This window comes from Protopterus annectens, chromosome 10.part0 (genome assembly GCF_019279795.1).
Source record: "Protopterus annectens isolate FY-2018-M chromosome 10.part0, PAN1.0, whole genome shotgun sequence".
Classification (NCBI taxonomy): Eukaryota; Metazoa; Chordata; order Ceratodontiformes; family Protopteridae; genus Protopterus; species Protopterus annectens.
The window spans coordinates 776,246,105-776,390,283 of record NC_056744.1 but is presented as its reverse complement, the minus strand read 5'-3'; the positions used below and the strand labels follow the sequence as shown (position 1 = coordinate 776,390,283).

Here is a 144,179-nt window from a genome sequence, read left to right as displayed (position 1 = left end):
GCTTGAAAACAACATTAAGTCTGACGTGGATTTTGTAAGATATAAGTACGATTTTCTTCATATCTTCTCTAGTATTGAGGCCACAAAATTAACAAACATTAAGAAGAAAAAGATAGCTAGAGATGTTCAAGAATACCATGACAATAAAGCGTACCCTCGTCCACCACCGGTATTTAATAGGCCACAGGACACAAGTAGCATGCGTTATGCTGGTAGGGGTTTGTCTGAAGGGCTTGATAACCAGTATAGTGGGCCAAATAGTGATAATAATGAGGAAGCTTTGCCCCTTCTTCGCAGTGAAAGATTACTTAACAACAATGTAAGAAACAACAATGAAAACAATGCGGTTAGTAATAGCCCACATGCCCAAGAGTCTGCGGAAGTCAATGGCCAAAACCCTCACAACCAACAGGGTCTTCCCAGAAACAAAAAAGCTGGTCAAACAAAGAGTCAGGGGAGGAACAACCAGACCAATTACAGAAACCGAAGAACGCAGCGCAGGAGATGACAGCACATTTTAGAGACCCAGTGATTATTGTTGACTCTAAAGGTGACTTTAAAATATATAACTTTACATCATTCGGTATTGATTCTGATTTGGTGGAATTTTTTTCAAAGGGTTTGTCCTTTGTGCCTGACTCACATTTTGACATGGCTAGAACCATTATTGACCTTAAGATGTATGTAAGAAAATTGAATTTAAAGGTTTTGATGGGTGACAAGGGTATCAATGGGGGATCACTTAAGGTATCCAGTGTTTTTAATCCTCCATTACATGAAACATTACATCTACTTGAGAAAATGTGTGAATACGATTTAAGAGCCTTGGAAGCTAACAAGCTTTTAGCTTATAAAAAGGGAGTCAACATTACTAAACATCAACGTGAATTTATTACAATGTTGCAGAAATGCAACATTAGGGTTATGAAGCCCGACAAGGGGGGTGGTCTTGTTTTTATGGATTATTTTCTTTATGTTGAAAAAATGTTGTCATTGTTAGATTCTGACTGCTATGAGGTAGCAAGTAACAATGAGGTCAACATAGCCTATGCTAGGATCAGAGGAACCATAGAAGACTTATTTTTGGAAAGAGTTATTGACATGGAGTTGTATCAATATTTGAATGTGGTAGCGCCTAGGTTACCAGTCTTATTTGGTATTCCCAAAATCCATAAATCTTTATCTAACCCCCCGTTTCGGCCAATTGTTGACGGTCGTGACTCCATAACCTTTGCATGTGCAAAATTTCTAGATAGCATTTTGAGGCCATTAATTAGTAAGGAGTCCCAGATTTGTAAGGACTCTTGGAGTTTTCTCCGGAACATCAATGAAATCCCCTTTGATATTAACTTCTGGTTTCTAACCATTGACATTAAAGATTTATATACTGTGATACCACAGGATTTGGGGATTAAGTGGGTTCGTGAGTTCATGCATGATAGGAAGATAGATGACAACACCATTTACCTGGTTGAGACCCTTTTAAAAGTTGTTTTAAACAACAATTTCATGCTGTTTGATGGAAAAATTTTCTTACAGAAATCTGGGGTGGCAATGGGATCGCCCTGTGGTGGCAGTTTTGCCAACTGTGTTTTGGCCTATTAGGAAAGGACATTCTTGGTCACCAATGAACATTTTGTTAAGAACGTCGCCTGGTACACTAGGTACCAGGACGACATGTTCTTAGTTTGGAAGTCAGCACCTGCTGAAGTTCCAACGTTTTTGGAAAGTATTTCCAGATTAACTAAATTTTTGGAATTCACATATGAGTTACAGGAAACAAGCATCAATTATTAAGATATTCTTCTGATTAAGGACACGGTTAATATGAGATACAAGAGTGTCATTTATAGAAAGCCTACATATTCCAATGCCTTCCTTCATTTCACCAGCTGCCACCCTAGCCACCAAACGAAAGCAGTGGTGAAGGGGCAGATGGTTAGGGCGGCAAGGATGGTTTCCGACTCGAATGATTTCATGATGGAATGTGAACATTTATGTGAAATGTTCATTAATAGGGGATATCCACCTTTTTTGGTTTTGGATATCAAGAAAGAAGTGACGCACAAGAGAAATTCTGGTGTATATACACCGATTCTGTCAGGGGATAGTGGCTCTTTGGATGATGACCACACCTTTAACATCACCACACATGACATAAGTACATCTAATGGTTTTCGTGGTACTAGTTTTTTGTGCACCTTTAGTGTAGATCATTTAGAGATACGGAGATTGCTCAATAAAAATTGGGCTTTGTTGATGGAGGATATCTATTTAAGTAGTAAATTGGGTAATGGTCCAAAAATCATATTTAGGAGGGGGTACAATTTGAAATTTTTGCTTGAGGGTAAACCTCAAGGTTGTACTAATAATAACAATAACCTTTCCTTTGGTATCACAAAGTGCGGTGCATGTAAACAATGTAAGTTTATATGCACTGACTCGATGGTTAAGATTAGGAATCAAATGTTCAAAGTAAGAGGGAAATTTAATTGTGAAACCAACAGCGTGGTCTACGTGGCCTTGTGTCAGAAATGCGCTGCTTTTTATATAGGTAAAACCGAAAAGAAGTTAAAGCAGCGCATTTATGAACATATATATGCAATTAACAAGCATGATTCTAACAATGCTCTTGCAAGACACGTAATTAATTTCCCTGAAAATTCTTTTAAATTCACCATCCTTACAAAAATAAATGTTGGGATTCGGGGTGGTCCATGGCAGACTAGATTAGAAATGGATGAACTTATTTGGCAAATCCGTACGGCTGCTTACATGTATCCGGGCTTGAATGATCATGTTTCTATTGCTTGTTTTTTAAGATATTATTCAATGAAAAGGTGAAATCATGGTCTTTTAGCCTTATTATTATTTTATTTTATTTTTATTTTATTTTTATTTTTATCTTCATTTTTATTTTCATTTTTATGTATTAAGCTATTTTAGCACAACCTAAATTTGTTTATTTATGTAACACAAGTTGGTGGGGTGATGAATGAAATGAATGACATTGTATTTGGTATTTGAATTTTAACAATGGATAGAATTTAGTAATCTTGAGGATTTTTTATAACAATTTTGTCATAATTGGTTAATTAAGTATGAAGCAATTGTTTGATTGCTACCCTATATAAGGATAGCAAGGAATGTTGCCATTTTTTTGTCTGAAGAAGGAGGGGCATTGGTCTCTCCGAAAGCGTTTGCTAATAAAACGGATTTTACATCACTCAGTTTGGGATCGTAAGTACAAGTTTGCTTTTGTGTTGTTTGGTTCTTGCTCGTTATATTCTTGTCTCTCCAAACCCTTCTGCTGATGCTACAGAAGATGTTTAGATTCCTAGACTGAGTGTATCTGATGCCATTTGTCTTGCTGATGTCTAGTAAATCCATCAGTATTGGGTCAGAGGATGCCTTGTTATTCAGCCACAGGTCACCTTTTAACAGTCTGTTGGATACAGATTATAGGTGAAGGGCTTTGAGTTGGTCATTGTTTAGGCCTTGTATCCTTTTAGTAAGGTATCTCTGTGGGCATTCCAGTTGTTGCATGTGTCTAGAGAGATGGGGCATTATATTCAATGACTAGCCTAATGACGACTGAGTAAAAGGGGACAATACAATGACACCCCATAGATCTAGACACAATCCCTTTGTTTATAAGGTGTGCAATATAGAAGGACTTTCTCATGACAATAGACACATGTTGGTCAAAAGTTAAGTCATTGTCCACATAAATTTCCAAATCTTGAACAACTGCGTCAACTCTTAGTGGTATATTATCAATGCGGTAGTTCCCCAGGGCTGATGACTTCCCAAAGGATATAATAATGCAATTTTTGACATTTAGTTTAAGTCCGTGATTTTGGCAACAGTTATTTATTTGGGGGAAACTTCCCCGCAGAATGGCTAAGTCATTTTGGGATTCAATGACTGCTTCGAGTTTACAGTAATTCTCAAAGTTAGTCAGCCAGAGCCTTTTGGTATTGGCTTTCACTTCAGAGAAATAGATGCCAGACAAGAGAATTTTCAGCAAAAACCCTTGGGGACTCCAGTGGAGGCTGGTGTCTTTATGGAGGGGACTATTTTATTTTGATTTCCCATGTCCTATCTTAAAAGCCAGTTGGCAATCCAGTGGGTGACGTAGGTTCTTCCTCATTTTATTTTGCTGTTTTACTATGCCTGAATGGGGGATTGTGTCAAAAGCTTTAGCCAGATCAAGGTATGCAGTCTGTACCTTTTTTACCTTCATCTTTTGCTTTGGTGACCTTCTCATCCACCAGTTAAGTTAGTATGACCTGCACTTCACAAAGCCAAACTGAGATGGATTTGACACTTGCCAATGTACACTTAGGAAAAGATAGTTTGTGTTAGAGAAATTTCTAAAGGTACATTGGGTACTCAAAACTCTTCTTTAATTATAGTAATCTAATTCTGATCTGTCACTCTATATGTACATTTTACAGCCTGTAAACTAGAATTGCATTTCATGTCTAAAGTCACTGTGCTAATATGTTTTGTTCAAATAAATACAAAGTTTTACTCTACAAGTGAAACAATATAATAAAACCAGAAAAAGTATAGGAGCTGATGAGGGCAATAGTATGTTATAGATTCAACCAAAGGACAATACATTTGTTGTTGGTCAGAAAAATTTCAGGTAGACAAATGAAATGATAGGCATTCTGACTTCTTTAAAGTATGCTTTCTGGTATAAAGGTGTAGGGTGAAGGAAAATGGAGAATGATTCATTTGTAAAACATTTGGACTGACAAGTATTTCAGAATACTGAACTTTTATGTTTCATTACCTGCAGCTTGGTGCCATCTGGTAGAGTATAATATATGACTGGTAAATACTATATTTACATGAGCTATGTATTTCATTTTATATTCAATATATGACAAGTTGTGGCAGTAATCCCTAGCATGTCTTTTTGATGACATGAAAAGTTGAAGGACATTCTTATGTGCAAAAAGGTTTGGTTTTCTGCTACTTATGATTTCTGGCTTAGTGAAGAAAGTAGTGTACCTTCTCAAGCTACAGACAACAGTATAACCAAAAGACAGTTATTTCTAACAAGACTTTCTTTCATAAAGATGTGAGAATGCTATTAGCAAGCCATAAATTTAAAGCATGCAAAATATTCCTAATGAGTAAGTAACCTAAGATAAAGCAGTTATAACAGTGCCTCTGATTATCTACATGTAGAATCTCATGTGATGTGCAAATGCTAAATTGACCAGGGGCAGCAGATAAGGATTTTAGTTCCCCTACTCAGAGGAAAGGCATTGCATGTTGGATCAAAATGAATGATGTGGTTTGTTGAAATGTCATAAAGTTAAATACCATTTATATGAATATTTTAAGTTTTTTTAAGCATATAGTAAGAAATCCAGAGAGAAAAGAAAAAGGCGGATGAACATGTGAGTGATGATACTGCAGAAATAAGCACATACTTTCATTTTTAATTTCTTCAAGTCTTTTGGGTTTCTAATACCATGATGGAAATGGACCCCATTCCTAAGTCAAAGTACAATTTAAGTTCATGAAATTAGTATTGTTTCCCTCTTTGATGTTAGCCAAAAGTGCTCTTCGCAGCACCCACAATGCACCCAGTAATGACTCCTTCTGCAATTCATACGGTGTTACATGAATTGGTAACAGATCTAAATACAATTGTAAATTCTTTTTTATAAGACCAGTTGCTCCTACTACTATTGGAACTTTCTGCATATCTTTCTTCTATGTGTGTCTCTCATGTCCTCATGTCTGCCTGCAGATCCAGGTATTTTATGACTTTGTGTCTCTCTGTATGCATGACACTGTAGTCACTAGGTGTGGCGATTTCAATGATCAATACTAGTTTTGTCTTCTTTTCTTGGACCACTATATCCGGTTTTCTAGCATCTATCTTTTGAACTGTTGGTATTGGGTGATCCCATGTGATATAAACTTCATCATTTTCTATGATTCTTTGTGGCTCATGTTTCCAGTGTTTTTCAGCCACTTCGATACCGTAATGTTTGTACAATCTCCAGTGTAACAGTCTCGCCACATTATTGTGCCTTTCAGTACAGAGTCCCTCTGCCATTAGTGCATCGCAACCAGCAGCAAGGTGTGTGACTGTTTCCAGTTAGGTTTAACAAAACCTACATATGTCTGTTTCTCCCACATGTTCAATGGACTTTGTAAACCAGCGTGCACGTAGCCCACTATCTTGGGCTGCCAATATTAACCTTTCATTTCTTGATGTGAATTCACCTCTCCTTAACCATTCCTGCATTCATTCTTGGTCAACATGTGGCTCTTCCAGAAGTTTTCTATACTTGCAACTATATTTATGTTTTTCCACATTTCTTGCCTTCTCAACTGGTCCTTCACCTTATATTCGTTCTTTTGTTTTTTTAGCACATTCAGTTGCTACCTAGTTTTTATCCACTTCTGGTTTAATTTCAATTCCTGCTTGACGTCGATATGCTTCTGCTAAATTAAGCAGAGATGTCATCTTAGATTTATTCTCCTCATGTTTCAAAACTTTCACTACATTTGGATCCTGTGAGGTCAGCAGATATGTGTGGAGTCCCATGATTTCAGACCATCCCTCCTTCAGAATGGGGAATATATAATCTTGGTATACACTGATTTTTATAAATCATTTGGTGAGCATGAAGCATCCTTCTAGTTTTAATATCCAATCTATCCAACACTTTTTGGGGCCAGTCAATCACTTCAAAACTATAAGTTAGGACAAGAAGAGCAAATTGATTTATGGCTTGGATCTTGTTCCTAGATGTCAATGCTGTTTTCTGGATTAATTTAAGTTTTCTAAAGTACTCCTTACTGAGTTTTATTTCCATTTGTTCATGTTTTATTGCTGATCTTTCATCAATTCCCAAGTATTTATAGAGTCCCTCTTCCTCAAGTTCTTTTATATCACATTCTTGTCCCAAATTGATGTTTTCCCGGTGCTGCAGTTTTCCTTTTTTAAAGGTTGCATTTGCACATTTATTAAGACCAAATGACATTCCAATATCATCTGAAAAGTTTTGACAACCTGCAGCTGTGCTTTCAGTTCTTCATCTGATGAGCTATACAACTTTAAAACATCAACATAGAGAAGATGAGACGTCATTAGACTTTGTTGTTTTCTAGAAGCCAAATTGTAGCCCTGGCCTAAGCTGTTAAGTAAACAGCTTAATGGATTAATGGCAAGGCAGAATAGTAACAGTGGATTTTTATCCCTAAGATAATAATCTGTCCTTTATCATGGCTTAATTGCAAAGTGGTCTGCCACTGTTTCATAGTTACTGTAATATAGTCAATCAGTGCAGGGTGTATCCTATACATTTTTAAGCACTCTTCTATCCATAAAGGTGGATACTATCAAATGCTTTTTTATAATCACTCCATGCCATACTTAGATTCTTCCCCTTCTTACAGTTCTCCACTATAACTTTGTTCATAGGTTCATAGGTTCTTAACAACAAATGATATTTTGTTCCATATGACTTTCTTTTATTGCCCTTTTGTTCTACTGCCATAATTGAGTTTTCTTCTAAATTACTATAAACTCTGTCGGCGTCAATTCCCGTGTATAGTTTATATGTTGTCGGAAGACAAGTTATTGGTCTATAATTTTTAGGGTATCTTGCAGGTTCACTCCTAAGTAACAGCATTGTTTTTCCTGTTGTTAACCAGTGCGGTGTCTGTTTGGGGTGTGCATATAAATAGTTCTTACTCATGGCTAGATCCTCGTGCAAGGAAATTAATAATTTAAGCCAAAAGTTAGGTATTCCATCTGGGCCTGGGCTTTTCCATTTAGAGGTTTTCTCAACTTTGTTTCAACCTCTCTGGCTGTTATTTCATCCCATTTCATATCCTGTACCTTTAAACTTCTTATTCTTTCTTTTACTTCTTCTATCCATTTAGCATCTTTGTTATGTTCCACAGGATCTTCATAGATACTTCTCCAAAATATATCTACTTCCTCTTTTTTGGTGGTCTTTCAATTCCTTTTACCTTATTTCCCAATTCTCTATAAAACTTTTTTGGGTCATCAATACATTGTTTATTTTGTGCTTTTCCCTTATATTTATCTTCATATCTTCTAAGTCTTTCCTTCTGTTTTGAAATTTTTATTTTGTATCTCCAATAGTGCATAATATATCCTGGTCTATTCTAATACCACTCATTGCTTTTATCACATCTATCTTTCTTAATATTTTTGTTGATCTGTTCCCTCTTCTATAATCTTCTAACAATGACACTTCTTGTCTTAGTTGCTTTAGAGTTTTCTCTATTCGGTATTTCCATGATGGTATTCGCTTTGCCCCCTCTTTTCCCTTGTTACCCTGTATTCCCGTGGTAGAACTTTATCAGTTATTAATTTAGCAGCACAGTAATATATTCTGTTTATTTCTGTTATATTGCATGGATCTCTATGGACAGTCCTAATTACTGTGTTCATTTGTTTTATCAAACTTCTGACTTTTGGGGTTTTATTAACCTTCTGCAGTCTATTTCTCTCATTGATCTTGATGTATCTGTATGTGTCTATTAAATCAAGCAACTCTTCTCTTAACTCATTTTTTTCCATACTGAGGGCACATCCCTTGTTTTCCGTTTCCTGTGGGCATTCTGTATAAAGTTCTATAGCATCTTCCTGTGGCATATTCTCTTCAAGTTCATCCTGCGTCATCTGTTGTTCTGTCATATGGGAACTCACTGGCCTATCACTCCTCAACATTGACTGGATCAGAGTTTCCACAGTTTCCTGTTCCTTTCCTTGCTGTCTAGCTTCAAATGAATGTTTATACTTGTTTCCTGTGGAAGGCTCCAAAATATCTTGATATGGCACCTGACCTATTGCTTCCTGTTCCACTGGTTTCCCCTCAATTTGGATATCCATTGTTCTATCCTGTTTTGGTGCTTTCTGTATTCGATTTACTACACGGAATCCTTCTCTTTGCAGCTGTTCCATTACCTCAATTTCTATTTCTTTGACTTCTCCATTACTAATCTCTTTTTCTACTTTTCTTCTTAGTCTTCTTATTTTTTGTATTGTAAAGTTTTCCATATCCGGATTCCTTTCCCTATATTTTTCTTCAAATATCTTTGGTGCTGCTCTTTTTGTATTAGTTAGTTTTTCTTTCTACTTTGCATAAATATTACACCATATTAAATCATAGGCAATAAAACACGTACAGTCTCAAGCACAAAACGGCAGCAGCAGTTGTAAAAGCCAGAATATTTATTTGATAAAACTGTAGATTGCATATTGCAGTCTATTGATGGTGAAGCTTGTAGCAGTTCTCTAACTAAGTCAATGCCCTTGTCGTTTGGGATGCAAGTGAACAAATTCTGGACATCCATAGTTATTAGGAGATGTCTATCTCTACATAATTCAACTTCCAGATCATCCAAAAATTCCAGAAGCTGATAGGTGTCCTTCAAGACAGTCGGAATGTCATTGACAAGGGGTCTCAAACATTTTTCTAAATAGATGGAAATATTTTCTGTACTCCATCCGTCTCCCGAGACTATGGGACGTATGGGAGGTGGATATGTCCCTTTGTGCATTTTAGGTAGTCCCTTTATTGCTGGGAGTTGAGGATGGGTAGTATGAAAAAACTCATATAAATCCTTACTGATCTGTCGACACATCAGTAAGTCATATAATGTGTCATTGATATCTCTAAGTATTTTATCCAAATCTTTTTCATCTATACTTTTATATGTTGAGTGGTCATTGAGCATATTCTGCATGTATCTATCATAATCTTCCCTATTAAGCAACACAATCCCTCCCCCCTTATCTGCGGGTCTGATAGCAATAGAACTGTCTTGTGACAATTTCTTCAAGGACATATTTTCCTCCTTAGACATATTAAAATATGAGCATTTCCTATTCCCTTCTAGGAAATAAGTATATATATATCCCGCTCACACAATTTAACAAAAGTTTCAACAACCCCAGATAATGGAGGGGAAAAAGTACTTCTACGCTTGAATGAACAAGCACTTTGTGTGCATAATTTATCAGACAAACTAGAATCATCTTTACAGAACAACAATTTAAGAGCTATGCTCCTGGCAAAAAGCCGTAAATCTGTTAGCAAACTGTTCAATGTGCTGCCTTGGGAAGGGATAAAGGAGAGACCTTTATCTAACACACTGACGTCAGTCGAAGTGAGAACCAACCTTGATAAATTGAAAAACAAGTGTTCCGTCATCTGAACCTCCTTCTCTGTGGATAATGGCTCTCTCCTGAGAGCTTCCGTTTCCTCCTGTCCCAGCTCTGCGATCTGTCTCTCGATATAGCTGGCTTCTTGATTGGTAACGGTAAAAAATCAGAACCACAAGGTAAAGCTGTATGTTTCCTTATGGCTCCTAGGTTTCTCCTAGATGTAGTGACATTCTCCGCCTCCTGATTGGGTTGTGGTGTAGATACCTCGTTGGTTCCCTCTGTAGAGACCGGAAGCTCCGGTGGTGTAATGAAGCTGGTTCCTGACGTTTGCCCAGAGCTTGCCGTAGCAGCGCTTCTGGGTGTGGGACTCACTAAGTCAGCGTCAATCAGCGTGGTTCCATTGTTCTATCCTGTTTTGGTGCTTTCTGTATTCGATTTACTACACGGAATCCTTCTCTTTGCAGCTGTTCCATTACCTCAATTTCTATTTCTTTGACTTCTCCATTACTAATCTATTTTTCTTCTTTTCTTCTTAGTCTTCTTATTTTTTGTATTGTAAAGTTTTCCATATCCGGATTCCTTTCCCTATATTTTTCTTCAAATATCTTTGGTGCTGCTCTTTTTGTATTAGTTAGTTTTTCTTTCTCCTTTGCATAAATATTACACCATATTAAATCACTTTTCCTTTCCCCTGTCCATATTTTTCTTGACATGTCTCCTGATCTTCTTGATTTTCCTTATTCTGGGGACTCACTCCATCATGCTGTGGTGTAGTCTGTTTTAGACCTTCTACATTAAATCCTTCACTTTGCAGGCACTCCATAACTTCAACTTCTATTTCTTTAACTTCTGCTTTACTAATCGTCTTTTCTGCATTACATTACATCTCTGTGCTATTAATCTTTTTATTGTGAAATTTTCCATATCTAGATGCCTTTGCCTATATTTTTCTTCAAATATCTTTGAGACTGCCTTCTCTATATTAGTTAACTTGGCTTTCTCCTTTGCATAAATATTGCACCATATCAAATCTCTTTTTCTTTCCCATGTCCATATTTTTTTTTATATTTTTCAAATATCTCTAGGTTTTGTTGTTTATATTGTCTCACTTCCTCAGAGGCTTCTTTTTACAAAGAGATCAAAGTGTCTTGTTGTATATACTGTTTTTCAAAAATATGTTGTATTAATGAAAGCAAATTTTTATTTGAAGCTTATGACAATTTTTCCTGCAGAATTATTTTTCTTTCCTCTTATTTCTCTCTTAATCGTTTTGTATATCTTGTATCTGGAAATTCTGGGCTTTTTACATAATAGTAACAATACATAATTTCTTTTTTATCCTCAATAGTCCGCTCTATCGTCTTTATGGCTCTTCTTTGGCCAATCAATTTTTGTGGACTGCTACTTCCTTCGACAATGGGGGGCATCCTCCCCCTGAGCCTTGCCTGACCCCATTGTAGGAATGTTTCTGCATTTTGAGGATTCTACACTGTCATTTTTTTCCAATCCTGGCACCAGTGCGCCTACCAGGATTGGGCACTTTTTTATCCTGGGTCTTGTGCACCCAGCTATCTTTTTTTATTTTTGATTTATTTCTGTCATGATATATGCTATATAAATACAGTCTCTATATCAGTGTCTCCTTGGTGAGATTTTGTGAAAAACAGGATCCACCTCGCGAAGGTACTCACCAAGACTTGAGGATGAATTAAATTTCAGCACTACTACCTTCCTTTGCTTGCTGACCTTTCATCTCTCCATCAGGACCCTAGTGGGTGAGTGGATGTCAAGCCATGTGATTAAAAGGTCTAGGAGACTTTATAATAACATACCAAGCATATAGTACTTTGGATGAGAACATGAGAACATGAGAATTTAGCTGTCAGACTGGGGATATAAAACTTCTGATGAAATCAGGAAAACACTGCTCACTGTCGAGCCAGCAGGACACAACTACATAAGGCAGTACACAACACCATACACATGTATAAGAACATCCATGGGACTGTCTAAACTTTAACAGCAGACCGTACAGGCAGAAGCGGAAACAATGGCTCAAGTTCATGACACGGTCCAGTAGTAAAGTCTTTTGAATGTAAATCAAAGGTTTAGGAATGGCTGTTTGTTTTTTCCTTATATATTTTTGCTGGGCTGTACCTGGAATAGATCTTTGCTGATTAAGCTAACAGAGATGAGAACCAGCCAGTGTCTACCTGTTTAACAGACGCTGGTAATCTAGTCACTTCAGAAAAAGAGCTAATGGTAGCAGTCCACAGCTGTCAGAAGGTACTGGACTTCCTCTAGAAGGAGTTACTCCAGTGAAAAAATGGTTGATACAGTGAGTCCAGAACCGAGACACATTTGTCAATATTTATGGACTTACATTAAAAGGAAAATTGGCAAGGATTATGATAAGAGAGTCAAGGCTGGCACGGGCCTCAAACCCCAGTTTGGAAAACATGAGAGAGTTAGCCAAAGAATCTTCTGATCCTCAAGGGCAGAGCAGGTCATTATATTTGGACAAAAGACTGCTATGCAGAAAGTGCAGTTCTGAAGATGAACTATATTGTTTTTTTTTATTATTATTATTTATTTGCAGTTTGTTTGCCAGAATAGTCCAACTGGGCCACAGGGATCCCATTTTCAATGGAGTCCTGGGGAGAAAAGCTCCAGAAAAATACAGATACATAGTACACATTGCACATTTACATTATTGATTATCTCATAGGAATACAAGGTAAATATAATAAGGAAAGGTTAACAATGATAGAATACATTAGTATAGTTTGTAAAACAGCATTAAAAAACACTTTTATCCACACAAAAGTAGCAGCATAGGGTAACTGTTAAGTAGTTGGTCAAATAGTTCAATAGAGCTGTGGAACTATGGGAGGCAGTGATGGCGTATTTAGTTCTAGGAGAGTAGGAAGTGGTATTAGAAGGATTAGGTAGGATGGGAACAGGAGCACTTCCATTGTGAAGTTAGGTGTGAGTGCAGCAAGGTTTTAAATGAGGAGAGACTGCTGGTGATGCAGATAGGAGATGGTAGAGAATTCCAAAGGCATGCAAGAGAGAAGGACATTAGGTGATTCCCAGCTGGATGTGTGGGTTTGTGCAATTTAATTAGTTTTTGGGAATTAGATCTTAGAAGTCATTCTGGTTCATACATTTCAAAGGTAGTGGCTAAGGAGGGACAAAGAGAGGGGTTGTAAATGAGTTTGTGTGCTTGGATGAGTTGGGTATAAGTGAGGAGGTCAGGTAGCTCAAGCCAGTTTAGTTGGTGAAGAGAATTACAATGGTGAGAAATGGCTCTGCGACCTGCTGCAAATTTTGATATCTTGTTATAGCAAAAGGAGAGCTTTGTTTTGAGGGAGGATTGCAGGTTGGTGAGGATAGATGCACCATTTAGGAGGGATGGGATGAGATAAGTATTGGCTAGTATGAGCCTAGTGGAAGGAGAGATATAATGATTATGGCGGTATAGCATACCAAGTTTTTTTGATATTTACTTGTAAATGTTTGTCAAATTTTAGTTGATCATCTATGAGTACTCCTAGTAGTTTAGTGTCAGAGAATATTTCTAGGTGAGTGTTATTTTTGCTGGTGATTATAAATGAGTGTTTATTTAGGGAAGAGGTTTTTGAGGCAGTGAATAACATAAGTTTAGTTTTGGTTGCATTAAGAGCCAGATGGTTGTCTAGCATCCACTGCTCCGTAGAGGAGAAGGCGCTTTGGGTAAGCTTATTTAGAGTGGGGATAGAAGGAGAGGAGCAGATAATGGTAGAATCGTCAGCATACTGGATGAGGCTGGAGTTTGGAATGTCTTGGTAGAAGTCATTAATGAATGTGTTGAATAGTAGGGGGCCTAAAATGGAACCTTAGGGACACCTGTGGTTGTGAGGTAGCTGGAGAACCACTTGGTACAGGAAGAGGATAGGTTTAGTTTATTAAGAAGCAGGTGGTGGGAAATAGTATCAAATGCCTTGGAGAGGTCAAGGAGAAGGGTGGACATGAAATGGCCAGAATCACAGGCTTTGTTAATTGTTTCAAGGAAGGAGAGGAGAGCAGTGGAGGTGCTATGACCGGGTCTGACTCCATGCTGTGTGGGGGTAAAAAGCTGGTTGTTGATGAGATAGGGTGGATACATTTTTCAAGAAGCTTAGAAATAGGGGATAGGATAGCAATAGGGCAGAAGTTTGGAATGTCATTATTATTACCTCCTTTATGTAGAGGAATAATAAAGGCTTTCTTCCAGAGCTGGGGGACCTGGCTTTCTGAGATAGACTGATTAATTTGTATGCTGATAGGGAGAGCAATGGCTTCTGTGGCTACTTTTGCTATAGGGAGAAGTGATACAGTAGCTGGTAGTCTGAAGGGTCTGACACAGGCACTACTGACCATAGCCTATAGCTCTCAAGTTTTAACTCCAGCATTAGGGAAAAAGCAAAAAGTATATTATAAATACAGTTACTATTAACATCTCATAATGATTTCCAGCTTTAGGAAGGATGGAGCAATAGCATGACAATCAATTAGGGATGTCTGTCTGAAATGTGGATAGCTGAAAGTCTTTTTGGTGATTTGAACATAAAACACACAAAATATAAGATTTATGTATTTTTTGTGGCCAGGCATTATGAAAAATGCAAAAGGGTGCTGCAAAACATGTGAACAGTGCCATCAATTTGGCCAAGGTAGGAGATAAAACCAAAGTCTTGATGTTTTTGCCATTTATTAAATAATTATCTCAGAAGGTAGACATAGACATTATGAGACCTTCTATTTCCCCAGTCACCACAGGTAAGATGCATACCATCCCCAGTGTCTCTAACTTCCTTTGCTTCCTCCCTTCCTCCAGATATATTCCACTATAGCTTTATACTTGCTATACCCCACCCTAGTAACTCTTTCTTATTTTTTTTTCTTCCACACAATTTCAATTTATTTTCCTCATAAAGATGTTTATTCAATTTTTGCATTCTGTTGGGTTAGTTCATAGGTTCATAGGTTCATACTAGGCTATCTGCCCTAGGGCATTTATAAGCCTAGCCAGAATGTGTTTGGCTTTCACCACCCATTTTAAATTTATTTTGCTATGCCCTTTTTCGAGGTTAGTATACTGTGCCTCTGTCTAACAGTGACACAGAAGTGATACCCAGGGTAAACCTACGATCTCCCATCCACTCATCAAGATTCCTCTTGAAGAGAGTCAATGAGGGACTCTGCCTAACCTGGACTGGGATTTTATTCCAGAGTGAAGGGAGACTCTGGGTTATGAATCTGTCCCTCCAGCATGTACTATTTATTTCAGTGCTGAGGTTCAAATCTCTTGAGCGCGTAGCTCGATGGGATTTGGATTTTCTGAGGTGCAGCATGTCCATTAATTCCGGGTTGGACATGGCTTTATATGTCAGGCACAGATCGCCTCTGAACAGGCGGTATGCCACTGAGTAGAGCTGGAGTTTCTTTAACCGGGCAGCATATGGCATCTGTTTGAGCCCTTTGATCCTCTTGATGAGGTACTTTTGGGGTCTTTCCAGTTGCTGCAGATGTCTGGTAAGGTACATCCCAAAAGGGGCATTGTACTCAATTATGGGCCTGATGAGGGATGAGTAAAGAGGCACAATGACGTCCCCTGATCTAGATGTGAATCCCTTCATGATTAGGTGGGCTATATAAAATGTTTTTCTAACCACTTTGGCCACGTGGTTGTCAAATGAGAGATTGCTATCAACTTGGGTCCCCAGGTCCCTAATTACTTCTTCTGTACTTAATGGATTACCACCTATGTGGTAATTTGTGGGCACTTTGTTTTTGTCAAAGGGGATGACTATACACTTTGTGGCATTTAGCTTGAGGCCATGGCTCTGGCACCAGTTGTCTGTTTCTATGAGGCCCTTTTGGAGGATGCTTGTGTCGGCTGGAGAGTCGATTATGGCGCCCAGTTTGCAGTCATCTGCGAACTTGGTCAGCCACAGTCCTTCCGTGTTGGCCTGTACCTCCGAGAAATATATACCGAACAAGAGAGGTCCCAGGACTGAGCCTTGTGGGACACCACTTATAACTGGTTTGGAGTCTGACATGGCTCCAGCAATTCTAACCATGTGGGTTCTGTCCTTGAGCCAGTTTGCAATCCATCTAGTGACATAGGGGTTTATATTTAAGCTGGTGAGCTTATCTATAATGCCCGAGTGGGGTATTGTATCGAAGGCTTTTGCGAGGTCCAGGTAGGCTGTGTGGACCACCTTCCCTCATCAATGGCCTTGGTGACTGTTTCAAAGAAATCAACCAGGTTTAAGAGGCAGGATCTGCCCTTAACAAAGCCGAACTGGGAAGGATCCAGTGTTTGTAGGTCCCCAATATCTTTATTTATGAGGTCCATGATGATCCTTTCCATAGCTTTGCAGACCAAGCTAGTCAGGCTTATGGGGCAATAGTTTCCAGGATCCGTTGAGGCACCACCTTTATGGAGAGGGACCACTGTTGCTGTACGCCACTCTTTGGGCACATATCCTGTAGTAAGGCTGAGATTGAACAGTAGTTTTATGTTTGGGTTTAGCTCTTCTTGGAGTTCATGTAGGACACAGCCCGGGACACTGTCTGGTCCCATTGATGCTGTGTCTTTGCTTTGTAGAGGGCGGCTCTTACCTGAGCATCTGAGATGTCAGGGGCAGCACTCTGCTGGGATAGATATTTGCCCTTTTGGTGGGGAGGGAGTTTGCGCTGAACCTGTCAGCTAGGATGTTGGCAATGTCTGTGGGTTCGTGTATTTTTGTCATTTTGGACTAATTCTGAGCATATCTGGGAATTCCCACCCAGGTTCCTAACATAACTAAAGAAAGCCTTGTGATTATCCTTAGTGTCCTGTGCAATTTTTCTCTCGAAGCTGGCCTTAGACAATTTTATGTGTGCCTGTAGTTTTTTGCTAATACTGATCAGTGATGCCTTCCCTTTTTGGGATTTTGCTCTATCATTTAGTAGCTTCCTCCTTCTATTGTATAGTTTGTTTATGGCTGGGGTCCACCAGACAGGACGTCTGCCTTTGGAGGATTGGGTCTTGGTTTTATTTGGGATCGCATGATCCATGCATTCCTGAAGGTGTTCATAGAATGCTTTTATAAAGGATTCTGTGGTCTGGGCCGTATTTTCCACAGGCCCGGGGGCTTTGAAGGATTCCACCTCAGTTTTGAGGAGTGTGAAATTTGCTTTAGAGAAGTTTTTCACTGTGGTTTTCTGGGCAGGGGTGGGGTCGGGATGTGAATATCCAGTGAGATTAGTTTATGGTCTGATCTTACCAGTGAGGGATACACTTCTGGTCTGGAGCATAGAGTCCCCATGTTGGTGATGATCAGGTCCAGTATGTTTTCCCCTCTTGTGGGAGTGGTAACAAGTTGTTCCATAGCATTTGAGTTTATAAATTCTAGGAACCTTTGGGCTAAGGTGTTGGAGCTAGAGTAATGCTCCCAGTCTATGTTTGGGTAGTTGAAGTCGCCCAATATAATGGTGTTTGGAGAGACCTTCATATTTTCCAGTGTTCTCAGGAAGGCCGAGTGGGGTTCCTGGGTTTGGGAGGGTGGTCTGTAGCAGGCTATAAACTGGAAGGCAGTTTTACCCACTGTTAGTTGCACATGGATAGTCTCTGATGCTTCGTGCTTTGCCACCAACCTGGAGGTGTGGGTATCTTTGATGAATATTGATACTCCCCATCCTTTTGTGGTTCGGTCCAAGTTTTGGGGCCGAAAAGCATGGTATGAGGTATAACCTGATAGTGTTGGGGTGCTGTCGGGAGCCCTGAACCAGGTTTCTGTTACTGCACAGATATCAATGTTCTCCATGCTTAGGAGAGTTTCGACTGTGCATCTTGAGGTTTAGACTTCTGGCGTTGAGTAGCATTACTCTTAGTTTCTTATCCCTTGTGATACCTATGGAGGTGGGTTTGTCTTTTGAGCCTTGCCTAAAAAAGGCACTATGGGGGTAGCAAGAGCCTTTGCCAATATCCGAAAGCCCAGGGGTGACAGGTGCAAGCCATCCCTAGTGAAGTATCGTGGCTTGTCGAGCATATCATCCCAAGCTGACAGGCATTGGATCCCCTTTGAATGACACCAGTACTTAAGCCAATTGTTGAAATTGATCATCTTGTCTTCATATTGTGGCATCATTCTTGGTGAGGGTAAGATGCTACTCAAGGTCAGGGTCATACTGGCCTGGGCTACATGCTCAGAGAGCTCCTTTATGTCTCTTTTCATGTAGTCCAGGGAGGTACATCTCAGGTCATTCACACCAGCATGGACAATGACTGAGTCATATTTGTACTTGCCTTGGAGTGACCTGAGTGCTTGTGGTATGTGGCGGATCCTAGCACCCGACAGGCTGCTCATCGTGACCCTCTCCTTGTTCAGCCTGGTGAGCGGGACGTCAGTGTGCCTGACGATAGAGTCACCTATTACAAGTGTATCAGGTGTGTTGTTTAGTCTTAAGGGCTGCGACTGTTCAGCACACTGGCTTTGTGAGATATGTGTTGCAGGTGTTTTGTTTTGGGGTAGCGGCTGCTTGGGTGTCTGCTTTGGAGGTCTCTGCTGCTTTGGCAGATCTTTATTTAGAGCCTCCAAGTATGTTTTTGTGTGATTATGTGTTTGGTTTGCTGTCGTGGTAGGTCTATGTGAGACTGGAATTGTAGTGAGTGTGGTTTCCTTCTCCTCCTGACTGGTTATGCCAGTACTGAGTTGAGAGAGCTTAGCCTCCAGTTTGGCTATATGGTTGCATCTCTCACATGTGTTGGAATTTGTTGGGAGGAGGAGAAGGTTGTCTGTGTACATGAGGCAGTTGTAACATTGCCTCAAGATTCCCAGATTCACCAGCTGGACCGAAGATTGACAACTGACCTTTGGACATGCTAGAATAATATTGGGAATTCCTTAATAATTGAAAACCAGGGCCAGTGGGGAGTGAGGGTGTAGTGCTTTTAATTTTAGTGCTGACTTATATAATTGCTTTAGTGAGCAAGTGCCAGGTAACTTAAGTGCAATGTGTTACAGGTAACTTAAATGCAAAACGACAAACAGTAACTTTCTTTCAAGTGAAACAAGGAAATAAGTACAGTAAGCAATGCAGATATCACTAGTGATCCACAGAAGTGCTGAGAAGCCAGATATTAGGTGGAATTAGCGTTCCAGGGAAATAACAAGCAAACAAACAACAAGCATATAAACAAAGATAGATTCAGCAGGCCTGGATCTAGTCTATGCTACAGCAAACAAGGTGTACCAATTTCAGTAAGATACAGTTCAAATATTCAGGCACTATAAACCTTTAACCAGAAATTCCCAGCTCAGAAGGGCAGAGTCCAGCCTCTTCTCCCACAAGAGTGCAGACCACGAACCTTCTTAATGTAAAATAACTGGCCTGAAGCCCAAGTGCCTAAACCAGAACTAATACACTTGGACACTGGGCTCTCAATCAGCAGTTCCCAACTTAGAAGGATGAAAGCTACCTGTCCTGCCACCACAGTGCTTGCCACAAACCTTCCTAATGTAAAACAACTGGCCTGAAGCCCAAGTGCCAGAACTAATACACTTTAAGAATAACAGTTTGTTATGACTGCCTGTTTTTGAAATGTTTGCTTGATTTTTTTTCTTATTTATTTCTCCTAGCATACACCTGGACTAGGTCATTGTGGATCAATGCTCTACCACAGTCAGCATGTCGAAAGAAAGAAAGAAAGAAAGAAAAACTAAATAAATCCAGTGGTAGACTATGGCACTATGTAACTTCAGATGGTGCCTTTACCCTCTCTAGAGGCAGAGAAGGTGGTAAATGCTCTATTGAAGATTTTTAGTAAGGTGAGTTTTCTTCTGGAGATAGTAACTGACAGATAGACTAAATTTATGTCACACCTGCTGACTTGCTTGTGGTAGAGTTGTGGGGTAAAGCAATCAAAAATCACATCTTCCCTCTGAAAACAAATGGTATAATAGAGAGGTTAATTTCTACTCTCAGAACCATGCTGAGAGCATTTGCTGACCACTTCAAGTCAGAGTGCTGTATTTTCCCTTTGTGTTTGGAGAGAGCGGCCCCAAGAATGTATAGGTTTATTACCTTTTGAGTTGCTGTATGCTCACAGGGTGAAGTCCCTTTGATTCTAAAGACATGCTTCTGGAGCATTTCTTCCCGGGCCTCCGCTGAAAACAGGATCTGTGGAACCTAGGTCAGACTTTCCCGGTCAACAAATGTTAAATAAATAAATAAATAAATTTAATTTGGGAAGAGTGGTAGGATTCCCAGAAAGAGTCTGTTGCACAGGCAGTACATCTTTTAAATTTCAGGGCCAGGTTTAGGGAGCTCATGGGGTTTGGTATAAGAGCCCCTATTGCAGATACAGCTGTAGCAAAAAGTCTGATATGACCAAACAGCAAGAGTCACAGAACATATAATGGGAAAAAGGGGGATGGTACTTATCCCTGTTCAGAAAGGAATTTACAGACAGTATGGAAGTGTCCTCACACTATACTGGAAAATGTAAGGGACATTAATTGTGTAGTGGAATGCCAGGTAAGAGGCAGGAGCACAAATTCTATAATCTCGATATGATGAAACCCTGCCATAATAGACAGGTTTTAATTTTTAGTATCTGCAGTTGTTCATAAGGAAAATCATACGGGGATTTGGTGGTTGACCTCCTCAGTGAAGCTCAAACTAATGTTAGAGTGGATAAGATAGTACAATAATAGCAGCAATCTTCTACTCAGGATCAAGAAATTCAAGCAGTTCTGCATAACTTTGGGAACATTCTCACTGCTAATATGTAGACCTCCATGTAGATGTAAAATGCAGATAATCAAACAGGCTGTGCACAGGGTACCCAAGCAAGTCAAGGAAATCATGTGAGAAGAAGAGGTAGTGTTAAATCTTGGGGTTGATTCAAGAATTGCAGCCCCTGGGCCTCAGCATTGGTATTAGTGCCAAAACATATATGGAAGTACCAGGTTTTATGATGAATATAGACAATAAAGCACTCACACTAGAGGCAAATGCATACCTCATCCCCAATCCCCAGGGCAAATGAAACATTAGAGGAGCTTGGTGGGACAAAGTGTCTAACCACTTTTACCTAACCGAATGTTAATAGTGCGTACACATGACACCTTCAACAACTGACAGCACAGGATTTGTTACCATAGTTGGGCTGTATGAATTCACTAAAGTGTCTTTTGGAATGGAAAGTATCCCAGCAAGTTTCCGGAGGCTAGTGGTTTGCATCCCAGTAGGAGCAGGAGCAGGTCAGGAAACTATGTCCTACCCTATATAGGTGCAACTGACATTTTAGTCAGTCCTGGCAGGAGCATTTACAACATATCAGAGAGGTACTATGCAGATTAAAATGGGCTGGGCTAACTATCAAAGTGAAAGAAATGTTAGGTATGAGTGGTAAAGATGCCCTAATAATTAGAAGGGTGATGGCAAAATTTAGCCAGAGCCTGTCAAAATACAGGATATCTAGGCATGGTCTACCCTAGCTACCAAAGGAAAAAAGCAGGTAATACTGTTTCTTGGAACAGTGAGGTATTACATGAAGTTTACCCACAACTATGGTACTATAGCTACTCCACTCACAGACCTTACACAGCAAAAGAAACTGGATAAGATTATTTGAATAACGGCTCATCAGTAGGCATTCCAAAACATTAAGGAAGTCTTGATTTGACCTCCTGTTCCAGCTAAGTCCTAATTATAAATAGATATTTCAAACCAGACTACAAGCTGTAGTTAGCCAGGTTTCTCCAAAGAGAGAAGAACATTCAGTAGTATATTTGAGTCATAGATTTCAACCATGTGATGACTTGTATACAGATATAGAAAAGAAGAGTCTTAGAAGAGTATGGATTCTGCAAAAGCACAACCTAACTTGCATAGTAGGAAATTCACAGTAGGAACAGAGCACAATTCCTTATAGCAGTTATATGGAGCTAGAAATCAAAATAGCAAGCTTCTTAATTGGAGTTTGGGATTGCAGTTTTATAACCACACATTGTAAAGGTGGTGTCAGTAATGCAAATGCTGATGGCCCTTCTGGAAAAAGAACTAGGCAGTGTGGTATAAAATACATTTATTACCTCAAGCTTTGTTTCTTGACCATCTCTCAACAAAACTTGCTTCAGTATTGGAAGCTTAGAATGAAGAATAGAGGAATACTGTAATAAAGAGAATGTTAACTGTCTTTCAAAAAGGAAATGCATACAAAGTAAACTAGATGAATGGGAGTTGTATAATATTTTAAAAAGCATGCACATATATGTTCAAAGAATAAAAGAAAAAATAATTGAATTATAATTGTTTTTATCAGTGAGGCACAATATGTAAAAAATGGATAAAATGGTACCCAACTGTACATTTTAACTGAAAAAATGAATTGTACTTTAACTAAGTCTTACTTCTCAATTATGCAAATGTACGTAGCATTGCACAATCTGGCATGATAATTGTTGAGTTAGGCCACCTGACAATTTCCTTGTTGGGACTAATGCTTTTTGAATTTTATTCTTAGAACTTCAACATGTAATGGAGATTTAGAATGGGCATTTGCTAAATTAAAATGAAATTTACAGGAAATCTTGCCTGGGGATTTATAAACAGATGGACTATCAGTTAATTCTAATTGTTAGTTGCAAAAGTTAACAGAAGATAAAGTAGCTACTGCTTGGCTGCTAAAGCATACCCTGGGTAAAGCTATACTTCCTGTAGGACTTTGCAATTATTTTTAACTGAAAAGCCAGAAAAAATGAAACAGAGTACATTCTTTAATCTGAAACAGACACATTTTACTTTAAAAGTTAAATAGATTTTTCTAACCATTAATTGCAATTTTGATTGATTGATTGATTTCTTTTTATTTCTTGTGTAAGCTTTTTACTATTGTTGTTTTACTTTCAAGTACAATTTATTTATTTATTTTTATTTCTTGTGTAAGCTTTTTACTGTTTTACTTTCAAGTACAATACTTTGGCTTATTTATTTCTAGGAAAGAATTGTATTGCTCTGTTTTAAGTACTTGTGGCTGACTGTTTATTTATTGGTAAGGACTTGTGTATTTTACTGATTTATCCAGCTATTTGGTATCTGCTCTTATGTTTAAACATTTAAAGGTTGGAATATTTCAAACAGTATGGAGTGTTCTTGTTCTGTTAGTTTTGACTAATTGATGACAGCATAGCTTAAATATTTTGAGGAGGAGGATCTTGGTGTCAGAGATTCACCCCTTGCTCCCATTCTGAAAATATTGCGCAAGGGTATTTGTGTGTGTGTGTGTGTGTGTGTGTGTGTGTGTGTGTGTGTGTGTGTGTGTGTGTGTGTGTGTGTGTGTGTGTGTGTGTGTGTGTGTGTATTTCTGGTCAGGCTTCAATTACTTCAAGTAAGATTGCACTGAAAGCATTCGGTTTGTTGTAAGGTATGAATCCTAGAGAAATGGTGATTATAATTTTAATCTGTAGTTGGACAGTGTGAAGCTTATTTTGGTGTGATACTCGCTGGCTATTACACAAAGCAGCAGTACACATTTGCTGTAGACCCTTAAAGTCAATTGCCCTTTGTATTTTTAAGGGTAACAGTGGTGGAAGTCAAACCCCATAATACCAGTTCTATGTCATATCAGATATTGATAGAGTAGTAGCACAGCAATGAGACTCCATACTCTATGTTTGTCAAAGTCTAAACAATACAAGGAGCAACATATAATGAAGTTATAGAAGCTAAAGCAATATTTATCAAAAAGTAATATACTAATATCAAATACTTACAATGGTCAAAGTAGTAAGTATATAATCAATGTCTATTGGAAAATGGGATAAAACTTGAATGATTTATCAAATAATAGTACGAAGAAGCAAGCCTAATTATATGTAATGGTAACACAATAAAGAGATAAGTTAAATATTGAAACCAGAGTACATTTTTGGTAAACTGACAAATAATATCAAAGCTCAATGAAGCAATTTTTGTGCATTATTACACATGCCTTTGGCTAGAAACATTTTAAATGAATACAGTTTGCTTAAAATACATAAAAAAGGTCAAACAGTGGTTCAGAGTCAAAAGAGACTACAAGCTATACAAAAAAACAGAATGTGGTTATTTGTATGTATTGCTAAATACAAATGCATATAAACATTTCAAGTCATGTATGTTTACTTAATAGCTACAAAGAGGAAATCAATGGGTCAGATAATAAACAGACTTTGTAAATGCATTTTTTATGGACGCAGAACCATAAATTACTTTATAGGTTCATAGGCAGGTACTAGGCTAGCTGCCCAAGGGCGTATGTAAGCCTAGCCAGCAAGGTTCTATAGCTTACACCACCCAAGAAAGTTATTTTCCTGTGCCACTGTCCAGCAGAGACACAGAAGTAATCCATGGGGTATATTTCCTATTTCCCATCCACTCATCAAGATTTTTCTTGAAGAGTGCTAATGAAGAACTTTGCTTGACATAGATGGGTAGCTTGTTCCAGAGTATAGGAAGTCTCTGGGACAGGAATCTATCCATTCAGCATGTCCTGTTTATTGTAGTGACAAGGTTTAGGTCCCTAGAGCGTGTAGCTCAGAGGGATTGGGATTTCTTTAGGTGTAGCATGTCCAACAGCTCAGGGTTTGACATAGCTTTATATGTTAGGCAGAGATCACCTTGGAGTAGGTGATATGCTATGGAGTAAAGCTGGAGTTTTTTGAGATGGTCAGTGTAGGGCATTTGTTTGAGGCCAGTAATCTTCTTTGTGAGGTACTTCTGTGGCCTTTCCAGCTGCTGCAGATGTCTTGTGAGGTACATTCCAAAAGGGGCGATGTACTCTATAATGGGTCTAATGAGTGACGAGTAGAGGGGAACAATGACCTCTTTTTTTCTGGATGAGAACCCTTTTATGATGAGGTGTGCCATGTAGAAGGACTTCCTGACTACTGTGGTGATGTGACTATCAAAAGAAAGACTACTGTCCACCTGGGTCCCAAGGTCTCTTATCACACATTCGGTGTTAAGTAGATTGCTGCCTATGTGGTAGTTCATGAGTACAGAGTTTTTACCAAAGGGGATGACACTGCACTTTTTGGCATTGAACTTAACGCCATAGCTCTAACACCAGGTGTCTGTCTCAGTGAGGCCCTTCTGTAGGATGTCCACATCATTCGGGAACTCAGCTATGGCTCCTAGTTTGCAGTCATCTGTGAACTTCATTAGCCAAAGGCCTTCTGTGTTAGCCTGTACTTCAGAGAAGTAGATACCAAACAGGAGAGGTCCCAGCACGGAACCCTGTGGTACTCCACTTGTCACTGCTTTGAGGTCAGATTTGGGGTCTGCAACTTTTACAGTGTGAGTTCTGTCAGTGAGCCAGTTGGCAACCCATCTTGTGATGTAGGGATTTATACCTAGTTTAGTGAGTTTAGCTATAATTCCAGAATGGGGGATGGTGTTGAAAGCCTTGGCGAGGTCAAGATAGGCTGTGTGAACCACCTTACCCTCATCCACGGCTTTGGTGACTGCCTCAAAGAAGTCAATCAGGTTCAGGAGGCATGATCTGCCTTTCACAAACCTGAACTGGGTGGGAACCAGAGTTTGTTGGGTACCAATGTCTTTGTTTATGAGTTCCATGATGATACATTCCATGGCCTTGCAGACCAGGCTTGTCAGGCTAATAGGTCAATAGTTCCCGGGATCAGTGGTGGCTCCCCCTTTGTGGAGTGGGATAACTGTTGCTGTGTGCCATTCAGTGAGCACAAAGCCTGATGTGAGGCTATTATTGAACATGGTGCTTAAGTGGGGAGCCAGTTCGTTCTGAAGTTCATGTAAAACACAGCCTGGGATGTTGTCCGGTCCCATGGATGCTGTGTTTTTGACTTTAGAGAGTGCAGATTTCACCTGCATAGTTGTGATTACAGGGACTCTGCATTCTTCCTCTACAGATATGGGCCCTTTAAAGGGTGAGAGGAGGGTAAAGTTAGCACTGAACCTATCTGCCAGGATGCTGGCAATATCAGTTAGTTATGTAATTTCCATGCCTTTGTGCTGTAACTCAGAGCAGATCTGGGTGTTGCCATCTAGATTCTTGACATAGTCATAGAATTCTTTGCGGTTGTCCTTGGATTTAGTGATGATTTTGTTTTCATAGCTAGCTTTGGAGGATCTTATAAGGGATCTTAGTTTCTTACTGAGGCTGACCAGGGAGCTCCTCCACTCATGGGATTTTACTCTCTTTTGCAACAGTTTCTTCCTTCCATTGTACAGTTTGTTTATGGCAGGGGACCACCAGATTGGCTTCCTTTTTTTGGAGGATAGCATCTTGGTTCTGTTTGGGATAGCATGATCCATGCACTCGTGTAAGTGTTTATAGAGTGCATTTGTGTAGGATTCAGCAGTTGTAACTGTATTGTCCATCTGCATGGGTGTCATGAAGTTCAACACTTCTGTCTTAAGAAGCATGACGTTGACTTTGGAGAAAATTTTTACTGTGGTTTCCTTAATGGGGGGTGGGGGCGGGATGTGGATATCAAGGGTGATAAGCTTATGGTTGGATCGAACCAACGAGGAGTTGACTTCAGGTGTGGAACACCGGTCACTCATGTTGGTAATGACTAGGCCTAGGATATTGTTGCCCCTGGTGGGGGTGTGGATAAGTTGATCTAGAGCATTGGAGTTTATGAATTCCAGAAAGCGTTAAGCTAAGGAGTTGGTACATGAGTAGTTTTCCCAGTTAATGGTGGGGTAGTTGAAGTCACCCATTATTAGGGTGTTTGGTTGAACCCTAATATTTTCCAGTACATCAAGAAAAGAGGAGTGGGAATCTTGGGGCATGGTGGGGGATCTGTAGCAAGCTACAATTTGGATTGCAGTTTTGCCCAGAGTTAGTTGCACTTGGATAACCTCGGATGCATTATGCTGAGCAACTAGCCTGGAGGTGTGGATATCCTTAATGCATATGGACACACATCCGCCTTTGGTGTTTCGGTCCAGATTACATGGCCGAAAAGTGTGGTATGAGTTATAGCCTGGTAGTGTAGGGGTGCTGCCTGGAGCCTTGAACCAGGTCTCAGTCACTACACAAATATCGATGTTCTCCATTTTAAGGAGTGCCTCAAGTGAGTGCATTTTGAGATTTAGACTTCTAGCATTGAGTAGCATTATCTTCAGTTTTTGCTTGCCTGTTCCTGTTATGGTGGTGAATTTGTTATTTGAACCTTGCCTAAAAAAGGTACTATGGGGGCAGCAAGAGCCTTAGCCAGTATCCAGAATCCCAGGGGCGACAGGTGCAGGCCATCTGTGGCAAAGCATCATGGTCTGTCGACCATGTCATCCCAAGTAGACAGATACTGGATCCCCTTAGAATGACACCAGAAGCTTAGCCAATTATTGAAGTCAATCATTTTGTCCTTGTACTGTGGTAACATTCTGTGCAATGGCAGAATGCTACTCAGGGCTAGGGTCATACCTGCCTGCGCCACATGATCTGAGAGCTCTTTCATGTCTCTTTTTATGTAGTCCAGGGAGGTATGTCTCAGGTCATTTACACCAACATGGACAATGACAGAGTCATATTTGTACTTGTTGTGGAGTGACCTGAGTGCGTGGGTTATGTGGTGGATCCTGACACCCGACAGGCAGCTGACAGTAACCTTCTCTTTGTTCAGCCTGGTGAGTGGGACATCAGTGTGCCTGACTATAGAGTCACCTATGACTAGTGTGTTGGGTATGTTGTTTTGGCTTATTGGCTGTGATTGAGTGGCACACTGAGTCTGTGGGCTATGTGTCATTTGGGTTGTGTTGGAGGATGGATGTTGCTTGCATTTCTGCTTTGGAGGTCTCTGTTGCTTAGACAGATTATTACTGAGAGCCTCCGTGAATGTTTTTGTGTTACTATGTGTGGATTTTGGTGGTGTTGATTTAGTGAGACTATGTGATGAGTGGGGTGTGGTGCAAATGTTTACCTTTTCCTCATGACTGTCAAGTTCAGTCTTGGTTGGAGAGAGCTTTACCTCCAGTTTGGCTAGATGTGTACCTCTCACAGGTAGTAGTGTTGGGTGGTAGGAGGAGAGGGTTGTCTGTGTACATGAGGCAATTTCTACATTGCCTCAGGATGCCCAGATTCATCAGATAGACAGGAGAGAACACTGGGAGCTGACCCTTGGACATGCCTGAATAAAAAACTATTTTCCTCTAGATAATTGAGGAAATTGAGTACAAGAGCTGTTTTTCTCTAAGCAAGTGAGAAAAGTAAGTACAAAAACTGTTTTCTTCTAGGTAATGAGGAAGGTTGAGTGCTATAGTAATTAGTAGCTTATTTAGTGCTTACAAGTTCTGAACAAGTGCTGAGCATGAATAAGCAAATTTAAGTGCTAAAACTAAGAATCTGTATCTGCACTAGACAAGTTACAGGACAGAAACAAGTGCAAATGCAGGCTTTCAAATCAGAAAGTTGAGAGAGATGGAAGAGATTGCCCAAACAGTCAATAACTACAATTTCTGGGCCAGAACCACTCCTTATGTGGTAGACAGGTTACCTAGTGCTTACCACTCCCACTGATAAGCTAGAAGGCTTCATTCCAACACAGAAAGGCTTGGGGGGCTCAGAAGCTTACATACAGTCCTAGATACAGCAAATCTGTATCTTGAACACTAGTTACAGGAAGGGTAGGAAACAGGCTTACAGTTTTTTTTTTTTTTTACAGAAAAGTAGCAAAAACAGTAGTAAAAACAATTCACATGCAGTGCAAGCTAGCACACTTGAGTATGCAGCAATATTAGACCAAACACAGTTTAAAAAATGCAATTAAATTAAAAAGGACTAAAAGCAAGTACAGAAAGAGTTTATTAGGTAGAATGTAGTAAAGAGATGGGATCTACAGTGGGGCGGGCAACTGCAAAAGCCACCAAATTTAAACTACAAACCAAAAAAACAAAAATCCAAAAATAGGGAGGGTGGGTGGGACAAAACAGTTTCAACAGAGATGTAAGAAAAGCAACAACTAACAGTATAAACTTTAAAACCAAAAAAAATATTCTCAGCTCTGTATATTTGCCGATCAGTCTCTCAGAACAGTGAGACAACAGTTTCAATAGAGATCTAAGCAACAATTAAACTTTATAACCAAAAAAATATATACTCAGCTCTGTATATTTGCAGATAATCTGTGAGGCAGTCTCTCAGAAAAAGAAGTTATGTCTTACCATAACATTCCATCTGTATTGTTGATCCTCATTCAGTCATTACGCATGGGTATTGGTTCCGACCTCGGAACCGAGCCGGCCATTTTTCAAGCTCGAGTCAGCTTCAAACTCTCGAGCTAAACTCTTACCCACAATCCCCCTCTCCTTGTTACCTCAGATTGAGTTTGCAAGTCAAAGAAGGTAGAGGCTACCTCTGGTCAAATAACCTAAGAGAACTGGATGGTGAGATCCACTAGAAACCACAGGAGGGGGAAGGAGGGAGGGTCATAATGACTGAACGAGGATCAACAATACAGCTGGAACGTTATCGTAAGACATAACTTCTTTATCTAATATTGTTAATCCTCGTTCATTCCTTACGCATGGGACAGAGTCCCCAGCTACCTCTATTCCTGGGTGGCTCTCATGGAAGGACATTCCTAAGCACCATAACACCGAAAGATGCTCTTCCCCTGGAGGTCAAATCCAATTTGTAATGATTGATGAAGGTATGAGGCGTAGTCCAAGTTGAAGCTGCACAGATGCCATGTAAAGAAGCTCTGGCCTGGAAAGCAGCAGAAGTTGCCACCGACCTTGTTGAAGGATCCTTCATGGTAGTAGGCAACGAGATATTACATTGTGTATAAATGAAGGTCACACAGTCCTTCAACCATCTAGCTAATGTGACCTTAGCAACAGCAGATCCTAATCTAGGTCCAGAAAAGGCCAAAAATAACTGGTCAGATTTACGAAAGGACCTAGTCCTGTTTAAGTAAAAATGGATTTGCCTGTGGATATCTAGGGTATGTAGGCAATACTCTCCTCTGTTTGAATGATTGGGAAAGAAAACTGGCAATTCAATGGTTTGATTAATGGACATTTCAGAGATCACTTTTGGAAGAAAAGATGGATTAGTTCTCAGAGACACTCTATCTCTATGAAAAATCAAGTATGGACTCTTGATACATAAAGCTTGAAGCTCAGAAATACATCTGGCAGAAGTAATGGCGACCAAAAACAAGGTTTTCCATGACAAATGCTTGAGGTCGCAAGAAGAGGCTGGTTCAAAAGGTGGCATTGTCAGAGCTTGTAGAACTAATGATAAATCCCATGGTTGAATAGGTTCTCTAAAAGGTGGCTTCAGATGATTCACACCTTTTATGAAGGTCTTGCACAACTTGTGGGACACCCTCATGAAAATTAGAAATTGCAGCCAAATGAACTCTAATGGTAGAGGCCGATAGACCTGATTGGAAAAGTTCGGCCAGATAGTCTAGTATTATCAACACTGGTGCTGAGAAGGGATCTACTTGTTTATCTTTAAGCCAACAGGTAAATCTTTTCCACTTGCTCAGATAAGTAATTCTAGTGGAAGACTTATGAGATGCAATGAGAATGTCACGTACTGGTAAAGAAAGATTATTCTGCCTGGCAATCAAGGGAACTGGAGTAGCCAAGTTGTGAGCTTCAGGCTGTTCAAGTTGGGGTAAATCAGGTTTTGTGGATGTGAGATCAACTCCGGGGTTGGATGGAGAATCCATGGTCGATCTAGTAGGTGAGGCCAAAGGAAGGGGAACCAAATCTGTCGAGGCCAATATGGTGCTATGAGGATCACCTTGCTCTTCAACCGACAGGCTTTCTTCAGAAACTGGGGAATGAGGGGAAAGGGTGGAAATGCTTAAAGAAGACCCGAGGGCCAATCGTGGACTAGAGAATCCCTGGGTGACTGTCCTGGAGGGGGAATCAGGGCAAAGTAGTTGCTGCATTTGTAGTTGGTCAGGGATGCAAAGAGGTCGCAGCAAGGACGGCCCCAGTGGTGGAAGATCTCCGCCGCTATTGAGGGATTCAGGAACCACTCATGAGATTGTAGTATTCACCTGCTGAGTCTGTCTGCTATCATGTTGGAACTCCCGGGAATGTGCGTTGCTAGAAGAAAAGGGTTGTTAGCCATCGCCCATTGCCATATCCTCATGGCCTCTCGACAAAGGGGTTAAGATTTGGTTCCACCTTGCTTGTTGATGTACCAGACCACCGCCATGTTGTCTGATTGAATCACAATTGTCCCAGGCAGCAGCAGGGGATGGAATGCTTGCAACACCAGAAGCACCGCCCTCAGCTCTAGAATATTTATGTGCAGATGGGCCTTCAGTTCGGACCAAGTGCCTTGGACTGTCTGTCCCTGACATAGCCCCCCCACCCAATCAGGGAGGCATCCGTGGTCACTGTGGCCTTGGTTTGCTGGGGGGAAAAGGGGTGAGACCATTGTGACAGATTGTGTGTCATCCACCAGTTTAAATCCTGTTTGCACCTGTGGGTTATTTGAATCTTGGCTGAAAAAGGATGCTGAAAAGGATACCATTGGGTGAGCAGTAGCCATTGTAGAAGCCTCATGTGAAACCTGGCCAGGGGAACAATGGTGATGGAGGCTGCCATGGAACCCAACAACTGTAGAACCGAGTGAGCCATGGATTTCTCCCTTGAAAGGATTGGAATCAGTTGCTGCTTTATCCTTAAAATTCTGTGCTCTGGAATGGTAGCTCTACAGTTCTTTGTGCCGAAGATAACCCCCTATGAATTCTGTCAACTGAAATGGGGTGAGATTGTATTTTTGCCAGTTTATGGTTATGCCTATCCTTTGTGCAATGAGGAGAGAGTATGCCAGGGCTTCTTCCAGTAGATGTCTGGTGGGGGTGGAAATGAGACAGTCGTCTAGGTATGGAAACACCTGGAATCCTTGAAGTCGCAAGTGAGCTGTGACAACTGCCATGCACTTTGTGAACACTCTGGGGCTGTAGACAGTCCAAAGGGCAGTACTCTGAACTGGTAGTGACTGGCTCCTGCACGGAAGCGCAGAAATCTTCTTGATGGCCTGTCCACTTTTATGTGGTAGTATGCATCTTGAAGATCTATCGAGCACATCCAATCATCTTTTTTCCAAGAGCGGGAGGATAGACTGTATTGTGACCATCCAGAATTTTTGTACTCTCACAAACTTGTTCAATACACTGAGATCCAAAATTGGTCTCCAGTCCCCGGTTTTCTTTGGCACCAAAAATAGTCTTGAGTAGAATCCAGATCCTATCTGGTCTGGAGGGACTATTTGAATGACTCTCTTTCTTAGCAGCTTTTCTATCTCTAGTGCTGCTTCTTCCCTTTGACTGGGTGGAATGTCGGGAAGGTTTTTTGAAGGGACAGGACAAAGATCGAAGGGGATATGATAACCTCTGGTTATAATCCTTTGTACCCAAGAATCAGTGGTGATGGTCAGCCAGGCAGAAGGGTACAAGGAGAAATGTCCCCCAACCACCTCCAGAGGAAAGGAGTTGGGCCACTCTTCAGGATCGCTGGTAGGATTGGCCAGGGAAAGAATCCCTGGAACCCTGGTTATGCAGACCCCCCTGCCCCGAAAGGATCGTCTTCCCTGTGAGTTTCCCCCTCTGCCTCTAAGGGAGAACTTGGCCTGTGTGTCACAGAAAGGACCCTGAGATTTCTTGAACCATATCTTCCTTCTCTTTTGGTTTTGGGAGAAAGCACATTGAGGGGAAGAATGACAGACACCTATGGCAGAAAGGGTCTTACCACCCTGTTCACATCTGGCCAGTGTGCTTTTAACTTTGGGTCCAAACAACAAGGAGGCCTCAATGGGAGCATTAAGAAAGGAAGCCTTAAAGGGTTCTGTGAAATTGCACAAGCCCATCCAGGCGTGTCGTCTCAAGACTGCAGCTGAACCCGCTGCTCTAGCTGCTCCTTCTGATGCATGAGATATCAGTCACATAGAGGAGTTAGATATTGACTCAATGGTGGCCAGCTGAGAGGCCACTTTGTCATGGACCTCATCAGACACGGCACCAGCCAAGGTTTCAGAGAGCTCAGAAATCAGATCCCTTTGAAGCCTGGTAAAGTTTGCCATATAATTCAGGGACCTGATAGTAAAGGTCGCTGATGCAAAGATGCACTTCCCTATCCTGTCCAGGGCCCAGGACTCTTTGTTAGGTGGATGGACAGTCTGGCTTTCTTCCTCTGCCAAATCCTTTTTTGTTGCAGCCGCCACCACCAAAGCATCCACAGGAAGACCTTTTGACCAATGAGGATCCATAGCAGGAGGGGAAAAAATCTTATCTGGCCTTCGGGGAATAGCTTTGATGGTGTCATGAGCCTTCCAAGCATGCTGCATGATAAGCTGGACAAGTTCATCGGCAGGTGGAGTAACTCAGGAGGTAGGGGCCGGGTGCAAAAGGCCTGCAGGAACACAGATTCCTCAGAGGTCAGATTAGAGGACTGCCAGTCACCTCTCTGTTTAATGATTTCGAGGATATCACCAAAGGATACCTCAGAGGGTGACTGAGGGGATCCTTCCCCCTCATCAAAATCTGTGTCTTCAGTGAGGGACACCTCTGTGGAGTCCATGTGCTTCCTCTTACATGAACTTTTCCGGTGGACTTCCTCAGTGGGGGAAGCTGGGGAAGACAATGAAAAAGGGGTTTCCTGTGGGAATATGTCCTGAAGCCCTTGCACCATGTCCACTTGGTGCGACTTGTGAAACCAATGTACCAGAGGTGGGTGGAGGGATAGACAGTCTAGTATCGCCAGCAGCAGTGAAAGCCTTCATCAGTTGGAAGTCTGGTCCACCTGAAGAGGAGTGAATGTCTAGGACAGAGGTCACCCCTCCCCTAAGTGGCTCAGCCTGCCGACCCGGAGTCCCTGGATGGCTGTGGAGCAGCAAACTATGTGTGTCACTACTGACATCCTGCCTATAGCAAAACTTTCCTGCCATGAAGGCAACTATGGTTCCTTAGTGAGATCCATAAAGGGAATTACAGAAGGGGAAGACTGTGCTATATCCATGGACTTCAAAGGCAATGAAGGAGGTGAATAAGAAGGGGTCTTTGGAGACAGGCGATCATCTCCCAATGAAGGATAGTTCCTGGGGGGTGGGATACCTCTGGCCAAGAGCACCTGATCCACAAGACACAACACATTATGTTTGGAAAGGCTTCTAGTGGACCTCACGGAGACTGAGGGAGAAACAGGCCTGTCCACAGAAAAGGCAAACTCGGTGCCCATCTCACCAGTCTGCACCGAGAACAATGGTGCTGAGAGAGACTGGAATATGGGTGTCTACACTGAAGAAGTCATCGGTGCCGAGATCATGGTTTGCACTGACACAGGGATCGGTGCTGAAGTGGTTGTCGGAACTGAAGCCGGAACCGACAAAACTGGAGTCAACAATAAAGGCATCAATTCCGAGTAAGATGTCGGAGCTGACATGGTCAAAGTCTGCGCCGACTGAACGGTCAGTGCCGATACAGTGGTAATAGTCTGAACCGAGGAGCCCCTCGGTGCCGATATAGTGAAGGCTGCAGAAGAAGATGGAGCTGAGATCACTAATGGAGCCAAAGGCCTCAGTGCCGAAGGTCTAGGCACCAAAAGCACTGGGGCTGACTGAGAGAGCTCTGGAGCCAAAACTTTAGCCTTTTTAGGTTTTGGTTGATGGGAGTCTCCAGCCAGGGATGAAGGCAAAGATTTAGCCTTGGTAGGAACATCCAAAATTTTCTTATGGGCTCTAGGAGGGGTTGAGACCTCCGACCCAGAAATGCCCCTGAAAAAAGAGATTTAAGAAGTCCCTTCAGCAACAACTTGTTTTTCCTTTCCAACAAAGTTCTATTTGAAAAGTTTTCACAGATAGTACAGGGAGGGTCAACAGATAAGTGGGACGACCCCAAACAATAAATACACAAAGAATGTGAATCAGAAGTAGGTAGTTTGTGTCCACAATCAGAACACCATTTAAACCCCGGACTACCTTACGTATCTGCCATGATAACAAAATTAGATAGTGGAAAAGGGTACCAGCAATGGTACAAAAGAATACCCGAAGGTATGAAAAAAGAAAGGGAAAGATTACCAATGATGGTAAGGGGAGAATACCTTGCAGTAAAAAGGTAGAAAAAAGAGAAGAAAACCTCAAGAAAATATGGTCGCTAGATGCGATAGGGTAAGAGACAATGAAAAAGAAACTTTTCTGACTGAAAGGTAATATAAATGACTATTATACAACAAATAACTTTACTTAGCTCAAGAGAAGCAGCTTGGCATGACCGAATGGCAACGCGGCAAATGAAATCCAAGGTAACAGGGAGAGAGGGATTGTGGGTAAGAGTTTAGCTCGAGAGTTTGAAGCTGATGCGAGCTTGAAAAATGGCCGGCTCAATTACAAGGTCGGAACCGATACCCATGCATAAGGAATGAACAAAGATTGAAAATATCAGATCACAGGTTCCAGCAATTTGAATGCAGCTGTTACTATACCAACTGAAGACATGGCAGAAAATGTGGGGGGGGGGGGCAGTTTCAACAGAGATCTAAGCAACAACTAACAGTACAAACTTTAAAACCAAAAAAAATTCTCAGCTCTGTATATTTGCCAATCAGTCTCTCAGAACAGTGAGACAACAGTTTCAACAGAGATCTAAGCAACAATTTACAAACTCTATAACCAAAAGCAGCTGTTACTATACCAACTGAAGACAGCAGATAATCTATAAGGCAGTCTCTCAGAACACATGTTCCAGCAATTTGAATGCAGCTGTTACTATACCAACTGAAGACACTGCAGAAAATGGGGGTGGGTGGGGAAAACAGTTTCAACAGAGATCTAAGCAACAGCTAACAGTACAAACTTTAAAACAAAAAAAAATATTCTCAACTCTCTATATTTGCCGATCAGTCTCTCAGAACAGTGAGACAACAGTTTCAACAGAGATCTAAGCAACAATTAAACTCTGTAACCAAAAAAATATATACTCAGCTCTGTATATTTGCAGATAGTCTTTAAGGCAGTCTCTCAGAACAGTGTTTGCCACAGTATTTTAAATAGCTGTTGACTGTTTAACTAAACAAAATGTTAACAATTAGTTCTGTGAATTAAGAATACACTCTGTGTTACATGAACAATTGTTTGGATCCAAGCCTAATATGGAAAGAAGGTCAAGCAAAAATATAATGTAACGTAATGTAGGTCTAACATTAAAATGAGTGAGGAAAATAGGCACATTATTGTGACTTGAGTCTACTAGCAAGGAAGCCTGGGTAACATAATGAAAAGTAGAACTTTGTTATATAACCATTTACAGTCCATATACATATAATGAGCACCAAAATGTTATGGCTGCTGTGCAGTCCATTAGCAACCAAGCAACCATCTGAAAAATCAGTTTGATAAACTGTAGACATGTTTATAAATATTTGAAACTAAAAACCTTGACAGTAATATAACTTTTGAGGTTTTATGAGAGAAGTCAAATGCATGAAAACATTTTGGAGTACATATCAGATTACTGGGGGCTAATTGACAAATGAAGTTTAAAGAAGGTATAAGGGACATATTAAAGGGCAGATTTATATCTAGAACATGTGAAAGCATACAAAGGTGCCTTTCAAAGCAAATCTCCAACTTGATCAGGAAATAAATATTGCAACACCAATATAAATATCAACCAAAGAAAAGTTAGAGTAGTGAGAAGATATGACTGTGCTATAAACAACACCTTTGTGGCTCTTATTTCCAGTGTTTTTCAGCTACTCCAATGTTATAATGTTTGCACAATCCCCAGTGCAACAGTCTTGCCACATTATTATGACTTTTCGTATACAGTCTTTCTGCCAATATTATATCACAACCAGCAACAAGATGTGTGATTGTTTCAAATTCTGTTTTACAAAACCTATATTTGTCTGTTTCTTCCACATGTTCAATGGACTTTGTAAACCAACATGTATATAGTCCACTGTCTTAGGCTGCCAATATTAACCTTTCATCTTTTTGTTTAAATTCACCTCTCCTTAACCATTCCTGCATTAGTTCCTCATCAGCATGAGGTTTTTCCAGAAGTTTTCTATACTTGCAACTATATTTATGCATTTTTCTACATTTCTTGCCTTCTCATCTGATCCTTCACCTTATATTCTTTCTTTTGCTTTGTTTTTTGGCACATTCAGTTGCCTGATTTTTATCTACTTCTGGTTTGATTTCCATTCATGATTGATGCTGATATGCTTCTGCTAAACTAAGCAGAGAAGTCATCTTAGGTCTATTCTCCTCATGTTTCAAAACTTTCACGACATTTGGGTCTTGTGAGGTCAGCAGACATGTATGCAGTCCCACAATTGCAGACCTATACATGTAATCAATTTTGAGGAGGCCAAAACCTCCTTCAGAATGGGAAATATATAATCTGGGTATGCACTGATTTTTGTAAATCATTTGATGATTTGATGAGCATGAAGCATCCATCTTGTTTTCTTGTCCAACCTATCCAGCATCTTTGAGGGTCAGTCAATCACTCCAAAACTATAAGTTAGGACAGGAAGAGCAAATTAGTTTATAGCTTGGACTTTGTTCTTACATGTCAATGCTGTTTTCAGTATTAATTTAAGTCTTCCAAAATATTTCTTATTAATTTTTATTCATATTTGTTCAGTTTTATTGTTGATCCTTCATTAACTCCCAAATATTTATATGCTCCCTTTTGCTCAGGTTCTTTTATATCACATTTCTCTCCCAAACTAATGTTTTCTTGGTGCTGCAGCTTTCTTGCTTTAAAGGTTGTTTTTGCACATTTTTCAAGACCAAATTACATTGTTATATCATCTGAAAAAGTTTTGACAACTTGCAGTTGTGCTTTCAGTTCCTCATCTGATGAACTATACAGTTTTAAATCATTGACAAAAAGAAGATGAAAAGTCTTTATACTTTGTTGTTTTCTAGGAGCCAAATTGTAACCATGACCTATTCTGTTAAGTAATATATCAAAAAGTTCAAGTGATCTTCATGTATCCAACAAACATAAAACACCTTCCACAAGAGCGATGAACAGGCTGTTTTAATCACCTACATGGCTTCTTCAGACTCATGTAACAAACAGACAAAGAACATCATGATCTAAAACTCTGGTTAAAACATACATATAACATTGCTATAAGTGTGCATACACAAAAATCAAGGAAACATTAGTAACATAGTACTAATAACTATTGCACTTAGTAAAGTTGGCCAACCATCATTAATGAAATATATAATTAATTTAAAAGCAGTAACAAAAGGTGTATATCTATATGTATAACATAGAAAATATGTACATCTAAAGAGTATAAAATGTGAAAAGCATAAAAAATACATATTAAACAATGACTACTGTTCACTGTATGCTCGGTTCAGTGAGAATAAAATGAATCATAAATGAAGTACCTGTCAGTGTACTTTAAGCCTTCTTGTCCTTAAGAAGGGTTTAACAGATAATTTGGCATTGAGTCCTGGAGGTATGTCTGATCTAAGCTTAATAATCCACATATTTTCTCTGCTCTCAGTGTATGTTCTGATATCCCCTCCTCTAACATTCACATCCATCTGTTCTAAAATCCTAAAATAAAAAATGTGTAGGATCAGAATCAAGGACATGTTTGGCTAATGCATTAGTTTTATGCTTCATTCTTATGCCATAAAGGTGTTGGTCTTTCCTACATAGAAAGAAGTACATGAGTATACAGTGAACAGTAGTCATTGTTTAATATGTATTTTTTATGCTTTATTAATGCTTTACTAAACTTAATGCAATATTAGTTAGTACTATGTTACTAAATGTTCCTGATATAAGTTTTTTGTGTGCACACACTTATAGCAATGTTATATGTATGTTTTAACCAGAGTTTTAGATCATGAAAGCCTGTTTGTTGTTTGTTGGAAGATCACTTGGAACTTTTGAACTATGAACTTTTAGGTTTTAATCTGTGATTCTCCTCCTCTCCTCCGTGTTGGATTCTATGTATATACATTTGGTGCACTGGGAGGAGAGACCTCCGCTTTTTTTTTTTTTTTTATATTATCCTACACGTTCTTTAGTGGTGGAGACGAAGGGAGGAAGTCTGGATCAAGTGACATCATTAAAGATCGATGTTTGTCTTCAGAGGAACTGCTATACCAGTGGCAGCAGTTAAACATTGAGGTTAGTTGCAAATATATGCAGTTATTGAATAACTTTTTCTTCCGATGGAAGAAACCCTTAGAGATTTCTCAACAACAGAATTTACTGTTTGAAGATAACTTTAATAGCTTATTGGATAATGTGAGCCAATATGAGAGAAAGCTTCTCTCACAAAAGAAACACAAGCTACAAAGAGACATCACTGATTTTAAATTGGGCCACATCTTCCAACAGAGTTATAACACTATAGTGGACAATCAGAATGAGCTCATGACATGGCTCTACAGAGTCATAACACTACAGTGGATAATCAGCAGTTGATGCTATACAAACAGAGGTGAATAATGTTCCACAAATGGAGGTGTGAGACTGAACTTATAAATAAAAACTGTTAGACTCTTGAACTGTCACACATCTAATATGAATAGCAATACTCCATCCAGTAACAGTGATACTGTGTGTACTTCAGATGTGATTATAGTAACACATGAACTAGAGAATGAGACAGCATCTAGTTCAGCACCTGTTGAAGAGACCAACATATTTAAGAAATTTTTTACATCCAACACACATGAGGATACTGGTATTCCTAAGACCCAAGATACAAGCTGTCATTGAACAACCATTGAACAAGAGTATAAGGAAGATGTGGGAAGGCAAAGGGATTATCAGTATTATCCAAAGGCCTATCCTTTATACCAACCTATCTCTCAAGCTTTATTTTAAAGAAGATGGTGGACAATCATCATACTCCATCATTACATCCTCTACTATCAGCATTCAGCAAACTTGTAGAAGATGATTTGTATAAAATGAGGCAAGTATAATCTGACACATAGAGTATATCTATTAGACCAGCTGACAAAGGAGGGGCATTGTAGTTATGGGAACCGATGACTACAATAGAAAGATATTATGCTTGGAGATGTTTTATCAACCATTGGATGCTGATATAGTAAGGATATTTTCCCACAGGGTACATTCCTTTCTGTTGGGACTTCTGAACAGCAATATGATAGACAACAAACTTTTCTATTTCTGGATGTTCAAATCACCAATCACCCTCTGATTAGTGGGCTCCTCCCTAAAATACACAAAATTTTTAGATCCTCCCATGCGACCTATAGTTGCAGGCAGGGGTTGACCTTCCTCCATATTTATTGAGAGCAATTTAAGATCTATTGTAGACAACAACAGGTTTATTCTCAAAGACAGTTCTTGATTGATCTTTATGACTGTCTCAAAGATATAACAGATACATCACAATTGACTTTCATGACCATGGATGTGAAATCATTATTTACAGTTATCCCTAATTCAGTGGGAACTGAATTTTATTTGAACAGGGTCTCAGAGATGTCTGAACCTAACATCATGTTACTGATTTCTTTGTTAGAACTAGTGTTATTCAATAACATTTTACCAGCATTTGTGGAACACATAGTATTCGTGGATGACCTCTTCTTCATTTGGAGGCTCAATTTATTGAACAATTGAACAACAGTACACTGTACCTTAAATTCAGTTATGAGATTTCCACAACTAGGATTTCATTTCTTGATGTTTATGTAGAAAAGCTACCTAGTGGATTGATCAATACAGGTGTTTTCAGGAAGCCATGCCATATCAATACACTCTTGCACATAGTATGCATCCACACTCACGTTTATAGAAATATATTAAGGGGTCAGGCAATGAGGGCCTCTAGATACAATCCAACCACTACAGGGTATGAACAAGATCTAGAAGAATCACTCTTACAGCGTTGTTACAAGGATACTGATATTCTTGGGGTACAGCAGCACTGTATTTCTCTGATGATAGGATAGGTACTGTACAAGTAAATAATTTATCCGATGTCACTGAATCCACTTCTCATAAAGAAGCATTTACAATGTTTTATACTTGTGATGCATGGAGAATAAAAGAAGTGGTTAAATCTCACTGGAATGTTTTGACAGTGGACACACAAGTTAAAGACAGGTTAGGTGATGTTCCACACTTTGTATATAAGAATAAGAAAAGTCTCAAGAAGATACTATGTGATAAACATCAATCTAAAACTGAGACTTCTAGAGGCACTTATAGTTGTGGCAATTGCAATTTTTGTTCATATATAGACAATGATGTTATATTTATTCATCCAATTAGTCAACAGAGATATTATTTAAATGTTAATGGAAATTGTTTATCCAGTAATGTTGTGTATATTGCTACCTGTTCAAAATGTACTTCTTTCTATGTAGGAAAGACTAACGAACACCTATATGGCATAAGAATGAAGCATAAAACTAATGCATTAGCGAAACATGTCCTTGATTCTGATCCTACACATATTTTCTATTTTAGGATTTTAGAACAGATGGATGTGAATGCTAGAGGAGGGGATATCAGAACACATACAGAGAGCAGAGAAAATATGTGGATTATTAAGCTTAGATCAGATACACCTCCAGGACTTAATGCCAAATTATCTGTTAAACCCTTCTTAAGGATGAGAAGGCTTAAAGTACACTGACAGGTATTTTAATTTATGACTCATTTTATCTTCACTGAACTGAGTATACAGTGAACAGTAGTCATTGTTTAATATGTATTTTTTATGCTTTTCACATTTTTATACTCTTTAGATGTACATATTTTCTATGTTATACATATAGATATACACCTTTTGTTACTGCTTTTTAAATTAATTATATATTTCATTAATGATGGTTGGCCAACTTTACTAAGTGCAATAGTTATTAGTACTATGTTACTAATGTTTCCTTGATATAAGTTTTTGTGTATGCACACTTATAGCAATGTTATATGTATGTTTTTAACCAGAGTTTTAGATCATGATGTTCAGTTTTATGCTAGTTTTAATGCTGGATTTGGATGTTAATAGTTTGGGTGGAGTCAATGATTAGCACTTCATGAATTGATTTAAATGTTTGGAGTGCTTTTGTCTGTTTGTTACATAAGTCTGAAGAAGCCATGTAGGTGAAAGCGCTTACTCTATTAAAACAGCCTGTTCATCGTTCTTGTGGAAGGTGTTTTATGTTTGTTGGATACATGAAGATCACTTGAACTTTTGAACTATTCTCTCCTCCGTGTTGGATTCTATTATTCTGTTAAGTAGACAACTTAATGGATTAACTGCAAGACAAAAGAGCAATGATAACAGAATATCCCCCTTTGAATTTTTATCCCTGGAATAATAAATTGTCTTTTATCATGGCTTAATTGCAGTGTGGTTTTCCACTGTTTCATGGTCGCTGCAATGTAACTGATTAGTGTAGGGTGTATCTTACACATTTTTAAACACTCTTTTATCCATGAATGTGGGATCGTGTCAAATGCTTTTTATAGTCTATCCATATTTAGATTCTTCCCTTTTTACAGTTCTCCATTATGACTTTACTTAATAACAATGATCCTTTGTTCCATATGACTTTCTTTCATTACCCTTTTGTTCTGTTGTCATGATTGAGTTTTCTTCTAAATCACTATAAACTCTATCAGCATCAATTCCGGTGTATAGTTTACATGTCATCAAAAGGCAAGTTATGGGTCTATAGTTGTTAGGATAGCTTGCAGGTTCACTCTTAAGTAAGAGTATTGTGTTTCTTATTGTTAACCAGGCTAGTGTCTGTTCAGGGTGTGCATATAAATAGTTCTTACTGATGGCTAAATCTTCTGTAGAGCTGTTAATAATTTTAGCCAGAAGTTAGGTACTGCATCTGGGCCTGGGGCTTTCCAATTAGAAACTTTTCTTAACTTTGTTTCAATCTCTCTGGCCTTTACTTCATCCCATTTCATATTCTGTACATTTGAGCTTCTTATTCTTTCTTTTATTTCTTCTATCCATTTATCATCTTTGTTAAGTTCCACAGGATCTTTATGTATATTTTTCCAAAATGTATCTATTTCTTGTTGTTTTGGTGGTGTTTTAATTCCCTTTGCCTTGTTTCCCAATTCTCTGTAAATCTTTTTTAGGTCATCAGTTAATTGCTTATTTTGTACTTTTCCTTTATATTTATCTACATATCTTCTAAGTTTTCTGCCTGTGCTGATATTTTTAGTTTATTATTTGTGATAGTGCACAATAGATCCTGATCTGTTCTGATAGTGTCTATCTAAGTAATTTTGTTGATCTATTCCCTCTTCTGTACTCTTCTAACAGTGACACCTTGTCTTATTTGCTTTATAGTTTTCTCTGTTCATTACTTCCATTTTGCTATTCCATTTTTCTCCTTCCTTTCTCTTATTACCATGTGTTTTTGCAGTAAGACTTTATCTGTTATTAATTTAGCTGCACAGGAGAGAGAGAGAGTAGTATATAGTATTTACTTCTGTTAAATCATATGAATCTCTATGGACAGTCCTAATTACTGTTTTCATTTGTTTTATCAAACTTCTAACTTTTTGGGTTATACTGACTTTCTGTTGCCTCTTTCATTGATATTAATACATCTGTCCATTTCTATTAAATCAAGCAACTCTTCTCTTAGATCATATTTGTCTAAACTGAGGGCACATTCTTTGTTCTCCATTTCCTGTGGGCATTCTTTAGAAAGTTCCAGAGCATCTTCCTGTGCTACATTCTCTTCAAATTCATCCTGTGTCATCCGTTGCACTTTGATATGGGAACTCACTGGCCTATCACTCCACAACATTGACTGTGTCAGGTTGCCATAGTTTTTTGTTCCTTCCCTTGGTGTGCAACTCCAAATGAACACTTGTACTGGTTTCCTTTGGAAGTTTCTAAACTATCTTCATATGGCAACTGATCAGATGTTTCCCACACCACTGGTTTCTCCTTAATTTGGGGATCCATTTCTCTATCCTGATGTGATGTTATCTGAGTTAGATTTTTTACATTAAATCCTTCACTTTGCAGGTAATCCATAACCTCAGTTTCTATTTCTTTAACTTCTCCATTACTAATCCTCTTTTCTACTTTTCCTCTCTGTTTCTTATTTGTTGTATTGTAAAATTTTCCATGCCCTGATGCCTTTGTCTGTATTTCTTTTCAAACATATTTGGTGCTGCTCTTTTTGTATTGATTAGCTTTTGCTTTCTCCTTTGCATAAATATTACATTGTATTTAATCTCTTTTTCTTTCCCATGTCCATATTTCTTCTTCAGATGTCTCCTGCTCCTCCTGTTTCTGCTTACTTTGGGGACTCATTGTTCCATTTATGCTGTGATGTAACCTGTGTTAGACTTTCTGCATTAAATCCTTCACTTTGCAAGTATTCCATAACTTCATCTTCTATATTTTTAACTTCTACTCTTCTATTCCATGTTCCTCCTATATTCATAGGTTCATAGGTGTGTACTAGGCTAATAGCACTGGAGCCTTTACAAGCCTAGCCCATAGGATTACCCTGGCATTGTGCCACCCAACCTTAGTTCCCAGTGCCTCTGTCGAGTAAAAGCCACTGGAGTGATCCCCGGGGTGAATTTTCTATTTCCCATCCATTCATCAAGATTTCTCTTGAACAAGGCCAGTGAGGCACTCTGTTTAACATGTATGGGAAGTTTTTTTCCATAGCATGGGCAGTCTCTGGGTTGTGAACCTGTCCCTACAGCATGTTCTGTTGATTGTGATAATGAGGTGGAGGTCTCTGGAGCATGTGGTGCAGAGGGATTGGGATTTCTTTAGATGTAGCATTTCTAACAGAGCTGGGTCAGACATGGCTTTGTAAATCAAGCAGAGATCACCTCTAAGTAGGTGGTATGAGACAGAGAATAATTGGAGTTTTTTGAGTCTGTCCATATAGGACAAGTGTTTAAGGCCTACCATCCTCTTTTGAGGTACTTTTGCAGCCTCTCCAGTTGTTGCAGGTATCTAGTGAGGTACATGCCAAATGGGGCATTGTACTCAATGATTAGCCTAATGAGGGAAGAATACAGGGAGACAATGACCTTTTTCTTCCTGGATGCAAAACCCTTAGTAATGAGATGTGCCACATAGGAGGACTTTCTGACCACAGTGGCAATGTGGTGGTCAAAAGAGAGGTTGCTGTCAACCTGTGTTCCCAGATCAATTATAACTACTTTTGTGTTCAGTGGACTACCATTGATGTGGTAATTCATGGGAACTGGGTTTTTCCCAAAGGGGATGATGACACATTTGTTGGCATTGAGCTTAAGGCCATAGTTCTGACACCAGTCGCTGGTCTCAGTGAGGCCTTTCTGTAGGATGTCAACATCACTTGGGGAGTTAATAATGGCTTCCAACTTGCAATTATCTGCAAACTTTGTCAGCCAGAGTCCCTTCATGTTGGCCTGGACTTCTGAGAAGTAGATACCAAACAGGAGAGGACCCAGGACCGATCCCTGTGGGACTCTACTCATGACTGGTCGGCAGTCTGACTTGGAGTCAGCTACTTTCACACTGTGGTTTCTATCTGTGACCCAGTTTGCAACCCATATAGTGTTATAGGGGGTGATGCCTAGCTTACTGAGTTTTTCTATGATTCCTTAGTAAGGAATGGTATCAAAGACCTTGGCCAGATCAAGGTAGGCTGTATGAACCACCTTGCTTTCATCCAGAGTTCTGGTGACTGACTCAAAGAAGTCGATCAAGTTGAGCGGGCATGATTTACCCTTCACAAAACCAAACTGTGTGGGATCCAGAGTTTGGAGATTTATAATATCCTTGTTTATTAGGTCCATGATGATGTGTTCCATAGCTTTGAATATCAGACTTGTCAGGCTAATGGGGTGATAGTTCCCAGGGTCTGTAGTCATTTCTCCTTTGTGGAGAGGGATGACTGTAGCAGTTCACCATTTGGTAGGGACAAAGCCTGAGGTGAGGCTGTGATTGAACAGGGCACACAGGTGAGGTGCCAGTTCACTCTGTAGTTCATGTAGAACACAGCCAGGGATATTGTCAGGTCCTATGGAAGCTGTATTTTTGGCCTTGGACAGTGCTGTTTTAACCTGTGCAGCAGTAATACTGGGTGCCTAGCAATCTACTGGTATTATGATTGGTCCTTTGGGGGGAGAGGGGTAAAGTTGGCACTGAATCTGTCAACCAGTATATTGGCAATATCTGTTGACTCGGCATAGGCGGTACCATTGTGCAGTAGCTCAGAGCAAATCTGGGTATTGCCATGGAGATTCTTTACATAACTATAGAAGGCCTTGTGGTTGCCTTTACTATCTGCTACAATTCTGTTTTCATAGCTAGCTTTAGAGGATTTGATGAGGGATCTCAACCTTTTGTTGAGGCTGATAATGGAGTTTTTCCAGTCTTGGGACTTCACCTTATTTAGCATCAGTTTCCTCCTGTTGTAGAGTTTGCGATCTTATTCTTTTATTGTAAAATTTTTCATATCTGGATGCCTTTGCCTGTATTTCTCTTCTGATCGCCTTGAGGCTGACTTTTTATGTTGATTAATTTAACGTTCTGATTTGCATAAATATCACACCATATCCGATCTCTCTAACCCAAGATGTATTCCTTTCCTTTCTTGTACATTCTCCTTTTCTCTTTCCTTCTTTATTACTGCAAATCAGAAATTGATTTTGAAATGTTACTTATCCAAAAATTCCTATTGCTGACTGTAAACCATAATTTATAATAAGTAACCCATTACTATTATTTCATCATATATCTGTCTTCAGTAGTTGCAGAATAAAGATGTTTTCAGCCCCTGTTCCTCAATGGCAGCACAGCTTTTCATCTGCAGAGATTCTTTGATGTAATAAAATTTAATGAATCATAAGATTTAATGCCCATATGGAAAAATGCAGAATAAGTTGTTAAAATACTAAAAAAATCACATTTAAAACAAAAATTCAACTTGTAAAATAAGATTAACTATTTTATTATCACCAAAAATGACACTGTCGGTAAACAGTTTAACCTTTCAAAGACATATACAAATGACTTCACCTGAATGAAAGTTACAATGCAACTTCCAAACATTAAAAAAAAAATACTTCCCCAGTCACATAATACTTTGCATCATAATACAATACAATCATGCAATACATTATATCAAATAACATAAATTAAGTATAAACAAAAACAATATTAGAAACAAATTAAACTAAATTATCACTTTATTCCCAGCACAATCTCAATATTGTAGCAGTCACAGGATCCTTGCTCAAACAAGACTCCCCTAATTTCCTACACATAATCCCCTCCTGCAAACACATTCATTACTCCTGGTCAGAAATAAGAGCAAGAGGTGACTCTAACTTCTTTACAAAGGCTACCTCCACCCTATTGTCTTAATCTAAATCAGTGCCACATCATTCTCAGACCCCAGCTGGATACTCCTTTCCTCAATAACAACATTCAAATCTCTCATCTCAAATAACTTGCACTCTGCTGCTAAAAACAGTAAAATAATCCTTGGAGACTTTATCCTTAACTATGTCATCCCACAATCTTCAGACATGTCAGAATTCTTATCTGGCCTTGGCCATCTGTAAGTAGTCACTATAACCACTCAACCACATGTCAAGTCTTCCAAGCACTCCTTGCTAGACCTTATCATTAACATTATTACAAACATCTCCAGTATATATACATTCACCCTCCTTCATTCAAGGACCGCTGCCCAGTCATCTTCTCTATTACCAGTCAGTCCATGAAATTCCTTCTCATATGACAGTACTTCAGAGCCCAGTCTAATAACAGTATCACCAAACTAAAAAAATACCTTTTATTTTTGGCCACCTATTCTTACTTACAAATGAAGGTCCCAATGCAGCAGCTAATTGCCTTACATAAAGCCTTCTCCAGCTTCAAAATAAAGTCTTTCCCCACATTAAAAGACTATATAAACACATCAAGACAGACTAGATGTCCAAAGACCTCAAGCAAGCTAATTAAATTTAGAGACGGAGCTTGGTATAATTGGAAACAAGACCCTAGCACCGAAAAATGAGCTAACTATACCTTCCTGTGTAACCCTGCAAAACAATCTATGTGTAGACATAGACCCCTCTTTCATAGATCCAGTCAAACCACACTCATAAATAAACCAAATTACTTCTGGAAGGAAGTCAACAACAGGATAAAAGGTACAGCAAGGCCATAACTCTTCAAACTTGATGCACTGCAGACAAATTAAATCATCCTGCTTGGAATTACTCAAAAAATGCATAAATCTCCCTCAAACTGACAGTCTCTCCTCCATAACATTTTGACACCCTCCTCCCCATCACACACAACCCCTCCATTCTATGTTAAATATATAAAATCAAAAAGAGTCACTTCTTTGCTTGATAACATCCCCAGAGACATGATCCCAGCTCAGACAACCAAACCTCCAGTTTATTTATAAATGCTACAATCCTAGAAAAAATATATACACACAATTAATTGCTAATATCCAGCAATGCTACCTGCTCTCCCTTAAACAACATGACTTTAGCAGGGATTAAGTACCATGACAACAATCTGAACAGTAACAGATGATATATTTCCAAATACAAGACAAAGATAACCTCAGAGGTGCACTCTTTATAGACTTCAGTAAAGGTTTTGATCACATTGACTATGTCCTTCTCCTTGAGAAACTATTTGAAAATGGCATTAGTACAGATGTGCTACAATGATTCAAAGACTTCCTCACAAACATGTACTTTAAAATAAAAATAGAATGCTCATTCTTTAGAACATTTCCATTTACCCTTCTCTTATTGTCCTCTTTTATTAATAAACTGTCTTATGACCTCCCTCACTTACCACTGATCTTATATGCAGATGAAACAGGCATATACAGATTTTGTCCCAATTTCACTAACATTCAGTCACAACATCAATCTGACACTAATTCATTCCATAGATGACTAATAAATCACAAATTAACATTTTACTCTTTCAAAAGAAAATGCAGTTCAGAACTTACCCCAAACTCTCCCACTCCCCACAAATCGTAGAAACCTCAGCTCTAAGTAACACCAGCATAGAAGCAACCTCCTCCTTCAAATGTCTTGAGATCTGGTCAATACCTTAATTTTCATTTGTACATTGGAGAAAACATCAAAAAATGACTCCCTCTTCTTCTGGATCAGTAAAACTTCCTACCTCATTCCAAGATGGTTGCTGACAACAAGACATGCACTAGGCTGCTGCTCTAAAATCCAAAACAGAAATCGGCCTCCTAGCCACATCATCATTTATGTAAATCTACAATCCTGCATAAATCCTGAGGCTACATCACCTAAGAAGCAAGTAAATATTTTTATTTCAAACCATAAAGCTAAAAACAAAGACTTTAATAGTACTTTCTGAAGCAGCAGGTTATTTGAGACTGCAACCTCGTGGCAGGGTCTCTCCAAGCAACTGTGCCTGAAAAGTGAATTGAACAAGTGTAAAAGACAAACCAAAATGTCTAACACAGGACTTAAATAAGGAACAAATGGAAACACAAATGACTAAAATGAAGTTATCCACAATTGTGACCCCAGAAAAAGACACAGCAGGCAAGAGACAAAAAAACGGCTAAGGCACAACAAGAGCCTACTAAAATAGCTATAAGATCAAAAAACGACAACACATACACAGTTGAAGACATAAAAAAACTGCCCTACAATCTTTACAAAATTATATCTGTGCTCTTTCATAAAAGCTCAGTATGGTTGGTACAAATATTGAACAGATTCTGGCTAGACTAACTTTAAATGAAACCAAAACCAAAGCAAATATGACAGAAATCAATGCCTTAAGGCTAAAATAAAAACTAATGAACAGGCCATAAAAGACCTACAATTAAAATTAATCGACCTAGAAGCAAGAAGCTGAAGAAAGAACATTATTATAAGAGGAGTGCCGGAAGCATTTGACCAAACTCAGTTGAATGCAATAGTAAAGGAAATCGTCGAGACAACGGTTGAAAACAAGAACATTGCAAAAGAAATGAGCATAGAGCGAGCACACAGATCTATCAGGAAAACTCAAGATGAATCAACACCAAGACAAATTTACGTAAAAATACTCAACGCTGCATACATCTCCATGATTTTAATGGCAGCTAAACAAAAAAGAAACTTGACATGGAGAGGTCACAAGATAAGCATTACTCAAGATCTCCCCCTTCCCATCAAGCAAGATTGTCAAGCATTATCACCCTACTGTTCATACCTAATAAAAAAAATATCCGTTTCCAAATGAGGTACCCGGCAAAACTCTCCTTCAGCTATAAAGATCAGAAACACCAAATACAAAACAAACTAGAGGCAAAGAACACTTTCACAAAAGTTTTCGGAGAATCTCCGGAGGAAAATAAATAACTCAACTCTGCAACCGGTAAGCTAATGCTACAAATTAACATCCAACATGTGCGTTCAAAGGAAAGGTTACATTAACATAAACGCTAAAGATTAAAAACAGTTTTTGTTGGTTACGTGGGCTCTTGCAAATCTAACCTAAGAGGGATAATACAAACCACAACGGTAACATTCAACTCGTCTAAATATGTTAAAGCTGTTAATCCAAAAATTATCCCCTGATAATAAAAGACATTTACATAAAATGCTACAACTGGACTCTTCATCTATATAAACACTGCCAGCATTAAATAGATACCTGAAAATAAAAGAAAACAGCACATACAAAAGAAAGTCGCATCTGTTAACTTTAACAAGCCCATAGTTACGCTGACGGCTCTCAGCGTGGCAATTCAAGCAGTAGATGAATGCTGCAACATAGGAATCAATAAGCTCATTTTAAATAAAAAAAAAAAAAAAGAATGTCACTGTTAATAAAGGTCTAAAAACTTACTTTGTTTGCTGGTCATGAGAGCCGTTTGGTTGATCGCAGGACAGGAAGTAACACTATTACAAATCAAGACAGAGTTTGGAGGTCAAAGGCAACTTCCTTAAAAGTGGGTAATAGCAAAGCACTACTGGGAGCTGCAAGGACTGTTAATTGGCTGATTAATCAACCGGAATCCACTGAACCAAGGAACCTGATTCAAAATAAAAGGACAAAGTTTGCAAGGTAATAAATAACAATAATTAAGGAAATAAAACAAGAAAAATCTTTCATAATACATTGTAAAGGTCCGGATAAGACAATCTAACAATTTAAATAGATTAAAATAGATTCTGGCTCAGCGGATGTTAGCATAATGAAGAATCTTCCTGTATTGCACAATGTGAACAGAAAAAGCAACTGAGACTATGGATACTGACAAAAGTCCCTAGAAAAAGATTACTGAATGTCAGTTCAAAAATCATTTATAAATACATTCCAGCCTTAATCTTGATGCAAGAAAGACATTTATATTTAAACCTTCTCTTGAAACAGTCTTACAGTAAAGGACTATATATTACAACTCACCATGAAACTAAAGACTTTTTTAGCAACTATTAGTAAATTGGTTTGCTTGTATTGACTATATTATACTAAATTTTAAACAAGATAGTTGACAATATTAGCATATCTCTTTACACTTTAAAACTGAATGCTGTAGTATGCCTTTTATTAATAATAGTATAGAGCAGAGCTAAACCATCTACAAAAGGGGAATGAAACTCAGCTAAGCTGTCTCCTAAGCAATATGAAAGAATAGCTAAACTTTGGAACTGCAACTGCCACATGTAATTACCAAATATAAGCTTAATACACAATTAGGAATGAGTACAGTAATGAAAAAACATAAATATTAATAGGCGCATATATTAATATTTTCTGCAGAAAAATAAATAAGCAAAAGATACCAAGATTTGATAATGTGCACGCCCTCTGGGTATTAGATTCAACAGGCTCTAGTTCTTGGGAAGTATAAGTTACTATACTAAACTGATGTAATAAATTGTTTGGTATTTTAATTAATGGATAAAAACACCAATCCAAAAATGTGAACAAATTACATCCTTTCAAAATCCACATCACTTTATTAACATGGAAAGCTCATAATTGTGGATTTCTTCACAAAAACTGTAGCCATACTTCAGGGTGTTAACTCTCATAATGGAGAAAGCATTGTATGTCAGGAATGTGTAGTGATACTTGGAACAAAGTAAAGTTTCCTTTTAATATCCCCCTATACCTAAAATACAATAGGCTTTCTAGAAGCCACATCAACAACAAACCAAAGATAAAGTTTATTACCACACATTGGAAGGGAGATATGTGGGCAGACACTAAGGTAGGTGAGGATAAGTTGGATGCCACCCTAAATAAATGCATGTTACCAATAAATCAACTACATCATGTACACAAACACATATATACAAATATAAAGACAATCTAAAGCCACACATAAATAAAGATACAATAGTAAGCCATGCCCATAGTTGATACATGGAATGTAAATGGGTTAGGTGATAGGAAAAAGTTGAATTTAATCTACATCTGATTTTTCAAAGCAAATTCAATGTCATATTCTTACAAGAAACATACCTAATCAAAGATCAGTTGTTAGAAATCTGTTCTAGAAAATGGATCAAACAAATCATTTCATCAAATGATAGCTCTGCTTCAAAAGGTACTGCCATAATAATTAAAGAATCATTTCATGAAAACATAACCAACAGCAATTCTGATACAAATGGAAGATGGTGTCTCTTCACCAGTACACATCCGCAGACAAAAAAATAATACTCTTTTGCTGAATATTTATGGCCCCTGTTCAAATCAGCAATTATTTATTTATGAACTATATAATCTACTCCTAAACTACCCCAAACATTCCATCATTATAGGGGGGACTGTAATTCTCTAATTAATCCACTAAGTGATAGCACTAGCAAAAACAAAAAACAGCCAGTTCAGATCACTTCAGCCTTAAATGACCTCATACAAAGTTTCAATCTTATTGACCCTTATCTAACTATAGACCATGACAGATCAACGAGTAAATACACTTTTTTTCCTCTCTACATAAAGTCTGGTCAAAATTAGACTATTTCCTAATATCATCAAATCTCTCCAAGAAATGTCAAAAATACAAGATCAGCAAAAGAATAATCTCTGACCACTCTAAAATCACAATAACAATTAACACAACTAGTCAAATTTCTCAACAGGGTGGTCCCTATAACTGGTATCTAAACAACAACTTTTTAAATCAAAAAGAAGTTGTAGAGGAGATAGGTAGGATAATAGTACAACTAGATCAAGAAGCACTACAAACCCAAATCCCATTAGATATTCAATGGGCAACTACTAAAACTGTACTAAGAGGAATCCTAATACAAAAAACAAGAGCAAAAACAAATTGCCTTGCTTGAAATGCAGTATAACAGTATTGAACAACAACTTCAATCCCAGTACTCACAAGAACTAGAAAGAAAACTATATGAAATCAAAAAAGAACTTTATTCAATACAACTACAGAAACACTCATTAAATAAGTTAAAACTCATCTATAAACACTCTGAATGGGCCCAAATACCTTCTAAGGTACTAGCAAATATGATAAACATAAAGAAAACTCTCCAAAATATTCCAGAAATTCAATATAAAGAGATAAACTTATATAATAAAGTAGATATAATCAACTCCTTCTGGGAAATATACAACAATGTATACAACCCAATAAAACAACACTGTATGCCTAACATACAAGAGAATTTTATTTTATAAAAACTATTACAATTATTTACAATAATGCCTCCACCACACTATGCATCAACAGGGTTCACTCCCAACCCATTAATATAACAAATGGCACCCGCCAAGGATGTCCTGTCTCCATTCTTGTTTAACATATACCTAGAACCACTATTACACATCACCCAAAACACCTATCACCACCTCCCTAATATTTACAACACAATAGTAAGATACTCAGCTTTTGCTGATGACCTAAACTTATATTTTGAACTCCCAAATACAGACCTAAACGAAATTATATCTTCAATCGAACATTTCCCCAAAGTTGCAAATTACAACATGATCCCCCAAAAATCCTTTATTTTTCCTCTAAACCCACTAAATCATAAAACTTCCTGTTTCCCCTTAGTTGACATACCCCTAAATTACATGCTAAAATATTTAGGAATAAAGTTATCTCATGCCTACAAAGAAATGTATAAATCAAATCTCTTAAAAACATGGGAAATAATTAAACAAGACATCTCAAGATAGGTAAATATTAATCTATCCCTATTGTCCAACTCAGCCATTATTAAAATGGATATCCTGCCTAAAATATTATTTCAACTAAACTCTATTCTCTTAAAATACCAAAAAAAATGTTCACATCAATGGAAAACGCCCTCTCCAAATTCCTATGGCATCCAAAAACAACACAAATATGTTATCAAAAACTCACAATACCAAAATCAAAAGGAGGTCTGGGGCTCCCAGATTTTTATCTGTACTACCTTATTATCAAAGCAAACCAGTTAATTCAAATATCAGAATATGATAAAACTAAAAAGATTTGGTATCCAACATGGGTCAAAATATGGTCTAATCTACTACACTCCTTAAATATAAACCCTAAAGCTATTCTTTATCTTAATCCTGATAATAAAGTCTTTAACAAATTACACCCAATAATCAAAAATGAAATAATGGCTTCCCAATCTCTATTTACTTCTATCAATCTACAAAATTCACTAAGTCTCCTACAACCCATGCACATGAACCCAAATATCAAGTTAAATAACAAAATGATAGATCTTAAACTATTCCCACTAATTAAAGATCTTACAGTATGGCATATTTTACAACATAAGAAATCAATACTTAAAATTTTAAGAACACATCTAAAGACACCAGGCAGCTATAACCCTATTCTTAGACAAATTATATCATTAACAAGGATGAAGTTCTCAAACTACAAAATTGACACACAAAATATTGTAACTACCCAAAACATAGTCAAATCATTAGCTGCTAAGGAGAAAATGATCTCAAAGTCTTATAAATTAATTAGCGAGTTAAAACACCAATCTGCACTACTTTACTCAAGATATTGAGATAATATTGGTCAAACTATCACAACAGCACAAAAACAAGAAGCTATTAAAAATACCTTAAAACAAACACCTTTCAAAAACCTAATCTACACACAAATAATGATTAACAATAGCACATATTACACCCTAGCTATCCTTAAAAAATTGTTATAAAAAAGAATCAGCATGCCCTTTTTGCTCCAGAGAGAATGTCTATATCCTCCATATTTTCTGGAGCTGTAAGAATATTTTCAAGCTCTGGTGCTCCTTGAGAGCGCAACTTGAAAAAATTGGTTACGAAAAAAACACATTTTCCGGGGAAACAATGATTCTACACATCTTCCCTAGTTCAATCAAGGGAATGCGTAAACATATTTTAGTCACATTTTGTGCCCTTCTTAAATTTTATATAACCAAAAATTGGGTAAATAATAAAATCTCATGGACAAACTTCAAGGACATGGCAGTCAAATATATCACCTCCCACAAGTTAGCTACAAAAAACATAAAAAAAGAACATATTTTCAAACATATTGGAATTCTATTCTTGACACAATCCTAGTAAGCAAATAAAACCCAGACACATAAATACAATTCTGGTGGCATTTAATTAAACTTCTATATATTAAACACAATAAGTTTATTGCTCAAAAATAACATGCTTCAAGATTAGCATCATTCGGATGGCATCCAACAGTGTAAATAGTTTAATTTGTACAGAGTTTCAGTGTTTCACTAACCCTTCTGTAAGTAATGTTATCATACTTACACAAATCAAACGACATATAAATGAGGACATAAAACAAACTTTATATTTTAAAATAAAAAAATAAATAAAATAAAAAACAAACACTGAAGCAGCAGAGAAAGACACCAACCAGGAATTTAGCATAAAAAACTTTTACTCAATGCTTTCGTCAGAATGACTTCTTCAGAAATACAAATTCAATCACCCTTACAAAGGCTTATACACATACAATCTCATGTCCCTCCTACTAAATTAATTACATAATTGCCAGTCAACATCTTCAATGAATTAATACAATGAATACTACACTAAAGCAGTAAAAGCAACTGATACAATAAAATAAAATACATTTAATATATATAAAACTGTATACTTTATATTTTGCTTTTCTGTAACAATGAGAATAACTTTACTTTATTCTGAAATAGGGGTACTGTATCATTTCAGTTATAATCAAAAGTCAAATATGGGTCTCTTTATTCCCTGTACCCTCTGAAAATGGTGAAACTGCTAGTTTTCTTTTTTCTTTTTCTTTAGTTTGGGTAAGTCTTTATGCGAGCATTGTAGATAATTGTTGTAAATTGTTACTCCTTGCTGTTTTTAGACTGCAATGTCTGTTTACTTTGGCTGAAAAACAAAAGTAATAAAAAATGTATATCGGAAAAAAAAACATCCTACCTCAGTTCCCAAGCAAGAACTTCCATAAAAAAGGGAGTCCTCCTAACGCTGATGGAATTTAGCTTTTTCATCATCACGGCAGCCTCAGAAAAAAAAACTCTGACACTCTCCAAACCATTCCCAACAAAATCTGCTGCGCCAGTACAAATTCACCTTATAATGAACACATTCTTTCCAAAGCTAAGTGGTTTTGTGTTAAACAGATGGCTGACCTCCTATTTGTAGTGCAACTACTTAAACTATTAAATCTGAAAACATTCTCACCTATAGCAGGAAGACTGAAAAAAATGGAACCCAAGAAGTTACTCTCAACCAACCCACAGTCTTAATCACCCCCACTAATGTACAGAGAACAAAATATTCCTTCTTAGAGATAGCCCTTAGTTTCTGGCAATCATTCTCCTTACAACCAACATCCATACCTCTCAACTGTCTAAATTTTCAAAGAATGTCTGGATTTTTCCCCTCATATTTTTAGTATGTTCCTCATAAAATTTTGCTTTTCTGGCAAGTTACTGGCAAATCGTTGATGACTGAAGTAAGAAAATATTGATAGATATTTGAATTTCAGACACCCTACCTTTAAAAATTCATGTGAATGCAAAACTTATTATTCTATCAACTTTCTAAGTCTGTAAGAGCACTATTTAAAAATTGCCCCTATTTTTGGGCCTTTATCCCCCCCCCACTATTTGTGGCTTTGTCCAGATTTCTTTCTTTAAGAGGTTAAAATAAAAAACACCACAAAGGGTACGAACTATGCTGCAAAGGCTTTAATAGTTCCAGCTTCACAGGATAAATACACTAAGTGCTTTCGTCCATATTTGGACTTCATCAGAATTTGATAAAATCATGTTAAAACACTCAATAAATACTAAAACCAAAAGCCCTTCAAAGACTTATATTGGATGATAAGTACATTGGTTACCTAATTAGAAAACAATGAAATACACAATCAATCCAGATGCACAGAATTCTTAAATTGATATTAATCATGTTAAAGTGAACCAGGACAACAATTATTAAACAAAAAATATATAAAGAACCAGTTCTGATGAAGTCTACGCTTAGTAGATGAAAGCGCTAAACCAGAGTGGTTATTTTTTATTTTACAATAAAGTGATATATTATTAGCTCATGATTTTATGGATTTTTGAGCACTGGTACACCTCACAGAAATGCTGTACCTTTAAATATAACTTTCCTTTGGTTGCAGCACTTGCATTTCCTCATGTATCCTTGTTCAGACCTCACATTCACCTTCTCAATAAGAAATGTAAAAGAAACATCTTTCTTATAAACAAAAGAAGGAAGTATGCCCAAGATATCAAATTGTTCACTACCTGTTTTATAACACATTCCAGTTTTTGTGAATGACAGCATTAATTTTTTTAACGACCAAATTATAGGTCAAAATCATGGCCCTACTATACATTTCCACAGGCCTGGGGGATTTTTAACTAACAAAAGTAGATGCCCCTTTACCCAATATGGGTATAAACACAGATTACTCTCATTTATAAATCACTTCCTCATAATTCCTTGAAGAAAGTTAGCAGGATAACCTCATTTTTCAAATATACCTTTTAACTTAATGGTCTCTTGAATAAAGAAGTCTAGTTGTGAAATGATGCACGCAAGTCTAACCATTTGGCCTTTCACTATATCTCTTTTTTGATGTACAGGATCCCAACTATTAAAGTGTAGTAATGATTTAGAACATGTGGGCTTCCTGCAAATGCTAGACTCAAAACACTGCAACACTCTGTTTTTAGAAATTGTGACATCAAGATAGTTAACAGAGTCCAATGAGGTATTGATAGTAAACTTCAAAAAAAGAAGTAGTGTTACTTAAATACCAAAAGAACTTTCCAAGGCTCTCAGGGCTACCTTTCCAAAAGATGATTATGTTGGCTAGGTGATGCCCATGGAGGGACTACTGCCCAGAATGAAGGGAACCAAGAACATATCTGGATTCCTATTCCACTATAACTAAGTTGGCAAAGGTTGGGGCGCATGCATTCCCCATGGCCACACCCATACTTTGCTTGAACAACTGTCTTTCAAAATAAATAAAACTGTTTTAAGAAGAACTTCCATAAGCTCAGTAAGAAGCTTAATTTTAGTGTGATCTAAATTACTACTTGTGCATAAATAATCATAAAACCATTCAAGCCTAGTGTCATGGGGGATAACTGAAAATAAGCTGACAACATCCATTGTGGAAAAAGTAATATCCTCACTATACAAATCATTGGACACTTTACTAAGAAAGTCTTTCTAACCTCCTCTGATTGATTCTTATATTTATCATGAAATATTTTATATGGCTTACTAACTATCCTTTTTTGACAGCAGTTTCTCTTCTAGATTCAACCAAAGAACTCTACCAGAGCAGGTCTTTCACTTAAGATTCCTCTATCCCTTTGTCTTTGCCTGTACTTTGATATCAGTTCCTGGTAGGGAAGGCAGTTTGTAGCCTGTAATTCAAATGTTGTCTTGGCCTTGTCTCACTCTATTACCTTTCCTGCTCTAGTTATTTGCTGCCAATGGAAAAAGGAGATTTTGCCAATAGGGATGACAGTAAGCAGGAGTACAGGGAATAGGCAAGAGGGGGATGGCATTTACTGGAGAAAAGTGACAAAAGAATTTCACTCACTTTGTGCTCATTGGCCACTTTAACACTAAATCTACTTTTCGTCTGATTATTTCTGATAGCACACAAAGTTGTATCTTCCACCACTGAGTCATATAACCAACCAAATTTACAGTCTTTGGCTTAATTCCTCAGTTCAGTAAGATAAATAGCCATACTTTGCTTATGGTGTTCTGCCTTCATGAAGACCAAATGGCAGATATATGGCAAATTGCTTCTTGGGTCACAGCAAGTCTTTAACTTCCTAGCAATTGTATCTGTACCATTGTTAATGAAGGAAGAAGCAACTTGTTTGCAATCACTTATGCCAACATGTAGCATCCAATATTTGAAAAGGTTACCTTGTATGTAACTGATGTGCAAATGGTCCCCTGTTAAGTCTTCAAATCCATTTTCTAAATTTATCTTTCACCAACTGTCATTGCCAGTATTTCAATGCAGCTGCAAGATTGCAATTTTTCAGCAACAGATTTCAGCCTGGCCGCATGGAGATATATATATATATATATATATATATATATATATATATATATATATATATATGGAAAGGGAATAGAGTACAGTGGTTAAGAAATAAAGACAGCTAAGCTATTATGAAGACGCTTTTGGGGAAGATGCTTAGTCAACCAGTTCTGACTAGAATAAAGTAAACAAAAAACACAGTGGTGGAATACCGGTAGGAAGTCTACCGTTGCTGTAATGATATAAGCAAAATAAAATAAAAGTAAAACCAGCAATGGACAAGACAGGCGGCCCAAAGTCCCAGCAGTTCAAGATATCAACAGTTAAATGACCGCAGGTGGTTCAAGGCAAAGTCCAGTACACAAACACACGAAGAAAGCTGAACTCAAGAACATATAAAATCCTTATAATTGTAGTCGACCATAGGTGAGCGCTTTCACAACATAGCTTCATCAGACCATCAAGCAACTACTGACAGACACACCCTATATATAATCGAAAGGGTGAAAAAACAACCAATCAATTAAATCATAAAAACAATTAGAGTGGCAAAAACATGAGCATAAAAGCACTCTAATTAAAATACATGTTGCTATAAGAAAATAAAATATACAAATGACACAAAAATAAACATAAAAATATCCCCAATATATAAACATACATACTCCTTATGCTATTCTATAAAAATCAGTGGTCATAAAAACAGTAAGCAGAAACATAACATTGAAAGGGCTTATTTATGAAGTCTCCTTTTCCTTAGGGCAGGTTTTATAGACGCCCTTTCATTTAAACCACTGCCCCTGTCAGCGTGTAATATAATGATCCAGCAGGCTTCCTTATACCCAGTATGTATAGGTAAATCACCACCCCTAACATTAGGTTGTATAATTTCTATAACCCTAAAACTGAAAGTATGCGAAGTGTCAGTATTAAGAACATGCTTAGAGAGAGCATTGAATGCCGAACCCTTCCTGATGTGGTATAAGTGTTCCCGCATTCTGTCACGCAAGACCCTATTGGTCTTGCCAACGTAGAAGGAATGACAGATGGAACACTCAGCCAGATAAATAACATGAGGGGTCATACAATTAGCAGGGGCATGGAAAACAAAATCTTTACAAAGATCTGGATGAGAGAAGGATACCTAGGAGTTTATGTAGCCACAGAAATTGCAGTTACCACAAGGTGTGGTTACACCAAACTGTGGGGAAGGACTGCCATGTTGATTATCATGGCAAAGGAGTCTCTTCAAGGTCATACAATTCCTATAACGAAAAGAGGGTTTATCACCCACAATTGTACGTAAATCATTATCAACCTGTAATATTGCCCAAAACTGACCAAATGCCTGTGTAACTTCTTGGTAATCACTGGTGTAAAGTAAAGATACCTTAACTCCTTGGGTGACTGGCTTATCCCTATGAATAATGTGATAATCTGAAGCTGGTCCAAAATAGGGACTTGCTGTGGTCATTCTCAAAACACTAAGATTTGACCACTGTCTGTCAATCTCAGTTTGAGTGTATCCACGGGCCATCAACTTATGGCTCAGACCATCAATCTCACCCAGGAAACCAGCAAGTGTAGAATTTAGTCTAGATGCCCGTATACCCTGGCCTCTAATGAGATTCTTAAAGATATAACCCGGGTGCATACTAGACCTAAAAAGAAAGGCATTTCTATGACAGGTCTTCTGATATACCCCAATATTAATGATGTTACCAGGCAATTTCTCAATAAACAAATCCAAAAATTCAATATGGTCATAAGACCAATTGAAAGTAATCTTCAAACAGGGCAATAAATTATTCATCACCTCATAAAATATCTTTAAACTATGAAGAGGGCCCATCCACAACAGGAAAATGTCATTGACAAAACGTCGATAGAACAAGACATACTCCTTAAAGTCAGGAATGGAAAAAAGACTATTCAACTCCCAATGAGCTAGAAACATGTTGGCGTAGCTATTGGCGCAAGAAGTGCCCATAGATACGCCATGTTTCTGGAGATACATATCTCCATTAAAAGTGAAGACATTGTTCTCAAGCACCATCTCTAAAAAACAGCATATAAGATCAATCTTAGTAATATTATATTCACTGTGTAATAAGAGATAGTCATGTATGTACTGAATGCCCAAATCATTAGGTATGATAGTGAAAAGGGATTGAACGTCAAGGGTTACAAAAATGACGTTACTAAGATCAGAATCAGGGACAGTAGAAGTACACTGGTATAAATCTAGTAAGAACTGTTTGGAATCCCTTAAAACTATTTTGTTCAAATCAATAATAGGTCTTAATGCCTTCTCTACATAAAGAGAAAGAGGCTCGGTGACCCAACCACCACCTGCCACTATCGGACGCATCAGAGGATTAGTAGTGTGTTTATGGACTTTAGGGAGGCCCTGTATGAGTGGAATCAAAGAATTTGCCACTTGTAAAAATGTATAAGTTTCTTGTGTAATCAAGTGAGCAGAAAAAAATGTCTGAAATGCACCTATTGACCAGAAGAATCACTTTATATACATCATCGACAGTAATTCTTTTATAGAAAGTGACATCATTTAACATCAGGCGCATAGAATATTCATAATGAGCTTTATCCATAACAACAATCAGACCTCCCTTGTCTGCAGGTCAAATCACTACATGATTATTTTCTTGTAGGGCTTTCAAAGCTACTCTCTCATTATATGACAAATTCTTCTTATAACGTATGTGATGGTCATCACGTGTGTCATAATAGTCAAACAACAGATCCTCAGTTAATTTCAGGTAGGCCTCTACAAGGGGATGATTATTAGGGACAAAACAGCTCAATCTCCTAAGGTCAGAAGGACCAAATGAACAAGCAGGAATGGAATCTGTAGCCATAGTGTTACCATAAATTAGGCGTAACATAACATTTCTACAAAACATACGCAAGTCTAAAATAGTATCAGATAATTTACTCATACGAGTAGGAATAAAATTTAAACCTTTAACTAAAACTCGCTTCTCTGCTGTAGAGGGAACATATGTAGATATATTAAGAATTAATGATTCTGAGTCCTCCCCCACATTTTCTTCAGAGTTTGTGACTGACCCAGCTCTCCAGAGAGTTTGCGTTTCTGACGCCCCCTGCTCATGGAGTGGGGGTGTCCTCCCCCTCTCTTTGGAAGAACCGGTAAAGGAAAAGGGAGCTCATCAGTACCAGCACTCCTCAGTGCCTTGAGAGAATCTACATCTGTTAGAACAGTCCCATGCCACTTGGGTCTGACGACCCTATCAGGTATATTAGAATTACCAGTATTGGTGTCCTTATTATTAATGGTGACATGAGGATACAAATTCCTAGCGGAAGTTACCTCTACAGGTGTAGACCTATTAGTATCCATACTGTGAGGTGGAACAGGCAGTATTAAATCATCCATTACATTTTGTTCCTTAGAGTGTCCTAAACTCTTAACCTTATCCCCTGGTACATGATTAATATCAGGAGAAGAGTTAATATTAATGGTATTAGTAGCAGAAACATTAACATTGCAAGAATTAGGGGCAATAGAATTGGAAACACCAATATTACTCTTATCTAACTGATGACATTCATGTCTTACAGCTGGAACACCTCGCACATTATCAGAAAGATTCAAACAAGTCATAGTAGTGTCACTAACACCATTGTGCTGAGGAGAAAGTCCATTTACATCATGTCCATTGGCATGCTGACCGTTACATGGCCACATAAACACGTGACCTGTCTTAAAGTCATTAATGTCACGTAATAGTTTAGATTTTTTCTGAAAAACAAGCTTCCTCTCAAAAGCAGCAACACCATCCAACATACTTTCAAATAAAGGATTCAAGACACTCACATCATATTCATTGAGTAAGGCTTCCTGCCTCTCACATAAAGAGTCCCTCAGCTTCTCCTCTTCAGGACGAAAATATTCATTAAGTAAGCGCATATAGCTCGCACTTACTTCTAAGTTGATCTTCTGCCAACGGGCAAGTAAATCTGGATGTTGTTCTCCTTGATTCGGCATATTGAGAACACGTAGGCCTCTCGGTATGACCTTTTTCTCCAAACATATTTCAAAATGTAAGCGCTGTGCCTGTAATCTCTTGAACCTAAGAAAATCATGCTCCATGCTCTCCATGGTTTGCTGGAGCAATTCCAAGTCACCGGTCTCAATAGTGACGTCATCTCCGAGGGTGGGAACATCTACTTGCCAAAGGGCACTCCTCTCTCTCCGCAAATACAGAGAGAACCTCTCAGAAAAAGCTGCACCAGTCTTATTATTAGTCTCCAGCTTATTACTTTCATTCCAGATAGCTTTAGTATTCGGATTATAATCCAACTCACTGGAGATAGATTGTTCAGAGGCCATAACCACCAGTAAAACCACCAATAAAACAACCAGAATAAAGTAAACAAAAAACACAGTGGTGGAATACCGGTAGGAAGTCTACCGTTGCTGTAATGATATAAGCAAAATAAAATTAAAGTAAAACCAGCAACGGACAATACAGGCGGCCCAAAGTCCCAGCAGTTCAAGATATCAACAGTTAAATGACCACAGGTGGTTCAAGGCAAAGTCCAGTACACAAACACATGAAGAAAGCTGAACTCAAGAACATATAAAATCCTTATAATTGTAGTCGACCATAGGTGAGCGCTTTCACAACATAGCTTCATCAGACCATCAAGCAACTACTGACAGACACACCCTATATATAATCGAAAGGGTGAAAAAACAACCAATAATATAATCACATCAATTAAATCATAAAAACAATTAGAGTGGCAAAAACATGAGCATAAAGGCACTCTAATTAAAATACATGTCGCTATAAGAAAATAAAATATACAAATGACACAAAAATAAACATAAAAATATGCCTAATATATAAACATACATACTCCTTATGCTATTCTATAAAAATCAGTAGTCATAAAAACAGTAAGCAGAAACATAACATTGAAAGGGCTTATTTATGAAGTCTCCTTTTCCTTAGGGCAGGTTTTATAGACGCCCTTTCATTTAAACCACTGCCCCTGTCAGTGTGTAATATAATGATCCAGCAGGCTTCCTTATACTCAGTATGTGTAGGTAAATCACCTCCCCTAACACTGGGTTGTATAATTTCTATAACCCTAAAACTGAAAGTATGCGAAGTGTCAGTATTAATAACATGCTTAAAGAGAGCATTGAATACCGAACCCTTCCTGATGTGGTATAAGTGTTCCCACATTCTGTCACGCAAGACCCTATTGGTCTTGCCAACGTAGAAGGAATGACAGATGGAACACTCAGCCAGATAAATAACATGAGGGGTCATGCAATTAGCAGGGGCATGGAAAACAAAATCTTTACAAAGATCTGGATGAGAGAAGGATACCTGGGAGTTTATGTATCCACAGAAATTGCAGTTACCACAAGGTGTGGTTACACCAAACTGTGGGGAAGGACTGCCATGTTGATTATCATGGCAAAGGAGTCTCTTCAAGTTCATACAATTCCTATAACGAAAAGAGGGTTTATCGCCCACAATTGTACGTAAATCATTATCAACCTGTAATATTGCCCAAAACTGACCAAATGCCTGTGTAACTTCTCAGTAATCACTGGTGTAAAGTATCCTGGGGTGACTGGCTTATCCCTATGAATAATGTGACAGTCTGAAGCTGGTCCAAAGTTCTGACTAGACAATTGAGGCTTCAGTCTGCTGGAAGTTTAGTACTGATAGTCTGAGGAAGTCTATGCATGAGATGAAAATGTCTACTATTGTGATATTGTTTTAACAATAAATGTTGTCTCCAGTGATTTCTGCCTTACATTATTTTATTTTATAGTTCTACACATTAATGACTTTTAATGATCCAGTTTAAGACCTGATTGCAACTTTTGTGTACATTTATTTACGTTTTCATTCCATATCAAAATATTATTTTCTAGCATATTTAGTACAAGGTGTGGAATACACCCAGAGTAAATTATGATAGTCATCAGGAGATTAATATTTGAATGTACAGTAGGGAGAAAAGATTGATAAAAGAGAAGAAAATAAGTTTTGGATAATCAGCAAAGGAACATACCATATTATTAATATTAATAACTGCCATGGTTTTCACAGTTAATGACAGATTATAAGTGCTATATGTACCTGACTGCAAAAGATATACACATTGCACCTGCTGCTGGGGTGGGGTGGGGTGGGGGGGTTAAATGACATGGAGTATAAATTAACAAGGCTTGCATGGCAGTACTGAAGGACTTTCAGTCTTATCAGATGAGAAGATGACGCACCAATAGATTTGGATCCAGTGGACATGTACTAAACATCAGTCACTACACTGTTTATGATGACAGCACATACGAAACAAAAAGGAAGCTAAAAGTCATCCTGCACTAACTTATACAAATGATTTGTTGTGAACTAATTGTTTAGAGACAATGACTTTTATATGCCCTGACCTTATAAACAGGGAAAAGCAGCCATCAGTATGTCAAGTAATCTTATTATGTGGCTTCAAATTTATAATTCCAGAAAAGCTGCATTCATGATGATGGAGGCACCTGAGGACAAGCAGAGTAAAGTCTGTTGTCCAGAGTTTCATATGACGAGCCAATAGGAATAAGGAAATTGAAGTCATAACCAGTGGTTAAAATGATGGCCAAAATACACTACTGGGAGCATTTCTGCATCCTTAGAAACATATCTGTACCTGGCAATGTATTCATACTGCCCTTATGGGTTACATAGCAGAAATGGTATTTTAATTATACTAGATGTATACTCAATTTAGTCAGAAGTTATCTCTATTTAGACCACCAGATGGACATGACAAAGGGGCAGCTACCCTGGCTGCAAGCTGTTAGGAGGTACAATTGGAAGTTGCCCATGGAACACAAATCCAGTACTGACATAGATATAAAAAGCCATTGATGATCTTGCTGCTTCTTGTCAATACTGCATTCATGGAGCTCAGCGTGTTAGTAACAGTAGCAAGTAGCTTAAGCTTACTGCATTTGTAGCAAGGAACTTGCTGCAGCTGCAGAGTGGAGGGTTTTTTTTCCTTTGGATTTCCTTCAACCCACAAAGACTTTTTATGATCCTGAGCTTTAGGTTGAGAGAGGTGCTAAATGTGAAACTGCCAAGGGTGCAGATTACTTAGTTTTGGTTATGGAGTCCACAATGGGTACAAATACAATATAAGTTCTACTAAATAGTTTTTTTTTTTTGCAAGAATGGGTTACCAGAGCAGATTGCAAATGGAAACCACACTTTATGTCAAAATTATCTAAGTCAGTCTTGAAACAAAATGAAAAAAAAATACCCACCTAGCCTAATAATCAATCCACTCCTTAAACTCCTGACTAACTCTGAGTATAAGCTAACCAGCTAACCTAGCATAAATGTACATATTGTAAACATAATTGTACGTATTATAAATAACCCATCTCACCTTTTTTTCTCTCTTTTCCTACTGTCTTTATTCTCCCTCTCAATTAAGTTACCACTGCCTTCCTAAATATTTAGATACTATGTAACCAAATAATTTATTCCTCTTCTCTAGCATGAAATGAAATTGTAATTGTGTCTTCTTTACTATGATTGTATATTTAACTAAACTATGTAATGCCAAGCTTTTCTCCACCGGGCCTCCACTGAAAACAGGCTCCCTGAGCCCAGTGGACCTCCCCGGTCATCAAACTGGAAATAAATAAATTAATTAATAATATCTGTGTCTAACCATCTACCCACAAACTGGACCAGTTAGATTTGTAGAAATAATCAAGAAAACAGTCAAAGCTATGCAAATCCTTACAATATAAGACATGTCATTTTCTTTTTTACTATGAAAACACAATGCATACAGCAATCAATGCAACACCAACTATGCTGCTCTGAAACACAAAACTGCACTCCTTAATGGTTTTAATAAAATCAGAACATTGTAGCAAAGGGAAACCCATGTAATATCAGCACCAGAAAAGAAAGGATTGAAAAGGCTTTGCTATAGATCAACAAGTAAAGACAAGTAACTATATGACAAGTAAATGGTCAGCCATAAGGTCACAAGAAGTAGGACTGAAAATGATACATTACAGATGAACTACGGTGTATAAAAAAAGAAATGCAAACCACTTTAGATGTCAACTGAAACAAGATGTCCTAGAAGTAACAATGAGAAAATTATGTTAGGAAGAATTGTCCGATGAGCATGGCAGTCCCAAGGGAATGATCTCCATCGTTACCTAATTTCACCCTTATACTAGGACACATGTATGAATGGACAACTAACTATAGATAGACTGACGACCACAGACAAAAAGAATGACCAAGAAGTGTCACAGCAAAAGTGAGACAATTGACTGCAGCATGAAGTATAACTATTTACAGATGAAGATGACTAAGAATATTCCTACACCAACAGGAGGATATCCAGAGCAAGGAAGATATCATTTCTGAAGGAAGATGACAGACTGTTTCTGCACCCCGAGCAAGAAGACAGACAAGAATAAGAGATTCAGTTGTTCCCATAAGAATATGATAGATCATATTTGTACCTCAAGGTGAATAGCCCACTTGGTAATTTTCCATGGAATGATTGATGGATGGCTAATAACGTCCACACCTGATGAGAAACTAAAGTGTTAATGTCGTGGCATTTCAAAGTGAAGATACCCCTGAAAGATTACTGTGATCAACTGTTCCTTCATAACAGGGCCAAATAGCTGCTGCTCTGAGTACATAAAATGGGTTCCTCTGAAGGTAACGTTACATGGTAGGGAAATACTTGTTTAGTCAGAGAAAGCTTATAAGAGCAATTGAAGTGGACATCTAGATGTTACTGCTATCAGTAAACTATTACTGCAGACCCACACTGAAATCAAAGTGGCATTTACAACTGAATTGATAATACTGAAGTTCAAAGAATATGGCACAAAATACAATAATACAACCCATCTCAATAACTAGTGCTTGTGAATTAATATTAACTGTATGATATTAAGTACTATTCTGCTAGCAATGCTTATGTAGTGCACAGAGTGCTGTGCTGTGATTACACTCCAAATATGAGGGAAAATCAGTTTTGTTAGCACCTTTCAGATATCATAATGGTGCTTAACAAGCTTTTGTTAAGATTCTTCACCACTGTTCAGCTCTAACTGAGTGCTAGAGTATTAACAGAGCAGTAACAGGTGTTACTGGCCATTACAGAATACAGTCAGAAAGCACAAACAGCTTTAAAAAGCTGTTAAACACTTCATTCAGCCTTCCCAAAAAAGCTGAAAAAGGTCAAAAGAAGTATTCAAAAACATTTAAAGTTATTTGTGCTTCCTGATGCTCTTCTGTGATGGCCACTTTCTATGTGGCAGCAGTAAGCATTTAACAGCTTTTACCTTTTCAAAGCTGAAAAATAGTTAGCACACCTATACTTTTTTCTCTATATTTTTTGTTTTTCATGGAAGCAAGTAAAACATCATGCACAACAAAAATTACTAGAGTCATAGGTGTATACTAGGTGAACGACCACTAGGGCCTTTATAAGCCTAGCTGTGCAGCCCAAATGTGTCCCACAAGTTATATGTTTTAGACATTTATATAGGAGTGATTGTTGGTTAAGAAATGATTTATTGAGTGCTTCTGTCCATCAGAGATGTGGGTTCCAGATCAGGGGTGAATTTTTGATTTCCCATCCAATGGTCCAAGTTACACTTAAATAGCATTATGGAGGGACTTTGTTTCACACGGATGGGTAGCCTGTTCCAGAGAAAGGGAATCCTCTGAGATACATATCTGTCTTTCCAACATGTCTTATTTATGTTGCAAGCAAAATTTTGGTCTTTAGATCTAGTAGTTCTGATGCTGTTTGTTTTGCGGATATGAAAAAGGTTCATTAGAGTGGGGTGCAGAGATGCCTTGTAGGCCAAGCATAGATCACCTCTCAGTAGTCTGTAGGAGACTAAATATAGAGATAGGACTTTGAGATGATCCACATAAGACATTGTGTTTATGCCCTGTATTCTTTTTGTAAGAAAGCTTTGTGGACATTCCAGTTGCTGCATGTCTCTGGTCAGGTGCATTCCGAAGGGGGCATTATACTCAATGATGGGTCTGATGATGGCTGAGTATAGTGGTACAATGACTTCCCTGGACATAGATACCATGCACTTACTTATAAGTTGAGTAACATAGAAGGATTTCCTTACTACCTTGGATACATATTGGTTGAAGGCCAAAATTATTGTCTACAAGTGTTCTCAGATCCCGACTAGTGGGTAAACTCTTAAGGGTGTTTTATTGATGACATAGTTTGCAGGGGTGGCCAACTTCCCAAAAGGTACTATAATACATTTCTTTGCACTGAGTTTTAAGCCATGGCTTTGGCACCTGTCATTTGTCTGTGTTAGACCCTCTTGTAACATGTTAGTGTCTTGGAGGGATTCTATGACTGCTCCCAGTTTGCAATCATCTGCAGACTTGGTCAGCCAGAAGCCTTTGATATTAGGCTTGTCTTCTGAGAAGTAGATGCCAAAGAGGAGTGGCCTCAGCACAGAGCCTTGAGGAACTCTACTGGTGACTGGCCTCTTTGAGGAGGTGGTCTCACTAATCCTAACTTCTTGGGTCCTATCTGTGAGTCAGCTGGCTATTCAATGTGTTATATAGGGGTTTATACCTAATTCCATAAGTTTGTTAACAATGCCAGAGTGAAGTATTATATCAAATGCCTTAGCCAGGTCAAGGATGGAAGTATGCACTGTTTTACCCACATCCATTGCCTTGATGACCTTCTCAAAGATGACCACCAGGTTCAGTAGGCATGGCCTTCCTTTAAAAAAAACAAACTGGGATGGATCCAGTGTCTGAAGGTTTCCTATGTCTTTGTTGATCATTTCCATGATAATTCTTTCTATGGCTTTGTATATAAGACTAGTCACATTAATGGAGCTGTAGTTTTTGGGATCTGTTGATGTTCCACCCTTATGAAGAGGGATGACTGTTACAGCTCTGCATTCCATCCATTCATCCATCCATCCATCCTCAGCCGCTTTTTCCCATTTTTACACATGGGTTGGGATATCACTTCAACAGTGACAATCATCTTGAGCCAAGGTTTACACTACTGGGTGGCTAGCCTTGCCACGGTAGTTCGTCCGTACCACTCACTCACACACACTCTCGCACCTACAGCCAATTTAAAATGTCCAATTCACCTAGTGCATGTCTTTGGAATGTGGGAGGAAACTGAAGCACCTGGAGGAAACCCACATGACTGCAGGTAGGACATGCAAACTCCACACAGAAGGCACCCCAGACAAGAAGTGAACCGGAGAACCTTTTGCTGTGAGACGACAAAGCTAACTGTTGCGCCACCACTGCTGCCTATAAGCTTTTCATTCTCATGGCACAAAGCCTGTTTTAAGGCTGTAGTTAAATAGTAATTGCAGTGGCCCTGATTGGTCATGTTTTAGACTAGTCAGGATGCATTCTGGGATATTATTGGGGCCCATTGCGGCTATAATCCTGGCTTTAACAAGTGCAGCCATGACATTATCTCTGTTTATAGTTGTAGGGGTTATGTTTGAAGGTATTTCTTGGGAGATGGTTGAGGGTGAGTGGGGGGGGGGTAAAGTTGGAACTGAATTTGTCAGCCAGCAGATTCAGTATATTGCCTGGCTCAATGAATGTGGCACCATTAACCAGCACTTCAGCACACTGTCTTTGAAGTTTCTGAATTAGCTGAAGAAGGCCTTATGGTTGTCAGGTCTCGCCAATCATAATCCAGCTTGTTATGTGTTCTTGACCTGGATGTCGATCACCTTCAGTTGGCTTAACTGGTTTTTACAGCTTGTGTATTAGTAACAGCCTGCATTAAATTGCTGCAACTTGTGTTCTGAGAGACTACCTTCCAGACTATCTGCAAATATACAGAGTTGAGTATATTTTTTTTGGTTATAGACTTTAATTGTTGCTTAGATCTCTGTTGAAACTGTTGCCTCACTGTTCTGAGAGACTGATCTGCAAATACACAGAGCTGAGTATATTTTTTAGTTTTAGAGTTTGTACTGTTAGTTGTTGCTTAGATCTCTGCTGAAACTGTTTTGTCCCACCCCTCTTCCCTAGTTTTGTTTGTAGTTTAAATTTGGTGGCTTTTGCAGTTGCCCGCCCCATTGTAGATTTGATCTGGGACACTCCCCCAGTCCCATCTCTTTACCACATTCTACCTAATAAACTCTTTCTACACTTGCTTTTAGTCCTTTTTAATTTAATTGCATTTTTTAAACTGTGTTTGATCTAATATTGCTACATACTCAAGTGTGCTAGCTTGCACTGCATGTGAATTGTTTTTACTACTGTTTTTGCTTCTTTTCTGTAAAAAAAAAAAAAACTGTAAGCCGGTTTCCTACCTTTCCTGTAACTAGTGTTCCAGATACAGATTTGCTGTATCCAGGACTGCATGTAAGCTTCTGAGCCCCCCAAGCCTTTCTGTGTTGTAGGGAAGCCTTCTAGCTTATAAGTGGGAGTGGTAAGCACTAGGTAACCTGTCTGCCACATAAGGAGTGGTTCTAGCCCAGAAATTGTAGTTATTGGCCGTTTGGGCAATCTCTTCCATCTCTCTCAACTTTCTGATTTGAAAGCCTGCATTTGCACTTGTTTCTGTCCTGTAACTCATCTAGTGCAGATACAAATTCTTAGTTTTAGCACTTAAATTTGCTTATTCATGCTCAGCACTTGTTCAGAACTTGTAAGCACTAAATAAGCTACTAATTACTATAGCACTCAATCTTCCTCCTTACCTAGAGGAAAACAGTTTTTGTACTTACTTTTCTCACTTGCTTAGAGAAAAACAGCCCTTGTACTCATTTTCCTCACTTATCTAGAGGAAAATATTTTTTTATTTAGGCATGTCCAAGGGTCAGCTCCCAGTGTTCTCTCCTGTCTATCTGATGAATCTGGGCATCTTCAGGCAATGTAGAAATTGCCTCATGTACACAGACAACCCTCTCCTCCTACCACCCAACACTACAATCTGTGAGAGATGCACTTATCTAGCCAAACTGGAGCTAAAGCTCTCTCCAACCAAGACTGAACTTGACAATCATGAGGAGAAGGTAATCATTTGCACCACACCACACTCATCACATAGTCTCATTAGATCTACACCACCAAAATCCACACATAGTAACACAAAAACATTCACGGAGGCCCTCAATAATAATCTGTCTAAGCAACAAAGACTTCCAAAGCAGAAACGCAAGCAACCTCCATCCCCCAACACAACCCAAATGACACATAGCCCACAGACCCAGTGTGCCACTCAACCACAGCCAATAAGGCAAAACAACGTACCCAACACACTAATCATAGGTGACTCTATAGTCAGGCAAACTGATGTCACACTCACCAGGCTAAACAAGGAGAAGGTTACTGTCAGTTGTCTGTTGGGTGCCAGGATCCGCCACATAACCCACGCACTCAGGTCACTCCACAACAAGTACAAATATGACTCTGTCATTGTCCATGTTGGTGTGAATGACCTGAGATGTACCTCCCGATAATACATGAAAAGAGACATGTAAGAGCTCTCCGATCTTGTAGCTCAGGCAGGTATGACCCTAGCCCTGAGTAACATTCTGCCATCACCCAGAATGATACCGCAGTACAAGGACAAAATGATTGACTTCAACAATCGGCTAAGCTTCTAGTGTCATTCTAAGGGGATCCAGTATCTTTCTGCTTGGGATGACATGGTCGACAGACCACGATGCTTTGCCACAGATGGCCTACACCTGTTGCCCCTGGGATTCCGGATACTGGCTAAGGCTCTTGCTGCCCCTATAGTGCCTTTTTTAGGCAAGATTCAAATAACAAATTTACCACCATAGGAACAGGCAAGCAAAAACTGAGGGTAATGCTACTCAATGCTAGAAGTCTAAATCTCAAAATGCACTCACTCAAGGCACTCCTTAAAATGGAGAACATTGATATCTGTTCCGTGACTGAGACCTGGTTCAAGGCTCCAGAGATCACCCCTGCACTACCAGGCTATAACTCATACCACACTTTTTGGCCATGTAACCTGGACTGCAATACCAAAGGCGGAGGTGTGTCCATATTCATTAAGGATATCCACACCTCCAGGCTAGTTGCTCAGCACAATGCATCCGAGGTTATCCAAGTGCAACTAACTCTGGGCAAAACTGCAATCCAAATTGTAGCTTGCTACAGATCCCCACCATGCCCCAGGATTCCCACTCCTCTTTTCTTGATGTACTGGAAAATATTAGGGTTCAACCAAACACCCTAATAATGTGCAACTTAAACTATCCCACCATTAACTGGGAAAACTATTCATGCACCAACTCCTTAGCTCAACGCTTTTTGGAATTCATAAACTCCAATGCCCTGAATAAACTTATCCACACCCCCACCAGGGGCAACAATATCCTAGACCTAGTCATTACCAACATGAGTGACCGGTGTTGCACACCTGAAGTCAACACCTCGTTGGTCTGATCCGACCATAAGCTAATCACCCTTGACATCCACTTCCTGCCCCCACCCCCATTAAGGAAACCACAGTAAAAAATTTCTCCAAAGCCAACTTCATGGTTCTTAAGACAGAAGAGGTGAACTTCATTACACCCATGCAGGTGGACAATACAGTTACAACTGCTGAATCCTACACAAATGCACTCTATAAGCACTTACACGAGTGCATGGATCGTGCATTCCCAAACAGAACCAAGATGCTAGCCTCCAAAAAAAGGAAGTCAATCTGGTGGTCCCCTGCCATAAACAAACTGTACAACATAAGGAAGAAACTGTTGCAAAAGAGAGTAAAATCCCTTGGAGCTCCCTGGTCAGCCTCAGTAAGAAGCTGAGTTCCCTTATAAGATCCTCCAAAGCTAGCTATGAAAACAAAATTGCCACTAATTCCAAGGACAACCACAAAGCATTCAATAGCTATGTCAAGAATCTTGATGGCAACACCCAGATCTGCTCTGAGTTACAGCACAAAGGCAAGAAAATTACAGAACCAACTGATATTGCCAACATCCTGGCAGATAGGATCAGTGCTAACTTTACCCCCCTCTCATCCCCTAAAGGTCCCATATCTATACAGGAAGAATGCAGAGTCCCTGTAATCACAGCTACGCAGGTAAAAGCTGCACTCTCTAAAGCCAAAAACACAGCATCCATGGGACAGGACAACATCTCAGGCTGCGTTTTACATGAACTTCAGAACGAACTGGCTCCCCACTTAAGCACCATGTTCAATAATAACCTCACATTAGGCTTTGTGCCCACTGAATGGCGCACAGCAACAGTTATCCCACTCCACAAAGGGGGAGCCACCACTGATCCCGGGAACTATCGACCTATTAGCCCAACGAGCCTGGTCTGCAAGGCCATGGAACGTATCATGATGGAACTCATAAACAAAGACTCTGGTAACCTCCAAACTCTGGATCCCACCTAGTTCGGGTTTGTGAAAGCCAGATCATGCCTCCTGAACCTGATCGACTTCTTTGAGGCAGTCACCAAAGCCGTAGATGAGGGTAAGGTGGTTCACACAGCCTATCTTGACCTCGCCAAGGCTTTTGACACCATCCCCCATTCTGGAATTATAGCTAAACTCGCTAAACTAGGTATAAATCCCTATGTCACAAGATGGGTTGCCAACTGGCTCACTGACAGAACCGTCACTGTAAAAGTTGCAGACTCCAAATCTGACCTCTAAGCAGTGACAAGTGGAGTACCACAGGGTTCCATCCTGGGACCTCTCCTGTTTGGTATCTACTTCTCTTAAGTACAGGCTAACACAGAAGGCCTCTAGCTAACGAAGTTCACAGATGACTGCAAACTAGGAGCCATAGTCAAGTCACCAAATGATGTGGACATCCTACAGAAGAGCCTCCCTGAGACAGATGCCTGGTGTCAGAGCCATGGCCACAAGCTCAATGCCAAAAAGTGCAATGTCATCCACTTTGGTAAAAACTCTGTACCCATGAACTGCCACATAGGCAGCAATCTACTTAACACCAAATGCGTGATAAGAGCCTTGGGACCCAGGTGGACAGTAGTCTCTCCTTTGATAGTCACATCGCCACAGTAGTCAGGAAGTCCTTCTACGTGGCACACCTCATCATAAAAGGGTTCTCATCCAGGAAAAAAGAGGTAATTATTCCCCTCTACTCATCACTCATTAGACCCATTATAGAGTACAATGCCCCTTTTGGAATGTACCTCACAAGACATCTGCAGCAGCTGGAAAGGCCACAGAAGTACCTCACAAAGAGGATTATTGGCTTCAAACAAATGCCCTACACTGACCACCTCAAAAAACTCCAGCTTTACTCTGTAGCATATCGCCTACTCTGAGGTGATCTCTGCCTAACATATAAAGCTATGTTAAACCCAGAGCTGTTAGACATGCTACACCTAAAGAAATCCCAATCCCTCTGAGCTACACACTCTAGGGACATAAACCGTGTCATCACAATAAACAGGACATGCTGGAGGGATAGATTCCTGTCCCAGAGACTTCCCATACTCTGGAACAGGTTACCCATCTATGTCAAGAAAAGTTCTTCATTAGCACTCTTCAAGAAAAATCTTGATGAGTGGATGGAAATAGGAAATACACCCTGGGGATCACTTCTGTGTCTCTGCTCAACAGTGGCACAGGAAAATAACTTTCCTGGGTGGCATAAGCCAGGGAACCTTGTTGGCTAGGCTTACGTAGGTCCTTGGACCAATAGCCTAGTACCTACCTATGAACCTATGAACCTGTCAAGCTTCACTCTTGATGTGAATGCAAATATCTGGACATCCTTGTCTCAAACACATAATAAGCTGGTTATGTTCCTCTATGTTGTTATCTTTCATAGGTTCAAACATAAAAGGAGAGGAGTGTTACATGTGCACATCTATGCATTTATAGGACTGTTATGTGCACACGCATACCATCTAGGTGTGCCCTGAAGTATAGCTCTATTTATTTATTTTACATTTGGTTACTGGGATTGTCCAACTGGACACAGGTCCTGTTTCAGCAGAGGCCCGGGGAAAAGCTCCACAAGTAACAATTAATAGTAGATACATTTATAAGAAGATTTAAGAAATCAAAACAGGCAACATTTAACAGTTTACATATACAGATAAAATAGATATCCAACAAGTGTGCAGTAATAGGGTTGTCATAGATTAGCAGTTATATACAAGTATGTACATGTTCAGCGAAGGATCAACAGGCAATATTTAACAGTAGGTATATACAAATAAAATCAATATACAACAAGTTTGCAGTTTGCAGTAACAGTTTAGTCATAGATTAGCAGTTATATACAACTATGTACATGTTCTGAGAAGAGATATAATAGTAATGTGTAGAGGTGTAGAGATGGGGGAGGTTGAAGGTGGAAGTCAGGAGAGTGAGAATGTAGGTAGAGAAGTAGATTAGCCAAGACATAAACAGTTACAAAGCCAAGTATTATTTAGGTAAGGCATTAGGGATTTTTTAAAATGCATAGAAGAGGAAAGAGATAGGATGGTTGTGGGCAGTGAGTTCCATTTTTTTTGCTATGTAGTTTTAGTAAAGGGAGTCTCCTGCTGAGTTATTGCCATTTGTTACTTTGAGGAGAAATTTGTTACTGGAGTGTAGTTCTCTATTACTGGAGAAGGGATGAAGGAAGTTTTGTAGTGTAGGTAATTTATCTGGGTAGTAAATGATCTTATGGGCAACTAACAGTTGATTATAGAGGAGAGGTTGTGGAGGTTCAAGCCAATTTAGTTGTTTTAGCTAAGTGCTGACACTTGTTTTAAACTCGCTTTGTAAGACAAACTTTTGCAACTATTATGGCTCAAACAAAGCAGACTGCTAGGAAGTCTACCAGTGGAAAGACTCCTCGTAAACAGCTTGCTACAAAGGCTGCCCACAAAAGTGCTCCAACTACCGAAGTGTCAAGAAGCCTCATCGTTACCGGTCAGGCACTGTTACTCTCAGACAAATCTGTCGCTAAGTCCAGTGAATTACGTATTAGCAAGTTTCCTTTCCAGTGACTTGTTTGGGGGATCACACAGGATTTCAAGACAGATCTTCATTTCCAGAGTTCTGCTGTCATAGCTTTGCAGGCAGCAAGCGAGGCTTATCTTGTAGGCCTCTTTAAAGATACTAACGTGTGCTATTCATGTTAAGAGGGTAACTATGAAGCAGTGGTGTGTTCTGGATGGAGAATCAGTGACAAACTTAGCAGTTTTGTTATGACAAGCTTCTAGTTTTGTTATATCAGTTTTTCTCAGGTTAATAAACAGGGGGAAGCATAGAGAAGTGTGGAAGTGAGGTGTGTTTGTGCTCTTGTAGACAGTGTTTTTTTGTGAGGAACTGTTTGTTTCTGTATAGTATACCTAGTTTTTGTACACTTTTTTATGGTCAGGGAGATATGGACATCAAATTTCAAGTGACAGTCAGTCTCAACCCTAGGTAGTTTTGTGTAAGTAGTAGGGAAGATAGTAGTTGTATTGCTTGAGAGTATGTTGAATGCAGAGGTGCATGATGTTTGACAAGCTGAGTGGAAAATCATAAGTTTTAATTTACTGGGATTCAGTATTAGATGAGAATTGGAAAACCATGTTTCAACAGAGAGAAAGGAATCCTGGGTTAGAGTGTGTGGTTCTTGGAGGGATGAAGAAGCATAGATTAATGTAGAGTCATCTGCATAGTGGATAACTGATGCATGCAGTGTGGCAGTATGGACATTATTGGTGAAGATGGAGAATAGTAAAGTTCTGAGTGTTGAGCCCAGCGGAACTCCTACGGTTACAGGGAGTAAGGGGGAGAGTTCTTTCTGCCATTAGACAGCTTGTTGTCTCTCTGCTAGGTAACTCTGAAACCAGGTAATTGTGGATTCACTAAGATTTCATTCTGAAAGGGCTGTAATGAGTTTAGAGTGATTGACCATATCAAAGGCCTTGGAAAGATCAGGGAATGTGGCAGATACATATTTACTGTTATTTCTATGGTGATTTACTGTGTGAGTAAAAGTCATAAGGGCAGTGGTGGTGCTGTGATTTGGCTGAAGCCATGTTGTGTATATGAGAGAAGATGATGAATGCTTAAGTATTACCATGATTTGTGTGTGTATGCTCCGTTCAGGGATTTTGGAGTGGGGAGAGAGTATAGCAATAGGACGATAGTTGGTCAATTCTTTGGACTTTCTGCCTTTATGGAGTGGAATAACATGTGAGATCTTCCAGAGTTTAGGGACATATTTTTCAGAGATGAAGCGGTTAATAAGTATGGCAACAGGGTAAGCATTTGTATCAGCAGCAATGTTCAGAAATTCTGCTGGAAGTTTATCAACAGCCAATGTAGTGGGCTTAAGTTTTTTGAGCAGTTTAGTGATTATATTAAGGGACAGGTTGCAAACTTAAGCAGTTTGTTATCTTAGGAGTTTTGAAAGGTTTGTCTAAGGGTGGGGACTTTTGAGAGTTGGATAGGGTCGGGATGGATTCTGTGAAGAATTTGTTGAATATGGTTGAAGTATTATATGTGGTATGTTCAGTTGTAGGGGCTGGGGTACTAGATTTTCCTGGTTAGAAAAATTTGTTTATAGCTGACCAGAAGTTTTTGGGGGTCATTTTGATGTTTGTTCTGTATATTATGATAGTATTTAATCTTGTCTAGTTTAACCATTTTTTTAGATATGTTCCTTAGTTCCAGGTATGTCTGCTTCAAAGCCTGGGTTCCTGTATTGTGCCAATTTGCCCAAGCTTTGTCCCTAGTTCTTAGAAGAGATCTGGTCTCTTTGCTCAACCAAGGAGTGTAGTTGGATTTTACTCAGATGGTCCGGGTGGGGCTAGTGAATCTAGGATATTTAAGAATGTATCATTAAAGTACTCTATAGTGTTATCAAGGTTTAGATGTTTGAGGGGGTTCCAGTTGCAAGATTTTAAGATAGCAATGAAGTTGGTGGGGTTGAAGGTTTTTTTTGTTTCTGATTAGCTTGTAGATTATCAGTTTGTCTAGGTCTGGTCAGTGTCTTATTATGTATGATGAGAAATGATTGCTTAAACTGTCTGGTAGACAGCCTGATTGATGGATAAGGGTTATTCTGTTAGATAGAATCCAGTCAAGGGTGGATTGCCTCTTAGTTGCTTTGTCTATTCATGTTGGGGACTGGGTAATTTGGGAGAAACCATGAAGACTGATGCAATTAGTAGGAGTAGAGGAGTTACAGGATTGCCAATCAATATTAAAGTCACCTAAGATAATAATTTCTTGTGGGAGAGTTTTAGATGCCCATTCGAAAAGGGTTTCAAGGGTGAGTATGTTGTTACTGGGTGGGATATAGCATCCAATTATGTTGATAATTTTTGGGGGGGTTCACTATTGGCCTAGCAAGCATAATTTCTGCATTTGCAAGGGATGGGGTAGATAAATCCAATTTTTCAACATTTAGTTCAGTTTTAAATATTAATGCCACACCGCCTGCCTTTTTTGTCATACGATCTCGATGGAGGATATTATAGCCTGGTGCTAAAATGCGATTGTCAGAGATGTCTGGCTTTAGCCAGGTTTCTGTTAGTAGAACTATATCTGGTGAGTATATGGAGAGGTTAGCATGAAGATCATGGGTTGTTTTGGTGATGCTTCTAGCATTGATATTTAGTATCAGCAGGTTAGAAGCTTTTCTAGGGAGTTGGACTATGATGTTGGTGCTTTTTGAGTAAGCGAGGTGATATTGCAGTCTGAGGGTCCAAGGCTGGGATGAATGTCACCGCTGAGTGCCAGTTTGCTTAGTATGTGCATTATGTTTTTGAAGAGTCTAGTAAGGTGTTTGTTGTATTTGGTAGATAGTGTATTAGAGTGGTGGGAGGTTAGAATAGGGGACAGGGTGTGGAGGTTAGCAGGTGTATGTAGGATTGCTGGTTGTAGAAGGAAGATGAAAGAACTATCGTAGCCAACATGGAAGGCTGATGTGGTGTGATAGGGTGTAGGTTTAGGAAGGTTATTGTGAAATGAAGTAAAATGTGTGATGAGTGTTAGAAATGTTATTAATATAATGTGGCGTTGGATCATGTTTTTACTAATAGAAGATGGATTGTGAAGAGGGGCAGTACCAGAATAAAGTGTGAGGTATACAACAAGGATAAGTTAGGCTCTAAGTATTTATTAGTCTGCATGCAGCTATGAATACTAGGACAGATATGTAGTTTCTCGTCTTCACAGTCAACTGATGAGGTAGAACATTAAGCTAATCATAGATGAGTCCAAAAACTGGGTGGAAGTTCTGGTTAGTCTCCCTTGGAGTAAAGACACTTCCACCTTTGGAAATACACCATGCAGCTTATATAATGATGTCATCTGTTGCTTCAATGACAGCAGCAGAGGTACTTCTGAAGAACAGAGGAAAAGTAGTTGCTATTCTTAAAGAATAAGCCCTGCCTGTTACTTAATATGTTCAGAGGCTGCTGACCTACTGTAATACCCAATCATCTTGATGCAAAAGAAACAATAAAACATGGGTCTGATTTTCTGATATCATTGGTACTGGTAATACATGAAAGTAACTGTCTTGTTGCAGAGGTCACTGTCCTGCATGCAGTCAATGAAAACTGAATCTTTTAACTCAGTACTATACCTGACATAATGCTCAGCACAAAGGAAGGATTGTCAGAAAGAACCTCATTGCCATTATGGAAAACCATGTAAAACTCACAGCATATAAGAGTTTGTAACTTCAATGCCATCCTAGCTGACATCATTGCCACAAGAAAAGCTATTTGCAAGGAAAGAAGCATGCAGAATACTGAAAAATGTAGACTCAAAATGAGTTTTTTTGCCAGTCTCATAGAAAAAAGATAATAATTTAAAGTCAAAGGTGTCTTAGGATGTTTCATATATAACATCCCTATGAGGCATCCTGATAGTGAGCTTAATAACTAAGAAAGTAAGATAGGAAATAACAAACTAAGGCAACACAATTAACAACAAGGTTGTTAGAAAGAAAATGAATAAAACTGTCCAAGGCATAAGAAGGTGTATTTTGCATGACACTTTATGAGACTCATTATTCCATTGAGAAAAATATCATCCATTATGATAAATAAGATTTTATAGTAGAATACTTCCAGGTTTCTTAGCGAATCTGTAATACTTTTAATGAGAATTAAGTCCTTACTTGTGATCAGGAGTTCAGCTCCCACACTGTATCATAGGAATCATGGGAAGTTGAAGGCTAATGAGTCTTGCATTTGTCATGCCTTGCCAGTACCTCCCCTAGACTATACCTCCCCTTTAGTTAAGGGCTAAACAGTTGAGCCCAAGTGAATTTATAAATATCCATCCAATTATCCAGGTCACATTTGATGGAAGATAGTGTATCACGCTGTGTTATCTTCAGGATGAGCCCATTCATAAGGGAGATGCTGAGTAATGAATCTGTCTCTCTACCTTGTTTAATTGATCTGCTGAAGCAGATTTAGATCCCTTGTTTTGGTATTAGTGGGATTAGTTGATTTCTGAAGGTTCAAGAGATCCTGAGATCCTGTAAGTGGATCTTAGGGCAAATACAAAAGATGAATAGGTTCTACAAAGCAGTGAAGAATCCTGCTTTGTTGCTTGATCAAAAAGTCATCCCTAAAGGAAGTTGCAGAAAATGATTTTCTAGTTCATTAAGATGGAAAAACTAAGGCTGTAAGGGGCAAAACAATATAAACGGGCTCACCTAGTTTGTTTGTAATAAAACGTTATGTATCAGAGGAAGTGGAGGATGAATGTATAATAGTTTGTGCCCCCTATTCCACTGAAAGGGCATCCTAGGCCCTAGTCCAGAAGATGTGCAAATGAGCATTTATGGAGGCACAAAGGAGTCATGGTACAGCCAAAAGATTACAGTCAGATTCTGAAATACCTTCAGGTGTAGCTGTCACTTGTGCTCAAGATGAATAGCTTGAATGAGACTAGAACACTGTCTGCTCCTGATATATAGCTGCTTATAGCAGAGGGATCATAAACAAAGCTGGGTTCCAAATAGTCATGGGTAGACTGCACATATCATTCAACTGAATTCTGCCTTGCATGTTTATATATAAAATCATAGTTGAATTATCCATAGTATTTGCAGAATACTTGGTGCAGGCATTTTTAATGTTCTTATAGCTAACTGAACTGGCAATATTTCTTTCCATTTGACAGAGACCAAGTCCCCTGCATTGCTACCAACTGCCTATGTATACCACACTGGGAGACTGATGTATGTCTTGTCAGAACATGGGATAGATGTGAATGTAGACATGGTTGTGAAAGGTTCATTATTATTGCATCCCCCTTTATCAGTCTTGGCGTCAGATGTACCTCGTCATTCAATACATTCTCTCTTGATCCCTTAAATTGTAATTTCAGTGTCATTCCCTAATCCACTTTCAGACAGAGAAGGGCTGAGGGGGGGGGATAAGGAGACTAGATCAACTGGCTGGTACCACCTCTCATTCATGGGGGCAGGTGTAGGTTTTAGCCTTAGCCAGTACTAGCTATAATGGAGAGCACTAGATGTGCATAATTGATAGTCCAGAATAGCAGTTACATGGTTATGTGAGTAGTCAGAGCTATTTGTTGCTCAGTAACTATCTTGACATTTCCCCCTTTCAGCTTGGTTTGGTATTATTTTTATTTAGATCCATAGTTACATAAGTACATAGGTGGACAGTCAGACAGATAAGAGAGGGAAAGAGTTGTTTTTTTTCCCACATGCAGTCCTGCATTTTTGTTAGTTATATAGATTAATAGATAATTATACATTTAGACAGACAAACAACTACACAGGTAGTCTGACAGAGAGATATTAATTATATGTATGAGGGTCCTGCTTCCTCTTAACCCCCTTGTATGTTTTATTTCTTTTTTTTTTAAGATGGAGTGTCAGGGATATCAGGGGCACCACTGCATTTTACAAGTAGAATTAGCAAGGTAAAGCAGAAAATGGCACAGATCTTGCCAAACTGACCATGTGTGCTGCCTGGAAAGTACCACTCCTAAAGTTCTCTACACCTGTCAGAATGCTGCAGAATTGTCAAATTGTGCTACTGCCACACACAGCTACACAGACAAACTAGGAAACTGATGTGCTCTCCATTATTATTGGAACCCTGTACTGGAGATGGGATGGTAATGTTCTTGCAGTTGTCAGTGTTGCTATATTGTCAGAGCTACAAGAAGATGATTGAGTATCTCCAATTTGAACTTGGACATTGCAGCTGGTGTCTCCTGCAGACAAGGACAGGGTGCCCACCTCTGTAAAACTACAAGTCTTCCTTTCCTGCTATGGTAGGGCATAACTAAATGCTTACATAAATAAACAAAAAGTAAATAACAGATGGAGTATAGAGCTAAAGTGCTTTCAGCGGAATATACAGCAAGTTTTATGTCCTTTGTTTTCATTGCCTTGATGTAGGCACCATACCTTTCGGATTCAGTGGGGAAGAAGAATGCAGCTGTCTTTCTTTCTTGCCAACTTTTTTAGCTGTGGCTGCTGTATGTTTTAAATATTTTGCCCATGATCTAACCACAGCATTTTGCCTTGATTTGGTTAGACATTAGCTAAACTTTTAAAGATGGCACGAGAAGCATAACCACCAAGGAGTAGCCCTTCTAATAGGCTTAAAAATGGTTTTGATTGTTAAATGATTGTTAAATGGGCAGTTATTATCTTAGCCTTATGAACTTCCCCTCTTTCTTCATACAAAAATATAAAACATTTTATACTAATCCAACAGCTAAGATCACAACCAATGGACTACTATCAAATTCAGTAAACCTAATCAAAGGATTCCATCAGGGTTACCCATTGTCATCTCTGCTGTTCACATTGGTAACAGATATTTATATAAGATATTTAACACTTCACTTAACTTCAAACTTTCCTCTCAAAATTCGATTGTATCTGCATTGTTCATGGATGACTGTGCCTTATGGATGGCTAATGCACAGCACAATATTGACATTGGTATGTTTCAATTTCTTAGAATAATTCACAGGACTGGCAGATAGTAACAGTAAAACCACTATTTTTCCTTTATCTGAATGTACATGGGATGATTTGACTCCAGATGCTGCACAAGAAACAATGGAACATAGAGACAGAAGCAAATTATCTATGTATCTATATAACCCTTGAGTCCATAAAATTTTTAGACAGGAGCTGCAAACCAGTTTAGTGAGCACTGGTTAATAAAATTGCTTAATGTAAGAAAACAAGCCTCCTTTTTGTAACTAGGTTTCTAACGGTAAAGATGTGCGCACGTCCCCAAATCTTGTACATTATGAAACATCTCCCTCATTTACACAAAACAATTTACTTAAAGCTAGCTACTGGCTTTCCAAATTTCTATATTTAGAATAGAGCTCATCTCAGAATTAGGACAGTCAAGTTATTTTTACCAAACAAACAAGGGGGGTAAGTTTTTCCCTGACAAAAACAGAATAACAGAGCACTTGTCAAAAGTCAGTATTCATCATCAAGATGTTCTCCCATGTTCTTCCAGACCGATACAGCCCTGCTTGGAACTTATACTAATTAGTGAACAAATATTTGATAAGTGTTACATTGACTTTAACAAAATATGGGATCTGGGAGGTTGGAAATGGGCAAAGGAGACTAACAGGGTGCACTGAAAGGAGTAAACCCATTCTTTTATCCTGTAGGATTCGGGATTCTAATTATTTAAAGGTGGATGGAAAGCCCATACAAGGGCAAAAATGGATTGATGCAGACATCTTCTTTATACAGGATGTTTGGCACCCTAGGAAACAGGGGATAAAGGAGTTTAACAATTTACAGGAGATGGCAGGCAATTCATTGATTTACTGGTGCCAACATCTCCAATTGCAAGATTTAATAAAAAGCTATAAGTCTCCAAAATGGCCTCTTATTATTGCTTTCTTTCATGACAGGGCTACCAATACCTATAACTATGGGACTATGAGCAACATGTTAAAAATAAGCATATTCTGCAAAAAACACTAAACGGGTCATACAGATTATACTGCAGATACATGACAGCGTTGGATTGTGTGTCTACAAGCATTTCATAAATCATCAAAATGGCTCACTGACCTATGAATTTTTTTCTTTTTTCATATAATATTCCCAGTATTCTTCAGTTTACACTGGAAAGGTTCACTTTTCTCCATGGTTGTGCGAAATGAAATTAATACATAAGTTCTGGTATGAGAGTTGCACCCCCCCCCCCCCCCCACACACACACACACACATGGACAGAGCAGGAGGTTTGGCCACAGCAGAAATGTTTAATTAGGGGCAGTATTTCTCCATCTTTTGAAAGACTGCTGTGTACATCACAGGAGAATTTCATATTTCCTACTGTTGTGAGACCATGACATTAATATATAAGTTCATGTATGACGGTTGCCTACTACGTTGGCCGTCAGTGGGGTTTGCCCCTGCAAAAGTATTTAATTAGGTAGTATTTAGGGTCAGTATTTATCCAGCCTTTTGAAAGTGAGTTGTTCTTTTTTTGGTCAGTTGCACATTGCTCTAACATGGAGAAATATATAAACCATTTCTGTAAGAGCTTAAAACAAGACATGGACATGAGTTGCACTTGGACATAGAGATTATAGTGTGAAAGTGTCATGATTATATGACAAATAATAAACAGTAAAATGAGGAAGAAAGTGCAAAATATAATACAACTATCTAGAGCCATAATACTGCAGTGCCATAGACTTAGCTAATCCATAATCAGTATAACATTACTCATAAATGTAATGGATTCCGGGTTGGACATGGCCTTGTATGTCAGGCACAGATCACCTCTGAGCAGACGGTATGCGACTGAATAGAGCTGGAGTTTCTTCAGTCGGGCATCGTATGACATATGTTTGAGCCCCTTTATCCTTTTGGTGAGGAACTTTTGGGGTCTTTCCAACTGTTGCAGGTGTCGGGTAAGGTACATTCCGAATGGGCGTTGTACTCAATCATTGGTCTGATAAGTGAAGAGTACAGGGGTACAATGACCTCTCCTGATCTGGATGTGAATCCCTTCATGATCAGGTGGGCAATGTAGAAGGCTCCACCTCAAAAAATCCAAATCCACCAGAGCCACGAGAGCAAGAGACTTAAACCTCAACACGGATATAAATAAGACGTGCTGGAGGGACAGATTCATCACCCAGAGACTCCCTACACAATGGAACAGAATCCCAGTCCATGTGAGGCAGAGCCCCTCACTGACTCTGTTCAAGAGAAATCTTGACGAGTGGATGGGAGATCGTAGGTTTGCCCCGGGAATCATCTCTGTATCACTGCTGGACAGAGGCACAGCAAACTAATGGGTATAGTATTCTCATCCTAAGGGGTGGTGAAAGCCACACACACTCTGGCTAGGCTTATAAATACCCTAGGGCAGATAGCCTAGTATGAACCTATGAACCTATGAACAAGAGACAGCAGACTGGCAGTACATACAAAATCAGTATAACATTACTCGTAAATGTAATGGAACAAGAGACAGTAGACTGGCAATACATACAAGACAAGTTGGAACGTATAGCATTTTCCAAGTTCAGTTACAACATATCACAAGATAGTAAAAATGAAACACAGCATGCATAGACAAACTAATGTCCCAGGTAAGATGTGGCAGTGTGTATAACTACTGTCTTAGTTCAGACATACTATGCCGAGTCACAGTGAGATGTCAACACATGATGAGGAAGTGCAAGTAAACTAAAGCCCAACACAACTGTATTGTCTCAAAACATAGTAGAAAGTGTAATTTGCATACAATGCACATAGATCAGATGAAGGCCAAAAATAGCCTAGGTAATATGCAACTAGATAAACTGCAAAGCAGAATATCAAAGGAGCTAAGGAATGACTCAAAGAGTCTGCATAGGTGCAATCACAAACACTGGACCAAGCTAATGCATCTAGAGTTATTGTGCATGCAACTCTGCAGCTGACACAATGAACAATCACATAATACAGCTGAAACAGAAAAGAAAATATTGCTAGTGGAACACATTCATCAATCACTAGAAAAAGAAGTGGAAATATGTGCAGGTTAGTAACTATTCTGATACAAAATGAGTTCTACAACTAGTATACAACTAGGTGCTATACCAGCGTGTACACATATGGGATTATATATGCAGTGTTATCTAGACAAAATATAGGTCACTGCAGTACTTAGAAATATTGCCCCAGAAAATGGTACCCAGAGTCATGTTTTTTTCTAAAGCCATATGTGTTCCTGTTTATCCAGCTGAACATGTGACATCCATCTCTGTAGACATATAAAAATACTCCCAGATGTCCAGAGTGGAAAGCAGTTAACATGGACATAAAGACTTGTATCCAGCAATATCTTTATGTGTACACACACACACACACACACACATATATGTATATATATATATATATATATATATATATATATATATATATATATATAGATATTGTATAGCCAGGCGAGATCCTGTCAAGAAGATAATAAACATTAAGCTGCAGCTCAGAAGGCATGTCCCATATGGCCCATTATATGACATGCTAACTCCGTAACAAAATGAATGGTGTATAAGTCAATACCATGTGAAAACATGAAGCCATTTGGCACTAAGACCCTCTGTCAGAATGTGCCATGGCAAGTTTCCAGTGACAGACTACAGTATGATAATATAGCTAGTGGTGACATTGTGCAACTACAATATTCTTGATCAAGCAAACACAGGCAGTAGACAGAAATTCAGTAATGAATATAGTAACATAAACATTATTAGTAATATGGTCCCACATTATGATAGTAATGAGTGAGGTGCTGACATTTCATACTGTATAAAGAAACAAAGTATCAGGCATGGGTACAATTATTATCCCACACTGGCACACAAACATACCACAAAGCATCTTCCGTAGTTGTAAAATCAACACAACCAACTAGTACTCGTAAACACAAAAAGACAGCGAAACTTGCAGATATTCTCCTTTTCCAAAACTTTATTCCGTAAGCGCTTTCGTAAGGATTTGTATCCAAACTTCCTCAGACAAAGTTACGTAACTTTGTCTGAGGAAGTTTGGATACTAGTCCTTATGAAAGTGCTTACAGAATAAAGTTTTGAAAAAGAAGAATATCTGCAAGTTTCACTGTCTTTTTGTATCTTCCGTAGATGTTCCATGGTTTGTGATATCAAGAAATAACACATCCACAGAACACGTTACCAAAGGGCAATAATGGAGTATTATTAGGAAATATGTGCATGGAATCACTGTGAAATGGCACGAATATGGATAAATATGTGTGTTGTAGATGTTAAGGAAGAAGGGAAACACAGTGTCCAAGAATGTTGTCCCATTACAATTGGGACCAAAGACATGAAATGTGAAGATAGATGTAACCTGCTCAGTAACAATGGAAGGCTCCAGAACAGCACTGTGCCACCCAACAGGTCCAGTAAAATGTAGTTATGGCCTGAAAGTGTGGACAATACACTGTATATGCATAAATCAAGACAGCCATTCATTATGAGATAAGATGATGTTTAAAAGCAACAAGCAACCACAACACTACCTGGTGTGAAAAACAAATACTCAAAGTGACCAGCATGAGGGGTAATACAAAGCTACATATCTGCGGTATCTACACCATAAATTAAAAATATTATTAGCTGCCCAATCCTGTGTATATATTTTATTTATTTATGGTGCACATTCCTTGGATATGTAGCTTTGTGTTACCCTAATGCTAATCACTTTGAGTCCTCATAAAGTTTTTGTGGAAAATTAATTTCTATTGTCTACAGCTTGCATATGTAACAAGGTCTGTAAGAACATAATACTAAAAGTGGTCCTGTGTCCCTATTGTCTTGAACTCTGCTCTGACCACTCTGACATCTGCCTATAATGGTGTGCAGATGCTGTCCATCAAAAAAAGTTACTAAAGTATGTACTGCATCAGTACCATGAAAAGTGCTACTATGTGGAGCCTCTTTGATGCATTTTTCTTTCTTTATATCCATCAGACACTGACCTGCTATGTAATGATGTGTATAGTTTCAGTCCAGCTCTTCATCCCCATATCCTCTACCTTCCTTATGCAACTTCATGTGATCACCTCTATCCAGCCAATGATAAACATCATAGCAGAGGGTAAAAAGGTTACACAGACAAACCTATCAGTAAAACTGCAAGGAAAACTCATCCAAGCTAGAGTTTTCACTATGTATTACCTTAAAACTCCTGTAGTGAAGTACCATGGGATATATGCAAAGGACCCATTTCGGCTACATGGTTTCTGAATGCCCAGGACTTTTTACTTTTTTAAGTCTTTATGGATACATTGAGGTCAATATAGCCAAACCCCACTATTTATTTATTTATTTTATTTATTTGCAGTTAACCGCGAAAGTTCATTGGACCAGAATGAGCCCATTTTCAATGGAGGCCCAGGGAGAAAAGCTCCATATACAATTATTACAAAGCTAATATTAACAAAGTTAACAAGTACAATACAATTTTCAAAAACTACTAAAACACAGTCATATAGAAGACAGAATAATAACATCTGAGCAAACAGTAATGTAGAAAACAGAATAATAACATTTGAGGAAGGTGCTGTAGCGTAGCATTGAATGAAACTAAAACATAAGTATTTTGGAGTACGTAAGTATAACTTGGAGTGCAGGCATTTATACACTCAAAGTTTCATGAGGTGAGAGGGAGGAAGAATTAGAGGAGAAGAGTAGAACAGTGAAAGGTGAATAGGTTGAGTTACGAAAAAGGAAAAAAGGGAGAGGGAGAGGAAATTAAATGAAGAGAGTCACTAGGGTGAGTTATGAGAAAGGAAAAAGGGAGAGGCAGTGGAAATGAAATGAAGGGAGTCACTAGGCTGAGTTATGAGAAAGGAAAAAGGGAGAGGGAGTGGAAATGAAATGAAGGGAGTCACTAGGCTAAGTTATGAGAAAGGAAAAAGGGAGAGGGAGTGGAAATGAAATGAAGGGAGTCACTAGGGTGAGTTATGAGAAAGGAAAAAGGGAGAGGGGTGGAAATGAAATGAAGGGAGTCACTAGGCTGAGTTATGAGAAAGGAAAAAGGGAGAGGGAGTGGAAATGAAATGAAGGGAGTCACTAGGCTGAGTTATGAGAAAGGAAAAGGGAGAGGGAGTGGAAATGAAATGAAGGGAGTCACTAGGGTGAGTTATGAGAAAGGAGAAAAAGGGACAGGGAGTGGAAATGAAATGAAGGGAGTCACTAGGCTGTTATGAGAAAGGAAAAAGGGAGAGGGAGTGGAAGTGAAATGAAGGGAGTCACTAGGGTGAGTTATGAGAAAGGAGAAAAAGGGACAGGGAGTGGAAGTGAAATGAAGGGAGTCACTAGGCTGAGTTACGAGAAAGGAAAAAAGGTGGAGGGAGTGGAAGTGAAATGAAGGGAGTCACTAGGGTGAGTTATGAGAAAGGAAAAAGGGAGAGGGAGTGGAAATGAAATGAAGGGAGTCACTAGGGTGAGTTATGAGAAAGGAGGAAAGGGAGAGGGAGTGGAAATTAAATGAAGGGAGTCACTGGGGTGAGTTATGAAAAAGGAAAAAGGGAGAGGGAGTGGAAGTGAAATGAAGGGGGTCACTAGGGTGAGTTATGAGAAAGGAGAAAAAGGGACAGGGAGTGGAAGTGAAATGAAAGGAGTCACTAGGCTGAGTTATGAGAAAGGAAAAAGGGAGACGGAGTGGAAATGAAATTAAGGGAGTCACTAGGGTGAGTTATGAGAAATGAAAAAGGGAGAGGGGGTGGAAATGAAATGAAGGGAGTCACTAGGGAGAGTTATGAGAAAGGAGAAAAAGGGGGAGGGAGTGGAAATGAAATGAAGGGAGTCACTAGGGTGAGTTATGAGAAAGGAAAAAGGGAGAGGGAGTGGAAATGAAATGAAGGGAGTCACTAGGGTGAGTTATGAGAAAGGAAAAATGGAGAGGGAGTGGAAATGAAATGAAGGGAGTCACTAGGGTGAGTTATGAGAAAGGAAAAAAGGAGGGAGTGGAAATGAAATGAAGGGAGTCACTAGGGTGAGTTATGAGAAAGGAAAAAGGAGAGGGAGTGGAAATGAAATGAAGGGAGTCACTAGGGTGAGTTATGAGAAAGGAAAAAGGAGAGAGAGTGGAAATGAAATGAAGGGAGTCACTAGGGAGAGTTATGAGAAAGGAAAAAAGGAGAGGGAATGGAAATAAAATGAAAAGAGTCACTAGTGTGAGTTATGAGAAAGGAAAAGGGGAGAGAGAGTGGAAATGAAATGAAGGGAGTAACTAGGGTGAGTTATGAAAAAGGAAAACAGGGAGACAGGGAGAGGGAGTGGAAATGAAATGAAGGGAGTCACTAGGGTGAGTTATGAGAAAGGAAAAAGGGAGAGGGAGTGGAAATGAATTGAAGGGAGTCACTAGGGTGAGTTATGAGAAAGGAAAAAGGGGAGGGAGTGAAAATGAAATGAAAGGCATCACTAGGGTGATTTCTGAGAAAGGAAAAAGGGAGAGGGAGTTCAAATGAAATGAAGGGAGTCACTAGGCTGAGTTATGAGAAAGGAAAAAGGGAGAGGGAGTGGAAGTGAAATGAAGGGAGTCACTAGGGTGAGTTATGAGAAAGGAAAAAGGGAGAGGGAGTGGAAATGAAATGAAAGGTGTCACTAGGGTGAGTTATGAGAAAGGAGAAAATGTTGAGGGAGTGGAAGTGAAATGAATTGAGTCACTAGGGTGAGTTATGAGAAAGGAAAAAGGGAGAGGGAGTGGAAATGAAATGAAGGGAGTCACTAGGGTGAGTTATGAGAAAGGAGAAAAGGGAGAGGGAGTGGAAATGAAATGAAGGGAGTCACTAGGGTGAGTTATGAGAAAGGAAAAAGGGAGGGAGTGGAATTGAAATGAAGGGAGTCACTAGGGTGAGTTATGAGAAAGGAAAAAAGGGACAGGAGTGGAAATGAAATGAAGGGAGTCACTAGGCTGAGTTATGAGAAAGGAAAAAGGGAGAGGGAGTGGAAATGAAATGAAGGGAGTCACTAGGGTGAGTTATGAGAAAGGAAAAAGGGAGAGTGGAAATGAAATGAAGGGAGTCACTATGGAGAGTTATGAGAAAAGAAAAAGGGAGAGAGTGGAAATGAAATGAAGGAGTCACTAGGGTAAGTTATGAAAAAGCAAAACAGAGACACAGGGAGAGGGAAAGGAAATGAAATGAAGGGAGTCACTAGGGTGAGTTATGAGAAAGGAAAAAGGGAGAGGGAGTGGAAATGAAATGAAGTGAGTCACTAGGGTGAGTTATGAGAAAGGAAAAAGGGAGAGGGAGTGGAAATGAAATGAAGGAGTCACTAGGGTGAGTTATGAGAAAGGAAAAAGGGAGAGGGAGTGGAAATGAAATGAAGGGAGTCACTAGGGTGAGTTATGAGAAAGGAAAAAGGGAGAGGGAGTGGAAATGAAATGAAGGTAGTCACTAGGGTGAGTTATGAGGGGAGAAAAAAAGAGGAGTGGAAATGAAATGAAGGGAGTCACTAGGGTGAGTTATGAGAAAGGAAAAAGGGAGAGGGAGTGGAAATGAAATGAAAAGAGTCACTAGGGTGAGTTATGAGAAAGGAAAAGGGAGAGGGAGTGGAAATGAAATGAAGGGAGTCACTAGGGTGAGTTATGAGAAAGGAAAAAGGGAGAGGGAGTGGAAATGAAATGAAGGGAGTCACTAGGGTGAGTTATGAGAAAGGAAAAATGGGAGTGGAAGTGAAATGAAGGGAGTCACTAGGGTGAGTTATGAGAAAGGAAAAAGGGAGAGGGAGTGGAAATGAAATGAAGGGAGTCACTAGGGTGAGTTATGAGAAAGGAAAAAGGGAGAGGGAGTGGAAATGAAATGAGTCACTAGGGAGAGTTATGAGAAAGGAGTAAAAGGGGCAGGGAGTGGAAGTGAAATGAAGGGAGTCACTAGGCTGAGTTATGAGAAAGGAAAAAGGGACAGGGAGTGGAAGTGAAATGAAGGGAGTCACTAGGCTGAGTTATGAGAAAGGAAAAGGGAGGGAGTGGAAATGAAATGAATGGAGTCACTAGGGTGAGTTATGAGAAAGGAAAAGGGAGAGGGAGTGGAAATGAAATGAAGGGAGTCACTAGGCTGAGTTATGAGAAAGGAATAAGGGAGAGGGAGTGGAAATGAAATGAAGGGAGTCACTAGGCTGAGTTATGAGAAAGGAAAAAGGGACAGGGAGTGGAAATGAAATGAAGGGAGTCACTAGGGTGAGTTATGAGAAAGGAAAAAGGGAGAGGGAGTGGAAATGAAATGAAGGGAGTCACTAGGGTGAGTTATGAGAAAGGAAAAGGGAGAGGGAGTGGAAATGAAATGAAGGGAGTCACTAGGGTGAGTTATGAGAAAGGAAAAAGGGAGAGGGAGTGGAAATAAACTGAAGGGAGTCACTAGGGTGAGTTATGAGAAAGGAAAAAGGGAGAGGAAATAAAATGAAGGGACTCACTAGGGTGAGTTATGAGAAAGGAAAAAAGGGAGAGGGAGTGCAAATGAAATGAAGGGAGTCACTAGGGTGAGTTATGAGAAAGGAAAAAGGGAGAGGGAGTGGAAATGAAATGAAGGGAGTCACTAGGGTGAGTTATGAGAAAGGAAAAAGGGAAAGGAGTGGAAATGAAATGAAGGGAGTCACTAGGGTGAGTTATGAGAAAGGAAAAAGGGAGAAGGAGTGGAAAAGAAATTAAGGAGTCACTAGGGTGAGTTATGAGAAAGGAAAAAGGGAGAGGGAGTGGAAATGAAATGAAGGGAGTCACTAGGGTGAGTTATGAGAAAGGAAAATGGGAGAGGGAGAGGGAGCGGACATGAAATGAAGGGAGTCACTAGGTTGAGTTATGAGAAAGGAAAAAGGGAGAGGGAGTGGAAATGAAATGAAGGGAGTCACTAGGGAGAGTTATGACAAAGGAGAAAAAGGAACAGGGAGTGGAAGTGAAATGAAGGGAGTCACTGGGCTGAGTTATGAGAAAGGAAAAAGGGAGATGGAGTGGAAATGAAATGAAGGGAGTCACTAGGGTGAGTTATGAGAAAGGAAAAAGGAGAGGGAGTGGAAATGAAATGAAGGGAGTCACTAGGCTGAGTTATGAGAAAGGAAAAAGGGAGAGGGAGTGGAAATGAAATGAAGGGAGTCACTAGGGTGAGTTATGAGAAAAGAAAAAGGAGAGGGAGTGGAAATGAAATGAAGGGAGTCACTATGGTGAGTTATGAGAAAGGAAAAAAAGGGGAAGGAGTGGAAATGAAATGAAGGGAGTCACTAGAGTGAGTTATGAGAAAGGAAAAAGGGAGAGGGAGTGGAAATGAAATGAAGGGAGTCACTAGGGTGATTTATGAGAAAGGAAAAAGGGGGGAGGGAGTGGAAGTGAAATGAAGGGAGTCACTAGGGTGAGTTATGAGAAAGGAAAAAGGGAGAGGGAGGGGAAATGAAATGAAGGGTGTCACTAGGGTGAGTTATGAGAAAGGAAAAAGGGGGGAGGGAGTGGAAGTGAAATGAAGGGAGTCACTAGGGTGAGTTATGAGAAAGTAAAAAGGGAGAGGGAGTGGAAGTGAAATGAAGGGAGTCACTAGGCTGAGTTATGAGAAAGGAAAAAGGGAGAGGGAGTGGAAATGAAATGAATGGAGTCACTAGGGTGAGTTATGAGAAAGGAAAAAGGGAGAGGGAGTGGAAATTAAATGAAGGGAGTCACTAGGGTGAGTTATGAGAAAGGAAAAAGGAGAGGGAGTGGAAATGAAATGAAGGGAGTCACTAGGCTGAGTTATGAGAAAGGAGAAAAAGGGACAGGGAGTGGAAATGTGGAAATGAAATGAAGGGAGTCACTAGGCTGAGTTATGAGAAAGGAAAAAGGGAGAGGGAGTGGAAATGTGGAAATGAAATGAAGGGAGTCACTAGGCTGAGTTATGAGAAAGGAAAAAGGAGAGGGAGTGGAAATGAAATGAAGGGAGTCACTAGGCTGAGTTATGAGAAAGGAAAAAGGAGAGGGAGTGGAAATGAAATGAAGGGAGTCACTAGTCTGAGTTATGAGAAAGGAGAAAAAGGGACAGGGAGTGGAAGTGTAATGAAGGGAGTCACTAGGCTGAGTTATGAGAAAGGAAAAAGGGACAGGGAGTGGAAGTGAAATGAAGGGAGTCACTAGGGTGAGTTATGAGAAAGGAAAAAGGGAGAGGGAGTGGAAATGAAATTAAGGGAGTCACTAGGGTGAGTTATGAGAAAGGAAAAAGGGAGAGGGAGTGGAAATGAAATGAAGGGAGTCACTAGGGTGAGTTATGGGAAAGGAAAAAGGAAGATGGAGTGGAAATGAAATGAAGGGAGTCACTAGGGTGAGTTATGAGAAAGGAAAAAAGGGGGAGGGAGTGGAAGTGAAATGAAGGGAGTCACTAGTGTGATTTATGAGAAAGGAAAAAAGCGGGAGGGAGTGGAAATGAAATGAAGGGAGTCACTGGGTTGAGTTTTGAGAAAGGAGGAAAAAAAGGATGGGGAACAGAAATTATATAGAAGGGGTCAAGTGGAGTGACAGCATGAGCATTCCCAATGAGAAGAAAGATGAGAATGGGGCATGATCTTGAAGGCAGAGTGGTTTTAGGTGATTCGAATGTGTGTGTGTGGGGGTGGGGGTGAATTCCATAAGGAAGGGCAGTTAGAGGGTTTGAAAATGTGTTTGTGACCAGTTAGCAGTTCAGTGTAAGAGAGATAGTGGGGGAGTTCCAGCCAGTTCAAAGAGTGAAGTGCATCACAGTGGTGGGAGGAGGATTTGGTCCCAGTAGCAAACTTACAGTGATTTTATTGTAGCAGCGAGACAGTTTTGACTTTAGGGAGGATTGAAGGTTGGTGAGGAGAGGGGCTCCATACAAGAGAGAGGGGATGAGATAGGAAGTAGAGAGTAAATGTTTGGGTGAGGGATTGAGATAACAGCTGTGACAATACAGCATTCTGAGGTTTTGGTGTGTTTTCTTAATACTAGTTTGTATATGAATGTCAAACTTTAAATGTTCATCAATGATAACACCTAGAAGTTTTGTATAGGAGACAGTTTTAATGGAATCTTTTTCTGGCTGACAATGGAGAAGGAATTTATATTGATAGAGGTGGTTTTAGATTGGGTAAAGATTATGACTTTGGTTTTGGATTCATTGAGAGCAAGGTGATTATTCTGCATCCAAGACTCGGTACAAGAGAAGGCATCTTGTGTTAGTTGCATGAGTTTGGGGACAGATTCAGCAGAGCAAATTATGATGGAATCATCTGCATATTGGACAAGTTTGGTATTAGGAATGCACTGATGAAAATTATTAATGAAGATGTTAAAAAGTAAGGGACCCAGTATAGATCCTTGTGGAACTCCTGTTGGAGTGTGAAGGAAGGAAGAGGTACTATTGTTCCACTTGACGGCTTGTTGTCTATTAGAAAGGTAACTGGAAAATTAGTTAATAGAGGAGGGGACGAGACTGAGAGGAGATAGTCTGGACAAGAGAAGTTTGTGGGAAACAGTATTGAAGACCTTTGATAAGTGTAGGAGAAGGGTAGATACAATGTTGCCAGAGTCTCGGGTGCAGTTGATGATGTCAAGGAAGGAGAGAAGGGCAGTGGTAGCACTATGTCCAGGTCTAAATCCATGTTGAGTTGGAGAAAGAAGTTGATTGTCTAGGAGGTAGGGAAGGAGTTGCAAGTGTATGCATTTTTCAAGGACTTTTAAGATAGGGGACAGGATGGCTATAGGACGGAAGTTGGAGATTTCAGTATTGTTGTCTCCTTTGTGGAGGGGAATGATGAACACTCTCTTCCAGTGGAGGGGTACATAGGATTCTTGGATTGAACAGTTGATAAGTATGATGATGGGAAGGGCTATGCCATCTGCAGCTAGCTTGCGAAAGTTAGATGGAAGGTTGTCTGGGGCATGAGGGCATGGTTTTAGTTTTAGTGGAAGTTTTTTTTATGATGTGTAGAGAGACGGGTTGTATGGTAAAGGGGGGAGATTAGTAGTGCTGATGTCAGTGAGACTAGAGTTGAGGGTGTGGGATGAGGGTGGACTAGAAGTGTTATTGGAGAATGATGTGCTGAGCTTAGCTATTGAATCAATAAAGAAAGAGTTGAATTCGTTAGCTAAGATATGATCTAGAGAGTTAGGGTCAGGGCAGGGATTGTCTTTTTTGCCAGGAGAGAGGAGAGCAGATATACTGTTCCAAAATGTTTGGGGGTTGGATCTATGATTGTTTTGAAGCTTGGAGTATTAGGACTTTTGGTCTAAAGCAATTTGTTTTTTTCATTTTATTATGAAGTTGCTTACACTCAGTAAGGGTGTTAGGTGTTTTAGATTTATGGTAACACTTCCAAGATTTATCTCGGAGATGCATGAATGTTATAGTTGCTTTAGTTAGCCAAGGGGTGGATTTGGTTTTGATTCTTTTAGTTCTGGGGGGAGCGAAGCAGGTTATTGAATGTAGTATTGAAGTATGTAACAGCATCGTCAAGAGGGAGAGTTTTTACAGGGTTCCAGTTCATGTTTTAGTGAGTCAGAGAAAGCTAGAGGGTTGAAGTTTTTTGGCATACAAGTTGTGTTGTAGTTGTGGTGAAGATGGAGGGAGGATGGTGAATGATGGCAAAGGCAGGGAGATGATCGCTGAGGGAGTTGGGTAGGGTGCCGTTGTCAGAAATGGAGTTGGGGTGAGAAACTAATATCCAGTCCAAAATACTACCAGAGTTGTTATCTTCATTAAATCTGGTAGGAGAGGTAATTATTTAGATGTAGTTGTATAGGTTTATATTCTGAGATGATGTAGGTGATTGAATAGAAGCCCAGTTTATATTTATGTCACCTAGGAGTATAGTTTCATTGTTTATATTGGATGAGAACCAAGAGAGGATATCTTCAAGAATGGGGATGTTATTTCCTGGTGGAATATAAAGGGCAGCTATACATATGTTTTTATGGTTATTAATTTTTAGGAGGCCAGGGTTAGTTCAGCTGTTGCGAATTGGGGTATAGGCTTTGTAAAGGGTGTCATAGTTATGGAGAAGGAGAAAAATAGGGCTACTCCACCACTTTCTTTAGAGTTCTGTCATTTCTTATGATCTTGTAGCTGCGAGTGGAAATTTCTAAATCTTTTATGTGGGGTTTTAGCCATGTTTTGGTGATAGAGAGAGTGTCAGGGTGGTAATGGGATAGCCAGGCATGAAGGATAGGAAGTTTATTACATAAACATTGGATGTTAATGGTAGCAAAAAGAAGAGATTTATGGCCAGAGGGTGAGGAAGACAAGTTAGGGTTAGAAGCATGGTTGTCTGAGGGTCTGGGATTAGGATGTATGTCACCAGACAGGAAGATAGAGATTAGTTGGAGTAGGAAGGAGGCAAGGTCTTTAGATTCTTTGGAGTTGGAATTGAGAGCAGGGTAGCTGGAAAGGCATGGATTGTGAGGGATTGGGACTGTATTACAGATATCAGAAGGAATCTTTCTATTAAAGAGGAGAGAGTCGTTATAGTAATACAGGTGAGAAGAGATAGCTATACACAGGCCATGTTTCAGGCTTTCTTGTGACCTTGTCAGTCGCATAAATTAATTGTTTGGCTATACTTTAGAAACACAGAACTTAAACCTAGTCTAATGCCCATAAGTATTACCAAGGCTGCAAAATACCCTACCCAGCTTGTGCCATACAAATTCTTCCCTATTCAATCTCCTTAGCATCTATAAAATGACGGTTCCTAAACTTACTGGCACATCACTGGGTAATATTCTTTGTTTGACAGTAATTATGAGTAATGCTACACTCACAATTATTCGAGTATTGTTGTATCTGAAACTGATTTACTTGTTATTGGAATGATTGTCTGTTGATATGGTTAAAGGTGATGTACTTGTCCTTAGAATCAGTTACCCACCTTCCTGAAAATAATGTAATTGATCTAGGGCAGGTGTCCCTGTTTATATTTATAATAGCCCATACCAGGAGGAGCACCAGGGTACCTGTGGTCCATTTTCCTTTAGTATAGCCTTAAGGGCATACAGGGACATACACTCAACGAGTGAACACTCTAACTTAGAATGGTACAAGGAGGTAAGATTAACTTAATGGTAGAGCACTTTACACATGCCAGCCTTTTCTAATCAGTTGTACTTGCACATTTCCTCTATACTGTTAGCTATTTCTGTTAGCACACATTCACTTTAGTATTCTGTCTAGATTTTTGCACAGGTTTGAATGTGATTTCTTTGTCAGCTTAAATAGAAGGACTTGTCTGACAATACATTCATAATAAGTTCATAGGTAAATGATAGGCTATCAATCTGAAAGCTATTACCAATAACCAGATGTTGGAATCAAACCCTGTATTTTGTATCTGCGAGGATAAGACCTTATTATTATGCCAACCATCTCTCTTATGCTATCACAAATGGCAACATTGGACAAACAAGTGTCTAGACTGAACATCTGTGAAACTGGCAGTGCATGATTGTGGAATGCTATTTACTTTGCATACAACAGTAAATATAGATAATATATGTTAACAATTCTCTCCTTTTCAATGGGCATTACCAAAATTAACACAGAATACGAATAATGCAAGTTTTTTCTTCCATTTCAAAAGTGGGACTGCTAACCCCAACCCTGTATATGACACCAGTTTATATGATTAGTGTACCTTTCATAAGTATTCTTGAAAAATGTGTAGCATATGTTTAAACTGAATTGTGGATGACTGTTTGTTAATTCTGTTATGCTGATGAAATCAATTGTATTATTATCATTAATACTATTATTATTATTATATTTTTAGTTACTACTGAACAAGGAACTGGAAGTACACTAGTGCATTAGTTTTTTTTTTTTTTTTTGCCCACGTCTGACTATTTATTAGAAATCTTGCAAAAAGCGAAACAGTAATGCATTTTGGAAAGTGCTGCCCTTTGCTAGTGCCAACACTTGTTGGTTAATAACAGTCACTTAGTTCTCTTAGCTAAACGTGTCCCTGTTTGTTTACCCAGTTCAACAGCCTGAAGACATGTGGGAAACTCCAAAAGTTAACCTCTACAGTCTGCTACATAATAACACTTGACCTTTCTACACTGCTGTAACTTTCCTCACCTCAGAGACTGAAACAAAGGGGAACCTATGTTTCAGTGATAGCTGCCGACATGCAAATCATCCGCTATGTCACAGTAAGTGGTGTTCACTGCACTTCAGTCACAGAGCATCCGTATGCAGATAATCTAAGCAATTATCCTCTCTCTGATATCGATGGATTTAGCTCTTGCAGAGTTATTCTGTGCCTTTGAGCAGATAGTTAATCACGCGTATTCTGGGCATTTGCTTTTGTCAAAAATTATCAGCTCTAAAGTCCTGAAATGAAATAACCCTTTACAATCTCATGTGAGTTTTTTAAGTTAGTATTTTAAGTTACATTTTTAATAAATGCTTTATTATTAGAATAAAATTTTGAATTTTAAAAAATAGTTACATCACCTGTGAGTGCCTTGCCTGGCATTCCTTTCTGCAGGGTGTATTCACAGATGACATGCTGACATCATTCTAGGTTCTTTCTGCTTCCCTAAGGCTACTAGTACTTGTACTCTTGCTAGAATACTGATACAAATATATAGGAGAAAAAGTGGTTGAAAAACTGCTGCTGTTACAAGCAAAGGAGTTTGATGGAGTCTGCTGGGTTCCTGTTTGTTGCTGATTACAACTTGGTCATTTCCTTCTTCAGAGTACAATAGGAATCATATATTTTTCTCTCCTATGGAAAGAGGCAAATATCTGGCCATTGGTCACACAGTCTATGTGTGGGAGTTGGCGATCTTGTGCTTCATAAAAAGGAACAGGTCCTCAGGAAAAATAGTGTGCTATGAGAAAAAAATATTCTTAAAATGTGTGTCAAGTGCAAAATTGTTTAGATAGCATAAGGAAATATGGTATCAAGTGTATGGGAAACAGGAAACCAACTGTTTGTTAGCAGCTAGTTGATCAACACTCAGAACGTGTAATGGCAGTTAAATTTGAATTTCGAGAATAACAAAAGGTGAGTTCTGTGTTTTAATCACTTTGTGTTTTTGAAGTTTATAAAATCTTGAAGTTGGAGTGCATATAACTAAGATATATATATATATATATATATATATATATGTATATATTTATATGGGTCTACTTCTAAATTTCAAAGTTTCAAAACATCAAATTTCTTATGATTAAGACCATAAGATCAAAGTTTGTACAAAGATTGTACAGTGATCTCCATTTAAATGGTTTGAAGTTTCAAAACTTTGATCTTATGGTCTCAACCATAGGAAATGTAAAGAAGTAGACCCATATATATATATATATATATATATATATATATATATATATATATATATATGTGTGTGTGTGTATATATATATATATATATATATATATATATATATATATATATATATGTGTGTGTGTGTGTGTGTGTATGTATCTATATATCTTTTGGGGATTATGGGGGCTTGACCCCCTGCAAAAATAATTGCTGTGTTTTACTACCCTGGGAGTGTCAGTTTTGATTGCTTTTTTGGTTGAGTAATCATTTATCGATTAAACAAGACAATATTAGGCACAGTAAATCCATGGGATGCAAAGGTATGAGAAAGTTTCAAGTAATGATGTAGGAAGTACAGGAATTTTTCTGGCTGGAGGGATTTCAGTTCAGTTTCAATGTAAGATTGATTATTAATACATTGTATGTATAAGGAGAGGAATTCCATTTATCTTTTACGTAATTAAGGGTGAAGCCAGGATTTCTAGAATCGTATATCAATTTCCAGAACGTAGTTCCATCATCCACAACTGTATCCCATCATCCGCAAAAAATAACTTCTGAACTGGCAAGCTTAAGCAAAAATAAAATAAATGAAATGCTATGTAATTAGACAGGCATTCTAAAAAAGGCCTTTTATCAAAATATATAACCAAAAGCCATTATAATATTTCTTTAACAATTAAATTTGTGCACATTTCTTTGCATAAAATAAATAAATAAATAAAACTTTATTAACCAGTGTGCACTGTAGTGTTTAGGGTCTATGCATGGCTATACCTATGATGGTCAAGCCACATTTAGATGGTGCTAAGCAGAGTAAGCAAATGTAAGCTTTGTAGTAGTTTAATACCAGACTGACAATGATAATCAGTCATGACAGTGGTCATTATAAAGCAGTCTGAAGATTAATTTTGTTACATTTGTGTTGGCCTTTTTGATACAGCCGCCCATCTGGTAGATATTAGTACAATGCAGTAGTATACACTAGCCTTTAAATCACCTGCAAAGCAGTCACTCTGATAGATGTAATTTTTTCCCAAATCTCTTTATTTGAAAAGATTTATCAAAATACTACATAATAAAAGAAGCATTATACAATAGGAAGAAAAAGCACACAAAAACAAGGAATGCAAAATGTATACATATCAAAAAACAACACAACTATTTACATTTCTATATTATAGTTTGTCAGCAGTGTCTGATGGAAGACACAGTAATGCAATGGGTCCATGGAGCAGCACTGACATTAAAACAACATGGATTATATTCATTTTTATTTTATTTTTGTAAGCAAGATATTGCTTTATTTTGTAAAACACTGCTATATTTTGCAAAACACACCACATTGGTTTGTTCACATGTAGGATGAAAGTCATTTTTAGTCAATGTATACCCACAGTCTTTGCATGGGCAATTCAACACAATATGATACACTAAGGTATATTTGTAATAAGAACCACCTCATTTCTGGAATATTTTGTTTGCCAAAAGCATAACTTTCATAAATTTAGTAATAACCTTTGTCTTTAAGTTAGTTTGTATATTAAAACCTTTTTAAAGAGCCTGTGAAACTATCACAGTGCCTTTGGTATGAAAAAAATGGTGAACCATCCACATTTTAAAATTCCTTTGCCTTCCCTTGCCAAACATACTGTATCTACGTGGTATAGTTTGTATTTCGTAGTTAATTCCATGTGGCATGTTATGTTTCAGAATGGTTATGTAGTACAAATGGTTAGAATCCAATTTTAATTTGTGCTTACTGTACGGCGGGAAATCCTTGCTAGTGATGTTTTTGTTACGGCAGAATGATTTTGTTTATTCTCATATCATTTTATTTTTTCCACTGTTGCAGAGCCATACAATTGGAATATAATTATGGGATGTGAGGGTAAAACTCTTCCACATGGTGGTTGCACGAGGGCTTGCCCCCTGTCAACATTTCATTTTTTTCTCCACATAAATCTTTGACCAGCTGAATTTGTCAGGTTACAGCTTCACTGGAACATAACTACATGAGGCATAATGGAATCTCAGAATATATGACTCATCTTCCAGCTAATTTATAGAATAAACAGAAAAATTCTCAGTTTTACATTAAATATTTAAGAATAAACATAAAAGATTTATAGTAAAAGATATAATTTACTTCCTGGTCTGTTGTACAAGCTACAACATGTAGACATTTGCAGTTGTTTTTGCGCAATACTTCTTCTGCCTGTAATTTCTAGATGCTCATTAGCATGACCCAGGCTTTCTATTTTCTGAGGCCTAACCTTTGGAACTCCATCACATATGTAGAATTGACTAAAATAAATTGCATAAGATGAGCTATGTAACAGCAATTTGGGAGCATTTTTATTTCACTCCATTCAAACACTTTTAGTTGAAAGAATGAGTAAGTAAAGGTGAACAGCGCAGTCACAACTACAGACTTTGAGAGCAAGGGGGTGTGTTTGTGTCTGTATGTTAAAACTGGTTGCTGATTCCCCTTGCATGGATGCTGACAGGCACAGTAATGTATTTATTTTTACATGAATAAGTCACTCACTGCTGCCATATTTACTTACCATGGGCATTTGCTGCATACAAACATTCTGTAGTCTATCAAAGTGTTCACAAATCTCCACAGTTCCTGCACATCTTCTGTCCCTCCTTATCCTCCTTATACTCCTCTGTTTTACTTCTGATAGCTCAAATGTAAAAATACTGAATGTTTACTTGAGAAAATGCTTCTTAATGATCCTACAACTGATAATTTGCATTCCTGGTTCATAAGTTATTGCAAATAATTCATCACTGTCCCTCTTTAACATATTTTCAACACATGTATTTGCCAAAATGTTGTTGTTGTTTTTCTTTCGGCTTTTCCCAGTTAGGGGTCGCCACAATGGAACTCTGGTCCGCTAATGATTGGCAGTAGATTTTTACGGTGCCGAGGTGCCAGCTCAATGCCCAATCTTCAACAAAGGCATGCCCATTCACACATGTCTTTTGAACGCTACTCGACTGTGGGGAGGACATGCAGACTCCACACAGAATGCGCTCCAGCCAAAAATTGAATGGGAGAACCTCTTGCTGTGAGGTGACAATGCTACCGCTGCACCACCGCAGCTTGTTGCCCACTATCTGTAAACCAGCCTCAGATAAAACATAACCTAAACAGATAAAACCTACAAGTACTTCTCATTTTGTCCTATTTCTTGTTAAATGGATATTTAATTATAAGTCAAATTGAGTAAAATTTCATAAAAATAATTTAAATCCAATACCAGAATTTCTTCAAAAATATACTCTCTCTGCAAAAATAACATGGCTTCTGGACATGTATAAAAACTATGACTGCCCTATGGACTGTTGAAATCTTACTCAGTACAGATACGGGTAAACTCATGGGTGCAGTTTTTACTGACTTAACCAAAGACTTTGATCTTGTTGACCACTCTGTAGTCCTGAAGCACCTTTTGGATATAGGCATTAGCCCAACAGCTTCAAACTTGTTTTTAGACCAGCCTTCAACCAGGGTATTTGAAGGCAAAAACTGATCTTCCTTCTCATCCAACTCCCCTTTAAACAAAAGGGTCCCATAGGGTTCTGTATATGTATCTCTTTTCTATTTTCATGAATCAATTAATATGTGACTTTTATCATCTTCCAGTCATACTTTATACAAACAACATGGTTCTTTTAAGACTGCATTCAGAGCAAGCTACAAGAAAAACACAAATAGAAATTGATCTTTGCTTACTTAATGACTGACTGAATACAAAGAAGCTACTCATAAACACCACTGAAACCACGGCTTTGCTCTTTGGAAGTAAAACAAAAAAATCCAAGCTTCCTCCATCTTGGCAATCTAATGATCATAACAGCAACGCAAAAGAAGCAACTAACTCATTCAAATACCTAGGAATCTGGTTAGACCAAAACCTACATTTCCAACTACACATTAAGATATGCAGATTCAGTGTACACTTACCCCTGCCAAGAACAATATTGTTTGATCATGCAAAAAACAAAATGGCTACTTGTTAAACAAATGGCAAAGCTTTTACTAGGTTCACTATGTTTCTAGAAACTTTTCTGCCCACTTTCACAATTCCCACTTATAAGCACAAAGCACATGCCCATTCTGCTCCAGACTCCACAAACTAGGCTATTTACCTTGTGAGCCACTGCTTCTTTGTTTTAGGTCCAAATCTGTATGACTCAATACCTCCAGGCTTAAGGATTTTACCCTGGGAGTTGACACAGAGGATAAAGGAGCTGTTAACAAGCTGTTTCCTGTGGTCCAGTGGTCCAGGGTTTAATTCCCTCTGTCTCTATTGTCTAACTGGGTGACTCTGAGAAAGTCACTTAACCAGAACATGCTCTTGGGCTGAGTCTGAAAAAGGTCTACGGAGTTCAGTGCTCTACCCCAGTAATAAAGCATAAATAAATAAAACTTCCAACAATGCATTCCAATCTATATTTAAAAGTGAATGTTTTACTGCAGGAAGCATTACATAACAATTTTAATTTCTCTTAACACATACTGACTCAATCTTTAATATTTGGCTTCTCCTGCATTTGCAAACATTATACATCACATATAATATTTTATAGTCATTGTCAGTCAAACATTACATAGCTTATTCAATTCCTGCCTTCCCTTAAACCTCATTCCTCCTCCAAAACATTATTTTGCATGTATTGTTCCCACTATTCGTAATTTGCTCCTACCATTTCCTAAAGATCTCACTTCCTGTTCTTTTACCTCTGTTACTATAGTCACTGCTTCTACTATAGTTGGTTTAGACTTTGATTTACATTTTCTCACCATTTCTCTTTTGGCAACCACCAGGATTAAACTCAGCAAAGCCTTACTATGTCTAGGCAATTCCAATTCTGTATCACAGATCAAAAGATCATTTTCTTAGACACACCAATTTACTCAACCAGTATTTTTGACAGAGTAGTCTAAAGGGAAATTTTTAAAGTCTGGCAACTGATTACACTCACAAAAAATATGTTCTCAGTCACCTCTTTCTTTCATCACATCTCTAACATTTGCAATGTACTTGAAGAAAAAAAACAATTTTTGAAGTCTGCTTGGAGTATAAAAATGCCTATGCAACTACTTCCAAGCAAAGATCCTAAATCTTCTTGACTTTGTTGCATATTTGATTCTTTGTGAATTGCTTATCCAGTCTAATTAACATGCAATATTTTAAATGCCTTACTAATTATCCCCGTTTTAACAGCAGCTTGTGTTCTAGATTCTACAAAAAAACTCTTCCAGTAATGGTCTTTCACTTAGGATCCCCCTATTCCTTTCTCTTTGCCTATACTCTGATGTCAGTCCTTGATATGGAAGGGAATCTCTAGCCTGCCTCTTGGCCTCTTCCCATTCTATTACCTTTCCCCTCTCTTAAGTATTTGCTACCAGTGCATTTGGTTCCTTTGCCATTTTTTCCAGTAAATTCTAATCTTGCATATTTTCTGTAACCCTAATTGTAGCCATCCCTATCAGCAGAATCTCCTTTATCCATTCCTGTATTAGCTTAGTTCTTAGAATACTTGCTCTATTTTATGTATATAATATTGTGTAGTGTTATTGTTATTCTCCTTAAGGATCTACATCCCAAATCCCAGTCTTTCCTTATTTATTGAGCCTTCCCCATGTTTTATCATCATCCCTTTCTATTTTGAATTATAGCTTTCTACTTGTGCTATACATAGGAGCCTTAACTGTGTAGATCTGAAATACCCATTCTAAACAGGTAATCCTAAACCACCTTGTTCTATTGGGTGGAACAACTCTTTATTAACTGCTATCCACATCTTCTCTGGTTGATAAAAATATGCCTGACCTGCGTATAAAACTAAAGGGACTAAAACATTTTCACTACTTCTATTTTACTATCCATATCCATAAAACAGAACAATTTCTCAGTTTTTGTATTACCTTTTGTTTAGTCTCTTCCCACATATCCATAAGTGACATAACAGACTCCTTTTTAACCCATACTCTTAAGTATTTCATTTTATCATATCCTCATAAATATGAGTATTTCTGAACCAATTCATGTGTGGGTAAAAAGTTTACAGCTATTGCCTTTGTTTTATTTTCATTAATTTGGAATCCCAAAAAGACCTGAAACTGTTTCAGAATGTTCCACAGCACTGAAATGTCCTTTTCTGTTTTTTATCAGGTACAAAATAATATCACCTGCAAATACATCCTACTTTTCTTGATTACCATACCAATTATATCCTTGAATTTCTGAGTACCTTATTTTATTTGTCAGTGGTTCTAAATATAGCAGAAATAACAAAGGGGATATCCCTGCCTGGTTCCTCTATTGAAACAGAACTTATTAGAGAGGATCTCCCCCACTTTAATTGCACTTCCAGTTCTTTATATGTCCTCTTAACTAACCTTATTATTTTGTCAGGGAATGCAAATGCTTCCATTGCACTACTTATAAAATCCCAGCTTACTCTGCTGAATGCTTTTTCTGCATCAGGACCCACCAACAACATTGTCTTACATTCTGCTTCCTTCTAGAACATCATTGTTCTATTAATGTTGTCAAACGTTTGTTTCTCTTCCACAAAACCACATTGATCCATATCTATAAATTTTGGAATCACCTTTGCCATTCTTTTAGCCATTATAAGGATAAACATTTTAAGGTTTAGAATGAAAATGTGCCTGTATAAAGCAGGATCTGATAGGTCTTTACAATCTTTAGTTATTACAGTGTGATGCCCATGCCCTGGCCCAGCAATCAAGGAGCCACAATCCTCACCACTAACATCAGTGAGGGGTGTCTCATATAGGTAGAAAGAAATACAAATACACATAGTAAAGTGCAATTTCCCTTAAGAGCACACAGAGATTAGTCAGTCCGGGGCTAATCGCTCCCTTGCTCTCCAGGTCCCCAATAAGATTCCCCACTGGCACAGCTATAGGGTCCAGATCTCAGCCTAGTGGGCAAGCTAAAACCTCCAGCACCCTCTCTGTCCAACTAGTGCTTCATGTCCCTGCCCAAGTAGCTGACACATACACACACACAGACACACACACACACACACACACACACACACACACACACACACATGCACACACACTTTGAGAAGAGCTTATACAACCTCACAGACAATCCTGGGGAAGGCTGGCATAGGTTCTCCAGCTGTGCCCCTTTTATCCAGACTATACAGTAGAAATCACTGCCACCACCCAGCTAATATTTATCAGCTACACAAAGGCCCTTAAAAGGGTGCTCAATTATTACTGTGCAATATTATTATTCAAATGGTAAGTGCGACTGAACAGCAAGGCTTATTTGGAGTGACTTGGACAGTAATCACTATAAATATGCAATGTACTCTAGAGCTTAAATTATCTCTACAAAAACAGCCAGAGTTGAACAGGTTTAAAAATATTTAGTAACAAATAGTCAAAACATAAGACAATACTTTTTACTACACAGTCCTAGTCAAGAGTTCAGAGATCACAGAGAAATACTTAAAATAATTCAGTAGTACAGTTCTGACATCAGAGAAAAACACAGACTAATCTTTCTAGGTTCTAGCTATTTCTAAGAGAAAACACAAGTCTTAGATAAACTTACATATAGAGCAAGACAGTGCTGATGAGTTGGATGGTCAAGACAAAAATGCTTAATGCTCTCTGATTCTCTCTGTTTTTAAAATCACATTCCTGGTTCACATTACATCATTCTTCACACTTCCCTGGGTTCCCAGGCTAACATGCTACATTCTTTAGTAATCACACATCAGGTCAGGAAGCAAAGCCATTAAGGACATTTATGCATGCAAATTAAGACCATTAAAGCTAGCCTTAAAGCAATAGTAAGAACTCCTTCATCAAGACCGGCCAGAGCCGTGTTTACATCAATGGGTCACAATATGCTTTACTTGGTCAGTAGACTGCACTGTTGTTCCATTTTTTCAGTTCCACACGTAACACTATTTTTCCCATTTAAGACAACAAGCCTGTGGTTTACATTATTTACAGAGGACAAAATTATCTCCAAAATTCTATCTGGCTAGGCTGGCAGCCTTCATCTATCGTCACCCAATCTTCACACATCTCCTCCCCTGGAGAACTCAAGCTAGTTATTCAAGTGACCCTTGAGAAACGCTGCTTGAAGAAGTTAGGTCTGTCTGAGTATACCTTACTCCATTCCCTGTCTTGAGAGCCTATCTGCATTAGCATTGCTAATCCCACTGCAGTGCTGCATGGACATATCATATGCTTGCAACCCCAGGCTCCATCTTAGCAACTTGGAATTTTGCTGGCTGGCTCTGTTTAACCATGTTAGGGGGTTGTGATCTGTCATAACAGTGAATTTCCTTCCATATAGATAAGACTGAAGTTTCTGCAGTGCCAACACTATGGCTAGACATTCCTTTTCTACAGCTGCATAGCATTCCTCCCTGGGTTGGAACCTACAACTGAGATAAACCACTGGGTGCTCTTCCCCCTCTGAAGAAATCTGGTTAAGTACAGCCCCCACCCCATGGTTCGAAGCATCCACCTGTGCAACAAATTCTTTGCTGTAATCTGGACTGGGTAAAACAGGGGGTCCTCCCAAAGCTTCTTTAAGCTTCTGGAATGCCTGCTCACATGCTGGGGTCCACACTACCTTATTTGGCCTGTTCTTCCTTGTCAGGTCTGTGAGGGGAGCAGCTATAGTACTATAACTGGGGACAAACTTTCTGTAGTACCCTGCTGTCCCTAAAAATACCCTCACCTGCTTTTTAGTAACAGGTGCAGGCCATGCCTGAATGGCTTCCACTTTGGCAGGTTTTGGCCTTATCTTACCACTCCCCACTCTATGTCCTAGGTAGGAGACCTCTGCCATACCCACCTGACATTTGCTCGGCTTTATGGTCAACCCTGCCCTCTGTAGTCTGCCCAGCACCTCCCTGACATGTTGGAGGTGCTCTTGCCAGGAATGGATGTAGATGGCAATATCATCTAGGTAAGCAAGGGCAAACCCTCCTGACCCTGCTAGGATATGATCTACCAGCCTCTGGAAAGTTGCTGGGGCATTCTTCATCCAAAAGGGCATCTTTGTGAACTCATACAAGCCAAACAAAGTCACAAAGGCTGACTTCTCTCTAGCACTGGGAGTCAAGGGCATCTGCCAGTAACACTTGGTAAGAACAGTGGTTGTAAGATACTTAGCCCCATCCAGCTGGTCTAGAGCCTCATCTGTCCTAAGCATGGGGTAAACATCTGACTCTGTGTGACTATTTAATTTCCTGTAGTCCACACAGAACCTGGTGCTACCATCCTTCTTTGGCACCAGCACCACTGGGGAGGCCCAGAGACTGTTGGACTCTTGAATCCCCCCTAGTTCCAACATCTCCTGTACTTCCTCCCTCAACATCTGACTCTCTCAGGCACTCTATAAGGAGTCTGCCTAATAGGCCTTTGGGGTCCTGTATCCACCTGGTGTTGCCCCAGGTGGGTGCACCCTGGTTTCCCAGTGAACATGTCCCCAAATTCCTGAAACACTTCTCGGATTTCACGAACCTGGGTACGATATAGCTGCTGGGACATTGCTACCCCTTCCACTGAGGTGTAAGCCCGAGCCTCTCTGAGGAGATCAGTCCCCAGATCTCTCTCAGAATCCTCTTGCAATCCACTGCAAATGCTCAGCACAAGGACCTCCCTATCATAGTAAGGTTTCATCATGTTAACATGGTACAATTTGTGCCCCTGACATCTGCCTAGCATTTCCACCATGTAGTTAACATCACTTACCTTTCTTACCACCTTGTAGGGTCCCTCCCAAGCTGCTTGCAGCTTGTTGTGTCTGACAGGAATGAGAACCATTACCTGCTGCCCCACAGCATACTCTCTAGCTTGAGCATTCCTGTCATACCACACATTTTTTTGTTGTTGGGCTTCTGCCAGGTTCTCCTGGGCCAAGCCTATGAGTTCCCTTAGCCTTGTCTTGAGGTTTAGGACGTATGCCACAACAGACTCCTTGTGAGACTTGCACTCACCTTCCCACTCATCTCAAATTAAATCTAGAGGTACCTCTCACTATGCCCATACAGCAACTCAAAGGGTGAAAAACCTGTGGATTCCTGAGGAACCTCTCTGTATGCAAACAACAGACAGGGCAAATATTTGTCCCACTCCCTCTTAAACTGATCTGCAAATGCCCATAGCATGGACTTGATTGTAGAGTTTAACCTCTCAACAAGACCATTAGTCTGGGGATGGTAGGGGTGGTCATCATGTGCTTCACCCCACAGGACATCCACAGACAAGCCAGCAGGTCTGACATGAAATTGGCACCTCTGTCAGTCAGTATTTCTTTTGGGAAACCTACCCTGCTGAAAATCTCTAACAACGCAATTGACACCTTTTCTGCCTCAATGGAGGACAAAGCCATTGCCTCAGTGTATCGTGTAGCATAATCCACTACCACTAGGATATACCTTTTGCCTGTGGAACTTGGGGTACTCAGAGGACCCACAGTATCCATAGATACCCTCTGAAATGGCTCCTCAATCACAGGCAAAGGCATCAAAGGAGCTCTCACCTTGTCTCCTGCCTTGCCTGCCTTTTGGCACTGCTCACAGGTCCTGCAGTACCCAGTTACATCCCTGGAAATTCCAGGCCAATAGAAGTTCTGCATAATATGCCTCTTTGTACGTTTTATGCCCATATGACCTGCAAAGGGAACATCATGGGCTATGGCTAGAAGTGCCACAAAGTAGGCTCTAGGCACTACCAATTGCTGTACTCTCTCACCTTCTAGCCCTCCCTCAGGGGTCTACTCTCTGTATAGTAACCCTTTGTCCCAGTATACAGATTCCCCCTTTCCTTGAGAATCAGGTGCCTCCCTAGCTACCTGCCTCAGGCCTTGCAATGTAGGGACTGAGAGCTGAGCCTGTCTCAACTCTCTCCCTGTAACCCTTCCCAGCTCCCCTTCCACAGGAAGTCTGGCATCCTCTGACAGTGGTGCCTCACTGTCAGCCTGGGTACTACTACTCACCTCTACCTTTGCAGTCACTCTGTCCAAGGGACCATCAGTACCCCCAAGCAGCTGTGGCTCACCTTCAGTCTCACTGCTACAGGGTAGCTCCCTCCCTGAAGTAACCACCTCACCAGTCCTGGCTGCAAGTATGCAGTCAGTCTGGGTCTTCCCCAGGCTACCAGACCCACATGCTTGTCTCCTAGTCTGACTGCATGTAACTGCATAAGCACATGGTACTGCTTCATCCAAATCCTTCCCTATCAGGACATCTGCAGGATGGTAGTTTGGTACCCTTGTTGTCTCAAGACAACCTACTATTAGCATTTTGTCTTTCCCACTTACTGGCTCTCTCACCTTTTGTTCCCCACCTTGCCTCTGTGGACACATGTATGTGGCTCCACTGGTTGCATTCAAAACATTTAACCCTAGCTCCTGGATGTGTACCTGGACTAGTGGCTTCCCCTGCTACTGGCAGATTCTGTTGGGGAAGTCTGGGCTGAACACCATGGGTTCCTTTAGACCCATGACCAGTACTGGGGGTCCCTTCCTTTGCAGGGCTGCCCTGCTTGCCAGGTATAGATCTTCCTTTTTCCCCAACTCATCTGAAGTAGCACATTGTCTATCAGCTAACCAGATCCTCATGTCCTCAGGCAAAGTGCTAAGGGCTTGTTCCCTCACCAAAAGTTCTGCCAGCCCTTCACAAATGGTGACCTGACATCCACTCACCCACCCATGGAAATAAGTGCTCAATTCAGAAACATATTCACACACACTTTCATCTGCCTTGCATCTAGGCTCACAAAACCTTTTCCTATATGTTTCAGGTGTTAGTTTAAATGATTCTAACAATTGAATTTTTAACAGCAGTATAAACAAAACATGCATCGTCAGACATTTTTGACAAACAGTTATAGCTTTACTATGGAGTAAGGGGTTTAGGAACCATACCCAGAGCCTTTGGTCAACACTATACTGTTTGCATACCCTCTCAAACACATGAATGAAACTACCAAAATTATCCCCCTCTTTAAATTGCAGAAGAAATTTACTGACCTTTTGTGCTTCTGGGGTCCAGTTACTCCCTTCCCCATTACCTCCATGACTCTGGTGAATAGTCAGCATTTCCCTCTCATGCCTCTTCTGCCGCTCCTTTTCCTTGGCTTCTATCTCCAAATGCCTGGCCTCCAACTCGAGTCTCTTTAGATCCAGATGGATTTTAAGTCCTCTGCAGAAAGGTTGAGCTGTCCATTCTCCGAGGGTATTATATCTCCACTGCCAGTCTGATTGTCCTCCTAGTTGCTGTTTTGTGATGCAGCTGTAACCAAGGCTGCAATCAGGTCTGCCTTAGTCAGGTTTCCATGTACCAGTCCACTAGCCTGGCACATCTCTGCCAGCTGGCTCCTTGTCAGCTTTCCATACTCCTCTGCTGACATGCTGCCTGCTCACTGTGGCTAACTAAGCTAACAAAAGAAATAAAACAATTGTGATCTGAACTCTGAGTATTCACTGCGTGGCTGATTTAGAGTACAAAACACCTTCAAAGCTCACTGTACACAAGCTACAGGAATTCACTCTACCCACACCACTACAAGCCAATTAGTATTTGCCAACCAATTAATATGTGATGTGGATATCCCACCACTGCCAAACAATTAATATGTGACACCCATGCCCTGGCCCAGCAATCAAGGAGCCTCAATCCTCACCACTAACACCAGTGAGAGGTGTCTCATATAGGAGGAAAGGATAACAAATACACAGAGTAAAGTGCAATTTCCCTTAAAAGCACACTGAGATCACAGTCAGTCCAGGGCTGATCACTCCCTTGCTCTCCAGGTCCCCAATAAGACTCCCCACTGGCACAGCTATAGGGTCCAGATCTCAGCCTAATGGGCAAGCTAAAACCTCCAGCACCCTCTCTGTCCAACCAGTGCTTCTTGTCTCTGCCCAGTTAGCTGACACACACACACACACACACACACACACACACACACACACACACACACACACACACACACACACACACACACACACACACACACACTTTGAGAAGAGCTTATACAACCACACAGACACTCCTGGGGAAGGCTGGCACATGTTTTCCAGCTGTGCCCCTTTTACCCAGACTATACAGTAGAAATCACTGCCACCACTCAGCTAATATTTATCAGCTACTCAAAGGCCCTTAAAAGTGTGCCCAGTTATTACTGTGCAATATTATTATCGAAATGGTAAGTATGACTGAACAGCAAGGCTTATTTGGAGTGACTTGGACAGTAATCACTATAAATATGCAATGTACCCTAGAGCTTAAATTATCTCTACAAAAACAGCCACAGTTGAAAGAGTTTAAAAATATTTAATAACAAATAGTCAAAACACAAGACAATACTTGTTACTACACAGTGCTAGTCAAGAGTTCAGAGATCACAGAGAAATACTTAAAATAATTCAGTAGTACAGTTCTGACATCACAGAAAAACACTTAGTCTAATCTTTCTAGTTTCTAGCTATTTCTAAGAGAAAACACATGTCTAAGATAAACTTACATACAGAGCAAGACAGTGCTGATGAGTTGGATGGTCAAAACAATAATACTTAATGCTCTTTGATTCTCTCTGTTTTTAAAATCACATTCCTTGTTCACATTACATCATTCTTCACACTTCCCTGGGTTCCCAGGCTAACAGGCTACATTCTTTAGTAAGCTCACACCAGATCAGGAAGCAAAGCCATTATGGACATTTATGCATGCAAATTCTGGCCATTAAATCTGGCCTTAAAACAGTAGCAAGAATTCCTTCATCTAGACAGGCCAAAGCCATGTTTACATCAAAGGGTTACAACATGCTTTACTTGGTCAGTAGAGTGCACTGTTGTTACATTTTTTTTCAGTTCCACGTGTAACACTATTTTACCATTTAAGACAACAAGCCTGTGGTTTACATTAACATTTACAGATGGCAGAATTATCTCCAAAATTTTATCTGGCTAGGCTGGCAGCCTTCAGCTATCTTCACGCAATCTTCACATACAGCTACCACAGCTTTCTTCCAGAATGTTGGTGCTTCACCTCTTTTTAAAATACTGTTAAACAAAACCTTCCAGATTTTTCTCACTTCCTTCCCTCCTTGCTTCCAAACTTCAACAGAAATACCAGTTGAAATGTTCTTCTTTGCACTCACTCACACTTCAATTAAAGTATTCCTTCTTTGTTATTCCTGTACTATATTTTCAATATTTGCCTTTGTGACATTTTAAAAACAGTAAATGTTTCATGTTTTACTCTTTGCTGTATTATGAATTTATTTCATTTGTCTTGCAGTATAGTTTGTTCACATCCACTGCTCTCTCTGCACCATGTTGTATGTAGGCATCATACATGGCTGTACTTTTGTCTTGTTCCACAGTGTTTATTATATATAACTTCACCTATAGTCTTTATGTTATAATACTACATAAGAGCTTCCATTTCATTATTATACATTCTGTATCTGAGCCTCAAATCACTTCTCTACCCCGTAAACAAATATAAATAAATAAATAAATGAAATTGTGAAATATATCAATATATATCTATTTACTATTAAACTGTGATTACAGAATTTTCATGATGCTTTCAGAAAATACAATTAACTTTCTTGTGAAATTTGTGAAGATCACTCCAGGATGAAATAAATTTGGCATGCACTAAGTACAACAATTCCTGTACATCTTTATAAAAATAAGTCATTCTGTAATTTGTTGTCCATTATACACTTTCAGTTTTGAAGCACATTGCCAATACAGTTATGAAACTTGTTGCAAACTGCATAACTTTTTACAGGCACTTTTTTAGATAGGAGTAAAAAACAAGCCTGTTCTTTCTGCCCAATGATTGCCGCTGTGTACATACCACTGACAAATATCAATCACAGCTAGCTTTGGAATTCCTATCATAACACTTAATGATACAACACACAAAGTTGCTAATTTCTACCAAGTTATGTTCTGAACACTGAGAATGTATGTGTTTGTAGGCCTGAGGCAGTCACTTTCTCATAATAGTAATGCTATTACCACTTAGAAGCACACATTTTATCATGCCATGTTTCTTCTGTCATTGTTCATTGTAGCCTGAGTTTAGTATAATTTGCAATTATGTCCTCAGATAGAGAGAGAAATGATCTGGTTGCCCTGTCATCTCATGTTTGAGTCTTAGCAGCTCCATAATTGTTTCAGGTCATTGCCATCTGCCTCATAGATATCACCTTTGGTGCTTGTCATGCTGATATGGAAAGCCTGCCATCTGTCAGTGCTTTACCAGTTCTTGGAATGGAATTCTGGCATGTTGTTCCTTTAAGTGTTACATGTTCTTACCGAAGTGTTCATTTCAACAACTGTTTAATGACTAGTGGGGTGTGTGTGTGTGTGTGTGTGTGTGTGTGTGTGTGTGTGTGTGTGTGTGTGTGTGTGTGTGTGCGCATGCGTGTGTTTGTGTGTTGTGTGTGTGCACGCACTTCACACATGAGGGTAGAATGTGTGTGTACATGTATGATGTGTGCTACCCTCTCAATGGTTCCTTGTCTCTGTAATTTATTTTGTTTCCCCTTTTCCTACTTACAACATTATCAACATTTTACATATGACTGTGCTTACCACAATCATATTTATTTTGGATTTAGCCTTGTAAATAAACCACAGCTGCTGCCAAACATCTGTAGAATATTAAAACATATTTTAGATGTCATGACTGACCCACGTTGATAGCCTGCTTGTTTTATAGTCCTATAATATTTTCCTAGGGATTTAATAAGTGGATAAGTGTAATAGTGCACAGATCTAACTGACCATTTTTGTTTGTTTTTAAGTGTCACTGTGGTGAGTACTAGAATATGGCAATAGATCATGAAAATAGGTGTTGCTGGCTCAAAGGTGCAGTAAGAGAGAAGTTTTTTTTTTACCATTTGCAGTCAGCAACATATATTACGTACCATCCCATGTTTGCCACCATCTGATGTACAGAGGCACTCATTGGAGCCAGTTCCAAAAGACTTGCTCAGTGTAAGTGCCAATTAAACTGAGAGATGACTGAAAACAAGTCTTTTGGAATCTGGTTCCCAGTGTAAGCCTGTTTATAGATAGGCCTTGCAGTGAAGTGGGGCATTTATACTGAGAGCAAGTCTTTTGCAATCAGGACAGACTTACATTCATAGGTTTATATGTGTTACTAGGCTAACGGCTACAAGGGCCTTTTTAAACCTAGCCATGCATCCCAAATGTCTGACAAGTGTTGATACCCTTGATAAGTGTAAGCATGGACCTGGGAAATTAACCATTTACAGGTTGCTTGTGTCCATGAGAGACATAGGTGCCAAACCAGGGATGAATTTCAGGTTTCCAATCCAATTGTCCAAGTTGCACTTGAATTGGGTTAGGGAGGAAATCTGCTTCATATGGATGGGGAGCCTGTTCCATAGATGGGGTAGTCTCTGGGATACATACCTATCTCTCCAGCAGGTCCTATTTATACCACAGGCAAGGTTTAAGCCTTTAGAATAGGTAATTCTGGTGCCATTTGTTTTATGGATATGCAGGAGGTTCGTCAGAGTGGGATCTGACAATGCCCTGTATGCCAGGCATAGATCTCCCCTCAAAAGCCTGTAGGAGACAGAATACAGGGATAGGTCCTTGAGGTGGTCTGCATAGGACATTTTACTTACGCCCTGTATTCTTTTAGTGAGGAGCTTCTGTGGACATTCCAACTGTTGGATATGCCTGGTTAGGTTCATACCAAAGAGGGCATTATACTCAATGATAAGTCTGATGAATGCGGAATAAAGCGGAACAATGTTTTCCTTGGATTTAGATGCCATACCTTTGTTTATAAGTTGTGCAACATAGAATGATTCCCTCACCACTGTAGACACGTGATGATCAAAGGCTAGATTACTTCCTATGTCTGTCCCTAAGTCCCTGACTTCTGGGTCAACTCTAAGAGGTGAGTTGTCAATATGATAGTTACCAGCAATGGATGACTTCCCAAAGGATACTGTTATGCATTTATTGGCATTTAGTTTTAGTCCATGGCTCTGACACCAGTTGTTTGTCTGTGTCAGCCCCTCCTGGAGAACATTTGTGTCAGTGTGAGATTCAGTGACAGCTCCTAATTTGCAATCATCTGCAAATTTACTCAGCCAGAGACCACTGACATTGGCCTTGATTTCTTTGAATTTAATGCCAAAAATGAACGGTCCAAGGACTGATCCCTGAGGGGCTCCACTTGTGACTGGCCTCTTTGTAGAGGTGGACTCCCCAATTCTAACTTCCTGGGTCCTGTCTGTGAGCCATTTGGTTATCAACTGGGTGACATACGGGTTTATACCTAAACTCTTGAGTTTGTCAACAATGGCTGAGTAGGATATTGTGTCAAATGCTTTGGCCAGGTCAAGGTAGGCCATGTGAATGACTTTGTCCTCATCCATTGCTTTGGTGACCCTCTCAAAAAAGTCCACTAGGTTGAGTAGGCATGATCTGCCCTTGACGAAACCAAACTGGGTTGGGTCCAGTGTCTGGAGGTTTACTATATCTCTATTGATCATCTCCATGATAGTTTTTTCCATGGCTTTGCATATAAGACTAGTGAGACTTATGGGTCTGTAGTTTCCACGGTCTGTAGATGGCCCACCTTTGTAAAGATGGATGAGTGTTACCTTTTTCCATTCATGAGGCATGAAGCCTATTTGGAGGCTACATTTAAATAATTCCAGAGACCTAGATAGGTCATGTTTCATGCTAAATAAAAGTCCAGCAGTGGCAAACAAATAAAACCAAATAATCCAAAAAGGCCACCAACTCTCACATACCAAGGATGCTTAAATTTTTATTGTAGAAAATCAGATCTGATGAAGTCTCCTAGATTGACAAAAACACTTATCGAGTGTTTGTTGAGTCCTTCATGTTTCATGCTATTCAGAAGGCATCCTGGGATATTATATGGGCACATTGATGCAGTGTTCTTGGTCTTAGAGAGAGAGAGCATTAAGGACCTGTTCCCTAATGGTAGTAGGGAACTCTTTCAGAATCTGGCTATTAATGTTGTGCTACCATGATTGTACTGGATGGACCCATTAAAGACAAGGAGCTCATTACTCTATGAGTGAGTTTAACTCACAAGAAATTCTTAAATTATTTTATAGTAATGGTAGCTTTGACTGGTTGACTGGGGTATATATTGTGTTGAATTAAACAATTTCAACACACTGCTGTACCTATCAGCTGCATGACCTAACTGATCTCTCCCACCCACCACCCTCCAACCACACTCCCGTACATATGGCAATGCATAAGCAGGACAAACTTCCATATTGTTCCAAACATAATGTACTGGCACTGGGCATCTGTTTCACAGTAGTACATACTCTGCCTATTAGCTGCGTAGCCTGTAATCTCCTCCACACACACACACACACACACACACACACACACACACACACACACACACACACACACACACACACAAACACACACACACATTGTAATGCAAAAGCACCATATACCTTCCCAGTATTAGAAAAGTACCAGCAGTGGCACTGGTAAGCACATAACAATGCCTGCTATAACTAATAGCTGCATGGCCTGGCAGTCCCCCACGTACATAGGTTCATAGGTTCATACTAGGCTATCTTCCCTAGGGCATTTATAAGCCTAGCCAGAGTGTGTTTGGCTTTCGCACCCATTTTAAATTAATTTTGCTATGCCCTTTTTTGAGGTTAGTATACTGTGCCTCTGTCTAACAGTGACACAGAAGTGATACCCGGGGTAAACCTACGATCTCCCATCCACTCATCAAGATTCCTCTTGAAGAGAGTCAATGAGGGACTCTGCCTGACCTGGACTGGGATTTTATTCCAGAGTGAAGGGAGCCTCTGGGTTATGAATCTGTCCCTCCAGCATGTAATATTTATTTCAGTGTTGAGGTTCAAGTCTCTCGAGCGAGTAGCATGATGGGATCTGGATTTTCTGAGGTGCAGCATGTCCATTAATTCCGTGCTGGACATGGCTTTATACGTCAGGCACAGATCGCATCTGAGCAGGCGGTATGCCACTGAGTAGAGCTGGAGTTTCTTTAACCGGCAGCATATGGCATCTGTTTGAGCCCTTTGATCCTCTTGGTGAGGTACTTTTGGGGTCTTTCCAGTTGCTGCAGGTGTCTGGTAAGGTACATCCCAAAAGGGGCATTGTACTCAATTATGGGCCTGATGAGGGATGAGTAAAGAGACACGATGACCTCCCCTGATCTAGATGTGAATCCCTTCATGATTAGGTGGGCTATATAAAATGTTCTTCTAACCACTTTGGCCACGTGGTTGTCAAATGAGAGATTGCTATCAACTTGGGTCCCCAGGTCCCTAATGACTTCTTCTGTACTTAATGGATTACCACCTATGTGGTAATTTGTGGGCACTTTGTTTTTGCCAAAGGGGATGACTATACACTTTTTGGCGTTTAGCTTGAGGCCATGGCTCTGGTACCAGTTGTCTGTTTCTATGAGGCCCTTTTAGAGGATGCTTGTGTCAGCTGGAGAGTCAATTATGGTGCCCAGTTTGCAGTCATCTGCGAACTTGGTCAGCCACAGTCCTTCCGTGTTGGCCTGTACCTCCGAGAAATATATACCGAACGAGAGGTCCCAGGACTGAGTGTTGTGGGACGCCACTTGTAACTGGTTTGGAGTCTGACATGGCTCCAGCAATTCTAACCATGTGGGTTCTGTCCTTGAGCCAGTTTGCAACCCATCTAGTGACATAGGGGTTTATATTTAAGCTGGTGAGCTTATCTATAATGCCCGAGTGGGGTATTGTATCGAAGGCTTTGCGAGGTCCAGGTAGGCTGTGTGGACCACCTTCCCCTCGTCAATGGCCTTGGTGACTGTTTCAAAGAAATTGACTAGGTTTAAGAGGCAGGATCTGCCCTTAACAAAGCCGAACTGGGTAGGATCCAGTGTCTGTAGGTCCCCAATATCTTTATTTATGAGGTCCATGATGATTCTTTCCATAGCTTTGCAGACCAAGCTAGTCAGGCTTATGGGGGCAATAGTTTCCAGGATCCGTTGAGGCACCACCTTTGTGGAGAGGGACCACTGTTGCTGTACGCCACTCTTTGGGTACATATCCTGTAGTAAGGCTGTGATTGAACAGTAGTTTTATGTTTGGGTTTAGCTCTTCTTGGAGTTCATGTAGGATGCAGCCCAGGACACCGTCTGGTCCCATTGATGCTGTGTTTTTTGCTTTGGAGAGGGCGGCTCTTATCTGAGCATCTGAGATGTCAGGGGGGCAGCACTCTGCTGGGATAGATATTTGCCCTTTTGGTGGGGGGGGGGGGAGTTTGCGCTGAAACTGTTAGCTAGGATGTTGGCAATGTCTGTGGGTTCGATGTATTTTTTGTCATTTTGGACTAATTCTGAGCATATCTGGGAATTCCCACCCAGGTTCCTAACATAACTAAAGAAAGCCTTGTGATTATCCTTAGTGTCCTGTGCAATTTTTCTCTCGAAGCTGGCCTTAGACGATTTTATGAGTGCCCGTAGTTTTTTGCTAATACTGATCAGAGATGCCTTCCCTTTTTGGGATTTTGCTCTATCATGTAGTAGCGTCCTCCTTCTATTGTATAGTTTGTTTATGGCTGGGGTCCACCAGACAGGACGTCTGCCTTTGGAGGATTGGGTCTTGGTTTTATTTGGAATTGCAAGATCCATGCATTCCTGAAGGTGTTCATAGAATGCGTTTATAAAGGATTCTGCAGTCTGGGCCGTATTTTCCACAGGCCCGGGGGCTTTGAAGGATTCCACCTCGGTTTTGAGGAGTGTGAAATTTGCTTTAGAGAAGTTTTTCACTGTGGTTTTCTGGGCAGGGGGTGGGGTCGGGATGTGAATATCCAGTGAGATTAGTTTATGGTCTGATCTTAACAGTGAGGGATACACTTCTGGTCTGGAGCATAGAGTCCCCATGTTGGTGATGATCAGGTCCAGTATGTTTTCCCCTCTTGTGGGAGTGGTAACAAGTTGTTCCATAGCATTTGAGTTTATAAATTCTAGGAACCTTTGGGCTAGGGTGTTGGAGCTAGAGTAATGCTCCCAGTCTATATTTGGGTAGTTGAAGTCGCCCAATATAATTGTGTTTGGAGAGACCTTCATATTTTCCAGTGTTCTCAGGAAGGCTGAGTGGGGTTCCTGGGTTTGGGAAGGTGGTCTGTAGCTGGTTATAAACTGGAAGGCAGTTTTACCCACTGTTAGTTGCACATGGATAGTCTCTGATGCTTCGTGCTGTGCCACCAACCTGGAGGTGTGGCTATCTTTGAAGAATATTGATACTCCCCCTCCTTTTGTGGTTCGGTCTATGTTTTGGGGCTGAAAAGCATGGTATGATGTATAACCTGGTAGTGCTGGGGTGATTTCGGGATCCTTGATCCAGGCTTCTGTTACTGCACAGATATCGGTGTTCTCCATGCTAAGGAGAGTTTCGAGTGTGTGCATCTTGAGGTTTAGACTTCTGGCGTTCAGTAGCATTACTCTTAGTTTCTTATCCCTTGTGATACCTATGGAGGTGGGTTTGTCTTTTGAGCCTTGCCTAAAAAAGGCACTATGGGGGTAGCAAGAGCCTTTGCCAATATCTGAAAGCCCAGGGGTGACAGGTGCAAGCCGTCCCTAGCGAAGCATCGTGGCTTGTCGAGCATGTCATCCCAGGCTGACAGGCATTGGATCCCCTTTGAATGACACCAATGCTTAAGCCAATTGTTTAAATTGATCATCTTGTCTTCATATTGTGGCATCATTCTTGGTGAGGGTAAGATGCTACTCAAGGTCAGGGTCATACCAGCCTGGGCTACATGCTCAGAGAGCTCCTCTATGTCTCTTTTCATGTAGTCCAGGGAGGTACGTCTCAGGTCATTCACACCAGCATGGACAATGACTGAGTCATATTTGTACTTGCCTTGGAGTGACCTGAGTGCTTGCGTTATGTGGTGGATCCTAGCGCCCTACAGGCAGCTCACAGTGACCTTCTCCTTGTTCAGCCTGGTGAGCAGGACGTCAGTGTGCCTGACGATAGAGTCACCTATTACAAGTGTATCAGGTGTGTTGTTTAGCCTTAAGGGCTGTTACTGTTCGGCACACTGGCTTTGTGAGCTATGTGTTGCATGTGTTTTGTTTTGGGGTAGCGGTTGCTTGGGTGTCTCCTTTGGAGGTCTCTGCTGCTTAGGCAGATTTTTATTTAGCGCCTCGGAGTATGTTTTTGTGTGTTTATGTGTATGGTTTGCTGTCGTGGTAGGTCTATGTGAGACTGGAATTGTAGTGAGTGTGGTTTCCTTCTCCTCCTGACTGGTTACGCCAGTACTGAGTTGAGAGAGCTTAGCCTCCTGTTTGGCTATATGGTTGCATCTCTCACATGTGTTGGAATTTGTTGGGAGGAGGAGAGGGTTGTCTGTGTACATGAGGCAGTTGTAACATTGCCTCAAGATTCCCAGATTCACCAGCTGGACTGGAGAGGAGATTGACAACTGACCTTTGGACATGCTAGAATAGTATTGGGAATTCCTTTATAATTGAAAAAAAGGGCCAATGGGGAACAAGGTACTCAAGGGGAGTTTGTAAGGGTGTAGTGCTTTTAATTTTTTAGTGCTGACTTAGTGAGCAAGTGCCAGGTAACTTAAATGCAATGTGTTACAGGTAACTTAAAGGCAAAAACGACAAACAGTAACTTTCTTTCAAGTGAAACAAGGAAATAAGTACAGTAAGCAATTCAGATAGCACTAGGGATCCACAGAAGCTCTGAAAAGCCGCGTTTTAGGTGAAATTAGCATTTCAGGGAAATAAACAAACAACAAGCATACAAACAAAGCTAGATTCAGCAGGCCTGGATCTAGTCTATGCTACAGCAAACAAGGTGTACCAACTTCAATAAGAAACAGTTCAAATATGCAGGCACTATAAGCCTTTAACCAGAAATTCCCAGCTCAGAAGGACAGAGTCCAGCCTGTCCTCCCACAAGAGTGCAGAACACGAACCCTCTTAATGTAAAATAACTGGCCTCAAGCCCAAGTGCTTAAACCAGAATTAATACACTTTTAGAATAACAGACACTGAGCCCTCAATCAGCAGTTCCCAACTTAGAAGGATGTAAGCTACCTGTTCTGCCACCACAGTGCAGACCACAAACCTTCTTAATGTAAAACAACTGGTCTGAAGCCCAAGTGCTTAAACTAAAAGGCTTAGAATGAGTTACACCAAGCAGTAATAAATACAACTGAGTACTTTTAAGATGACGCAAAAGCAAAATAAAGTAGGAAGAAACACAAATACAGTAAAAGCAGATACATTTTTATTTTTTATTTTTTAAGTGGAAAGAGAGAAAGGAAAGAGAGAAAGGAGTAGCCGGAACTAAGCTGATTGGCCTTCTCAAATGTTCTCCCTGTACTGGGTAGAATGAGGTAATGACACTAGACTGGGAGGAGGGTCCCAGATCAAATTTACACTAGGGGCGGGCAACTGCAAAGCCACCAACTATAAAAACTTTATACCAACAGGGAGGGAGGGTGGGAAACAAACTGCAGAAATGTTTCTCACAGCTAAAAAGCAGCAGTGAGCCTTTAAATTAAAGTTTTAAACAGCTAAAGGAGCCTCTAGAAAAAAGAGTTTACTGTAACCAGTTATCAGAAACAAACAACCCAACAGATGCTTAATAAGAGTGGACAATTTCCAGTTACTACCTCACACACAGTGAAACTAGCTAGAAAAATACACAGTACACAAAGTGCTATAAATAACAAAGAAATAAAGAACAAAATAAACAAAAACAGGATACTTAATGTTATATATTATAGCTCCGAGTTTCCTCAGTGTCCTTCCTTCGAGTAATGCATAAGCAGGACATATGTTCCCCGTGTCACAAATGTAATATAATAGCAGATTGTGTACAGTTCACAATGCCTGCAGTACCCAAAAGCTGCATCGTAAAACCTTTCTCCCTAAATACCTGGCAATGCATAAGTAGCACATACTCCCCAAGTATCCCAAATGTAATCTCCTGACACTGAGTTAGCACTTTGTGGTGCACACACTACCTGACAGCTGCATTGCCTCACAGTCCTTTTTTCCTGCACATATAGCAATGCATTAGCAGCACACACAAATTCCTCCTCAATGCCCCAAATGTAATCTACTGGAACTGAGCAATTGATTCCTATTGCCTCTTGTACCTAACACCTGCATGGTCTAACAGTACATCCTAAATAGCACATTGCAGTGCATAAGCACCACGTACCCCACCACATTTGGTTATATCCTTTCTGGACTACTCTCTCCTGCATATTACACAAACTGACTGCCTCAGAATGTTACACAGTACATGCTTGCCCCTTTCTACAAGCACAAGGCAGTGTGTACGCAGCACATACGTACCTCTTCCCGGTGCATGCATTAGGACTTGTTGTTGTCCTGAGCACCTCCTCTCATCGCACAAACATACATGGTAATGCCTGCCTCCTTAGTGCTTAGTGTATTTCCTGTACCAGCTGTAACTGTAAGTACACCAAGAGTGGTCAACAAAAATAGCCAGCATGAAACAGAATCACCTGTATTCTAATGTGACGGGAAGCCCTAGACTGTCTCTCTTTTCAGGGCTCTAGCTAGCTATTCTGGTACCCTGTGCAGTTCCCAAATCTGGTCTTCCCCAGCCTTAATAAAAGTCCTCTTATACCTGAATGCCAAAAACAAAAAGGTTGTCTCCTTTTAAAACTATAGCAAATGGCTTGCCACAACTTGCAGTTATAACACATATGATAAGTGTTACTAAGATGCTTCACCCCTGATTGCAAAGTCAGTAACAGCATTCATCACCTTGTACCTGGGGTGGCTGCCCCTTAGTCTTCTGCTGGAACATACAGATGTGTTTGTTATGACATAGACACATTTTTATATCTCAAAAACTGCCAATATGCCCAGGCCTCTTTCTGTAGCATCACACCAGATCTGAACACATAAGGTATTGCACTAGCATTCACAGCCAGGTTCACTGGGAAGTCAAATCCCATATTACTTAGATGCCGAATATAAATGAAAAGCATAATTATGACCACCACTATGTTCATACTACAAATATCATACTAAGTAGAGTTACAAAAATAAATTCAGATATAGCTTGCTGGTAATGAAAACAATGCAGTGAATGTCATTGCTACATTACACACGCAGGCAGAATATTACAACAGTAATGATCAGTTACCTTTTCCAGCAAAATTACTTCATAGTATATTTATTAACAACTTATTCATGCCAACTACTGCAGAGTATGTGTCTATTTCACAACAATGTGGTGCCTTCATTTTTAAATGGCTAGGTAGTTGTACATGTCATGCTCCATTGTCAACAATTTGTGAATTATATAAAAGTGCCATGTTGTCATAGCAAGCATGTGGCTATTAAACCACTGCATACCTATATCTTTACATGCCTTAGTCATACAATATACAACAAAGTGGTAGGTCAGCACCTGTAAATTTAGCAGTTCATTAAACCACTTGTGTTATGACTTAGCAGCTTGCTTTTGATTTCACAGTATAAAAATTATCAAATACCTTAATTGCAATGATAAAAAAAAAAAAATTCATAATTTGTAGATATACTTTGTTGTGGGTCTATGTTTAACCATAGAATAAAATTTCCATCGAATGGCTAAACATCAAACCCTAACCATTGAACATTCATTCAGTGAACATTGATTTCAGCGAATGGCAAAGTAACTAGTTGGCCAAAACTTCCCCATCTGCCGTTTTCTCCACTGCAGTGTGGTCTTGGAGTTGATATATATAGTTATGGGGGATGTCGGGTGCAAAGCCCCCCACCTGGGTAGGTTTGAAATGCTGCATTTTGCGAGCTGGGGAAGTGTTGGTTAACTAGTTTCTTTCCCTGCTGAAAAAAATTAACATTCTCTGAATGAACATTCAATGGAAATGTTATTCAACAGTTAAACATAGACCCCTTTGTTGCACATGAAAACATTACATTCATTGTTAATGTTACAACATATATGTAGGCATTCAGGAGAGTTTACTTAGTGGTATATTGTATTACAATTAGAAGTTAATCATGCAGAGTATTGCAAAATATATGTGTATCTGGTAACAATGAGATGCAATACTTCTGTAATTATTAAGCAACAGGACCTGTCACAATACATTACCAAAATGCTCTCCATAATGTACAAAGTGCCCTATGCCTCTTTCAGTCATATGGCCATCAAACCACTGCATAACCATGACCTGTCATGTAATGCACTTCAGGTATCAATAAATATTCAACCTCTTGCTGTGAGTTGACAGTGCAACCGCTGCACCACTACGCCGGCCATTATGTTTTCTGTTGATGACAGACTGTTCTGTACATTATCAGAGTGCAACATAATTCTGTCAGAGAACAATGGGATGTCCACTTCTGTCTGCATGTAATATTGAATGTTGCTGTTATTTTGACTTTTACTGTACATATACAGGAAGCACCATTACAGAGTACATAGCAGAAGTATGTACAAGAACCCATTGTATATACTGTGAAAAATGAATGGCAGGACAGCCTAGTAGCATATCTGCAGAACAAATAATATAACAGCAACATTCAATATTACATGCAGACAGAAGTGGACATCCCATTGTTCTCTGACAGAATTATGTTACACTCTGATAATGTACAGAACAGTCTGTCATCAACAGAAAACATAATGGCCGGCGTAGTGGTGCAGCGGTTGCACTGTCAACTCACAGCAAGAGGTTGTCCTCTTTAATTTTTGGCTGGGATGCCTTCTGTGCAGAATCTTTATGTCCTCCCTGCATTCGTCTGGGTTTCCTCTGGGTGCTCTGGCTTCCTCCCACGTTTCAGAGATATGCATTTGGAGTGTTTCTCCCTGGGCCTCCACTGAAAAATGACATTGTTCTAAGTCAGACCTTCCTGGTAAACAAATGTTAAATAAATAATAATGGAGTGCGCAGAGAGTAGACTGCTGGGAATATTACTACTATCATCATTAATGTTAAGAAGGAGAATGAAATGTACTAAGCAGAACCCTAGTATAGCAGTATAGTTAACAAACCTTAGATATTGGCTTGGCAGTATCATCTAGGTCTCATATGAGGAAAACACATACAACATGGAAGTGTCAGTACAGTAACTGAGGGTAGCATGCCAGCAGATGCAGTATTTTGGCAGTGGGTGACCACTGCAAGAAATCAAAGCCTTTCCTCAACATAGTGTGACAGACATACAAAGGGATATAATGCCATTGTAGACTAAAGGCCTTCAAAACAGAACTTAGCAAATTTCTTTTACAGACTATTGTACTTCAGTATGCTATACATGCCTATCAAACAATAGATTGTGAGTTGTTGACCAGTGATGTTCACATGTAGACATGCTGAGTGATTGTGCTGTGTATATATATATATATATATATATATATATATATATATATATATTTATATATATATATATATATATATATATATATATATATATATATAGAAACTTTGGAATCTCCAAATACTAAAATGTCGAGAATAGAGTTCAGGGAACTTTGATGGCAAGTAACGCTGGAAGCATCAAGCCCCCCTGGTTTAAATGATTTTATATCTATTGTTCCATTATTAAAACTGAGATCTCCCAAACTATAATTTTCATTTAAGACACAGTTCCTAATAAAGCCACTAGAAGGTACAATAATGTTGTTTTCTACATCACTTGATTAAGTTAAATTGTTTTTTTTAACATTTTTATATCTTTATATTATAAGGAAAGTATTTAATGAATTTTAAAGTATTTATGTAATAGTATGTTTTTAAGTAAGTGTTTATTTCTCTATGTAATTTAAGGTTTTATACAACACTGTTTTCCTAAAGGAAGTGATTTTTTTTAATTTTTATTATACAATGTGATTGGTTTATTCATATACGTGAGGGACTATATAAAAGGTATAATTTTTTCTTCTAGGTCATCTGATTAAGTCTTTATGAGGAGAGACGAACATGCTGGTGCTACAAGTGCATTTATGTGTTTATGCAGTTTGTGGATTGTGCATTAAAACCTTTTTTTAAACAAACCTCGTATTTTCCATTTTCTGAAGGACCTACAAGGTGGATTCTTGTTACAATTTTGGTGCTTCTGCTTCACTTTTTTGTTTATTGGTCATTTTTTGTGAAGAAAGGAGATGGAGAAAGTTAATCTGCCCAAGGAAGCAAGGGGCAGGACGAGGTGGGCCAGACGCGAAAGCTGATAGGCCAATTGACCGAATTGATTGACTTGTTGATGCCATTGAGCCAATCCATGGTTTCACTTTGTACAAATGTCCTGAAGCAACACCCACCTGAAGGAGGAAGTAGTAAGCAGCCGAGACTGCTTGAGAACAATGGTGGAGGTGGTGTATTTGGTGTACGGAATGAAATGAACGGACGAGAAGGCGTTTCGGAGTTAACTTTTAATGCTGAGCAAACTCCTGGGGTTCTAAGGGGAGCGAATAAAGTACAAATTCCTGTGAATGTTGACTCGTCGCAAATTACACCTGGGCAATGTCAGCAGCCTGGGAAAGAAAGAATGGCAGGTACAAACTTTAAAAGAAATTTAAAAGAAACTAGAGACTGGCTGCAAATGAAATATTCTTTTAAAACGAATGAGAATGTAAATGTGCAACCCATTGTTAATGATTCCTTTAATGTAAAACTAAACAATATGTCAAAACTAATGTTGAGGTACAGAACTTGGATATTGAAAACAGTTATTTGGGAAAATGTATTGCAAAGGGAATTGTACCTAAGGGTTTACGAGTATGGAAATATCCAAACAATGTTCATGCTGGCACTTTATTTCATAACAAATTGCTAGAAGTTTTTAATAACTGTGGCATAGAAATTTTAAAAACTATCATAAAAGAAAATATTAGGAACAAAGATGAAATACATAAGGAAATTGATGTATTGGACCAGAGTATTAAAGATGACCTAGTATTCATTACTAAAGAAGAGAATGAGAGGTATTTTAATATAAGAAATGACATTGATAAGAAATGTAATGAGATTGTACAAAGAAAGATAAGAAAGCTCGAGCATGATTGTAAGGAGTATAAAAACAACACATGCTATCCAAAGCCAAGAAGCTATAGACAAGATGATGTTTTTTACTCTAACAAGCAGGTGAATGAAGTTAATGAAGAAAATCAAAACTATACAGGTGATGATGGGGATATTGAAATGGGGGATTATGGGAATGGGGATGAGTACCCACCACTACGTAGGTCTGAAAGACTCATGAAAAAGAATGAGTACCAACAGTCACATTTTTACTGGAGGGGGGGGGATACTAAGGAGTGATGGTATACCCCCCACCCAAACCAAGCATGACAAAAACAGGTAGATGGTAACAAATATTTATTCGATGGTTTTTGTATTTACAATTTCAGCAATGAAATACTTAATAAAGAACATTTTAGTTTATTATCCAGGGGACTAAAATTCATTCCTTATAGGAAGGGTGACCTTACAAAAACATTTAATGGACATAAAAATGTTCATTAGAAAAGTAAACCTAGGCCTGGTTTTACCTGCAATTTCAAGTGAGTCTGAACAGGGATTGAGGTGAAAGAGTACATACAATCCACCATTTCACCCTCAGCTAAGGAATTTGGAGAGGGTTATTGAAAAAGAGTTAAGAATGGAATATAGTAAAATCAAATATAGACCCAATCTATTTAGGAAAGAGAATACTATACTTAAGGAATTACAAGCTAACCCCGACATACGAGTTATGAAGCCAGATAAAGAAGGAGGTGTAGTAATAATGGATAATATAACCTATAAAGGTAAAATGAATCATATTTTGATGGATGAAGTGACTTATTCCAGTGTGTCTAACAATGAGGTTAATATAGCCTATAAAAGGATAGACAATGTTTTGGAAGATCTGTATATGGAAGGCCTAATTGATGAAAAAACACTTAGATTTTTAAGGGTAGACAAACCAAGATTGCCATCCATATTCAAAATACCCAAGACACACGAGAATGAGAAAGATCCCCCCTTAAGGCCTATAGTGTCGGCAGAAGAGTCTAAGACGCTCCCCTTGGCTAAATATGTAGATAATAAACTTAAACAGTTATGGGTCAACAGAAAGGCCATTTTAAAAGATTCTTGGGACTTTTTGAAGGAAATTACCCCAGAATTGTTTCATGATGAATTAACCTTCATTACTATAGACATAAATAATTTATTTTCAAGCATTCCCTACCGGGAAGGAATGGATTTATTTGAAGACATTTTATTTGAAGATACTGATTTAACCCACAGTGAGAAGCTAGTTTGTATTAGTTTAATGGAATTGGTCTTAAAGTACAATTTCTTTTTTTTCAAAGGTGAATTTTACCAGCAAATGCAAGATGTGGCAATGGGGGCAGCTTGTGCCCCAACATATGCCAACCTTGTTCTAGCTAAGTGGGAGGAAGAATATATATTAAATTCCGAGTTTGCTACTAATTGGACAGTTTATAAGAGGTTTTTAGACAACATAGTAATTTTTTGGAAAGGGACTGGAGAGTTATTTGATGAATTCTTGGTTTATATGAAGAATACCACAAAATTTTTGGAATTCACTTACACACTATCCAGGGACTGTTTGCAATATTTAGATGTGGAAATATATAAGGCAGACGGTAAATTTGAGTCCAGGGTATTTAGAAAGCCTACCTTTTGTAACTCATTTCTTCATTATAGAAGTGCACATCCCCCACATTGCAAAAGGAACATAGTTAAGGGTCAGTATGTCTGTGGTAGCCGAATGACTACTTCAAGTTATGATTTTAACAAAGAATGTGGATTGTTAAAAGAATTTTTCTTGGAAAGGGGTTACCCACTGGACCTGGTGGGGGGGGGGGGGTTGAGGTAGAAGTAATGGCTGGGAGATCTACCAAATATAGACCCATTCTAGGACAGAATGAAATAATGCACAATGATGCAGGGGAAGAACATGATGGTAATTACAATGGAGCTATGGTATTAGAGTACAATGCTCTTAATGGAACAACAAAGAGAATTATTAAATCTGAATGGGAAATGTTTGTAACCATTTCAGACTTGGAAAAGTTTCCCAATAGCCCTCTGAAATTTGTATACAAGAACTCACCTAGTTTGAAAAGCATTCTTAAACATGGTGGTAAAAACAAGGCAGGAAACAGGAAGAGAGTGGGGACTTACAAATGCGGCCTTTGTTCCCAATGTGCAAGTATAGCTAACACTGACAAACTTTTTATTGAGGCTAGGAATAGGTGGGTATGCAGCCCTGGGTACTTTAATTGTGAAGCCATGGGGTTAGTATATCTTGCTTTGTGTGTTGAGTGCAGATCCTTCTATGTAGGTAAAACCGAACGTAGACTCAAGAGAAGGATTTATGAACATAAATATGACATTTTGAAAAAAAGGAGACCAATGCTTTATATAAACACACGAAAGTTTGTTTAAAAGCTAACTTTATTATTTTAGTCTTGAAACAAATATCAAAAGAAATCAGGGGTGGATTATGGGAGGAGAGAATAGAGTTCAGGGAACTTTGGTGGCAAGTAACGCTGGAAGCATCAAGCCCCCCTGGTTTAAATGATTTTATATCTATTGTTCCATTATTAAAACTGAGATCTGCCAAACTATAATTTTCATTTAAGACACAGTTCCTAATAAAGCCACTAGAAGGTACAATAATGTTGTTTTCTACATCACCTGATTAAGTTAAATTGTTTTTATTAACATTTTTATATTTTTATATTATAAGGAAAGTATTTAATGAATTTTAAAGTATTTATGTAATAGTATGTTTTTAAGTAAGTGTTTATTTCTCTATATAATTTAAGGTTTTATACAACCCTGTTTTCCTAAAGGAAGTGATTTTTAAAAAAAAAAAATTATTATACAATGTGGCTTCACTTCTTCGTTATACAAATTAATTCTGGTCATGAGTTCACTAAACAACTCTAGACCTACTGTTAGGAATAACAGTAAATAATGAAACAATATCTAGTGTTACTAATAAAAAAACAGAACTTATTTTACCCTGTTGCATATGTACATAAAGATCATTAAGAAATTGTTCAGTGTCTTTAAGAATAAATTCAGATTTATCTATAATTGGTTTCAACTTTTTGTCTAAATATATGGATAGTGCCTCCGTGCACCACCCACTACTTGAGACTATAGGTCTCATAGGGGGTCTGACAGGGTTCTTATGAATCTTAGGCAGACCCTGTATGTGGGGAATAGTGTATTTGGTACTAATAAAATATTCAATTAGTTCTTTGCTAATAAAATGTGTTTGTTCTAGTTGCCTAATACTATTATTAACTGATATAACCATTTATTTAACATCAGAGTATCTAATCTTCTGATAAAAATCAGTATTGTCAAGCATCTCATACATCAGAACATCATAGAACTCACTATCCAAGACAACTATACGCCCACCCTTATCAGCTGGTCTAATGACCAAGTCAGCATCATTTTCAAGTTTATACAAGGCTTCAAATTCACTTTTACTAAGGTTATGCCATTTATTTCTACATTTCTTATCATTGTATGTTTCATATATATATCATCTATAACAATCTGTTCAAAGGCATTAATCAATGCTGTTTGTTTGGGGACAAAAGTGCTAGGTCTATTAAACACATATCCATTATTCACTGCATTCTGCTGAAATAAATATTTCAACATCAAATTTCTTGTGAACATCTTAACATCAAAAATTATATCTGTGATACTCATATCACTGGAAGGTATAAAAGATAAGCCTTTCGAGAGTACATTAATTTCTGAGTCTGTTAAAACACGCTTAGAAAGATTTGTTATATATGTCTTACTTGTTGGAAAGCTTTCTTTATGGTGTAGGTATCAGTTTTTTGGATTTTTATTATACAATGTGATTGGTTTATTCATATATGTGAGGGACTATATAAAAGATATAATTTTATTCTAGGTCATCTGATGAAGTCTTTATGAGAGACAAAAACGCTGGTGCTACAAGTGAGTTTATGTGTTTATGCAGTTTGTGGATTGTGCATTAAAACCTTTTTTTTAAACAAACATCGTATTTTCCGTTTTCTGAAGGACCTACAAGGTGGATATATATATATATATATATATATATATATATATATATATATATATATATATATATATACATTCTCGAAATACTGAAATGTCGAATTTCAGTATCTCTAAACCAAAGCATCGAATCTGCAGATGCGCGAAACTGCAGAATATCGAACCTGGAAATGTCAAACCCACGGTACTCATGGCGCATTAGGTAAGTGTGGTGTTTTTAAGGGTTTTGGGGAGGGTTTGTGTGTTTGTGAGTGTGTCGGGGAGTGTTAGGTGTGGGTTAGGGTACACAGGTGAGAGTGTGAGTGTGTCACTGTTGAGAGTGGTGGTGTTTGTATCTGTGTGATGTGTTTGTGCGAGGGGTGTGGAATGTATGTTGGTGGGTTTTGTGTGTGTTGGTGTTTAGTGCGACCTCGGAGTTAGTATATATCAGTAGGGGGTGCAGCCCCCCCACATGGGGTACAGGGGGGCTTTGCCCCCTGTTTATAGTAAGTGTGTGTGTGTGTGTGTGTGTGTGTGTGTGTGTGTGTGTGTGTGTGTTTTTGTGTTGTTTTGCAGAGGTAGGTGTAGTTGTGTTTGTGTGTGTGCTTTAACGGTCGTGGTTTTGGGTTTTGCAGTTTTGGTTTTCGGTTTTTTGGTGTTTCGACTTTATAGTCTTGAAATACTGAAATTTGATATTTCAGTATTTCGAGATTATAAAGTGAATTTATATATATATATATATATATATATATATATATATATATATATATATATATATGGTTTACTATGGTGATGTCGAAGTGGGTTCAGTTGAACTCACTTCAGTCGAAGTCCAGAGGCCGAACGGCGACAATGTCGAACCTGACATTGTTGAAGTACGAATCTCGCCCCTATCTCAACCCATGTTAAAGCCCATTTCAACTTCGAAGACAAGTCATATTTCGACAATGTCAGAATTCGACATTGTCGTTTTCACGTATGTGGGTCGGTGATCCCATCATTCGATGGGGTCCAGTTCGACCATACCACAGTAAACCTATATAGATATATATATATATAGATAGGTCTATACATGTCCATACAGCTACACATCAAGAGTCATATACCTCTGTGTAGTTCAGTTCACTCTTGGACTTCTGCCAGTAACGTGGGCTGGCTTCTCGTACTCATCTGCTTACAGGTCTGCCACTGTTGAACCTAATCCTCAAACATTACAGCAGTGTTACCTTGCTCTGCCTTATAGGCTGAGATGCTACAACAGATGGGCACCGCAGTCATACTTTTCTGTTTGTTGCCATGCAGTATGATGTAATGGCCTTCTACAGGGTGAAATCAGCAGTGGCCAAAGTCTTCATATACCCAAAAGCAAGCAGAACACAACATATAATATTTTCAGTGTACTGTACTGTTATCCTATTCCCTTAAAATGCTTGCACTGTACAGCACACACCTGTACAGAGTACTAAATAGCATAAAAATATATAGTAATTGCAGTAATACAATGGCTTGTCATTGCTGTAATCAGAAATGCACATTCACAAAGTAATGACTAGCACTTCTGTGGGAATCTGCTACCCTGTCATAAAAGCCCTAAGCACAGACAGTCCAAACAAATAACAAACTGAACTGCTACAATCAGTGCCATACTACAAGTGTATGAATACACATGGTAGTCATTCAGAATTCCCATTAGTAAGTCATACTACCAGCACTGCAGTTATCTGTGCACGGATCAACTTCAGAAGCTCAAAGTTTCAAAACTTTGAACTCTGAATGGCTGAGACCATAAGATCAGAGTTTTGAAACTTCGAAAATGTAATAAAGAAAAAAATACATTTTTTTTTTTTTACTTTTGCAGCACCCCACACCCCCTGCTAAATAAATATACCAACTCTGAGATCACACCCCAGTAAGGAAAATGGTAAATTTCCCATCCCATGCTGCACTGCCATCTCCATTCAAAACATTTGAAGTTTCAAAACTTCAGTCTTATGGTCTCAGCCTTTTGAAGTTCTTTGAAACTTTGAGATTCTGAAGGGGATTCCCATGCACACACCACCACAAAATAGGACTAATATGCAGAGTACATTAATGCATCATTGTGCCGTGCCTTGTCTGTAAGCCAGCACTTACCCATGAAAACTTTATTCACCAAAACAGTATTTGAGATACAACACGGTCTGCTGACATTTCCTGTTGACCACCTGAGTCTATGGTTCATTAACATTCCCACTGAAGTGCATGGCTGATATCCACAACCTAAGTGTAAGATGTGTTGGGAATAAATACTCATACGACTTGCACAACTGTATCTTGACATTGCAGCCTCCTGCACCACATGTGTAACATATAGTTTCAAAACTTACCTGGCCTGCTTGCTGTCATACAGGTAATGAATCATCTTTGGTGTGAAGAATGTGCGATCACGACTGATGCTTCTAGAGACGGAGACACTCCGGATGTTGTATAGTAACAGTGGGCTGATAATTATGTACAGAAGCTCTTTGTATGCATGCCTACCAACAAGAGTAGCAGGAGATATTGTGGTGAGACAGCTTTTCATTTGTTTGGGGGGATTTCTATTAAATGCAATTTGAATTTCATTTATGTCTGACACTGTCTGGAGTACTGCTGCTGATTATGGTAAGAGTTAACATTATCTGCACAGGTGCACAACTCCATTATAAATGCCCATATCTGCTTATCATACGTCAGCAGTAAGAGGGCAAGTACTGCTTCTTTCATACATAGTTATTATTGCACTGTAAAGTACAACATTGTTTCTGCATTAATACTGTACGGTTCAACAGGAAATTTGTAGAATAAAATAAATTCCCACTAATACTCATATCAGGTACAGCAAAGCCTTGGTTCTTGTCACTTAATGACTACAGGACATGCATATACAAATCATTTCATAGATATTTAACAACTCCTTATATGCTGCACTTTAGCCTATGCTGATGGTGCAGAGACATAAAGTCCCCACAATAGCCCAGGTCACCTGAGTTCAAACAGTGGCTTGTACAGTTGATGGCAGAGGTAGGGAGGCTAGGAGAGGGCACGTGCTCTGAAACTCATGAATGATGATGGAGACCAGGGGAAGCAACCATGCAGTCTCTCTCCTGTGGGAGGGCATGGCAGCCCTGCTGATATCAGTCACTTGTGAAATTGAGGGGTGGTTCACTGCACTTTTCACCCACATGCTGTTCCAGGGTCATGAGCAAAGACCGTAAGGGGGAGAACATATCTCAGGCTGCAGTATAATGGTGCCATAGTGTGCTTTGATCTACTCAAAGGCCCTAAATGTTGTCAGAGGAAGTCTAGGAGGAGACAGGCAGCTTCAGAAGACCAGGTGAATAATAAGAGGCATTGAGAGCAGATAACAATCAGTTGGGGAGGATCCAAAGAAATGGAGGAAAAAATATATGCTGCATTTTTGTGATACTTTCATTTCTGTGTATGATCAGTGAGTACAAAATCAATCTTATCAAACAACTTCTGCTCATTGATACATGTCTGTTCACAACATTGAAAATCCTCACTGTTCTTCTCATGCACATTGCATGAGTGGTTCAGTGTGGATAAACATTGCACCATAATGCTCCATTGCCATCATCACTTTTAACACAGCAATGCAATGCATCCATTCCTTCAGGAGCCAACAGTCATGACAACTTCCTCTTTAGTTTTTTTCCTTGAAGTCTCACATGAGTAGCACTACTGACAAGTGCTGGTGATTGTTTGACTTTCAATGGTGATTACTGTTAATGGTGGTATTGCAGTCATATATGCATTGCAGCCAGAGACACTAAGGAATAAACAACAGTTACAGGCATCGACATGAAAGATGCAAACTTCTTACCTGCAGTCAGTGGAAGGATGAAGTACAACCAATTGCACTGAGGCTGACAATACAATTATCAACCAGAATGTCAGTTTTTTGCTGAAGAAGTAAGATTAGCAATGCTTCCATTAACACATTTTATAAATGCAAGGATTACTACTTATAAACACAGTCTTGTTATTTCAAATTACAGAAAGTTCAACTTGCAGAGTTATGGACAGAGTCAAACTGTAGCCAACAGGTACTATATCTCAACAACAACTGTTTCCTTTTGCTAAATGTCGGATGTCCATCTAGTGCCTGACCATGGGATGGCTGCAGTGCATGTATATTTGGCATAACTATGCTTGTCTGTTGTCAGGCTCCTGATCATTGGCTGTACCTCTGTCAGGAAAAAAATATATGATTGACCCCTTCCAGCTCCATGTCATTTGAACTGGTGACCTTGTTACTCTGAAACACAGGAAGGGAGTAAAGACAGACAAATGACCAGCAGTGGTAAGTATTAACTACAAGCTGTTATCACCTAATATGCGGACATTCAGACAAATAACCAACAGTGGTAAGTGTTAACTACAAGCTGTCATCACTTAATATGCAGACAATCAAATAACCAGCACTGGTAAACGTTAAATACAAGTTGTCATCATCTAATATGCAGACATTCGGACAAATGACCAGCAGTGGTAAATGTTAAATGCAAGCTGTCATCATCTAGTATGCAGACAGTCGGACAAATGACCAGCAGTGGTAAACGTTAAATACAAGCTGTCATCATCTAGTACGCAGACATTCGGACAAATGACCAGCAGTGTTAAGTGTTAACTGAAGCTGTCATTTCCTAATATGCAGACATTTATGTAAGAACTGTTTTTTTCACATGTAGACTCTTCAGTTTACTGTGGTAACTCCATGATACCTCCACCAGCTGCAATAGGAAGACATTTCTAACAGGTAATATGGATTACAGATGTTTTTGCAAAGCATTCCTTACTTCATGCTGCTAATCACTGTATAGATATACAGTTTCCATTTCTCATGATTAGTACTTGCTACTGAAAAACATCTTTAGAAAATAGCATAACTTTCTCTAACATAATTGGTACAACTGATACGTATGCTAACATAACTGGAGCAGGTGGTATGTGTGTGTCTGTCTGTGTGTGTGTTTATTCATGTACATTATGTATGTATGTGTGTGTGTGTGTGTGTGTGTGTGTGTGTATATATATATATATATGTATATATATATATATATATATATATATATATATATACATATATATATATATATATATATATATATATATATATATATATATATATATATTTTTTTTTTTAATTTAACCTGTTAACCGGGTAGGTCGGACAGTCCAAGTGTCATTTTCAGCCATGTCCCAAGCCCTCAAGGCAAGCACAACAATATTTAGTTAACAGTTAAGTGTTATTTAACAGATGTAGTATGATACAATATATTCATGATTAAAAATAAGGAAATTTTTGGATAGGACAATGTCCAAAAGATATTCTATGAGGTCAATTTTATCACTTGGTGCACCTTTGTATAACAAAAATTCCCATACCCAGCTAATACCCAAGGTCTGCAGGATGACAGAATATAAGTCTTTTACATCAATATTTAGTAAATAAAAATTCTCATTAAAACCAACATTACCCAAAGAAGCCAAAAAGTCCCAGGAATCACGGCAAATCTGCTTTTCTGTGCTTAAATATTTTTTTCAATTTGAAATCAACACATTTAGCACATCTATACATCATACTACTAATATTACCGTCAAAAAACTGGCGTAGCCATGGGGGGAGCTTTGTTAATTGTGTCATGGCATGGTGGGAAAAGGAGATTCTTTTTAAAACGGATTTGTTTAAAGAAAAAGTGGTATGGTATACCCGCTTTTTGAACAATATTTTTATTATCCTAGATGGGCAATATGAGTCAGCCTTAACTCTTGTGAATTTTATGTTTACATCTACATCTTTCCTGAAATTCACTTTTGAATTTAATACTGAGGCCGTCTTTTATTTGGATGTGCTTGTGAAAAAAGACAACATCCACAAGAGATATCTTGCCCAAATTTTCTATAAACCCACTTGTTCCAATTCCTTCTTGCATTTTAGCAGTTCTCATCCCTTTCATGTTAAAAAATGGTGTTATTAAGGGCCAATTGGTGAGAGCTGCTAGAATGGTTAGCCTTGACACAGATTTCATGACTGAATGCAATACCTTGAAGGATTTGTTTATTAATAGGGATTATCCTGTTACCTTAGTAAATGAGATTATGTCTGAGGTTATTTATAAGAGGAACATTGGATGGTTTAGAACAATTTTGAATGGAACTACAATATCCCCCCAGTTCAAGATGATAAGCCTAACTGATGCTGTTCAGGATCAGTTTAGTGTGAACATGGATTCAAGTAATACTGTTAAGACTGAGGCCCCTTTATTTTAATTTATAACCACTTTTTCATTGGATGCTTATTGTTTGAAAGATATTATTAATAAGTATTGGCCAACACTAATGGAGAATCCTATAACACGTCTGAGAGTACCCGAGAAAATCGGGATGGTGTTCAGGCGGGGAAGAAATTTAAGGAATTCCCCCTTTTTAATGCAGGCATGTGGAAATGTAGTAGATGTTATTTCTGCAAATTTATTGCCGTCTCCAGTTCCTTTTTCATTAACAACAACCATTGGAAAATTAGGGTCAAGTTTAACTGTGACAGTGTAGGGGTGATCTATGTTGAAAATGCCAATTGTGTCCTAGGTTCTATATTGATAAAACCAAAAGGCATTTTAAGCAAAGAATCTACGAGCACCAGTATAGTATTAATAAACAGAACATGAATAATGCCTTGGCTAGGCATGTATTTGAGAATAATGGACACCATTTTCTATACTTCATTATTGATCAGGTTAAAACATTACCCCAAGGGGGGCCATGGCAGGCATTTTTGGAAGAAAGGGAGCTTTATTGGCAGATTAAATTTAATGCCTTTACATATCCAGAGCTTAATGAATTTTGCCGCATTAAATGCATATTGAAAATTAAATCTCTACAAAGATGAATTTTAATATTGATTATATAATTATTTATTTTGATGGCTTTTTATAGGAAATGTTATACATCTATATATATGTCTAACTAACTGTATCTTCCCTGTGCTGTTTGTATTTCTTTTATGTGTGGCACCTTTAAAAACTTAATTGGATTTGTGATGTCATTGAGGGAGTGTATTATATATGTGACTAGTACTACTTGTTAATTGATTTTTGTCTGAAGAAGTTCACATATTGCATGTGTACAAAAGCGCTAACCTTGATTTTTGAATTTTAATACAGTTTTTGTTGGAGTAAACCCTTGCCTTTATTGTTTTTCAAAAACTGTTTTCAGCCATGAACAAACCAAGAGACAGCAGCAACTTTTCAAAACAACATTTGTAAAACATATTACCTTCAGAGTTACATTTCAAACCAAATTTACATTATTCAGCTTAGAGTTACTAAGTGTTGATAGACATCAGTAACATCCTCCTCTAAAGCACAACTGTAAGTGGTTAAAACTTTCTCGGATTATATAAGAATGTCATTGGATCTTAATAAATGTGAAAATAAATGTTTAAAGCAGGAACATTGTAGTACCATGATAATATCAATTGGGGACAGGAATGTGATATAAATGAACTTGAGCAAGAGGGAGTGTATAAATAGTTGGAAATTGATAAAGGACTGGCGATAAAACATGAACAAATGCAAATAAAACTAGGAAGAACACTTCAGAAGACTAAAAATAATATTGAAAACAGCCCTGACATCTAGGAATAAAGTCCAAGCTATAAACCAGTTTGCTCTTCCTGTTCTAATTTACAGTTGTGGTGTGACTGACTGGCACCAAATGTTCATGGATCAGTTGGACAGGAAAAGAAGAAAAATGCTTCATGTTTATCAAATGAAATATATAGAAAAATCAATGTATACCAAGATTATATATTCCTCATGCTGAAGGAGGTATGGGCCTCCTCAAAACTGATTACATGTGTAGATATGCAGTTATCCGACTGCATACATATCTGCTGACTTCGTTTAAATCCAAAAAATAGTGAAAGTTTTAAAACATGAGGAGAAGAAGTCTAACATGATTTCTCTCTTAGTTTAGCAGAAACATTATGGTGTTAAGCAGGAATTGAAACCAAACCAGACAAAAATCACACAGCAACTGAATGTGCCAAAAAAGAAAGAAAGAAAGAAAGAAAGAAAGAAAGAAAGAAAGAAAGAAAGAAAGAAAGAAAAAATCTAAGGAGAAAGATCAGATGAGATGGAGAGAAATAGGGAAAAGCCATAAATATAGTAGCAAGTATAAAGATCTCCTGGAACAATCTCATGTTGATCAGGATTTGACCAGGAATGATTAAGGAGAGGTGCGTTGAAACCAAAAGATGAAAAGTTAATAATGGCAGCTCAGGACAATGGACTACGTACACATTGGTTTACAAACTGTAGGTTCTATAAAAAAAGAATTGGAAACAGTAGCACATCCTCTTGCTGGGTGTGATATACTTATAGCAAAGGGCATGTACACTGAAAGGCACATTAATTTGGCAAGATTGTTGCATGGGGGATTGTGCAAACACTACAATATAGAAATAGTTGAGAATCATTGTAAAAAATGAACCACAGAGCATTATAGAGAATGATGAAGCGCAGATTATTTGGCCTCACCCATTACCAACAGTTCAAAAAAACAGATGTGAGAAAAACAGATATAGTAGTCCATAAAAAAGACAGAAGTAGCATTAGTTATTGAAATTACTACACCTAGAGATTACAGTGTCTTACGCACAGAGAGAAGCAAGGTCATAAAATATCAGGATTTGCAGGCGGAAACAGGAGCAATATGGAAGAAAGATACACAGATAGTTCCAATAACAACAGGAGAGATGTGTCTAATAAAAAACAATCTACAGCCAAACTTAGATATGCTTCCAATACATGTAACTCTGTATGAGTTACAGAAGGAGTTGATTCCGGGCACATTGCTGGTGCTGAGAAGAGCACTTTTGGCTAACATCAAACACTGAAACAATTCTAATTTCATGAGCTTT

General features: G+C 39.0%; 1 protein-coding gene across 1 annotated transcript; it reads left to right on the top strand.

The window, feature by feature from the left end:
• The first annotated feature begins 51,097 nt into the window (after positions 1-51,097).
• Positions 51,098-133,906, top strand: LOC122813331. Its single transcript, XM_044085592.1, has 2 exons — positions 51,098-51,304; positions 130,095-133,906. Exon 2 carries the CDS (start codon positions 131,808-131,810, stop codon positions 133,032-133,034), a length of 1,227 nt encoding a protein of 408 aa, XP_043941527.1. The 5' UTR covers positions 51,098-51,304; positions 130,095-131,807; the 3' UTR covers positions 133,035-133,906.
• Positions 133,907-144,179: the final 10,273 nt, after the last annotated feature.

Excerpts from the sequence above, each read along its gene's own strand:
- LOC122813331 (XM_044085592.1), top strand. The coding sequence starts at position 131,808 with ATGGAATATAGTAAAATCAAATATAGACCCAATCTATTTAGGAAAGAG.